General features: G+C 41.5%; 2 protein-coding genes across 23 annotated transcripts; both read left to right on the forward strand.

Annotated features, from left to right (window-relative positions):
- Nucleotides 1-9089: 9089 nt before the first annotated feature.
- PUM2 (pumilio RNA binding family member 2) lies at nucleotides 9090-82287 on the forward strand. 22 transcript variants are annotated; one of them, XM_068937085.1, is made up of 22 exons: nucleotides 9256-9368; nucleotides 14810-15173; nucleotides 32713-32781; nucleotides 40128-40233; nucleotides 40572-40759; nucleotides 41402-41574; nucleotides 44302-44572; nucleotides 44875-44968; nucleotides 46877-47002; nucleotides 48093-48232; nucleotides 51179-51317; nucleotides 56780-56923; nucleotides 57935-58216; nucleotides 63107-63343; nucleotides 69887-70154; nucleotides 70712-70841; nucleotides 73161-73295; nucleotides 73533-73670; nucleotides 75420-75545; nucleotides 76493-76614; nucleotides 78020-78212; nucleotides 79329-82287. In XM_068937085.1, the coding sequence occupies exons 2-22, from the start codon at nucleotides 14823-14825 to the stop codon at nucleotides 79458-79460; spliced, it is 3564 nt and encodes a 1187-aa protein (XP_068793186.1). In that variant the 5' UTR covers nucleotides 9256-9368; nucleotides 14810-14822; the 3' UTR covers nucleotides 79461-82287. The 22 variants fall into 22 exon arrangements, 21 of the variants coding, with proteins under 21 accessions (XP_068793194.1, XP_068793195.1, XP_068793196.1 ...); XM_068937089.1 differs by having other exon boundaries at nucleotides 73161-73289; XM_068937088.1 differs by having other exon boundaries at nucleotides 9272-9368; nucleotides 46880-47002.
- A 12177-nt stretch (nucleotides 82288-94464) lies between these two features.
- SDC1 (syndecan 1) lies at nucleotides 94465-121923 on the forward strand. Its single transcript, XM_068937108.1, has 5 exons — nucleotides 94465-94866; nucleotides 116250-116331; nucleotides 117389-117882; nucleotides 118103-118232; nucleotides 118800-121923. The coding sequence occupies exons 1-5, from the start codon at nucleotides 94810-94812 to the stop codon at nucleotides 118964-118966; spliced, it is 930 nt and encodes a 309-aa protein (XP_068793209.1). The 5' UTR covers nucleotides 94465-94809; the 3' UTR covers nucleotides 118967-121923.
- Nucleotides 121924-144179: the final 22256 nt, after the last annotated feature.

A 144179-nucleotide genomic window follows, 5' to 3' on the forward strand; every position in this document is an offset into this window, starting at 1 on the left:
GCCCAGGGCAATTACAGTTCCACTCTCATATGTTGCATGTATATACTCTTAAAAAAAAAGAATTGTTATGGAGAATAGCAATGGAACAACACAAAGCAAGAACCACAGATGAAAAGAAAATGATTACAACTTTCGTGAGTATTGATCATCCGCTGCTGCTTGCAAAGGTAAGGAGATGTGACTTAAGGCTAGTTTTGCGAACACCAAACAAAACTAAATAGTTTTATTAGAAAGGTTTACCATAAAACTAGAAAGGACAATGCTGCTTCTATTCTGATTCCTAAACAAAGGAATAAAGTCTATCACGGTTTTTACCAGTGGATGCTACAAGCATCAGAAACAAAAACAAACAGGGAAGATCAGAGTGACTCATAGAGAGCGATGGGAAAGTCTCTCAAGGTAAATATTCCTTCCCCAGACAGGTGGAGTAGCAACTCCATCAAAAAAGCAAGCAACAAAAAAAGCAACAGATTTAGAATGATATTTATATCAGGGTTCGCCATTTTGGGACTGCAGATAATAACTGTGACTGTTTCAAGTGCTGTTGTTACATTTTCTTTCACTCACTGAGGAAATATTATATGAGTTTCTTCCTTCATTCCTGTTCAGAGCCATAGTGCTTGAATTTAAGCTAAATACACACACACACACACACACACACTCATAAGTATACACAGTGTTCCATATCTGTCCTGCTTTCCTTTTTTTCGCATAACAGTGCTTTAAATTAGCCTTAACAATCTTGTTGCATGTGTTTGTACTCTCAATAACTCATTTTAAATTTTGGAATTCATTTTTCATTTATTTATTAGGTTTATTTCAAAATCGGATTATCTTTTCCTATCTGAAGTCTGTTTTGCAGAATCATTATCAAATTAATGCTGCCATTTTAAATATACCTAACCATTTTCATTAAAACCTTTATGCTAAGCAAGATCAATACAGAATAATTAGATGGCTAAAGTTTCAACTCTGAAATTCAGCTTAATCCATGAAATATATTCCTACATTTATGAACAGATATACAATAATACTTTCACTAATATTAAGTAGTTTTATTATTTTCAAAACAACCTTTTGCTTTAAAAGATTGACTCCTTAGAGCTTAATCTATAACTTTGCATTCAATGTGTTAAGTATCATTCTATAATAATATAGCGTACATACGATTCACAACAAAACCATCATACTATTACTGGCCCAAAACAGCCCAGTTTTTCTTACGGGAAAAGGGAATGTAGTAAGTGAAGTTACTTAACTCAAAGATTTCACCAAAATTGGTTTATAATTTTTAATGAAATTCTGTTATAGGTGATACTAAGTTTACACTGGCTGTTAGAGCACTGGCCAGAGACCTGGTTGAAGTGTAGTTTGTTAGCCGAATTACAACCCCCTGTTTTACACCCTTATGAAGAACCATTTTTGCACTCAGTGCAACCCCCGCACCTTGTGCCTGCTCCTTCCTACCCTGTGCAGCTGCCCATTGCAGTCAAGGAAGCGTGAGGAGCACTGCAAGGCTAGGGGAAGGCAGCTCCCTGCCACAGCCTTCATCGCCACAGCATCTTCCTCCCAACGGCCCGAGGAACAGCTTGCCCACTTGCTCCTTTTCTTCTTGCTCGCTGAGGCAAAAGGATGGGAGCACTCAGCTTTGGAAGCACAGCAGAGTGGACGACCCGTGTGAGGAACTAGGAAAGGCACTCAAGAGAACCACAGCCAGGAAGATAAATAGGCTAATATTGCATGAAGCAACTCATGAAAGTTTTGTGGATTTCCTCTGCCCATTTATCTTCCTCTTGGTTGCAGGACTAAGTGCAGGGTGGGACTGGGTGGGTTTAATCCTGCATCACACTTACACTTTCAAGGCCTGTGAGGTCGATCACTCTTTCACAGCTCTTCTCCCCCCTCCAGAGTGGGATGTACTTCAGCAGGCAGTAAGGGCCAGCGTGAGGTCCAACTCTGTCCCCCCATGCATGGACAGTTGGGGTGTGGGTGTGGGCGTGGGCTATAACATGGGCTCTGGGCCTTACTTAGAGTACCGTGAAGTTGATCTCCTAGGATAAGCTTGATCAGGGACAAGGGACTCATCTTGTCTCAATGCCACTTACTACCCAGCTTCACAAATAGCCAAGAAAAGGATTTAATTTTAACAACCTATTTAATTATAACACCCTTTTTAATTATAAACCCCTTTTGTCTTTGTCAAATTTTGAGGGAAAAAAAAGTTCGCCTAGAAAAGTTGTATAGGTCAAAATACTCTTTCATATCTCTGGATGGTGTTCTACAAAGGGTTATAATAAATATGTATTTTGTGGTTAGCATTTCATCTTGTATAATTTTACTGAGAGAAAATCTAATGATCTTGGGAAGATACTGACCCGTTGAGATTCTAATTACTCCCATCTGCATGTTTCGGTTAAAGTTATAAATAGATATGAATAAAAGGAAAGATGAAATGGATTACACTTCTCTTCTTGGGCCTTCTAGGGGAAGTATGTGTGGGAGAGAGAAGAAAGAATCCTACTAGATTTTAATTTCATTTGGCAATTTTTGTATGAGATTGCATGAAGAAAAGACTGTGCTTATAGGCTTGGGGGATTCTTTCTGGTCGTAGCTTCCTAATCGCCCTTGTTAATGATGGGGTCAGCTGATAAATTCATGACATAATGAGGATGCCCACAAATCACTCTGAAGTCATATGTTCTCTTGATTGCAAGCTGGATGAGTCTACAGATGTTGTCTTCTAATTTTTAGCCCTTGGCCAAAATGGATGGAGAGGCACTCTTACTTATACAAATAAACTTCCTTTTTTGTAGTCTGCTGACAGGATGTGCTATGAGGAAAGAAGAAAAAGTTTTCCAGCTGAACTGGATTTCCTCCTGGAGCCAGCTCAAGCCAGTAGGCAAAGCAAGCCCTAGGCTATGGGGTGTGGTCCAGTGCCCACTTTGCTGGTGCCAGGGGAATGGGAACTGATTATTCCTATTTGAACAGCTAATCTCTGCTTCCCATTTGCAAAGCTCTCTGCTCCCGTTGCTACAGGAATGCTAAAGGTATAGCTGAGTAGGTAGTGAGTTCCTCCCTCAAAAGCTACTGAAGAAAAAGAAAGTGCTGCTCTTCCTTCTAGCTCTGCTTTTTTCCTTTCTGCTACATACGCTGGCTGTCCTGTGGGCCCCCACCCCTGTGCTGGAGGTGGGTGCGGGTGCAGGAACAGCTGTTAGGCCTAGATAGGAGAGTAGCTGAAGGCAGGGGTCCTGTACTGCTAGGGAAGGAGAGTTAATTTAAAAAACAAAAAAACTTGAATTTTGCAATTTTGAAACGTGCAAGATTTGTTTTGTTTTGTGTTTCACTAGCCACCTAGGAAGAGGGATGCATTGGAAACAGAAGAGGTACTCTAGAAGTCTGCAAAACCTGTGCATGTAATTAAAGGCAAGCCCACGTATGTATGAACACATTGTCACTATTTCTGTAATGCTTTGTGCAATATATGCATGACGTTGACACCTACTTTTCAGTATTAAAGTGTTCAACCATTTTGTTTACACTCAGTAAGCGAGCAAGGATTTTCCTGGCAGAATATGTCTCTGGCTTTGTTGTATATTCACTGTGGTATGCCTCTTTGCTCTGAAGGCATTTGGTGCAGAATGTGGTCTGGGCTCTTTATGTGCAAACTGGGGCCAGTGGGTATGCCTTCATAGTATAATGGCAAGCCAGAAGGAATGCCTGAACTAGCTCTGAGACTGTGTTAATATGGCTGTGCTGCATTCTGCTATACAAATGGCATGTTCAGTCATGTAGGCATACCATGTTGCCTGTGGTCATCCACCTTGACACTGTGCTATATGGGAGTTCATATCTTAGCTGCAAGAACAGGAAACTCCGGGGATGTTCAGGTATGGTAAAGATAAAAGGAAAAAAATATATAGTCTAGTGATTACACCATAAAAACAAAGGTGACCACAGATGTCCTGTGTTACCTTACACAAAGTCTACTTGGTGCTGAGCCGCTTCTTGTAGATGCGTATCAGAAGTACCTGTTGCAGTTAGGAGGATCAATACTGCACCTGGCAATACTTGCAAGGGGGGTGTTAGTGAACCTAAAGAGGAGGGAAATGACGGAACCACAAAGCAATGTTGCAGGTCTTTGTGTTAGTCTACACTCTGTACTACGACTTGTTCCTAATTTGTGAAGATTTATGCAAAACCTCCCGTTCATGCGAGTTAAGTTAGTGGGATTGTTCAGGCAACAAAATTAAGCCTTATGCATGTGCTTTTAGTGTCATTAGAATGGTTTTCCTTAGGAGAGGAAAAAAAAAAAATCCTCATTCTTTCCCATTCTCCCTTGTTCTGATATGGCTGAACTACCATCTTCCTCTTCTAAATGTGCAGAACAAAATACTGTATCTTATTCAGAACTCTTGTTATCATGCTATTACTTCCTTTGCCTGGGACATTTCTTTGAACTTTTTCCCCTCCTATTAAGAATGAGAGTGTTTACTCATTACTGTTTTAGATATGAAATGAGTGAGAATCAATTTGAAGCTAATCTTTGAGATTTCATCCTTTCTCTGTCCTGAGTATAGTATGCAATCCTCAGTTCTAAATGCGACAGCCTGTGCTCAGCGTGAAGAGTTCCTGGAACTTAATTCTCTAATGGAAAGAAAAATATAGTCTTTTTGACACATGTAGGCTTTTTTTTTTCTAAAGATAAGCATCGATAGCCACTCAGCTGTGAAGGAAGTGAACATGAATCTAAAAAACAGCCGGCGTTATCCCATGATAGAGCTGCCACTCCACTGCTGTTCACATTCATGTACGTAAAGTCATGTCATTAGGTACTCTTGTTCTGTTAAAATGAGTATCTCTTGCTGTTGTGACTCCGAGGTATGTTTATGAAGCTTGTTTATACTTCAGCCAATTACGGGGAGGTGACTGACTTAGCGACAAAAGCCGACTTACTGGGGAAACGAGTGTTCAGCTGATACCTTCTTGGTGATTCTAACACAGACCTATTCTGCAAAGCACTTCCACAAAAGATACATCTTTCTTCTAACATGTTGATGAAGATATGTACATCAGAGCTGGGCACTTGATTCACTGATTTCTCCTTTCATGCATTTTCTTTAAGCCTCTTGAGGAATAGCTTCTTTGGAAAAGCTGGTAATGTTCACGGAAGCAATGACCGTGTAACCGAATGCCAACTCAGCCTCCCTACGTTTTAAAAAGGCAGTGATGAATAGGTCCAAAAATTGGATCAGTGACAAAAATTGTTATAATTCAGCTGTGAATTTTCTGTTGGTTCTAAACCGAACCATTCTTATTTGTACTAGCTTGGTATTTTATGCTGGTTGCTAGCTAGACAAAAACAAAATGAAAGGATGGTCTTCCTCAAAGAAACTTTTAGTTGCACAGGCAGGTAGGGAAATAAATGGAAATGAGGAATAAAAATAATTTCGAGCAATATAGCAGGCTGGGCTTTCAGCACACTGAGAACCTGGCTGTTTTCAAATTAATTTGCAAGAATCATAGCAAAGGAAGTAAACAAAGTATTGGTTTTTGTGTTCTTACATGAGGAATTTGAAGGAGGCTAAAGTTATGATAGTAATTCAGAAGAAATGATACGTATGACAGTAATTCAGATATGATACAGTACGATAGTAATTCAAAACAGTTCTTCCCACACACAAGGAAAAATACTTAAAGATGTGCAGTTTAAAACATTAAAATTAGGCAATGGATGCAGCTGCATACACTGGGCAAAATGTTTCTGTATCAGAAGAGAGAGAGGACTGAGACAGGAATAGGCTATGAGGCTCCTTAGAAATTAAGGCTATAGCATCAGTCCAATGAGATACAGCAGAAGGAGTTTAGAACAGGTTCTGCGGTCAAAAGCAACAAGCCAGAAGAGTCAATCCTGAGTTAGCACAGTGAATGGTGATGGCAGAGCAATTGCAGGTGGAAAACTCACTCTATATGAAGACTCTGAATGAGAGCACACTTCTCTGAGGCTCCAGGGAGAGACTAGTCAAAGGGTACAATTGAGCCGCTGGGCCAAAGTACTTTCATTGTCTGATGCGCTTATCAGCAGGCTTTGTTAACGTAGTATTTTGGCATCCTTAATTAATTATTTGAACATCTGCTGACAAAGCAGAATCCAGAATTGTGCATCAGGTGCCTAGATCTGTTAGGCAATGTCCGGGAAAATTAGTAATTTTGGAACAGGGTCCGCTCCTGTGAACGCACAAAGTGTACTGTTGTCTAGGTCAGTATATACTGTAGAGCTGCAGGTAACAAGGGATATGCTAAGGGTATGTATTACCATTCCAGTGCCTTACTCGGGAATGCAGATGGATAGCTTTAATTGCTTCAGGTGTCTGTGAAGGTGGTAGATAGTTAATTGGAGCTGGTATCTCAAAGAGCTGAGCAAGGCTCACCCTTTTATGCCTGCCTGTTCCTCTTATACAGCAGGAGGGTAGCAGTTGGGAGTGCAAGGCCAGCAAGTGAAGATCTGAGACGAAGGATCTTGAAGCCTTTTCTGCACAGTGGCCCAGCTGCAGCAGAAAGCACCCCAAAGTAATCTGCTTTCCCTAAGGAAGTCAGACCTGTGGATATTGAGCTCAGGAATCAAATCTAGGTGTTCCTCAGTCCTGGAAGTAAAGGAGATAGAGTTGCACACATTGCTTGTTTTAAAAGAGTGTAACCTTTTGTAGTGACCTGTGTCGTTTCTGGAAACGCTTTGAGAAAGTCTACCATATCAAGTTGCTTCATCTACATGGAGGAACGCCCCAGTTTTGAATTAACTCAGATGAGGCATGTGCTACCATGCTAGGTCTAACAGCAAGGTCTGCCAAAACTGTGGGGGGGGAAGGGGACTTCCTGGCCTGTTCATGGGGGGAGTTTTAGGTGCTCCTAAAGTTTGTGGCTTTAGAGTATGTAGAGACCGGCAGGATTAAACACCAGCTGAGAGGGGTGGTTAGGGCTGCAGCTTAACATTTCAGTGGGTGATTTTTAATTAAATAACTTGCCCAAACTCACATAGGAAGACTGTGGAGGAAGGCAACAGCATCCAGGTCTTCCATATCCTTGGCTACTGACCTGATCTCTGGACTGTACTTCTGGTTAATACTTTTCATTTGATGCTGCTTATTCACAGAACAAGGAAAGCAAAACTGGGTTAATAGAGCTTATCCAAAATGTTTGGAGAGTGACTAGAGTACAGCACTGTCAATTGTTAATATCACCTTAAAAAAAAAAGGAATAGTTAAGAAACACATTTTGTGATGGAACAATATCAAGTTAAACTATCATAAGTACTTTTAAAGTTTCCACTCTGGAGAAAGATAAGACAGAAAGGGCTTTCTTGAACTTCTTCAGTATGAGCCAAAAACTTGAGTGCCACTATTCAATTGGTATATATGTGGTGTTAACTTCTTTTAGAAAAATGTTTCAGTCACACAGTAACCAAGTAATCTTATTTCTCAGACCAAATCCTGAATGGATTGCACTTAAGAAAAAAGGGAAGAAACAGAAAATTTTTTTGATCCATGTGGATTTTTCAGTACTGAGGAGCAGACTGAGGCAGCAGCCAGCCCTTCAGGTTTATGCTGATCAAATACACATTGAACTTTTTCTGAACACTTCAGTGCTTTATATAAGCACAATTTGACACTGATCAGAATTATCCAGGACAAATTGGGATCTCAGAGGGGTTTGAGCTGGAGCACTGGTGCAACATAGGCCAGCCTAGCTGCTGGCTGCCAAAACTGCTGTATCTGTTCAGGACAGCAAAAGCGGTAACAGGGTTTTGGCAGTTTCTGCCTATCTGCAAGAAGAGAAGGTTGTGACTTGGAGGCCTCTTCTCACGAAGCTAGCAGGTAAACTGGCTTGTTAGCCTTACAGCCTCCCTGGGGACAGCCCAAAGGTGGCAGTAGGACAGCACACGGGGATCACAGGGATTAGCCCCACCAACAGCAGCAGACTGCAGACGTCAGGGTACTTAGCTAACTAGTATCAAGCCAAAGAAATCATTTTCATTTCTTGGGAAAACGTTTGCAGCTTTATCAGGAGCTGGGAACTCCTGTGTTTTTAATCATGTCTATAAACATTGGAAACAATGAGTTTTTTCATTCTGTGAGACATCATTATTTATTAGGTTACTCCTGTACCCTAAGTCATTTGTTCTTGCTCTGCCGTATCTAGAGTTAGTCATTTAGGCTGAAAATGCACGCCACCTTTTTTGTACGGGAAAAATTGGATGGTATTGTTTTGAACAACTGCTGTATAATTGATAATGAGGTTTTGTCTGAAGGTTTGATTTGATCTATGGATCACATCTGTGTGTTGGATTTCCTGAAATGGAGTATTCTGTAAGAGGACTCATTTAAACACTGGTAAGGAAGCAGAATAGGCGTTATGAAGTCTGCATTTTAAAATGTCACTAACTGGCAGAGCTCCCTTTCTTTCTTAGGGACTGCTGAATAAGTAGAATTTACACGCTCGTACTCAGCGAGGCTATTAAAAAGCATCACTAACAATGTTTACTAGCATTCAATAACGAATCGACTAACAGCAATCACCCAGCTGCATCTGAGATCCTATATTTAACTCTCTTAAGGGAAGGAAATAATTGAATCTTTCCAAAATCATCACGTAGCAACTCCTGGTTCATTAGTTAATTAATAACTACAGTGACGCGTTCCCGCTGATGGTAAAAACAAAGCAGTTCCCCCGGCGGCGGGCGGGCCCGGGGCCGAGCCCTGCCGCAGGCCGCCGGCTGCCCGCGCCAACCGCCCTCCGTTCTCCCTTTGTCTCCTCACCCCCGGCCTTCAGGGCAGCTGCTCCCCCCCCCCCCTTCACCCTAAAGCATGGAGGTGAAAAAAAGACAAAAACATCCCCGCCCCCTCCCCGCCGCGCGGTGATTTTGCCGCTGTTTCGGCTGGAGGGGAGGGGCCGTGAGGGGCCCCGCGCCCCCGCCCCCCCCCCGCGACGCCGCGCTGAGGGGAGCGCAGGGCAGGCGAGAGCGGCCGGCGGCGCACGCGCAGTGCGCGGCGCGCGGCGGAAGGGGCCGGGGGGCCCGCCGCCGCCTCCCTCCCTCCCGGGCTGGGGCGCGCATGCGCTGTGGCGGCGGCAGGGGCGAGCAGCAGCAGCGGCGGCAGCGGCGGCGGGGGGAGGTTTGCCGCGCTCTCGCTCTCCCTCTCCCTCCTCGCGTGCCGGGCTCGCCCTCCCGCCATGTTGTTGTGAGCCCCTCACGGCCGGGGGGGGGAGGGGAGGCAGGCAGGAGAGACGCGGAGAGGAGGAGGGGGGCGGCGGGCAGGCAGGGGTGTCCCAGCGCCCGCTCCGGCTCCATCGCAGCGAGCAGCGCCGCCAGCCAGCCCGTGAGTATCCGCGGGGGCCGCGGCCGCGCTGGTTAGGCCGCGGGCGGGCGGAGCGGGCGGGCGGGCCCCCCTTTCTCCAGCCCCCTTTTGTCTCCGGCCTCGGCTGCGCGCCGGGGGAGGGGAGGGGAGAGGGAGGGAGGGAGAGAGAGGGAGGGAGGGGGGCCATGTTGTGGCAGGTCACCGGGCGGCGCGGGGCCTGTTGGGCGCCCGCCCGCGCTTCGCCGCCTTTGTGTCCTCCCGGCTCGCCGGGGAGCGGCGCCGAGGTGGGGGGCGGCGGCGGGGCCGCGGGTGCGGGGGGGGGCGGCGGCGGCGGCGCTGTGTAGGGGGGGGCGGCTTTGTGCGCGGGGCGCGCGGAGGGAAATGGAGACTTGGGGAGCAGTTGGCATCCCAGGGTGCAACGGGGCTCGGGGAGGGCGAAGTTGCTGCCTGGAAGTGGCGCGGCGGGGGGGTGGGCGGGGGCGAGGCGCCGCGCGGGGCCCCCCGCGGGGGGCGGCGGCCGAGGGGAGCCGGCGGGGAAGCGGGGTTGGGGGGCGAGGGGAGGGGGAGCCAGCGGTGTGTGTTTGCCGCGGGCTGTGGTGGGGCTGGAAGCGCTGGAGGACATAGTGGTGGTAGTGGTGATGGGGGGGGGGGCGGTCACTGAAGCAACCCCGCGGGTAAAGATGTGAATGTGGAAGTTGGATAAAACGGGCTTTGGTTTAAATGCAACGGAAAGCGTGGAAACTTGAAGTATTTTTAATGGTTTTTGAGGATAAAGACTGTTTTGAGGGTGGAACAAGGAGGCCCAACGCTTTTCCTATGGTTGATGGCACACAATGAAGTGTTGGGTTAGAAATTTTTCTGAAAATGTGTCTGCACAGACAACGATCACAGGAAAAACGGGACCGTTGTTTATAAGTACGGTCTACACAGGACAGATGACGTTTTTCTTAACTTTTTATCTCCTTGATAATCATTCCATTAATTTTTTTTGGCTTTGTTCTGTGTATTTCATAACCTCAGCCTCTAATTCCTTGAAAGAAGGTTAATATACACTTATAGTCTTCTGGCTTACTGTTTGAAGCAAGATAGCTTAACACCAAAATACGTAGTATGTTTTATACATGATGTGGTAAAGAAGGTTTTATCAGCTGACTTTGGGATGCTTCTTCTGCTAGTGAAGCCATGCATGAGCTGTAATAGGTCCTTGCAAATGAGAATCAGTAAAACTTATTATACCACCTAATTGTTTGTTATTTATATGCCACATATTAACAAAATATTTTTAGATTTATTTTAGTTTCACTTTTATTGATGGTCTTTGCATCTCAACTGAGAGGTCAGATTTTTTTAGTTACCATGAGTCAATGGTATAGATCTTGGGCTGTGTGGAATATGAATGCACTTGAAATATAATTACTCCTCCATGTTACCATTTTTACATATAAAACCTAGTATTTTGAAGGCTTTGTTATATTTAGCTGTGTCTTGGTTTAAAAGCAAATGTTGCCAGTAGTTGCAGTTTTGTGGAGAAGCTGAGAGAATTATTTCATGCCCTTCTTTGGTCTACAGCGCCATTAGTGCTACTGTGAGTATAAATACGTTAGGTAGGTGGGAGAAGGAAACTAGAATCAATAGGAAGATGATAATTCCGTGGTGGTATAGTTTGGGTTGTGTGTGTAGCAGTGACGCTAAATCGCCTGACAGTTGCCTGAGGAAGAAAGTTGCCTGTTTAGAAAGGTGGAAATTTAGAATTTGTCCTAGCAGAATAGTTAGTAGGCAAACTCATGTGAGAAACTGCTTGATAATGTAGATTTTGCAGTTACGTTGGATATTGCATTTAGAAAAGTATTTGAGTAGTATTTTTTCTACACTTACAGGAAAGTATTTTTTTCTACAGTATCACTGTATGGCATTTTCTTAATAATTCTTTCCATTTGTGTTAGGATTATTGGCACAATGATGAGGTAATTATAATTTCTGAAAAGTGAGAAACTTGGGTCATTTTTGAGTTAATAGTGGAAGATGTGGTTGACTGAAAAAGTTGGACTTGCCTATCTTGTAAACAATGTGACAGAATATTACGTTTTATGTAGAATTGTAATGCACATTAAAAGTTTTATGTGCAGGTTTTCTTCATGATATGCTGTTTAGAGAGTTTTTTCAGAGTGTTTTCATTGGGCCATATATTATGGATGCTTGGTGCAAGTATGTTAACAGGACACTAGCTGCTGCATACTGGATCTGATTTTTAACAGCAGTTTGTAGTTTATTTTTATTTTTTTCCCTAGATTTAATGATTCCTGGGTGTTTATTGAATAATCTGCGTGTTTAGAATTTTCTAAAAGCGTTCTTCTTGATACTTTCATCTTTATTCTTTGTACAGTAGTTCCTAAAACCCCAAAATGATTAGACCAAGTTTTATACAGGGAGGCAAGTAATCCAGTAAATGGTTTGAATTCTTAATGTGCCTTTATCCTTTGTTTTTTTTGAATGTGGAATTATATAAAAACTCACTATCTGTTGGGGTAAAAAGAAATAAACCTCATTTCTGCCTTGAATGTTAAATCCTTTATGTGTTGGGATCTCCTGTGAAAACAAACATTAATACATTGTATCTTCTTAAGACGGTTTCTAATAGAAACTCTACAAAGGAAACTGCGTAAAGCTGTAGAGTAGGCATGTTTTATAAATACTATTATGTGTATAGGTATGTGAAAGTTCTCGTCTTTTTTCTATTGTCTTCAATAAATTTAGTTGAAAATGTTTACCTCATCTAATGTGAATTTTCCCCACCCGTAACATAGCTGTTGTCTTGATTATTCCACACAATGCTACCATTCCAGTGTTGTCACAAAGCCAGTGCCCAGGCTCTTGTTCCAGAAATGGGACAAGAAGTCTTTCGCTTAAAAGCTCATTTTTTCCTGCTGTAACAACAAATAGTACATGTGAAGTGCTTCCAAGAATGAAGTCCAAGGCATTTTACAATCATAGAGTAGAAAAGAGTTTTAAGTAACATCAGATAATGTAAATATGTTCAGTTCTAACTACTTGTATGTATTCGCAAGCAAGCTGTATAAAATACGTTTTATAATAATGGTTTGTATATTCCTGAAACTTTATTAGCAAAGTTTAGTTCAAATCCCACTCAGAATACCTGCTGTGTCTTGAAGAATAGCAGGCAAATACTTTGCTGGGTAGTATGTGAAATGCTTACCTTATTAATCAAAACCAGGTTTCATCTCTAAAAATACCTTTAAAGAATCTACTTTGTTATTGATTAGCTGCTTTTTTTTTTCCCCCTAACCATGGCTATTTAAGAACAGTTGTATGTATACAGACGGAACATGTTTGTAGAACTTAAGAACAATCATCTTAGGAGTTGAAAGAAAAATGTAAAACTAAAATACAGCAAAAGTATCTCTACTCTGCATTTGAAAATTTGCTAGTGATCTATTTGGTGCCTATGCCAATGTGTAAGTCCCAAACTAAACTTTGGAATGGCAATATGATCCTCTGTCCTATAGAGGCTGTACAAATATCACATCTGCAGCCTTTAGGCAGACAGTTTTTTACAACATATATATATCTGTAGACTTGGACAAATAATCTGATGTACACTTTCTAAATTTCTTTAATTATTTTTGTCCTTAATTGTATAATTCTAAGGTAGGTTGCTTTCTGATTCATCAGTATTATTGAGGTACTGTCAAAATTCTTGGTTACAGGTAGCAGCTCTGATTGTCTTTCTCTCCATTATAAAGCTCTCGTCTCTCTGTATCTAATTCTAATGGAGAAATAAAATTCATCCACTATACTTTAAGGACTCATTTTAAGACTGATGCATTGAACTAGCTGGATACATTTTTTACTTTGTTAGGGAATTACTCTAAAATTTTACATGGCATTTGTTCACAAGTCTTTTTAAAGGAGAAATGAATGTGAAAAGGCTGGGTTGGTGTAGTTAGTTCCATGAATCTGTAAACGTGCATATTATATTCTTTATATTTAAAATTAGGCTTAGTGGAGATTACTTTGTGTAGCTCATTTAAAAATAAATCTTACTGTTTTGATTCATAATTTTCAAGTAAATTGCTGTTAATCTCCATTGTGGCATATACTGCTTAAATTTTAGTTCTCTGACTGTTACAGTGATGACAGTCATACAGTCTAAAGAAGTTACAAAACCGATAGTAGTGGCATATTATGACAATAAGGCAAATATCTACCACAACAATAAAAAATAATCAAAATAGCTTTAGATGTTACATGTTACTTAGAAAACTAAGTTTGTTCAGGATTATTTAAAAAAAAAAAAAAAGTCCTTCTACCGTATTGCTCGCAGTCACGCATACACACACACTTACCCCTTGTTGATTGGACATCGAGTCGTTAAGGCTAGATTTGAAATGTATGCATGTGTTGAGGGGTTAGAGGAATGTGGCTTCCTTATGTCTACATCTTCAGCTCTAAGCATTCTCTTCTGGTTAAATATCTTTCAATATATGAGTTTTTATTGTTTAGGTTTAAACTATTTCTTCTTTAGCATGAAAAGTGAGACGTTTCTTGGACTTGAAAATTAAAATATCTCTGGACTTCCCTCCCCCACCCCAAAAGTGCTTAATTAATATTGCGGAAGATATTGGGTTATATTTGTAGTCCTCTTACCTTAAACAGTTCTTGAGACTGTTCACATACCAAAATATTGACAATGCATCAGTTACAGTAGGTGAGAATACATGTAGAGATCATGTGTGTGCAGGGGTAGGTATTTTTCCTGAAGGGGATTTGTCAGTGTTTGAGAGAGGTTTTTGCTGTGGTTATTTATACTTGTTTCAAGCCAAGAGTTCAATGCTCAGAAATGAGTTGGCAAACTTTGTTTTAATCTAAGCATGAAATCTTTGTTTCCTGAAAACCTCCAAATTGACTGTCATGCGGGTTAGAGATGTTTAATGTCAACTGCTTTCTTGGAATCTTACGTAGCTCAACAACTTGGAAAGAAAAACTGAGGTGGTTCGTGTAAGAATGAGATGTAGTTCAGATACAGAAGTTAGTTTTCCATGCTGTTTTGTTTTGTAGTCTACATATGTACAAAATTAGAAATAGCAGTATGACAATATTTGACAGATGTTTTTGCACATCATGCAGAGTAATGTAGAATAAACCACTGCCATTATAATCTGAAATCATATTTTTACTGAGTTTAGCTAGAAATTATGCAGGGAAGTGTCCGTAATATATGGAACTACAGCATATAAATATATTACATTGTAAAGTTCAGTGGTGATTTATATGCTTATCTTAGCGATTTAGTTTGATAACAGCATTTAAAATTTCAAAAACATTTTAGCAATGAATGTTGTTCTTATATAGCTTGGATTTTTTTTAAAATTCTAATTCTAAGAACTGCATATTTAAAGATATATGGGAAAGCTTTTTATGTTATCAAGACTTTTTCTTTTTAGGTTTCTACGTGGAATGAGCATTCCATGTGTCCTCCTAGGCATGAATGAAGTGGCCTGGCAGGAGACCAGAGGAATGATGCATGCGAGCATTGGTCAGGAAGCCATTGGGGTTGGAGTAGGGGTTGCGTCAGCTGGAGCAGTAGTTGGAGCAACATCAGGGCCCAGTTCAGGTGGAAACAATCCTCTCACCATCCCTGCAACTGCAGTGTCAGGTGCTTCCAATGTCCAGGTGCCCCTCAGTGGACGTTCTCAGGATGATGCCACAGTTGGATATTTCTTCCAGAGGCAGGCTGGTGAGCAGTTGAGTGGCTACTCCAGCAAACACCGCTGGCCCACAGGAGATAGCGTTCATGTAGATCATTCGGTAGGTAGTTTATTTGTTTTTAATTGAAACAGTTCTTATATTTTGTGTTGAATCCACATCTTTCAGGAAGATATGTCCGAGTTAAGCTAGTTTTTCAAAGCCTGTAGTAATCCAGAGTCTACAACATTCAGTTAATTTTGTTAAAGCAGTTCTAAATTAAACGGCGTAACATAGTTTTGATATGTTCAGTTTGAAGCTTTTATTTAATGTGTAAAAGCAGTTCATATTTTTGGAAGTATCTAGTTGTTAAGTATGCAGTTTTCATCAGAATACCATCAGTTCATTAAATTTGAATTTCTGCAAATCAACTGCTTTAATTTGAAAAGGGACTAGCTTCTGATAGGCTTTATGAGAAATTATATGGATTTTGCACACAATCTTACTTGTTACACTTACAGGTTAAAGTTTTATGTTAGGGTAGAATAGAAATAGTGTAATTTAGTGTAGATCAAAACTTAACTTGCTCCTTTTGCCCATTGTAACCCAGAAAAATTCCAGTTTTAAGGTTTTACTTCCCAAATCTGTAATTGGTACACCTTGCTACTTTTTGTATAAAATTTAATTTTAAACTTTGCAAGAGAATGGCTTTTTCCCCATGACTTTTGTAGTGTACCACACTTAAGTCCGTCAGCAGCTTTTCTCCCGTCTCAAGCCCAAGGAGTTACAGGATCTGTTCCAAAAATGTAGTTAATGTAGGAGCAATTGTGAATAAAGGAAAACTTGCTAATCTTAAAAGCAGGAAAATCTGTTGTCTGTATCTTCATCTGTATTTTCTCTTTTTTTTTTTTTTTTATTTCTTTTGGCATTTTTTTCTGTTTATTCTTACCCTTTTTCTTCCTGCTACGTTGAGCTACACAGAAAAACAAAAATCTCTTGCCCTTATGTGCTGCTTAGTGCTGCATCACATCTATATTCTGTATTGCATTTATACAGAAACTGCAATACAGGTCTGTGGATACAAAATTCTGCAATATTCTACTTGTCCACTTGGGCATACACTTACTGGATGTGTGAAAATGTTAGTTTTTTTTTTTTTCCTGTCAGTGTTCAGTCTGTAAAATACAGGCAAATGGGTGCTTGTGCCTGTACTGATTTTCCATTACAGTTTCACAAGGCTGATACATTGTGTATATAAAAAAGTAACTGATGAGTAACAGTTGCATCTGTCTTCTGCCGCCTGCTTTCCATCCGCAGTGGGAGTCAGAGTCACATCTTAATCAGTAGCTTTGTTTAATAATCACTTAATCCTTCAAAATATTTTTGATTTCCTCCAGCAGGTAAACGTTATGAACCTAATGTGTTTTTTATAGTAACTTGAGTGGGGGAAGGAACAACTCTAATTTTTTTTAAAGTACTTAAGTAGTTTCATGCATTAAGGCTTGCAGAAAGGGAAACTTGCTTTATTTTGCTGATCATTTTTAGTTATATGAAAACAGTATTTTCCAACCTAGTGTAATCAATGTAGCCTTTATGTTCTGCCATTTTTCACTGCTCTCCTGTTCTTCATTAGCAGTATAAACTAATAGAAATTAAGTTCAGATTAGGAGGTTTCTCTGTTTCTGTTCTGTGATTTGAGTGGTCTCTGTGGGCCACTGTTTTGGGGAATTCTGTGCTAGCTTTAAAAATGATAAAATAATTTGTCTTAACAACTCTTATGTTAGTATTAGATCAAGGCACAGTCAAATAACTAAGTTTATTCAGTCTGTAGAAGGAAAGAAGTCAACTGCTATTCTATTCTGTAGACATTGGGTAGATAGTCTCTGTATGAATGTCATATATACCAAAGGTAGAATATTTTGATGCATTTAGATATTACAAAGAACACCATTAGAAATATGCATAGCAGATAATTGTAATTTATTATGATAAGTAGAAATGAAGATACAGAAATCTTTGGATTCAGCACACCTTATCTAAGCATATCTTAAAACTGTGAATTTGAGATAGATTTTTAGCATGTCATAGCAAAGTTGCAGAATATGTGACAACATCAAAACAATAAACAAGCAGCTTAGATAAAAAATAGCAAGACTGAAGCATTTCTTCCTTAAGACAGTGGAGCTTTAGTTCCACTGACTCCAGGAGGCATTTAAATTCTATAGAATTCATCAGAATTTCTATTCTATAGAAAGTGAAACGCAAAATGGAAATTTGGAAATTCTTCAATAAAAATAGTCACGTATTCAAAAAGTAGGAGTTTTTTGTATGTTAGAAATGAAGCTTGCATAAATTACCTTGTAAAACCTGACAGTTTTCTTGCAAGAAACTGTTCATGACCCTGAGGTATTAACAGGAGAATAAAGTAAATACAGGATGTGGAAAAAACTTTATATTTTCCTCTGTACCAGAAGATACCTGATACTTTTGACTCATTCTTTGAGGTGGTACTTAGGAGTGAGTAAGAAGAGTTGTTGTGAGGAATTCTTTTTTTTTTTTTTTTTTGAAGAGGGATAGATCAACTTGGATGGAAGACTTGATGGTTTCTGAAGAGTTTTGAAATTATTTGAACTGCTAGAAAAGTTGTGTAGTCAGTTCTAAATAAATCAGCATTAAAAGTCAGTAAATTTACCTGATTAAATGCAAGAAACTAAATCCTGAGAAGACTAGGTAAAAAGATAATTTTGATCTCCTGGAAGCTAATTGAAATGTCTTTAAAAAACTGAAAAACATCTTATTAAGCATAAGACAAGACAACATCTTTAGTAGAAGATAACTATTTGTCTAGCAGAATATTTAATTTTTTCTGCGATTTAAAGACTGAATTGTTTCCCTTTGTGAGTGTCCCTTATAAGGGATTGTTGATAAATGAACGATGGGAATCAGCAAAGTGTCCAGTTGGAAAGCAATTCATATTTATAAACTGTAGCATTAAAGGCCGTTTCTAGCATTGCGATTGTCCTAGTGGGTTATCTTAGAGTTCCATGGTAGTACTGATGCTTGATGTATGCTGACCTAGAAACTATGAAGATGCGATGGAAAAACTTCAGATGCCACAGGTGTTTAAGAGAAGAGTGAGGAACTTCAGAGACGCTACAATTGAATGGTATTCGGCTCAGTGGACGTGGAAAGTTACTTTTGATAAATGCATGCTTGCTTGAGTTGATGTCTAAATTAACTAGCCACTCTGACACAAAGCTAACGTTATTTATGGTTTATAGAACATATCAGGGTAACAGCCACAGTCACAGAAATATATGTGATGCTGTTAATGTTTACGTTCTGTGCTCTTCTAAGGTTGCTTCAGATATAGCAGAAGAAAATTACAGTGATAGACAAGTTACTTGCATGGCAAACATTTTATTTGAAAGGAGTTAATCTACTTTGCTTGTATAGAATAAAAGGCAGCATAAGAGGGGCAGAAGCGCTCATTTGCGTGAGACAATGTCCAAAAATATTTGGATGTGCACTTAGCTGAAAGGTAATGCATGTGAAACTGGTAAAAAGGCTATGCAAACAGAACTCCTCCATAAAAGATGTCAAAGCCAAAAGCATGCTGTGGGTAAAGAAACCTCCATTGTCACCCATGATATTAAAGCAGCAGGGGGTGTCTCATCACTGACTGACAGGATTAAAGTATAATCTTCCTGTTTCTTAATCTAGAACTAAAAATCTCAGGGTCTTATCCATTTCCTTTAAAATACTTGATATTGGAAAATAGTGGAAACAGCCATGAAGAATACTGGACTAAGTATAAAAACTCTCTCATGGGTTGCACAGTTTTTGTTGTTGTTTGTTTGTTTGTTTTTCCACTCACTCTCTCAAAACCAAAAAAAAACACTTTAGGCTCTCATAGCACAGCAGTCTGAGGAAGACCACCATCCTCTGTGGCATCATCCTTTCATTAACATCTCTGTGTGGCTGCAGATAAGTTAGGGATCTGTTCGTTGTTGATTTACATCAATTCTGTGTGAGGAATCATTTAGCATGTAAAAGTTTAGTGATCAGCAGTCGACTTGTAATTTGGAGTTATGGAGAGGAGATGAAATTTTGGGAAGTTCAGGATATATTATGTTGGATGTCACACTACTTGCGAATGCTCTTCCCATATGCTGAAGCAGAGCTACAGCAGTTTGATGTTGCCCCTGGTATTTGTCCTGTCTTCTTTCCTAACTTTTTCTGCCCCCTCTCATAGCAAAGGGATTTAAGCAGTTCAGCACGTTTAAGTTAATATATTGGTTATGAATTTGAGTGGAAGTGTTGTTCATTGCTTCTCCTCTGTGTCCGCCTCCAGTAGCGGGAAAAGGATAGGAACTGAGAATGAAATCATTCAAGTCCTGCGCCTACCGGAGCTTCTTTGTCAGAATCTAAAGAAGAAGGAATTGATAAACTTAAGCAGAAGAGTGCCAGAAAAATGCTGCTTTTTTGGCAGCATTTTAGAAGTTTCCAAAGGATGGCGGTGCTATAAACAATATTAATTGTACAAAGCTTCAGTTAGTTAGATTTCAGTTACTGTAACTCATTTCTGTTAGAGTCTACAAATTCCTGGAGAAGTTTTGCAAATAGCTGCTGAAATGAAGAATAGGCTTTTTAGGGGGATGGAGAGAACAAAAGGAGGAGTCGTCTTGTGTTTAAAGAGTTCTTTAGCGCTTCTGAGGTATGGATAAGAAACTGTATCGGTTTTTGCAAGTACTCGACTTCCATGAGAATCTATTAAAATTGATTTAGCTATGAGAAAATGCATGAACTAATAAACTAATAAAACGTACAAATATTTAACACTGTCGTCTCCAGGATAAAATGGACAATTCCTAGACAAAAGCTTGCCTTGCTTTTAAACAATAAGATTGTTTTTGTTTGATGTTGCTCAAATAAGAGATCCTAATATGTTTGTGCGATGTTATTTGAGAAATAATTTTTCCATATGAAACTTCATAGTCATGTAGCCATTCCTTGGAACAATGAACATAAGCTCATCGTTCAAACTGGGAACAACATAATCTGTTTCCTGACCTTACAGTGCGAGTTGAGTTTCCCGAATCATTAATTTTTCTTTTTATAGATTCTACTTAAAATCATCCTTAGAAATCTTAAGTAAGCTTGCCTGTCTTAGGGTTTTTTTAAACTTTCAACCAGTAACTTTTTGAAACACTTAAGTTTAAAATTTTAAATTGTAAAATACATCTATTGTTATAAACTTTCTTAAATGGATGCTTCAAACTTTCTAAAGCCCTGTGAGACCACCAAACACACCAATACTCTCTTTTTCTATTCGTAGTCCATTATATTAAAAGCTCAAGTTTTAGGTTAGCTAATTTGTCACTCCCTCTCCCTATAAATCTAACATCAGTTTGAAACTGTTCTGGAGATTATTTATTTCTGTGTTTGCATTCAACAGATTCTGCAAAAGCCATGTTACAACTGTTGCCCTTCTCTGTTTAACTTTTCTTGTTTTTAACTTTATTTCACAGTTTTCTTCATTTAATTATGTTAGCATTTAGCTCCACTTGACTGGAAACCTGGATTATGAATGCTGGATTTACACTTTAAACAGCTTCTCAAATTTGCAAGCTGGTAAAATTTTTCATACCTCACAAACTAGGAGAAGAAATCTTAGGCTAGGTGCTTTTCTTTTTGGTTAGGGGAGAGGTGGGAGGGAGGGTATTTGATTCCTGATTTGGGAAATGTTGTATGCTCTGTTACAGAAACTTATATGATAAACTTTTGAGGTGTTTCATTTTTTCACTGTGCTCGTGCTGTGTAACTGGCAGCAAGTGACTTGTTTTTCTAGTGGATTTTAAGGTGGTGTGTATAAATTGCACATCTTGCAACTTGCCTACTTGAAACATCACCTTATTACCTGTTTGTGACTGCTGGTAGTGGAGGCATTCAACTTGAAATGTTCTTAGCTGGAAAGAGGTAGCTGTTGTCTCTTTCTCGAACTTCATGGCATTCTGCAAGGTGTATACCTTTTTCCATATATTTAGGTAGAAGGAAAAGCATTGGGAAGTTGTCTGTGATGTACTTCAATTCTGTAGCTAGAGAGAGGAAAATTAGTGTTGAATGTTTTTTGGGGGGTTTTGAGGGTTTGGGGTTTTTTTGCCGTTTTCAAGTACGTAGTGTGTGGCATAGACATTTTATATTAACTGTTGTGAGGACAAAAGAAGTAATTGCAGTCGTATTCCTGACTTGCGCAAACAAGACTTAACCCCATAGAACTTCTGTTTTTCAAACACTGATTTTCCTTAATCGCCCTTTCCAATCGTATTGATGTTTTCAATGCATCTACATGCTTCATGCCCTTTTCACCACAATTTCAAACCACAGATGATTGTTTTGGCTCATGAGATACTTGGCCAATCCCCACACATTGCATACTGTCTCAGATGCTATTAGGTTGCTAACTGCTACCTCCTTTTTGTGGATTGAGGTATTAGTTGTCTCTTTATTAAGTATATTCACAAGCGTGCTTGTGCTTTTTTCAGGTTTACTTTCTTACATATATTCGTTCATTAGTCTTAGGCAGTATATTCTGCCCTGATAACCCCAGATACCTGGCTCTGGTGCATGGAGTGTCTTAATGTTACTTTATTCTTTCTTTACCAATTCAGTTACTCGTTGTATGCACTCTTGTCATTTGTCTTGCACTTAAACTGAAAGCTCTCCTTTATGAAGCAGAGTCCTTTATGCTTTAGTAATTCAGTAATTAGCGTAGTGGGACTCTGATTTGCTATTATAGCAAAACAAATGGCCTGCAGTCAACTCTGTTATGTTTGATTTACCTACAGACAAATGATTCATTATACCTGTGCAGCAGTAGCTCTGTGCAAAATCAGTAAATGTCAGTGAAAATTTATTGATGCTAGCATAAATCTGATAGTACTGCTTCTAGAGATAATGTGGGCTGGAAGCAGTATACCCGTGTTTATGCATCCTGTTATCCTTCAGATAACAGGGACCATAGATGTGAGCGGGCTGCTTACTGAGCCACTTGAAGTTTCTTTGCGTTTTATTCCTGTGTGCTCCAGGTTTTGGGTGGGCTTGCCACTAAAGCCTCATTCCAAACCAGACTATTATGGGGTTTTGCAGTTTTATCCCAAAGCTATTAAGTGTGTTTGGCATTCCAAGAGTTTTGCATAGATATCCAAGACAAGGTGATGAGAGCCAGTTAGCTCTGGAAAAACTGGGTGCATGTAGTCATTCAGGTATTTGCACTTGCACTGTATTTTTTTTTCATATTTTCTTGCTCCATTTCTTCTGTTGTTCAAGGTGTGTCAAGTAAATATCTTAAATTTTGGTCAGTGTTAATTATTCACTTATTAGTTTTTATGTGCAGATGTAGAATGTAGTTTTCATTCTTTAACATAACTAAAACCAGTGCTTATGAAAATTTATGATACTACTTTGTTATGTGGCTGAGCTACAGGTAGATTTCTGAACTACATCGGTTTGATACAGTTTATGCGAAAGCCAGTTTGATCAGGGACCTTATATCTTATTTATGGAGGTAACAAAAGAGCTTTGTGAAAGTTTTTTCTCTTTAGTGAAGACAGTGGAGGTTGGAATTCACAGGGAGCAAAACATTGTGGCAGGTAAGTATGTGAAGGGAAGCAGGGAGTGCATGGACTGAGGGAATATTTTAGAGGAAAATTAGTAACCTGGAATTTAGACTTCTGGTCAGAAATTATAACTAAAATCACTTATTTACTTTGCTAGATGGTAATTCAAACGTTGATCTCTCTTTGTCCACAGTTACTGTTTCTACTCACCCTAAGTTCTGATGTTTACATGCTGATAGCTACCTTAATATATAAGTTCTCTTAAATTTTTGGCTTGCTCAGTGGAAGGTTAGAGAATCTGACTTTAAATCCATTGTTACTCAGATATTTTAATACCAGTCATTAAACTAATTTTTGTTACAGATCTTTAATTATTTTAATTTGAATTGTAAATAGCCTACTTTATTTTCAGTAGGTTAACTGTCATTGGTATAATGTCTTCAGTCTTATTTTAGACCATAATATTTTCTAAATTCTTTTGAAGGACTCTGGCCAACGTTTAATGAGATATTAATGTCACTAATGCTGCTCATGTTATTAATACTAATTAGAAGTGAGGCTTACTGAATTAAAGTAGTCTCTTCATAGGTTTTTGTTTAGCTGATTATTTTTTCCAGTTTTTAGGCAACTGTGGAGATCTATAGTTAGTTTAAACATGCGTATTGTCCAAAGAGTGCATCCTTAGACAGCTGAAAAAGTTGATAACAGCAATTACTTTAAGTGTCCATTCCCCTGCTGTAGACAGATAAAAGTAGCAAACACTTTCTCTTCCATATAGTATTTCTTCTTAAATACATTAGTAAGAAGCATGTGTTAAAGTGTTCTCAGGCTGTCCTCAGGGTTATGCACAGAATATAGAGACTTGAAGAAGCAAGGTAGATTTCGGAGGGAAAAAACGTAGCATATGTTTGAAATTTCATTTTTTTTGCTACCATTCTGTCTTCATCATGTGAAAGAGTTGTGTATTCTGTGAACAACTTCTTTCAAACAGGTAGTATTCATGCTTTCATAGTGGAATGAATTTCTCTTTTCTACCAAGCATGATTCAAACCACCACCTAAGGACTGGGCAGTTCCATTTCTTCATCTGTGATTTTAGCGAGCACTCTGAGAAGATCAGGTTGTGTTGGTATGTGTTGGTTTCCTCTTGCCTGTTGAAAAAAACGTTTCATAGCTTGTTGAAAGGGTACAGGGCTGTGAAGAAGGAAAAGCCACGATACTAGAAGCTACCAGGAAAGAGAAGTGTGAGTTGAACTAAAGTGTTTATGTCTAGAATTCTTGAAAACAGTATCCTTGAAAAATGTACATTATGGTGAATGTATCTGCCGTAGTCAGGAGTAAAGATGAGAGTAAAAGCTCTGAAGAATGAGAATATTTTATGCCCAGAATTGCTGGGGGCAGTGGAGAATCTTTCTAATAAGTTATGTTGGTGCTACAGTAGCACAGATAATGTTTTCTGGAAATTCTGTCAGACTAGGTTTTTTTTTTTGTTTGTTTCTTCAGTTCTCGTCTTAATGGACTAGATTTAAAAAAAAAAAAAAAAAACCCTTTGTTCTTGCGCCTGACTTATAGTGGTTTATAAACCAGTTATATTTTATGGGAATCTTTAAAAAAAAAATACATAAAAATTACAAATATTTGAAGTTTATTTTTTTACTTTCAGTTTTTCTGGTTATTTGCTGTCTAAATTATATTTGGTTTCCTGATTGCAGTCTAAAGAAAACACCTTAACAAATTAAAAAAAAAAAATCTTGATTATAATGTAAAAATATAATTTATGTGGATTTTTACTTTATTCTAAGTCTGTACGTTTTAATTGTTCTCATTCCTTTTGAACTATATCATTACATTTAATAAAAGCCTGTTAACTGTTAGAATGAATTAGTGATATTAGTCATATTAATTACTACTATATATGATGAGATAAAAGGTTGCTAGTTACCTGTTAGTGTGTGTAAAAATATTATGTTTTTACACTGAGTTTTCATATTCAGAAAAGGCAGCTTTTGTTCATTTTTATAGCTTAGCACCTAGAGAGCAATCAAGTTCTTAAGTTTTTAAGCTTAATATTATTTTTGAATAATTTGAGCGAATTGTGGAGGAACTAAGGTTGATGTCTCAAAACAGTAATGCAGTGAATTAATGTCATCCTGCCTTATAGAAGTAGCTGTTACAGTGTTAATACTTGCTGACAAAGCCTTTCGTTATAGAGTAACACTCTGTAATGGTTAGTAGAATTTGTCTCATGAATTTCCTGGAACTTCTCTTATGCCACTGGTGGTACTTCTTACTCTGCTGTAGAAAGATGATGCTAACTAGCTTCACAGGAAAAACATAGATTTGTAAAATCAGAAAATTAGATTTGTCATGTGCTGCATATATACATATATTAAGCAATCAGCATCAATTAAAAAAATAAACATGTTTAGACGGAACTAATTTAAATTTTTTTTTACAACTTTGTTTTCAAACTTCTGAATGTTTAGTTTTTTCCTTTTAGTTTGTGATATATTTAGCAGTTGCGATGGAGACAGAGATGCAGAATAATGTACGCATGCGTAAGAGGAAGGATAAGACCCTTGCCAAATTAGAAGGGATTATACCTGAACTATTCCACATCAAAGGTTATACCTGTAAATCTTTTTGCGTGAAAGATAGTTTTGCAGTTTGATTTGTAAGCAGTAAGAGTCCAGTCAGCCCCTTTTTCTGAGGAAAAACTGTGTTTTCTTGTAGCTCTTTTAAACGTTAAAATCGCACTTTGGCTTTCCTAAATCACATTTGTTTTAAAGTTGTAAAAGGTCATCTGAAATTCAAAGCTTTCCTTAGATGCTTCGAGTGGAAAAAGAATATCAGAGTGCAAAATACTTGCTTTCTGATGTGGGAATACAGTTCTTTGGTTGTTTCAGATACTGGAGTGTTTGTCTTTCTGACAAGTATTTGCATGTTGGTTCATTGTAGTCAGAACTAAGTTACAATCCCTTTAAAGGATTAAAAAAGCAGATTAATATGGATCACTTAAATATATTTATGTATAGTGTAATTATATATCCATGTACAAGTAATGCATGGATAAATATTATTTTAAATATTTAATTAAATGTAAAAATTAATTTCCTGTTTACGGAAACTTCCTGGACAAGCTTTTTCAGGAGATCTTTCATTTTCTAAGTTACAGAGTACAATTATGTATAAACTTTTTCTACCAGCAGTCTTTCCCCTTCAGTTTTTCATTTTACAAAGTTCGGTGACATCTGTCATCCCTGACATCCTGTTCTGTGCTTTCTTTAGACGCTCGTTTGAATGGATAATTTCTGACATGGTAAAAAAGACTTGATTGAGAAACCTGCTAAGTTATTTAGTATAAATTATATGCCTACTTACTGAATATATCATTGCAACTGCTCAAATGGAGCAAACAGTGTAGCTATTATAAATGATTATAAAATCTGGTTTCAGTACAGACAGTTCATTATTAATTAATGTGTGAGACTGGTAGTTCTAGCCACATTTGACTGTAGGGATTAAAATACCAAGCTTGAAGGCACCTGACAGTAGCTTTGAATAATTTGCGCTAAACAGTTCTGCCGTACTGGGAGCAAAACTTGAACTTATTGGGTGGGAAGGCAGGCATGAAAGCCTGTGTAAGGAAGAGATAAGTTTGTTATGTGATAGAAGAGCACATGTTTTTGTGGGAAGTGGATGTAGTTGCGCATTTCTTAAACCATATTCCTTCCATAGCCAGGAATGGAACATAAGATTTCTCAATCTTCCTAGGCCTCCGTAGTAATCATGTATATCTGAAATAGGTGACATGATGTGTTTCATTTTCCTCCGCTCCTCTTCAGAGGAGGTAGTATCCTGCTATGCTTGCTGTGTAAGGTCTAGTAGCAGAGGTCTATGCAGTTAGATCTGTAATTTCCAACCCTGGCCAGGACTTGTGAGATGTTACGCATGTTTTATTATGCTGAATATGAGTGTGCATGTGTATCTGTATATATATTTTTCTGCTTAACCTAGACAATTCCTTTCTTCAGCATGCATGCTCTCAGATTACTGAAGTTCTTATCCAAAAGAATAGAAAGAAAAACAGCTTAGTCAGATGTGTGTATGCATTGAGGTACAGCGTCAGCTCGCGTGGTCACTTCATCTTTTTGTGACCTTTCTTTTTCAGCAGATTGAACAGTGCTTTTGCTGAGTATTTTGTCTCTTGTTGCACGCTGCTGAAATCCTGCTTTGAAATCTGTTAGTTTCCTCCCCTTGTTGTTGCTGTCCTCCTCACCAATAGGAGTGCTTCTCAGGCTTAAAATATACAGTTCATGAGGAAATAAGGTGCAAGAATGTTAAGATCCGGAGTGACTGCTGATCGGGGCAACTGAACACACTGAACTTGCTTTTATTAGAGTATTAAAACATATTAAGGAGCATGTAGCACAAAAATGTAATTCCAGACCTCTGAGTTTTAGTTCAGAGACCTAAAGCATAAGGATTAATGAATTATTGATCGACATATCAAACGTTTGAGTTGATTTTTTTTATAACCTTAATTTTTAACGGGGTGAAAATTGTTAAATTCTTAATGGGGGTAAGATATGCTTTTGAGATTATAACTACAGAAATTGGTTGCCTGAATGTTCTATCAGAAATACCTAATATCTTGTTTGTTCAGATTGTTTCATTAAGCTGTTTTGGTGACTCATTTTGAGTAGTTAAGTCTGCAGTTAAATTTCTTTTGTTTTGCTCAAAAAGTGCTATCTAATTGCAGAAGACAGCACGCTCGTATACCTTGCATTTTTCAGAGGCAACAACTTTTATTAGGCTGTTTGGTAGCAAGCGAGAGCTTTTGGTTCCTTGACGTCTGAAGGAAGTATGCAGCCAAACTAGTCAAAGGCAGTTTTGGTCAAACCAGCGCCATATTAAAGTGTTACACAAGATGTTTAGTATTTTTTAACTAATTTATATACAAAAATAATTCGACTCAGTAATGATTCTAGTAGTCGCCTATTCAGCTGCTGAATAGCTTTTTATCATCAGGAGGCGGTATCAACTGCTCGTTAAAGCAGAATAAGAAAACTTGAGGAAATTTGGCAAAATACTCTGGAGTAGAAATCTCTATTCAGCTCAGAACTACCACGTTCAATAACAGAGGCTTTTTGATTTGCAGTTTAGACTTGCTGTGTATTTTTTCCTCTGTATTCTCCTTTATTATAAATCTCTGCTAGATCTATGTGTCTGATTTTGTTTTAATTTGTATTAAAATATTTTTCTTTATTCATTTCAAGCTGGCTACCCATCTGAAGTGCTAAACGGGATTTTTTTGTGTATCTAGTCAAATCTCTGACACAACTATACAATACATAGCATTTATGTAACGTAATGTTGTGTGCTGCGTTTTAAAATGTAACCATTTTTATGTTCTTAAAATTAGTTCAACTTGCTAATAATTTTAGGTCTCTGCCATAAGCATCTGCCATACATAAGAAAAATGCTTTGGAAGAGCCACCCCATAGAAAACTAAAAGGTAAAAAAGTTGAATTTGAATTAAATTCATTCAGTCCAATACAGAAGAAAGCCTCAAGCATTTGTAGCGAGAACACCAGCTTCCCTCTTTTTTCAGTGGCAATACCATAATGACGGGGTGAGAACCAGGTGTTTTATTTTGAATTTTTGGCCTGTTACCACAGCTTCAGCTGCAGACTGCCTATACCTCTTTTCCCCAGCCCTTGAATAGCCTCTGCCATGGCAGTTAGGGTATTTAGCTGAGAGGTGAGATTTGGCATTTCTTCATGCAGAAAAAGTGGCTTTCGTGTTTTCTGGTCAGTTGGTGTGCACACTTTTGATGTATAAAAAGAAGTCGTCGTATCTTATTTTGTTTTTTTGTTTGTTTTATTTTGTCTCCCCTTCCCCTCCCCCCCCCCCCCAGTGTTTCCTCATAGGGGCTGATCTTTGCTTGCTTTTGCAGGGAAATGTTTAGGAGCTTAATTCTAAGAAAGGTTGTTGGAGAGACTCTCTCTTGCTAGATCTGAATTTAGGTGCTTAGGTTCCAGAAATGGATAGTATTTTAAGTAGTATTTTCTAGCTGGTAATCTTAGACAGCTATCCAGTCGGCAGTCTGCCTCTTGAATTCTATCCTGAGTTATGTAAGGACACGGTTTCTTATTACCGCTTTATCAGCTAGCTGTAACTAGCATGGGCGCTCTGCCTTGCTCTGGACTGATTTTTCCTTGTTCTTTTTCCTGTGTCAGGTTTGGGGTCATGCAGCAAAGGTGTATTAATGATTTTGATTGGCTGATCTGATGTGAAAATCTTAATGTACATAAAAAGCAGAAGAAAACTTTTGAAGCAAAGGTGTTAAGCTTTTTGCTTCATGATTACCGAGTTCATGACAGGGGGAGTGGTAAACGCTATCAGGAGGAAGGTTGGAAGGACTAGCCTGTTTGCCAGCAGCTACCTAGATTTTCTTAGCTCTAGTGTGAACTGAGTTTATTGATTGAGTATTGGAGCATTCAGGACTGAGGGTTACATCTTGTGTAAGTAGTGTGAGGTAGTAGTGAGATACAGAGTAGGAAAGAGAAAAACCTACTCTTGTCAGGAGTTTTGACAGAGTGAAGGTTTTTGCATAGACCTTTACATTTAAAATACGTTATTTTATAGAGAGACAGTCAAAGAGTCTGTATTTAAAGAAAGAAAAAAAAAAAAACAACTATTTTTGGACCTAGTGTTAAAGTCTTGTACCTATTGCCATGACAAAAAATTGGCTAATATGTACTTTTATTTTGTATCATCAGTTGCTTGAAACAGGAAAAAGTTTATGTATACCTGTATAAGCTGTTATTTTTCCCTTCTGCCATACTGGTAGTTTTGATTTATAATTTTAACTCCTGTCCATAGGGAATTGTTACATTAAATTTTTTTGGTATGTAGTCCCAATTTATGCATATATTTTTGAGCCTCTTGGAAGGAGCTGATGTGTATTAGAAATGTGAAGCCGTTGCCAACTTCTCTTCACTGGAAATATTTATTAACATAAGCTTCTGAAAACTAAAATTAGAACTAACAGCTAATTCCAAAAGCAATTGGTTGATGCATGGAGAAGAGTAGTCTTCAGAGTGATTTTGGGGGAGAAAAAACCAAGACGACATAACGAATCAAACCAGGAAAAACTTATACAAAAACTTGTAAATGTTGAGGAGTAAGTTTAATTTTAAACGCAAAATAAATTCAAAGGCCTTTTTGTTTTTGATTTTTGAATTCCTCCAGTTACTAGGGAATGAATAAAAGTTCTTCTCAAACAATTTTGAATGTTCCGAATTGGTTAAAGTAAAAACTTATTTTCTGAGAAAGAAATGTGTCTATTAAAAGCACATATTTCTGGAGCATATGAATTAAATTAATATTGGCATTGAATTAGAGAAAACAAAATTGCAACTTTCTGCTGACGCTGATTCTAACAGTGATGCTTTTGCTTAGGAGGGAGGGATTGTTTTTGTATGTGGTAGAGTCTAGCTTGGCTGTCATTCTGGAAGCCATCTTCTGCTGTTGCAGAGATGAGGGTAGGACTGAGAAGTGCAGACCATTACATGTGTCTGGGCTGCCTGTATCTTCTCCAATCTGTAAGCTAATCTGTGAAAGATGTAATTGCGGTATGGCAGAATTTTGTGGGCTGCTATTTCTGATGGAAATACAAACGAAGACCCTCTTGCTATTGCTACAGTAATAGCACTTTAGGATGTTTATTGCTTCTAGTAGCAATAGATAACCATAGTTTAAGTATCATGCTCATGAGAAAGGCTCAAGTGAACAAAATGGAAGTTCAGTGTGCTAAGATTCATTTACCGTTTCAGAAAATTTCAGTTTCTTAGAATTGACTTTAAACTGATCAGGAAAGAAAAGAGGTTAGCTATGCTGTTACCCTAATTTTGGATTACCTTTTCTGCAGGGATTTTATAGAGGACCTGAAAAATGAGCATTTGCTGTAAGATCTTGTAGCCTCCCCCTAAAAAAAGAATTAAAAAAACCCAAGCACGTAGTGCTCACAACTTACAAACTTGATTGGTTTTTATCAAACAGTTATTTACATAGCATTTATGGTAAACATAGTTTGGCAGACGGTAGTTGCAAATTGAGTTTAGGCGTACTGTTAGACCAAACCCACATTTTTTTGAGACAAGTGTCTAATTCGGTAAGTTTAATTGTAATTAAAGCTGTAGAGTGCGTGACTTGAGCTTGGGAAGTGCCTTATAGTATGATATTCAGATCTCTTGGGCATCTATACAGGAAGTTCTGTTACTAGGAATTGTAATTATCTGATTTCAGAACTGCTTCGAAACTTAAATTTCCCATTTTTCTTTCAAAAAATTTCTATTCTCCTACAGTTATTTTACCCACATGCATGCACAAAGATTTAATTATTTCCCTGAGCTGACCGAATAAAAGCTTATTTTACATAGTTTACAGATCTTGTGGTTTCTTATTCCTTTTGAAAAATATCTTCAGCATTTTTAAAGGTGTATGACTATCTGTTTTCATTTTTTTCTTAATAAAATCAGCCTGATTGGCTTAAATATCACCATGTCTAGAAAAAAGATAAAGGTGCTGTTTTTTTACTGTGAAACTAAATTGGCTTTTCAGTTTCTCACTAAATGCAAGTGTATTGAATTGTTTTAAAATTCCATCTTAATTAAAATACTCTTTCTGAGGGAGTATTACATCTTTGAGCTTTTGAAAAGTACAATCAACCTCAATTTAATGGTTTATAACCATTTAGAGGCAATAATATTTTGAGACGAAACCTATTGTCAGGTAATTAACAGTTGTCCAAAGTTCAGTGAACATTGGGACTTTTTGTTTATATATGTGTGTATGTGTAAAGCTGTTTGTACCAAAATAACGAGATTGTTTGTTTGCCTGGTATTTCAGTGTTTTCCGTTAAGTGATCTTAACTTAGTATTGACTCTATAGGGTTACTTTCTCTTGTTATAATTGCTGACACAGAGGTGGGTTTACTTTGTTTTGATGCATTTATAATCAAATGTAGGGATGAGAAGAAACTTGAGAGACGAAAGTAAAAACAGCAGTTGTATGCTTTGTTAAATAAATGTTCCATATAGAAGGCAGCTCATGTGCAGTATTAGTTAATGTGCTTGGAAAGAATGCCCATGTAGTGTTTGTTGAAGGTGAAACCAACTCCTCAGGAGAGATTGGCTTTGGAATAATTTGAATTTTCGTTTTTCTTAAGGCATTATACTTTTTTACTTTTTTACTTGCATTATTTTACCGTGTTGCAACTCACTGTTGAGAGGATAGAGGAGGAAAAACTCTGGATTTCCCTTTTTTGTTTCTTTTTTCTAAACTTTTCATGGTTTTGAAAATTCCTCCTAGAAACCATTTTCTCAGGAAAGGATGCACCTAGTGCACTGTATGTGCGCTATGGAAAAGAAAATTGTTTGTCACAGTAGCAAGTCTTGCTGTGGTAATATACCTTTTGTATTAAAAAAAAAAACATGCACAGAGGAAGAATGCTATTTCCTGGAAGAAAGGAAGAGAAGCTGTGATACTGCAGTCAGTTACTAAATTTTAATAGCCATACATTACTAGTAGTTTTTATGAGCTATCGCGTAAGCTTTTCTTTACATTTGCTGCTAAGTGTACTCAGTAACATTGTGTGCAACAGGTCATTTCTTTCCCAAAGTACGTTGTATGCACAAATCTTTAATTTTACTTGTTTGCTTTTGTTGCAAATATAATACTGGTCATTGTTTCCATGGTGATTGCCTACCCTGATTCATACAGTTTGTAGTTCTTAAATCTTTCCTTGGAATTGTTTGTGTGTTACCGTGTTAGCATGGTTCATTAAAATTGGTCACTAGCTGTAGTTATTCAGAAAGTCTAAGCTCACGTTCAGCCTAGATTGGGTAACAAATTTTGCGTGCTCTGAATTTTTAAAAATCTGCTAAAATCTTGTAGAGTATTATGTGCATGCGTAACTTCTGAAAATACACTTACCTATATAACAGACTACTTTTTTTTTTTTTTTTTCCCTTGCAGGTTCGTTCTGTGGATGAGATGAATCATGAGTTTCAAGCTCTTGCCCTAGAATCTCGGGGAATGGGAGAGGTAATAGAGTGTAGACATTCCAATTGGTTTGGAAATTTTGATACGATTTAAGAAGTCATAAATAATAATGACATTTATTTAGTAAAGAGCTTTTCTTAAAACCAAATTGATTTTTCAGGCAACTGAAGACTTTTGTTCCAGGTGAAGATTAACTGACTAGGTTACAAGAGTGCTAGAATGATTTGTGAATGGAGCTCCTGTGCTGTTATATCAGGCTTGTTAGATGCCTGAGAGAGGTGGAGAAATACCACTATAATTTCTTTAAGTGTAGTGCAATTGTATGAAATGAGACATATTTCAATGCCGCTGCATCTAAACTGGGATATGTGAAGGGTTTTGGTTCCAGAAAAAGAGCAGAGCTATGTGGTGACTTACTCTACCTTTAGTGCTACTCCTTCCTTAGAAGAAGACCTTAACCCTGATGAATGGTGCTTTTGTGTAATACAGCTTGGCAGAAGATAGGTTGGTTTGTTTTGATGTATTGTTTTTTTTTGTTAAAGTCTACTTTTGAAGGAGCTGAAATGTTGGAAAGTAATCAACATGTGTTAAGGTTGCTTCTCATGGCAGGACATGATGATGAGATAAATTCATATCGAATGAAGATTTCAAACACTGATCCATTTGTCTTGCAGGGCATTAGATAAAGCTGTTTTGATAATTGAATCAGTAACTATTTCACCTTAATTTTCTTAAAATAAGTATAGGATTGTGATCTTTAGGGAATGTATAATTTATCGATGAAGAACAAATATCTTGTTTTAGTTGCTGAACGTTTCTAAGTTGATGCATATTGCTTGAGCTAGTCTCATATTTCATTTTCTAACTTGTCGTGAAGTATTTAACCAGTCAGTTGACTTTACAGCAAATGTTGCTTCATTCATTGTCCCATATTGACTTTGAACTATCTTCCATTTGAAATAGCAGTAACAGTAGCCCCGTTCTTTAGAGTAGCTTCACTGGATATGCTTTTTCCCTCTCCAGAAATAAAGGAGAACTCCTTTTGAAAGGCAAAGGTATTAGTAAGATATCTACCGCAGTACGACCAGTGTAATAGAGTGAATAAGTAAGATTGCATTTGGTGTTCATTCTCTTGCTACCTACAAAGTACTCTGAAAGGTTGGCAGTAGTGGAGATGAAGGATAGTAAATTGAGATACGTGAGACTGTTCATACAAATCTTCTGGTTTTAGACTATCTCAGATTGAAGGAGGCATTTCTGCACTGATTATAATCTTGTTTGTCTTTTCCTGGTATTCTGCAGATCTGTGAAGATGTTCAAAACAAAGGAGAGTTCTAGTTCAGTAGAATGATACCAGAACTTGAATTGACATATTGTGGCCCTTCACTTGATAGGCTGTCTTTCATTTCAACAGTATCTTCCAAGCATCTTGATTTTCATACAGGTTCAGATAGCTGAGTTGATTTACTCAATAATTCTCTTAAAGTATTGCAAGATAATAATGAAGTTATGGAGCAAATTCCATGGCAGTTATGATCTTCTTTCTAGTTATTTTATGGCCTTTCACAATATTAAAGGAAATAGCCTCATAAATACTCATGAAAAAAAAAGAATTGGTAGTCATACATACATTCTTAGATGCTGCCTTCTGCCTACTTTGAAGGTTTGAAAGGGACATGATTTCAAGTGATACACTTTTAGCTATTGGATGATTTTCTTCCTTAATTCTAGATAAATTTTCTGTCTAGATAAATTTTGAACTGAATTTCATTTCTTGTTCATAATTCTAATCCGTCTTGATCTCTTTTGTTTCCATTGGGATTCAATACTTCCTGACATTAAAAGACTGTTAAGACTTATTTTTCACGTTATTAGTAAAGCAAGGAAAGTATCTGACTACTCAAGCCAGTATCTCTTACGTGTGCTAATGTGAAGGGAAGTATTATGGAAGTATTACTATTTTCATGGTATCCTAACATGTACTGGAAATAATATGTAATAGAAATCCTGTAGCTAAACTGTCTCTGAGCTGTGTTCAGACTGACCTTGGTGTAAATTGATATTTTGAATATGAATGTGTAACATGAACCAGATGTACTCTTTTTTTGATCTGTTTCTCTCTTGCAATTCTTTGCTAATATATTCTGTAAAGAAACAAATTGACCTTTTGTTAACAAGAGATCTGCTGTATTGCAAGCATCTTTCTCAAAGGTCTAAAATTTTAGCTCTTATCTTGGTTAAACGCAGAGGATGCTTCTAGCTCTAACTCCCAAAAGCTATCATGACTGTTAAGGTCAGGATAATATTCTGAGGAAACGCTGATAAATGCTGCTGCTCCTCTTCTCTAGGCATCTGCTGTTTGTCGTTATCAGAGCCAGCATAATGGGCTTTGGAACCTTTAGGCTGACCTAGCACAGGCATACATAAAATTAATTGCCAAACAGAATGTAAAACTCAGTCTTTTAATAATGCCTACTCTTACAGAAACCCTAAAAGGAAGATCAAAGTATACACAAATTTCACTTTAGGGACAGTTTGTCCATTTCTGGTGTTGGAACTTCATAGGAATGACTTCTGATTTAAAAAAATAAAAATAAAAAATAAAAAACAGACCGTAATGCACAACCCAATAGTTGGGATAATGCAGTTACGTATCAGACAGCCAATTAAGAGTCAGCTTTAGCATGATAGTTTATTATCTGTCCTTAGAAGAAGGGTTTGTTCATCTAGCAGAGACGTAACAGGAATTGGTGCTGTTATTGAAAAAGGCACTTTTAATGTTCTATTGGAAGAGCATAGTAGAAGACATGGCAATTTTTTCCATTACTTAGATTCAAGATTCGGTGTATTTTTATAACATTTTTCTTCAACTATGAATCATTGGATTAAATGCAATAAATACTGAACAAAAGTAGTATTACCAAAGGGTAAAGCAAATTGATCACAGTTACTTTTTATATTAATTTGTGAAGACTAGGGATCTTGATTCTGTCTTTTTCAGTAGAACTAACCAAATGAATTGTTCTTGTGTATGAACACACTTTTTTCCCTAAAAGTACTTTTTTTTTTTTTTTTTTTTTGAGTTCTGCAAGGTAGTTGACAACTATCAGGGCTATTCATTTATATGGCAAACCAGTAGCTAAATCATCGCCTTAAAAAGAGGTATATGCCATACTGATCAGCTGTCAAAAAAAGACCCAGATCACCCTGTTGGCCTTCCACAGAATCACAGAAAGGTTGAGGTTGGAAGGGACCTCTGGAGATCATCTAGTCCAACCTCCCTGCTCAAGCAGCGTCCTCTAGAGCATATTGCCCAGGATCACATCCAGACGGGTTCTGAATATCTCCAGCGAAGGAGACTCCACTACCTCTCTGGGCAACCTGCTCCAATGCTCTGTCACCCTCACAGTGAAGAAGTTTGTCCTCAGGTTCAGATAGAACTTCCTGTGGTTCAGTTTCTGCCCATTGCCTCTTGTCCTGTCACTAGGCACCACAGAGAAGAGTCTGGCCCCATCCTCTCGACACTCCCCCTTCAGATACTTGTACACGTTGATGAGATCCCCCCCATTAGTCTTTTCTTCACCAGGCTGAAGAGTCTCAGCTCCCTCAGCCTTTTCTCATGGGAGAGAAGCTCTAGTCCTTTCATCGTCTGAGTCGCTCTTTGCTGAACTCACTCTGGTAGTGCCATGTCTCTCTTGTACTGGGGAGCCCAGAACTGGACACAGTACCACAGGTGAGGGCTGAGTAGAGGGAGAGGATTACCATCCCTCCACCTGCTGGCAACACTCTGCCTCATGCAGCCCAGGAGACCATTGGCCTTCTTGGCCACAAGGGCACATTGCTGCCTCATGCTCCACTTGCTGTCCACCAGCACTCCCAGGTCCAGGCTGGGTCAACCCCCAGCCTGTCCTGGTGCCTGGGGTTATTTCTCCCTAGGTGCAGGACCCTGCACTTGCCTTGGTTGAACTTCAGCAGGTTCCTCTCCGCCCAGCTCTCCAGCCTGTCCAGGTCCCTCGGAATGGCAGCACAGCCTTCTGGTGTGTCAGCCTCTCCCCCCAGTTTAGTATCATCAGCAAACTTGCTGAGGGTGCACTCTGTCCCTTCCTCCAGGTCAGTGATGAATACGTTGAACAAGACTGGACCCAGGACTGACCCCTGGGGGACACCGCTAGCTACAGGCCTCCAACTTGACCCTGCGCCATTCACCACAACCCTCTGAGCTCGGCCATCCAGCCAGTTCTCAATCCACCTCACTGTCCACTCGTCTAGCCCACGCTTCCTGAGCTTCCCTATGAGGATGTGATGGGAGACAGTGTCCAAAGCCTTGCTGAAGTCCAGGGAGACGACATCCACTGCTCCGCCCTCATCTACCCAGCCAGTCATTCCGTCAGAGAAGGCTATCAGATTGGTCAAGCATGATTTCTCCTTTGGTGAATCCATGCTGACTACTCCTGATCACCTTCCTGTCCTCCACGTGCTTAGTGAGGACCTCCAGGAGGAGGTGTTCCATCCCCTTTCCCGGGATGGAGGTGAGGCTGACAGGCCTGGAGTTCCCTGGCTCCTCCTTCTTGCCCTTTTGGAAGACTGGCGTGACATTGGCTTTCTTCCAGTCCTCGGGCACCTCTCCTGATCTCCAGGACCTTTCCAAGATGATGGAGAGGGGCCTAGCAATGAAATCCGCCAGCTCCCTCGGCACTCGTGGGTGCATCCCGTCAGGGCCCATGGGTTTGTGGATGTCAGGTTTGGACAAAAGATCTCTAACCTGATCCTCCTCCACCAAGGGAGAGCCTTCCTTTCTCCAGCCTTCCTCTCGTGTCCCCAGGGTCTGGAATTCCTGAGGACTGACCTTAGCAGTGAAGACTGAACAAAGAAGGCATTCAATAACTCTGCCTTCTCTGTATCCTTCGTCACCAGGGCACCCACCCCATTCAGCAGCGGGCCCATGTTTTCCCTAATCTTCCTTCTGTTACTGGAGTTTCAAATCTGTAACTTTGAAAAATTCCATCTCTGTATATATTTGAGGGACTTCTTGATTGTATGAAACTTAACCCCAAAATGTTTTCCCTCCGAAGCTGTTCGGTCTTAAATTCTGTACAGTTTAAATTTAGCTTCTTGAGGTATAGATGATCCATTATATTTTATATAAAAGATACTTTTTGTCTACCTAAGTACATAATATCTTAAGGTGATTGGACATATCTGTTGGGAATTTGAGAGTAAGCAATTTTAAAACACAAAAGGATTTTCGTTATATTTTTGCCAGGGAGAATTATTACAGCTTTCTAGCAGCAGACAGTCTGCTGACAGAAATCCTGCAAATGAGTTTTGGAATAAAAAACAATATTGAGGTGCATTTTAATTAAGGTTGCTTACTGCAACTTACAGCTGTATTATCTGAACACCTGTCAGATAATGGGATTTAAGAACTGTGGTGCAATTTCAGGCTAAACATACTGGAAGGCACATGTTAATTTTATGACCAAAGATATTACTTCATCTGTTTTTCTCTGACCTTTATGTTTGAGTTTCTCATAGCTCTAATCTTAGCTGGAAACATCTTTGGACTTTGTTAGAGCATGTTTACTATAAAGTGTGATTCTTTTTCACTTCCTCAAAACCAGGGTTTCATAGAGGTCATGATATGCTTGCCTTTTTTCCTGCCACTCACCTACAAAATTAAAATAAGTAGTAATCCAAACTCAGTACAGCGTAAGGCTGGAAAGAATTATTAGATTGTCTGGGTTGATCTGATATTTATAGTCTACTGCTTTTTAGTTGAATTACAGTTGTATGATTCTGTGGGTGTATTTCTAAATTCTCATGGCTAACTACATCCAATTTTTAAATTAATTGAAAACTTGGGAGTTGTCTGATGTTCCCTAAATACGTTTGACGCCTGATGGGGATTCTCACGTGTATTAAGAGAGTGAATGCCTTTGTCAGCATGTGTCATAATCCTGTAATACTGTCGCAAGCATAGTAGTCTCTAAATAGTTTTATTGAGCTTTGGCTGTTTATTTTCTCCCATCCTTTTTTGTTAATGAAATCTTTATGCAAGAAACACAGGCATTTCAGTATGTAGGTTGACTAGTTACAAATACTTTTCCTGATAAGTCTTCTGGGGAAACATAGAAAACTGAATTTGTCAGTCCTGAAGTTATAAAGAGGAGCTCCCTTGACCTGGTTTGTTTCATTGTTAGTGTTGTGGCTGCTAATGGCAACCCTATCTCAAGCCCTTATCATAAACTGTTTCAGTGCAAAATCAAGCAGTATCTATTAAAAATGCTGAGAGTCTTGTTAGTAGTTTCCTCAGGTCTCATGTTATAAAGCCACTGTGAAACTGAGAAGAATTTTGTTAGTCATTTCAAGTAACAGGAGAATGAAAACTCCAGAACGTATGTGGTTACCGTGTACAAACTTCAGAAAACAATGCTTTATCAGATTACGTTTTTTCTATATGCATGAAATCTAAAGTTTTAAGTAAAGTGCTACACTTTGCAAAGTATGATAGGTTAAGATGATATCCTTAAAGCTTTTCCCTATTTTTTTTTTACAAGTTAATATTTTCACTGTAGATTCAGTTGATTGGTCTTGTATAGTACATAACATCCAGCCTGAGAATGCAGAGTTTCAATTCTATATCCAAGAGAAAATGTGGTATGCAGAGTTTGGCAGTTATACTGCTGTTGGTGTGAAAAGTTAGAGAAATAATAGTAGTAAAGTAGAAGAAAAAGAATGCTGACTATGGAGATATTTTTGTTTGTGTGGTATGTTTGTGATGTCGTGCTAAGCCTTTTGCTCTTAAACACTGTGCAAGTAGCAATTCTGATGCTGATCTCATTTGTGTGTGATTTTGTTTTTTATTTTTTGCTTTAGAAGTAGGAACAAAATCATACTCATGATTTTGGCACATAAAACTCAAATGTGAAGGTCACTGACTTGTAATGACCACATCCATGATTATCTTCTTTTTTTCGTTATCATGATGATATTGGTTAAAGGCTGAAGTTTTGAGCCAAAATACAAGGGCGGCAGTTTTACGTTTAGAGAGGATAACTTTTCTGAGAGGATTGACTTGGTCTTATAAAGGGCTTAATTTGATTAGCTTTCTTAGCTGCTTCTATATTCTGTATCTCTTCTGATAAGTTCAGAATTTCAGTCTTGTTTGGGGTCATTTTGAGCAGTTACTGCATGCAGTAACAGCTTCAGTAGCAGAACTTTACTTCTGAGTTTTTTGAATTATTAGTTAATTGTAATGTGCTTCCTTATGTACAGCTGATATTAATAGTGTCTCTAAAATAAATTACTCGCATATCTTATTAATTGCATTGTTATTTTTTGCCATTTATATGCACGTTTTAAACAAAGTAACTTTCCCTTTTAAATAGCTTTTACCTGCCAAAAAGTTTTGGGAACCTGATGATTCAGCAAAAGATGGGCAAAAAGGGATATTCCTTGGTGATGAGTGGAGAGAGACCGCATGGGGAACTCCTCGTAAGTGATTTATGTTGAATGACTCATTCCTGCTCACAAAATTTTATTTCAAAATAAAATAGTGTTATAAATGTTAATATTATAAATTTGTGTTAAATTTTGGTTTCCTTTCATTGTAATTCTGAAAATATATATTTGAACTGATGGTTTTATGCCAGTAACACTTCTTGAAACTGGGATTTAGAGTTTTTCCATTTAATTTTGGTATTTTTAACGTTGATCTTTTGTTTAATTTCTCCTCTGTAATGAAATGTGAAGGCATTACAAGTTTCATTCAAAAAGTACAATAATAAGGTATCTATCTCTGTGATTTTATTTTATTTTATTCTTTTTGACAGACCATTCTATGTCCCAACCTATTATGGTACAGAGAAAGCCTGGACAGGGTTTTCATGGAAACAGTGAAGTAAATGCTGTATTGTCTCCGCGATCAGAAAGTGGTGGCCTTGGAGTGAGCATGGTAGAATATGTGTTAAGTTCCTCTCCAGCTGATAAATTGGATTCCCGGTTTAGGAAAGGAGCTTTTGTAAGTAATACAGTGCGTTAAGCTTACATAGTTAGCTACTACAGCCTTACAGTTTTACATGCTTATATTTTCTACTTTATTTGTCCATTTTTCTTGCTTACCTTTTCCCTTTAGCTAAGGAAGTGTGTAGTTGCTATCTGCCTGCCTTCCTTCGTTGGAAGGGGGTAGTATGAAGATATCGGAGGAAGTCTTGAGTAAATAGCTGTCTTAAAAACAATACTTACCTATTACCTTTAAATCAAGGTAGGAGAAAGACTGCAAATCATTTAATTAAAAATGTATAGTGGCCTTTATTCAAGGTCTTCCTTTTCTGTTGTTCTAATAAGGGAGTTTTATGCTGGATGTTTTAAGTGTATACAATAAAACCAATCTAACTTGAGGTGTTACTGCTTTAACAGCACCGCTATAGTTAAGGTTGAGTTAGCTCTTCCATTATAAATCCTGGCATTCCTTTTCATATTTTGGCAGTTATTAATTGCATGTGGTTGAAACTTGATGACCAAGTTACCCACCAAATGCAATTTCTTTGCAAACAAAATGTTGTGTTGTTTACGTGCACTATAGTGTAGAATTAGGTCACCTTGTGGTGCTCCTATTGTGTTCTGTTCAATATTCAGAATCAAACAGATTCTTTTTCCTCAGGGCACTAGAGATGCTGAAACAGATGGACCTGAGAAAGGAGATCAGAAAGGCAAGGCTTCTCCGTTTGAGGAGGACAAAAACAGAGATCTTAAACAAGGAGATGATGAGGATGTTACTAAAATAAATGGCAGAGGTTTGCCAAATGGAATGGATGCCGATTGCAAAGATTTTAAGTAAGCTTTTAACTGTTTCTCAAGAAGGCAAGCATGTCTCTTAAGGCATTATTACAGTTCTGGTTTGTGTGTCAGCTTTAAACATTATCCAGCTGCAGACTGAGTCTTCCTACCTCACGTCCTCCCTTTCCCACTGTGCCACATGTTTCTTAGGATGTCATTAGCATGTGTGTCTCTTTTCAAGAGACAAATTCATCTTAATATAAATTCTTCAAAGTTCTTCAGAGTAAATGATTACCTGCAAAATGGGGTGAATTAAAAGAAGAGTGAAAGCTTTCACCCTTGTAGTAATAAACTAAATTCCTTTCTCTCTGCTTCTTTTTATTACTCTTGCATCTGATCTGATTGTTGCTGTAGGGAGTTAGTCCTATGGCATTTTAACCTACCTTCTAACTTTGCTAGTGGGTAGTGTACCCAGCACAATTACTTCTCCCAAAAAGTATTTGTAGAAGCTAGTTATTGGATTAAGGAGAAATGATCTGTTTCCCTATTCACAGTTAACTGTCGTCTAGTCACAGTGTAGAATGGTATTGTGGTTTGGTTGTGTTCTTTGAAAAAAATTTGGACCAAGCTTGAGATTTTGAACTGTGAACTTGTGTATGACAGCACAGCCAGCCCGTGTTTTCCTAATACTGAACTGGATTTTAAATTGGGTATTTTTAAAGGACTGATCTTTCTGTTTTTTAAATGACTATGTGATGCATTTATAACTCTCATGCAAAAAAATTAACGAAATCAGAAAATGTGTGCTACTCATAAATTGATATTAATGTGGTGAACATAACTGAATAGTTGTGTTTTCATTAGTTTATGACTGAGCTAGTACATTAAAATGCATGTTTGAATCCCCTACGTAAGTATTTCCTACCCTTTTAAAAAGTGTAATTGCCTAAGTCTAAGGAGGGATTCTTCAGGTCTGTTCTTCAAGACAAGAATACAGTACTAAGTTCATTGCAGAGCTTAAAACAATTAATTCCTTTCGGATGCGTGCTACCCTATGCAAAATAAATGCAGTTAATTTCAATATTGCTTGTTGAAAATGCAGAATACATTTTTGTCGTGGTTTTCTTTACCAGAAACTTTTAATTTTAAAATAGTGCTTGCAAAAGTACTTTTTATATTATTTAGAGAGAGTAATTATTAGAAACTTTAAAAGTGCAAAAAAGCATCCAAAGCCAGTAAACCTCTCAAAAAGCAAGGCCATCTAACTTAAATGGCCCATATGAAGTGGTGTTATAAAGCCCTCCAAATAGAGGTTTATAATTGAAGTATTGACACAACTTTAACTATAGCAACAGAACAGCACCAATATAAGAAGCAATCTATATTAAGTAAACATAGCTATTAAAAAAAGAAAGTTTGTCCTGTCCTTTTCAATGTATTTACTGTACTTACTTACAGGTGTTTCCCCCCACTTCCGCCAAAAGTGTGTGCTGAAATAACTGCCTTTTTCCATTTGTTCTTGACTTTGTTGAATACTGTATGTCGCTGGGCACAAATAAGGAATGTTTAATGACTTTAATATCTGATATACACTTTGAGCAAGGTTTGGTTGCTAGCTAGGATTCTTAGATTATAGCATAGATGATTGTTACAAAGTTGTTCTTTCCTACACTCAGAAAGCTAGTGTAAGTGTTTTGCATTGAAATTTTTTTTCAAAGTAATACAGCATACTGTATTGTTTACTGAACTTATGAAAAGACTGCTTTCTTGACTATACTGTCTTCAGAGTTGATATTAGAAAATATATATGTATTAGCAGATTTCTTCACATTATTCTTATGCTTTGTTCAGTAAGAGAATTCTGCTCTGGAGTCCTGTAGGAGGAGGAGAACAGGTAGTACTAAGGCTGTGTCTATCCTAGAACGGATAGTACGCCACACTAATCTGGCAGCGTACTCCTGGTATAAACACTTAAATCCTGCAAGATCAAAAATAATTAAGGTTTTTAGCATAGTAAACAATTCCCAGCTGAATACAATGGTCTTATATCCTGCTAACAGAAATAAGCACCTACTTCTTCCTCTATCCTAAAGGTTTTCCTCTGGAAAAACAGGCTATGTTTATTCTTAGAGAAGCCGAGATAGAATTGATAGGATTATATTAGGAATACTTGTTTTCCTGAGTGGTCATCTGGTGTAGTTCACTAAACAAGCTGGGTAGAAGATGAAATACTTTAGTCAACTGCTATATAAGGCAGTTATTAGTCCATTTTAGTTAGGTGTGAGATGTTTTCTGTTTGTTTTTGAAATGTGAAAGATATTCATTGCATTATATGTTTGTCTTTTCCAGCTGAAGTGTTTTTTTTGTTTCTTTTCCTCTCCTTTTGTATGAGATCTGCTTAGCCATTTTATTTTTTCTAGTTTTCCTCAGCACATTTTATAATAATTCATGTCATTCCCAATATGCAATAAAGAGCCTTCACAGAAGTTACAGGGAACCACTGCTTCTTCCATTTAACTTGGAATAGCTGAAAGTTTATTTGGGTTTTTTCCTTACAGTGACTCTATAGTCTTAAAGTTTTGGGGGTTTGTTTTAAATGCTTTGAAACAAAATGTGTCCTTTGTCTTGAGTGATCAATGCATGCTGATTAAAACAACTTAAATCTGTCTTGTTTGTAATGTCTCCGAGGTCAGAGATCCTTTTTAAATAGGAATGCTGTACTCTGCCCATAGATTGCTTTACTGTAAAGGCTGTAAGAGTCTGTCTTGAATTTCTTCTGTGCAGTCGTACCCCTGGAAGTCGACAAGCCTCCCCAACAGAAGTAGCTGAGCGCTTGGGTCCCAATCCTAGCAGCACAGAGGGATTAGGTCCACTTCCCAATCCTACAGCACACAAGCCTCTGGTAGAAGAATTTCCAAACCCAGAAAATCAGAATCTGGATGCCATGGAACAAGTTGGTCTCGATTCTCTACAGTTTGATTATCCTGGCAATCAGGTACAAATGGACTCTTCGGGAGCTGCTGTAGGTCTTTTTGACTACAGTTCTCAACAGCAGGTTAGTACTGGACTTGAAAACATGCCAGACTGGTTCTTTAAGGTGTGCATTTTCTTCTTTGATAGTTGGTCACTTGAAATACATTAAGAATTATATGCTTATGTTGTTAAATGTCTGTGACTTAGTCAAAGCAAATAAATTTATATATAAACTTAAAATTTTGGTGCGTAACTTTCCAGGTGAGTAATTTTTTCACATAGAAACTTGATTTAAAATTTTTTTCTATAAGTAAATGCCAGTAGATTATAACTCTGACTTGAAACGTAAATGCTTCCTTTTTTTTTTTTTTTTTTTCCTAATAGCTTTTCCAGAGGACTAATGCTCTGACTGTTCAACAGTTAACAGCAGCTCAGCAGCAGCAGTACGCACTGGCTGCAGCTCAACAGCCACACATAGGTGAGGTTTTGTAAAACATAGTAGGTATTGGTGACAAAAGTCAATGTGTTGCTTTGGTATTCTGTCTTCAGTTTTGCCATCTATTCCAATTCAAATAGATATTGATCAGTTGGTCCATTTTTAGTGGTTCTTCTTAAGACCGCTAAGAGTAGCTGCATAAAACTGTTCTGTCTTTAGAGAACGTTAAATGTTTTCAGATTTATTTCCTTTTGTGTAATTTTTTGCCTACTTTGAACTGTTGCATGCGAAGCAATGAAAATTACTTTCGCTTATGTAGCGCTATTGAGGGGGGGAAATTAAAAAAGCTTTTCTGCTGTGGAGAGTAGAAACAGTAGCTTTATCTACAAGTAATAATAGAATTGTATGATTCTATTATATTGCACAATTTAAACATTTATGATAATCCAGTTAAAACCATTGCATAGTAATACCTTGAAATCAAAGTTATATTGTGTGGATTAATGAAATGTTTCCTACTTGTTAATGGTATCTTTTAAACAGATAGCTCTTTATTCCTGGGGATACTCTACCCAGTGATAGGATTATTCTGTAACGATTTTTACTGTCCTTTCTAAAGAGTGTAGTGAATGAATTCAGTGCATAAAGTTCTTGATGTTCAGCACAGAGACTGTATTTCAGTGACAATGAAATCAGTTCCCCAGAACTGAGGGTAGCAGCCGCTATGGGGAAGCTGTGTATTTTTGGAGGGGGTAGAAGATACACAGCAGTTATTCGTTTAGGGAAGGGAGCGCCTCACATCTTGGCACCTTAGGGCACATTTAAAGATTCCTGCCACTCTCCACCAGACTTGATCTTCAGCACTGGGCTGCTGAGGTGTGCATCTGTGAGACCTGTTCTCCTGTGATAAGGTGAAGGTTAAGTTCCCTGTCAGATGGTTTAGCTAGATTCTATCTGGTCTGTTCAGATAGGGATCAGCAGCCTGTAGCTTGGCTGTTAAAAGTGATACAGAGGCAGCTCTTCAGAGTTATACAGCTGACTAATATAGGCTTAGAGCTGGGAGCATGGCAGACAGACGTTTGTGTGAGACTATAGTCCTATCTTATGGCTTTCTTTGACTTCCAAACTGCAAAGCAGCCTCTACCTTGTGGGTTTTTGCTTGTTTGTTTTAAAGTTGATTGAGCTGGTCAGCTGCATCTTCTAGTATCTTCTATATACAGGTTAATATAAATTTAGTGAGAAACCTCTTAATGGAAGGAGGAACATAGTTTGTGCTATCCTTGCTTAAGTAGTTAGTTGGTGACCTCACTGTTGTAGGAAGTATATCAGCCTGACTACAAGGGAAGCTATCTGGGAAGCAATGCTTCGTTTCATGACTCTGGGTTTTGCCAGTTGTCCTTTCTCGTTACAGACCTTGTATCAAGTTCAGATGCTTGAAAGCGAGATTCACATCTCATAAAAATTAAAAGCCAAGTGTCTGGTTTAAACTATCTTCCCCCCTCCTCTTCCCCCCCCCCCCCATTGTTACTGGAAGCAGATTTGTATCTCTAGCAGGTGATTCATTCTATTTGATGTGCGTAAGATACTAGATGATTTGTTAGATACAGATTTAGTTGTAAGACTAGTGTAACTTGTAGATGGCTATAGCTGAGTGAGGTAAACTCCACCTTGAGTAATCAATTCTGCATAATAATGGAAAGATCATACATGGTAAAAATGGATTTGGAGTCTGTAGGCCAGCAACTCAAAGCTATTAGGCTTTGGGAGCAGCAAGGAGAGGTTGGCAAGAAGAGAGGGAAGTGCCAATTTCTGTAATCCTATGTCTGCTCTTAGTTCCACTGTATAAGCATTTCTTGTTTATCAGAGATGCTTTGCGATTTGGTTGATTTTTGTGTGATACTGCTTGCTGAGTATGTTAGCTATAATTAAACTCTTTGTTTATTAATATAGCAGGTGTATTCTCAGCAGGCTTGGCTCCAGCTGCTTTTGTGCCAAACCCCTACATTATCAGTGCTGCTCCTCCAGGTACTGACCCGTATACTGCAGCTGGATTAGCTGCAGCAGCCACTCTAGCAGGTAAATGAATATTTTTCTAGTGTTTATCGTGATAATTTTATTGACTGGAATTGGAAAAAATCCATCCTGTTTGTTCTCGGTAAATATATATCTAGGAAGGAGGTACCTCTAGGCAAAACTATATTTGTATAGTTTACCAGTTTTTTACTGTACAGCCTAAAGGAGTGCAGATCTTGATATATATGCATTCTGGGTATTTCTTTCCTCAGGAATTTTATATGCAGCAACCAATTTTCTTTTATTCTAAAAAGGTTTTCCCTATTAAGGTTGGGTCTGACATTAGGAATATGTATTATTTTCAAAAAAGAAGGCAAGCTGGCAACAGAGAAACCCCAAACCTGTAAGAATCTTTTAAAAAGTAAACAGGATACTGCTGTAAAACAATAATATTTGAGTATTCAAATGCCAGCTTAGTATTCAGAGCTGTGCTTAACATTTTCAAAAATGTTAGATTTCCAGTTGATGGTTTTACAGGAAAGGCAGTAGAAATAACTAAAAGGTATGTATACACAGTACATAATGTGTACAGTACAGTGATATACAGATCTCAGTCTTCTAGGGGTTGTTTTTCTCAGTAGGCTGAATGAGATACCTGTGCAGGATTAAGCCCACTCTGAAGAGTGTATCCTCGTAGGAAGGGGAGGCAGAAGGAGTAGTTCTATTTATACGCAGAGGAAGTATACAAAATGGAGGAATATTAGTGGACCAAAGTTTCAGTATGTCAGTGTCAGGAGAGTGGATTTGCTTCATTCTGTGATGTTCTGAAGTGATCTTTTTCCAAGCATGGAAACTGACTTTGAATGATGTATAAGCTTTGGTTACTGACAGGACTTGCTTAAGTTTTCTTTATCTCCTGAGTCTCCCAAAGATACTTATTTTTACATGAGGAAAGTATCGTTTGATAAAAGTGCTTTAAGTTGCCCCGTTCATGTCTGTGTATCTTTCTGGCTAGTATGAGAAGTTTTATACTTTTAATACTGCTTTCAATTTTGGTATTCAGAAGATAGATCAATGAGGGATGTTATAAACAAAGCAAGCAATTATTTTAACTAGCTGCAGTAAATAGAATAATGATGTTTTCTGGGTTTAGGTCCTGCTGTGGTTCCTCCTCAGTATTATGGCGTTCCATGGGGGGTGTATCCAGCCAATTTATTTCAGCAGCAAGCTGCAGCAGCAAATACCACAGCAAATCAGCAAGCGGCATCGCAAGCACAACAGGGACAACAACCGGTATGTCCTTCATATAAAGGAGATGTGTATTTAAATTTTACCTTTAAATTTTGTGTATCAGTGGATAAAGGGCATCTTACAGAAAACTTTACCTAATTTAAATATTGTTGTGTTCTACCAAATGTAATAGGTGAATGTTAAAGAATTTATTGTTTGATTTATTTTTTTATTTTTTTATTTCTCAATTTCTTTACGTTACTGATAATTGTAGTCTTTTAATTTATTGCATAGTAAATATTTGACTATGCTTTGTTTAAACCTGTCTAGCTAATGTTGACTGTACCATTATTTAAAAATTAGTATAAAGCTGGAAACTAACCTAAGAAGCTAATATGGAGGAGAGATTGAGTAGTAATTTCAGGAGGAAATTTTTTAAATAAGCATGGGAGAGAATTGTTCTTCTGCACTTTTAATAATCAGTTGCAAAATGAGATATTACACATTTCTCCTTGTCTTTTAAAAAGTAGCAAAATAATATGAAGTTGCTGTCAGTAAACTTGTTGCTTCATAGGGGAGAAGGACTGCCCTGAATAATTTTCTGAAACACAATAATTGTACTATGGGATGACTGGCTAGGTAGATGAGGGCGGAGCAGTGGATGTTGTCTACCTGGACTTCAGCAAGGCTTTGGACACTGTCTCCCATCACATCCTCATAGGGAAGCTCAGGAAGCGTGGGCTAGACGAGTGGACAGTGAGGTGGATTGAGAACTGGCTGGATGGCCGAGCTCAGAGGGTTGTGGTGAATGGCGCAGGGTCAAGTTGGAGGCCTGTAGCTAGCGGTGTCCCCCAGGGGTCAGTCCTGGGTCCAGTCTTGTTCAACGTATTCATCACTGACCTGGAGGAAGGGACAGAGTGCACCCTCAGCAAGTTTGCTGATGAGACTGGGGGGAGAGGCTGACACACCAGAAGGCTGTGCTGCCATTCCGAGGGACCTGGACAGGCTGGAGAGCTGGGCGGAGAGGAACCTGCTGAAGTTCAACCAAGGCAAGTGCAGGGTCCTGCACCTAGGGAGAAATAACCCCAGGCACCAGGACAGGCTGGGGGTTGACCCAGCCTGGACCTGGGAGTGCTGGTGGACAGCAAGTGGAGCATGAGGCAGCAATGTGCCCTTGTGGCCAAGAAGGCCAATGGTCTCCTGGGGTGCATGAGGCAGAGTGTTGCCAGCAGGTGGAGGGATGGTAATCCTCTCCCTCTACTCAGCCCTCACCTGTGGTACTGTGTCCAGTTCTGGGCTCCCCAGTACAAGAGAGACATGGCACTACCAGAGTGAGTTCAGCAAAGAGCGACTCAGACGATGAAAGGACTAGAGCTTCTCTCCCATGAGAAAAGGCTGAGGGAGCTGAGACTCTTCAGCCTGGTGAAGAAAAGACTAATGGGGGGGATCTCATCAACGTGTACAAGTATCTGAAGGGGTGGTGTCGAGAGGATGGGGCCAGACTCTTCTCTGTGGTGCCTAGTGACAGGACAAGAGGCAATGGGCAGAAACTGAACCACAGGAAGTTCTATCTGAACCTGAGGACAAACTTCTTCACTGTGAGGGTGACAGAGCATTGGAGCAGGTTGCCCAGAGAGGTAGTGGAGTCTCCTTCGCTGGAGATATTCAGAACCCGTCTGGATGTGATCCTGGGCAATATGCTCTAGAGGACGCTGCTTGAGCAAGGGGGTTGGACTAGATGATCTCCAGAGGTCCCTTCCAACCTAAACGATTCTGTGATACTACAACATCACCATCCAAATCAAGAGTAAGCAATTGTAACTAGAACTTGTTGGAATTTTCATTTCTCTAAATGATTTTTTTTTTAATAATACTTCTCTTCTGTTACTCTGGTGCAATTTTTGAGCCACTCTATGAAATTTCAGTATGAATGGATGGCCTTTTTCCCCCCAAAAAACTTAGATCTTAAAATGATCTTACACTGGTCAGATGCTTGAAGAAATGTGCTATCACACCCCCTCTCCCCCCGCCACCTTGAAATATATTTAACTTTAGTGCCATTTTCCTGACTTTGACATATAGGAATTGACTTTAAGATACCATGAAGAAGTTTCAGAGTCACTCCATCACTATTTTACTGTTCAGGTGGCACTTTGCCTCCTACCGATCTTGTTTATCATTGAACTGTATTGATAACTGAATGGATTTCACCTCTTCTATGCGTGTGTGTTTTTTGTTTTTGTTTTTTTACTTTATCCTTAAAATTTATATCCAGTTGATTTAAAAAAAATTACATGTAAGATATTTTGTAGGGCTATATTTTAAATTGTATTTTGCTCTTATTTCATACCTGGGAAAAGTGTGTGTGTGTTTGGTTGGTTTTTTTAAACCAGAAAAATAGAATAGTTGAAAGAATTTAGATTGCTCTTCAAGGCAATTGATTCCCAAAGATATGGTATCAGAACATAAAACAAGCTTGTGTTGCATAATGATGGAGTGTTAGGTGACTTTTTAAAGCCTAGCGTGTGCATTTTTACAGCATTGTTAGCAATGTAATGTTAATTATTTAGACAAGTTATTACAAGTTATGAAGTATGCAGACTTAACATTGTTCAATTGGCTGAAAAGAAGTATAAACAAAACACATTTTCAAGGAAGGATAAGTGTTCAGTTAATCTAGATGATGATATATTTCTAAATTCATTTTTGCAGATTTTCTTCATTATTTTATACTCATTGACATTGATGAAACATACATGAGATCTACTCTCCAGAGTAGGGCAGGTATTTTATGGTCACGTTTGCTAGTGAACTAGTTTATACCTGTTATTTTTTTATGTGTGTTTATCCTTGAAACCAGTAAGAGTATTCACAAAATTAAACTTAGAGCTAAATGACATCAAATATCTAAAGCAGCTGTTCTGGACCTTTTGTAGGGTATAGCGGTTTTATTCCTTACCTTTTGAGAAAATGATGTGGTTTGGTGGTTGTTTTTTTTTTTTTGGGTAGGTTCTACGTGCTGGAGCAACTCAACGCCCTCTTACTCCCAATCAGAGTCAGCAAGGGCAACAGGCAGAGTCACTTGCAGCAGCTGCAGCAGCAAATCCAGCTTTGGCTTTTGGTCAGGGTCTTGCTACAGGCATGCCAGGTATGTTACCATTGGATTAAGGGATCTAAAAATCACTTTTTTAAAGTGATCGGTGTTGTTAGATACCAAGTTAGTGAATCCAGCTACCTTTATGATGGACTGCTTAGAATTGAGTTCTGTAGAGTTCTGTGTTGGTCAGTTGGGTTAAAATGCTGGCACAGGGTCTTCAAGCTCAATAAATTATTCTAGTCTTTTTGATTTGTAGTATTTTGTTTGCATTTATTGTTACAAATGTAAAATATATGTGATATCCCTTACACACACAGAATAATTTCATACGTAATGAAGCAACAGCGTACCATCTTAAAAGATCGTACGTTGTCTAAATTGTCACTCTGATGCAACAGGAAGTATTAATTTGTCTTTCTGAAGTATTTTATAGCTGTGGCATTCAATGATGTTAAGTCTAGAATTTGAAATCCAAAATTACAACGTTTAAAAGGAAGTTCCTGCTTAATTGCCGAGATTATGATGAGCTTTAAGTAAAAGCACTCCAAAGTCCGAGATTCTTTTAGTGTGTCTAAAATGTCTTTTAGTGTGTTCTGACTTCTCTGGGGAATCAGTAGTTCTTGCAGTGTTATTCTGAATCTCAGTATCTGTGTTACAAATGCACAGTTTGTTGAGTGGAAGTTCAGTGTCATTTTTAAGCATTTGGTACACTTGAACAAGAACAGCTCTAAGTATATTTCTTGGCCCCTCCTCAGCGTGCATGATAAATTTTGCCTCTCTAACCTTAACGTAGTTAAAGTAAATAAAAGTTGATAGTAGCTGCAAATGCGTTTGTCTTGTACAGATTCTCTCCTCCATCAGCACTACTTTGAAAATGCCTCTCAACCTATAGGAATCAGAGGTAGCTTGTTGCAGGATGCTCCGAGACTATATTCTGCACTTCACCTCATGCGATCAGATTTTTACACCTCTGGCTGCAGAACAGACTGGTTCTTGTGCTTTTCTTATCTAATCTGTTTTATGATCACAGTTTTTATTTCTTTTAATGCAGCAATAACTTCAGCTTTTAAAACTTTCCTAAAAGGAGGAATTGCCAAAGTGCTGAAGCACTGATTTCTCTCACATGCCATCTTTCAAGTGATTTCTCTGCACCTTACCAAGGTAGCAGAGAAGGCCTGCAAGCGCTGAGGCATATCAAAGATGCTATAGGCATCTTTGCAAAAGCCTCAAAGGGTGAGCTCTGTTCTGCTATTTTGTTCGTTATTTTTAGCTACCTATCAGTTTTCAATTTGGACATGGAGCTTGAAGAGTGTGGAGTCAACTGTGTCTTGTAGCAAGTCTGTCTCTCTTACTGGGGCATAAAATAGTATAGTTTGTCTTTAAATTGTCCGGGCAGGAGCATTGCATAACTAATGATAAGCAGGGGAAGAACTATAAACAAGTTTAATCTTCATTCTCAGGTAGAATTTTATCCTAGGAAGTATGGTTGTATTAGTGAGGTCCTGCAGCACTGCTTGTGGATAATTACGTGCATCCATGGATACCTTCAAAACAACAAATCCAGAACCTTGAATTAGGACTGTACGTGCAATGGCTCCTAACTTGTGGACTGTTACTCACTTACGCTTTTTTTTAAATGCAAGATGAACACTTTTGCATTTACTTAGTTTGAAAAAACTGATCCTATGAGTTAGCGAGCCAGTGCCCCTTTGGCTTCTGTGAGAATCTGTCCTAACTCTAGTAAGTACTAGTTTCAAGCTAAAATGAGTCTTAAAAGGAAGAAAGAGTGGACGTCTTACATGGCAAGGCGTACGTAGGCCCAAACTGAGTTTCAGACTTCAGTGTGTTCTGTTTTGGAGAGAATATTTGTAGTTTGGCTTCAGTGCAAGCTAATAAATATGAGTAAATTTGTCATCTCTTCCATAATGTTTTCTTTAAAATACAAGTTTCAGCTGAGTTTTTTTACCCCTGCAACAGCCTTCATGTTGAGTGAAATTAATGAGCTATCCCAACTATAAGTTCCTGAAAGTTTGTGTGAAAAGAAAGTTTGTGTGAAAAGAATCCAGAAAGTTTTCAAAGTGTGGGCTTCTGGAGACATTTGGAAATCATTTCAGGAAAGCACAGTACTAGTAAACCAGATTGTTTGTTTTCATATTCCCCGCTGATCTTGAGACAGTAAATGTTGATAGAGCAACTGAATTTTAAGGAAAAAAAATATGATTAGGATATGATTAGGAAGCAAAGAGTATGCTTTGTTTTGTGTTCTCAGTGGGAAGACCATCGTAAGCTTGAACGTGAAGGCACTTAAATGAGTTTTGATAGGGGTCGATTTGAGCAAGAAATTGAAAAGGCACAGGAGGAGAGAGGGAATTAGGGGAAAGATCACATCTGGCAAGTCACTATAATATTTTTGATAAAAGGCATTGTTTCCCAACTTTCTCCCTTCTGTCTGTTTCCCTTTCTGGGTGGGAGGAAGCAGAATTTTCTGGGATACCGTATGAAGAAAGGGACAGCAGAGGACTTAAGCTTTACTCTGAGGGCTGCTGCCGTTCAATTACTTAATCTGATCTTAGATGGTCTCTCTGAATCGAATTTTGGGTGTCACAGCAAATGATTTTGTGTCTTTGAGGTTCCCGATGTTTCAGATGCACTTAGCAAGGTCTCAGTGATTTAGCAAGTAGCCCAACATTGGTTTGTTTTAGGAGTTTGAGTAGAAAGCTATTGGTCTGCTATTCCTTGTCAAAATTTAACCATTTCGAAGATCAGGAATATATAAGCACTGATCAGTTCTCATACATAGTTTGGGCCTTCTGCAGCTGGTGATATCTTGATGCTAATAACCGAGGTGGTTATTATTAGACCTCTACTTCTTTAAACACTACCATCCTGATATCTCTCCACTCAAGAACATAACCTGTGAGTCCCTGTAGTGCCTTCTCTCCTTCTGTAGAAAATTTGCAGCTTCTTCCTTCTCAGCATTCCCAAGAACTAACTGTTTTCCTCTGCATACAGATATGAAATTTGTGGTCAGTTCTCAGTCTTCCATCTTTGCATCTTTTATTATTATTTATTTTAAACCACCAACTTCTGAGTAGCATCACAGTAGCAAGCAAGTACTAACAAAATTTGGCAATTTGTAATCCAAAGGGCAAGTGCAAATTGCTTCCATTTTTAACTTTAGAATCACACTAGCCAATTATTTTAAGTCTAATACATTAATCTTAGATTTTTCTAAATAGTGCTAATTCCAGTAAATTTAATTATTGCAATGCTCTATAAATTCTTTTTTATTTTTTTCCCAGTATTTGTCATTGAAAAATAGGCTTATTTACGTTACGTGGGCCTGAAGTTATATAAAATGCTGTGTATTAGTTTCAGATGAGCACAAGGGGTGCAAAATATATGATCATATATAGCTATAGCATTATCCATGCATTTGAACATCTGAAGAGGGTAGTTGGACAGAGCAATTATTGGTAAGTATTAGTCACTTCTCGGTTCTGAAAAAGTGGTTTTATATGACATAGCAGTAACAAATGAAAGGGCTGACAAAGTGTTATTTTGATGAGCTATGAATAATGTTAGAGATGATAAAGATACTAGTAATTAAAAATTGCTAATGTGTGTGGTATTGTAAAGAGTTTTCCTGCTGTGTCACATAATCTTCTAATACTCTATTCTATATTCTTTACAGAACTGCAGTAAAGCAGAGAGCAGTCAGCCTCACCTTCCCCTAGCTTGTGAAAGTAGCAGTCTTAGTGGTGAAGGTAGTGGAGCAGCACAGCACAATTTGTAGGTGGAACTGGCAGTGCCACCTATAGCTAAGCTTTCTTAATGCCATTGTAAGACTCTTTTTTGGTTGTTTTAACTAGCCAAACTTTCGGATGAACTTTATGCGGGAAGACTTTTTCTCCTGTGGTTATGTTGGGAAGGAAAAGGTAGAAGCTGCTGGGATGCAAAATAAGTAGTGAGCAGTGAGAACAAGCAGATTTGGAGTGATAGTAATGCAAGTTTTCATAACCAGGACAGCCCATTCATCTCCAGAACTTGGAGGTGAACATCAAGGTTCTAGATTTCCTCTCCTGTTTGGTTAATGTCTGAATCTCGTCCCTCATATCTTCATTTTTTTCTTAGCATGAGAGAATTGGGACCTGCATCTCCAGCTTCTTTGCAGAGTACTGTACCTGCTAGGCTGTAGGCTGCTGGTTCTGCCAGCTTTGTTTGAAGCAAGATATCTGGGCAGAAGAGTTCACAGCTTGTAGTAGAAATTGAGGAGAGAATATGACTTGGGAGCCTGGTGATTAAGGTACTCACCCTGGCCTTTGTATCTAGATATATATCTGGATCAAAGAGAACTGGAGCAATTATGCCCTCTAGTGGACCTAGTCATGAACATACATGCAGACTGATTTAAGATAGTGTACAAAATCTTGATTTTTACATTTATTAAAACAGGTGTTTGTGTGATTTTTGCAATTTTGGCTTTTTTTTGTAGCATTAGTATATATTTGAATGTGGGAGGAACATTGAAATTATCTCTATTTTTATTGTATTTTAACAAAAGTCAACCTAAATATTAGACAGTTTTATCTTTCTATTGTCAGCTCCCTTTCTTAGGAAGGGAGCTGCTCTTCCCTCTAGCTATTCCAGCTTTTCTCTTCCGTTTAGAGATTCTTACTTCAATTCTCCCATGTCATTGTAAACAGAGCCTTGCAATTACTTCTGTAGCTCTTTTCCTATATAAGTGCATTTTTGTTTTCTTTTTGCATCTTTTGCTCTTGTTCATTTATCTTGTCCCGTTTTCCCTCCTACTGCCTTTTTCCCCTATTTTCAGTTCTTCTTTCTCCCCCCCCCCCCCCAATTTCCAAGATTTAGCTGTCAAAATTGACTGAAATTGTACTTGAATTACAGTCAATTTTCTGTGAAACTGACTGGGACCAGTTCATTTTTGTTCTGGTCTAAGTATTCTTATGTAGACACTGAGCTCTCCTTTCTCCATGTATTTTCGTAGATGGATTATAAATGTAATTTAGCTAGAGAATGTGTGGAATTGTAAAACTTGCATTTAATTCAGCCCTTTAATTATATAGATTTCAACATTTATTTCATATACAAAGGAGTACAAGAGAATAAATGTAAAATATTTTAAATTGCTAGATAAGGCTGATTCGATAATCTAGATATGACCAAATGTGTTGTTCCTTTACCTTTCACATCTTGGTATTGGAAATTTGCTTTATGAACCTTGAAGGTAAAATTCAACTTCAGACTTCTAAATTTAGCTGTTCTTCCAGTTCTAAAAAATTAACTGAAGTGTTCCTAAGTAAGACTTTGTGATGCTATTTTAAGATTTTTGCTTGTTTTTCCTTTTGGTGTCCAGTTGACGTTCTCAGGCACTGTGACAGAAACGCTTTTTTTGCCTTGTAGCTCATTGTCATATTTCAAGGAGAGAAGAAATGCTGACTGCCTAAGAATTTTTGTACTAATAACTCTTGTTATTTTGTGTTGCGTAGGCTATCAAGTACTAGCCCCCACTGCCTATTACGATCAGACTGGTGCCTTAGTAGTAGGCCCTGGAGCAAGAACTGGCCTTGGAGCACCAGTCAGATTGGTGGCCTCAACTCCTGTTATAATCAGTTCTGCAGCAGCACAAGCAGGTAAGTATTTGGTTTTTTTCATGGAGAGTATTCCACTTCTGTATTGAATCTTAACGCTAATCTTAGTTGATTAGTATCTGGTTTTGAAGGATGTACCATACATCTTCTTTCTTATTCTCTTGCCTCCCTTTCTCTGAGAGGCACTGTTTTTCAAAGATGCAGCTTTCTGTATTTAATTCAGACTTACTGTCCTCCCCGCCCCATACACGTACAGGCATGTTTCTGCAGCTGCTGTTGCTTGTCAGATATTAACGTTTTTCCCCTTTCCTCTCCCCATGCATATACATGCACTTCCCATCAGCCCCAAAATGATGTCCTTTAGGAAGCATCATTTCATTGCCTCAGCTGGCAGAAGATGGAGTGCTCTCAGGCCTTGCTGTGCTTTTTTTAGGAAAGTATTTTCTTCTGAAAAGCATGGCAAGGAGAGAAATACAGAATAGATAGCAGAAGAGGAGAAGTAGTTATATCAAAAATATCTTTTTTTTTTTCTTCCTCCTTTTAGTTATAGGGTCTGGTACTACTTCACTAGAACATTGTATTTTTGTTGCATTTGTTGTGTTAGGATTTAGGATTTTAACTTTAGATGAATAAATTTATCAATTCAGAAAATCAGATTTTAAGTTAATCCATAAGCTTCTTACTTTTCCAGAACTCACTTTTGACGTTAGTAGATGAAGATAACTTTGAACCAAATGCTAGCTGCAACTCTGCTATCCTAACTTTGACTATCAAAGCACAGTTCAGCAAACAGTAATGTCTTATGTTTACACTGAAAATTCCCTCAACTGCATAAACTATTCTACAGCCTTGATTAGCCTACAACATGTTATCTTCATTTTTTCCTTAGATAATTAAGACTGTGTAGTATTATGATGTCTCTTTTAGTCCTTTAATATGTGCATCTCTACTTGTTTGAGGGATTCATGCAAATAAGATTTAGATCTGAATAGTCTGTTTTCAGTCAGAAATGTTTGAGAATGATTATGATGATTGAAAACATGTGTTTTACAGCTGCAGCTGCTTCAGCTGGAGGAACAGCAAACAATCTCGCGGGAGCCACGAATGGTCTTTTTCGGCCACTTGGTGCCCAGCCACAACAGCAGCAGCAGCAAACAAATAGTAGCCTACAGTCCAATTCATTTTATGGCAGTAACTCTTTGACCAGTAACTCCCAGAGCAGTTCCCTTTTTTCACATGGTCCTGGCCAACCAGGAAGCACATCTCTTGGCTTCGGAAGTAGCAGCTCTCTAGGAGCAGCTATCGGCTCTGCTCTTGGTGGATTTGGCTCATCAGGTAGGTTGCTAATACGGTGAGGAAATTCTGAGACTGGTGTGTTAAGGAGAAAAACGTATCTGTATCAAGACACATTATATACATATACATTTCCAAAAAGAATATGAAAACAGATTATTCAAGTTTAAAATAGAATATAGGGGGAAGAACCAACAGCTTTTTAAAGTCACTTGGCCTCTGCATAAAAGACAAATTTTTAAAGAATACCCTGTAGTCATAAATATCTCTAAAATGTTTTTCTATATTGAGCGCTATACTTTGCCTGAGGGCTTTGATTTATTTTTTTTTAGTAAGCTTGTCTTCATGATTTTTTTTTTCCTCTAGGCAAGTCTTCGTTTTGTGCTAGAATAACAATTGATTACTTTTAATATATGCGTACTTTTGTTGTAGTTTTCATGTCAGGAAAACGTCTAAAATCTTTTTAAAAAAAGAGTGAAATAATATATGACAAACTAAACATCATCTAATATTGTAGTTTTTCCTTTTGTAGCTTTTTTTTTTTTTTCAAGGCAGGCTGTTACCCTGAACAGACTTAACCAAGAATCGTCCTTGTTTATTTCAGTAGGTTTAATCTTGAGATACAGTTAAGCCTAACTAGTTCTGTGCAAGTTTGGGGCCTTAAATTATTGCAACAGATCAACCTGTTTGTATTTAAAAAGAAAAAACAAAAAAAATACAATATGTTGCCAACATGTTTCTGGTTTACAGCAGAAATTTGACTAATTTTTTCATACATGTTGTTTTCCAGTCTCACAATTTTTAAATAGGCAAGGTAGGTTTTCCTGTATTGCAGGACAAGTGTTAGTAAAGGAAGTGAGATAGCCAATATTCTTCAAAAAAAGATATTAATCTATAAGTTACAGCACTGAATTGATTATTAATTTTTTTTTTTTTTGAAATAGGATCAGTGGAGCGTATTTACAATCTTATGCATCTTGCAGATGGATAGAAATGAGAAATTTTATGTAGTGTAGCTATTCTTTTGAAAGTAAAATGCCTCACAGGAAGTAAATTTAAAAAAATAAATACTCAGGGAAAATTTTAAAGTGATTATTACAAGACAGCTTAGTACATAAAAAACAGGAAAAAAATGCACTTCAATGTTAAAGCATAATACCTTTCACTTGGTAACTAAGTGGAGGTGAACAGTAACATCAGCTAAACTGCATACCAGCAATCTGCAGAATTCTTTACTTCAACAAAATTAATGCTGGGAAGTCCAGAACAAAGTTTTACACTGATCTTCCATAACGTCCATTATTGGAGTGAATTAGGAGATTCTAATCATCCTCTTTATTTAAAAAAAAAGAAAAAAAAAGAGGCTGCTCGTGGAGGCTGTATGGAATTCTTAATAATTTCCCATAGTACTACAGCAGGTAAATCTTATTTACAAAGTAATCGTGCTTTCCAGGTGCTGTATTTTGTAATTTAGGTTTGTCCTGAACTGCTTATAGGATCTCAGTGAACTGTTAGCAGCTGTTTTGCTCTAGATATGGTTTCATTTCATTGAGAGATAATGATCATAAGTATATATACACCGATTTGTGTCTCTAGAGTACTTTTAAAACATACAACTCCTTATTCAGCATTATCAAAAAGGCATCCAAACAATACAAATCTTAGTTGTATCTACTTACCAAGAAGCAGATTAGTCCTTTCTGGCACACTTTAATGATCAGGAGATTAAGCCTTTTTCTTGTAGCAAAAGTCATATCCGAAACTTTGCCCAAAGCCTTTGGCATAGACAGCAGATGCTGAAATCTTGCAGCAGTGTCCTAGGTAATATAATTAGCATGGTAGTTTCCACAGGGAAGCAGGAAGCCTGTGCTTTTGCAGTTTGAGAAGTGCTGATGAAAGGTGCTATCTAAACCTAGTAGAATTATTGGAGTACAAGTATATTGAAAGTGCCCTTCTGCCAAGTATAAATTATACTTTCCATAATAGCCATTTTAAAATATGCTTCCTGATTTAAAAAAAAAAAAAGAACTCCTGAACTGTACCTATATATATATGAACTGCATTTTACAGATGAACACTATTTATAAAGTGATGTTAATGCACATTGAAACAAATTTTTAAAAAGTTTAATTTTTGATTTGCCAGAGTTTCAGTTTCTTTATGACTCTCAATGTGGTGTAAAGGTTGAATTTCAATTAAAATATATCCATGGAAACTGACAGATGGAAATACAGATTTTACCCTTAAACGTTGCTCATGTTTTCAGTTGCTGCAGGGAAATAAAAAGTAGCTTTGCAAAAAATGCAAAAGTTAGCATGTTCTAGCTGAAAGAATGAACAACAAAATAGAAAACAAACAAGCAAACATAAAATATAAATGGACTGTGTGCTTTGTACAGTCCTCTGATAGTTTATTATGAAGTTACACACGCTCTCTTTAAAATTCAGGTACATAATAGGTTATTGCAGCTTAACAAGTAACTGAAAATTAGATGAACTACAGCAGCTTTACAAGCAAACTTTTAGTTTGTGACAAATGCAAAGTAATTGCATTAGCTTAGAGAACGGTGAAGAGGGCTAAGCTAGTTCAAATCATCTTCTGTGGCTTTTTTTAAGCTTCATGAAAATGCAGCTCAGCTGCTTTGTGGTGACTTGTTAAGCTGCAGTAATTCAATTGAATGAGAAACCCTAAAAGAGAGCTAAAGTTTGTTTGCCGTAAATCAGCTGGAAAAATAACAATCCATCAGTAGTATTGTATTAACTAATGTTCATGTGGTTCATCAGCTGAGCCGGAACCTGTAGAACTAGTCTCAAATGGTGAGACTTCCTTTAACTGTTGCCTTAATTTACTCTTCTAATTTCTTATTCTTAATCTCCTTACCTAGTTAGTCCAGTATCTTTTCTCCTGGCTTCTCCTCTGGTATGTCTTCCTTCCCAGTTCCAGACAATGTCTATCTATCTTCTGCCCCTGACCCTAACAACCCCCTATCACTACCACCTTCTCTCTCCCCCACCCCCCAGTTTGTTTCCATTTCTGGCTTATACTGTTTGATGTTCCTATCATCAGCTTACTATTCTAGTCTTTGCCCCACAGCTGCATACACCTTCTACAGCTTTTCATCAGATCTACTTTGTTTTTCATCCTCAGTCCCACTGGTTTTGAAATTCCTTGCCGGTTTTCTTGCAGTCTCCATGTTGGCTCGTTTGCCTGACTTTACTCTCCACCTGGTTCTGGTTTCCTTTTTTGGTCTATTTCTTGTGTTTGGCTTTTGTGCCCTCTGCATTCACAGTAGATAGCTTCCTTACCATGCTGCCTGATGGACATCCAGAACACAAGATGGGATCTTGGGCAGCAGTTTTAGAGTCCACTTTCGGCAGGATATACAGAAGCCTAGAAGTGCAATTGTAAGGAAGAGCTTTTTCAGCCTTCTCAGACATGTCATGTATGGACTGAAGTTTCAGAGCTTTCAGCTGTGAATCTGTAGCAGGTTTCTGCTGAACTCTTATGTATTGTGATTTTACTAAGATTTCTTTCTCAACCAAACAGACAGCATGGAAGTACCTGAAATAAAGGTCCCCTGTTGCTAGCATATTGTTCTGAGTACACGACAGTACTAATTTCTCAAATAATAGGTTTCTGAATTCTTTTGGTGAGGGTAAAGCATCTTTCCTTGCCTGATTTTGTGAAATGACTGTATTGTTTTGGCTGAACTTTTTTTTCCCGAAAATTTGTCCTGAGCAGGTATCTGCCATGAAAAATGTTGGCAGCGTTGCCGATGTTACGAGAAAGCAAACAAGGATCTTAAAGTGGAAAGTAACAGGCAGCCTTTATATTAGGTCATGCTGTTCGCTGTAGTAGGAAGGCACCTGAGAAGGGTGAAGGTTTTGGAAGTATACGTTTTTACCTTTTCCTTTCTAAGTTAAAGCAGAAATTGAATTTCCAAATTCATCTTCAAAAAGAAGCTTTATATTATCAAAATACCCATAATCTTGGTTATGTTCATGAGTATGATAAAAATGTTCCAGTGTTAAAATAGGCAATCTAGTTGAATATTTCACTAGTATGCAACAGATACTAGAATTTAACATTTCTAAAAAAACTTTGTTGTTCTCCTGATTTATCCTAGACTGTTCATCGCCCTGCTGAATGATGCTGTGCAGGATAACCAGTCCTTCACTAATACTCTTGTTAGTTTAAGCTTCTAGTCTTTAATTTGTTTTTCAAAGATACTGGTAGTAGTAAAGTTACGTTTCTAGTTTCTCACCTTAATTTTCCTTGCTCTGCTCTGCTAGTCATCCTCTTCTTATCCTGCTCCCACTTTATAACATCTTTCCAAACATGTCTTTGAAAACCATAATTCTCAGGGAATTTTAAGTAGTCATTTTTTTTTTTCCTACAGGTGAGGGATACACAAACAAGAGGAAGTTCAGAAACAGCTGAATAGTAACATAGATAACTTTCTGAACTCTTAAACCAAAAATACTTATGTTGTCTCTAGCCTTTTACCTGAAATCAGGTATCACTGTCTGACTAACAATTTCTGGTGGAAAACACTTTTCTTGAAGAGTTTAGTGGGAGTATTTTTAGCACCATTTATTATATAAAGTGACAGTGTAATCTGTAATTTCATAAGATTCTTACTTGTCCCAAAGCCTGAAGCCAGGCTATTAAAACAGAGTACAACAATATTACAGTGAGAACTTTAGAATGAAATGTTGAAAGACATGGGCATTGATTAAATTACTTATCAGTGGTATGTTTATACCCACTTAGATTTACTTAAAAGCATGTGGGGTTATCACAGTAATTGTCTTTGTCATAACGATTGCCGTAATTATTGTGATCGCATCTGTTATTGCCCAGCTGTAGTTGGGGATAGGTTTTGTTCAGTTGACACTGTGTGTAATTAGGGTCTTTTTATTTCTTCTTCAGTTGGCAGTTCTGCAAGTAGTAGTGCCACAAGGAGAGATTCTCTGTCTACTAGCTCTGACTTGTACAAAAGATCTAGTAGCAGCCTAGCACCCATAGGGCAGCCATTTTACAATAGTCTGGGATTTTCCTCCTCTCCAAGTCCAATAGGCATGCCTCTGCCAAGCCAAACTCCAGGACATTCACTTACGCCACCGCCATCACTTTCATCACATGGATCCTCATCCAGTTTGCATTTAGGTAAAAAAAAAAAAAAAAAAAAAAAAAAATCAAAAAAACAAAAAACCACTTTTTGTTTGTATGTGTGTATGTATTTCTATGTGTAAAATATGTGTTGCATAAGAGATGTCACATTACCTTTGCTGTTAAACAGTTTTGTAAGTGGGCCAGTTCGTGAAAGCTGGAGAGCATGCTCAAATTCTCATTGATTTAACAGTGGAGGGCACTCAGCATTTTGCAGTGTCGGGCCAGCAATTGATTTTTCTTCCCTGAAAGCAGCCCGATAGAGAGCCCAGTTAAGAGTTATTGCTCCTTTTTGTGTTATGTTACTTTCTGCTCTATGACAAGCAAAGGTACATTATTTTTGTTTGTACTTCCGTGTATTACCACTTTTATTAAGGTTATTTTAAGATGAAATTTTGTTTACCAGTGGAGTAACTCTCACTAATACCCCTTACTATGACAGAAGTAGAAAAGTGAGCAAAGCTCTCAGTACAGTATATGGAAGGGTGATCTTGAATCAGTAAGCCTACTGTCTTATGGCCCAGATGCTTTGCCGGAATGACAAGATTAACCACCAGGTTGGTGGAAGAAAACAAAATGCATTTATGAAAGCAGTAGCAATGGCTTTGTCAGTGGTGGCTCTCTGTTATCAGGTGTATTTTTTTGAGGCATATTGTTAGTAACATTTTAGACATTTTTGAGCCAGTTAGATGACATGGGAGCTCAAACTTTTTTTTAAAAAAATAAACAAACAAACCATACCACAGCCTGCTGTTTATTTAGAAGAGAATGCCTCTAATCTTAGGTTATTTGATAAACTTTTTTCACTGAAAATATTTGTGGTTGTTAAATTTGGATGCTAAAGTTATACAATGAAACAGGATGTAATTATGAGATTGAGTTGCCTTGTTGCTTCAGTAATTTTTCAGTGCGCTCTTTGTGCGTATAGTAGGCAACCTAATCCCCCATGCTTTTGTTTAGTACAAATGAAACAAAAAAAAGACAGTCTACCGAAATACACTTTTTTAAAGTGAAAAATATGTATGATGTATATAACAATGTTGAAAGTAATTTAAATATATTACATTTACAGTTCAGTATCCCCGTCATGGTTATGTGCTGAATACCCGAAGTAAAACTGGGCAAGGGGATATTTCAGCACGTTTTATTTTTTTACTTACCTTTTTTCCTTTTTCAGGTCTACAAAGTGCACCTTTGGGCTGAGACCAAGCATGGAAAGTTTCAGCCCAAATGGAGGCTTTTGAGAAAGTTCTGAACATCTGACAATGGGGTTATCGTGGAAATCTTTTTCTTTCTTTCTTTTCAAAGTACTTTCATAATAGTTTTCATATTATTGAAAACTATACTTAAACCAAATTTTGGAAGGCATTATCCAAAACTTTAAAAAACGCAAAGTTTTCTGTTGCTTTACATTTGATTAAATGCTAAAAGATAAAAGACTTTTCATTTCTGAGAAAATAAGCTGCAGTCAGTATAAAGGATTACTCCTATCAGCAGAAATTGTTAAATACTGATTTTAATCCATTCTAGACTGTTTGGCAGTGTGAACAAAGCATAATAATTTGTTAAAATCATATACTAAATCAGTGTATAAAGGCCAGAATGGACAGTTGTACTCTGAAAAATGACACAACGCTGTTGGCTTCCATGCTGACTACCTCTTGATCTTCCACATGAAGTGGACTCCATTTACTGGTAAACTTACTGCTACCTTACCAAATTGATCTGGATATTGGAAATTGAGGCTCTTTTGTATTTTGACCTTCGTGAAAACCCAGGTATTTTTTGTTTTAAACATCTCCCACACTCCGCTCTTGCATATCTTTGCGCAATTACATCTGAGCTGCACTGTCGCAAAAAGTTGAAGAATGTATTTCTGCAGTTAATCGTTTGTTCTGTTAAATTTATTCCGGAGTGTTCATCAACCACTACTGGAAGATGTTTTGTTTTGTTTTTTTTCTCAGATACAAAAAACAAAAAGGCAAAGCTTTCTTACCATATAAGAAGATACAACTGGATACAAACAGGGAGTATATTTTAAGGAGGGTATGCTTCTTACCTAGTCACTTTTCAGAGTAGAACAACGGTTTCAAGTTCATGTCTGCGTGCAGTTACCATTGATGTTCTGATAATGCCTGTCACATGCAGCTTTCCCTCCTCCTTCAAGGCTGTTATTGTCCTGCCTGCTTATATCAACAGGTTCAGCTGAGTTTAACCATTTTAAATTGGGCATCAAACTCGGTTGCTCCTGTTTCAGCCACCAGAATAGTAGAGCACAATTCTAGGGAAGGTGCATGGTTTATAACCCCTTTGTCAGACACTGTGCAATTTGTAGCTTAAAAGACCGATTTCCCTTCTACAAGAAATTCATGATATTTTACTCTTCTTAATATATTCGCACAAATTCTTCTCCAACATCCTAAAACAGGAAGGCACTGATGACTTTATGTCCTAGTGCCAGTTTTCCTGTACCTGAGGGGATTTGTCCGTTGTTTGTAACTGCTCCTTTACTGTAGTGAGTCGGAGCAGCAAGGTCATGAATTTGAACTACCCTTTCACTCCCAGGGATGGAAAGATGATACAGAAGCATTTTTCCTGTGTTATAAACATTCCTTTTAGATTGGCAGTGCTTACTTTTTGTTGGATGGTACATTGCAGCATTTTAAGTGTTTGTTCTAGAATAGGTTTTTAAAATCTGGGCTTTTGGGAGGTAATTGTTGTCTGTCTGTGCTTTATAAGCAAAGCTTGTTAACAGTTCAGGTTGATGTCTTATCTTAAGAATTGGTCGTTCTGGGTAAGAGTCTCAAGGCCCCTGGCCAAGGCAGTATGGGGAACCTTGTGTTGCCTCTGCTGTGTACCTACTCTGTAGGAGTTCTATAAACCAGGCGTAATAAGCACTTGAATTCATTTTATACATATATATGTCTGTGTATGCATATATACATCTAGGTATGTGTATATATGCACACACGTATGTCTATATATGGAGTCCTTTATATTTCCCTTGTTGAAGATGAAATGCTTATTGTTTTAGCTCAGGATAAGATGGAGCTGTTTCTGTACAGACATATAAATGTTTTGTAGAAATTGACAATTTAACACTACATTTATATATTTTACTAGAAAATAAGATTGCTAACTGGTTTTAAACAGTTATTTTGCAGTAAATCTGTTTTATGTCTCAGTTAGAAAGTACTGAACAAATTCTTTGGTAATAAGTACTAACAGACTAATGCTATAAAAATTAATTTACCTAGATCTGATTTTTAATATTTTTCATGTTCTCCTTTATGTTAAATACATCTGTTATCCAAGTTAAGGAGATAGCAATTTAATGTGCTTTATCTCCTTAAAACTTGCTAGGGCTTTGTCTTAGATGGCCTGTATCACCTTTACACCTCTGTGCTTTTTCTTCCCTATGGACTAGCCACAGGGTGTCAGGTTGAATTAAGCTGTAAAACAACTTGGTATTTACTTCATTGCATTGGAGAGCTCTCTTTTATCAGACCAGAAGCGGTAACTAAGTGATCGTTCTTCACTGCAGTGGTTAGATAAACTGCGCTTTCCTCCGCAATGATTTGTAATTGTGTGCCTAACCTGATGCCTGATAGCAGCCTTTTAAAATTAAGAGCGTTTGCACAAAAGTTTAGACTAGGTGCTGTATTGAATAAAATGCTTTATTGAGTAAAACAAATGCGTATGAACTTGTTGCGTATGAATGACCCAAATCATTTGTAAGAACTGGTCTGTTACCTTTCCAATTTGGAATCGGAGTCTGTAAAAGTTTTGTGAGTTCTTCAGGAACACAGCTGATGCGGTAGGCTATCCAGGAGGATTTTAATAACTGCAGTTCAGATTTCAGTTACTCCTTTCTAAGTTATTAACAGTAAAAGCTTTCCGAAGGGAGGAGACCAGGTCTCTTTAATGTCCATAATAATACTTTAATATTTTTGGACTGAAGTTTTCATGGGAGTATAATATTTAAGAAAGTAGTCCCTTGTGATATCTGAATTATCATACTGCTGCTGTAATAAAAGGTTGCCTCAGAAGAAGAATTAAATCACTGTTTTTATACTGTCCAGGGTTTAAAAGCTTACGTTTTGCGTGTGCTTTTGAAGTGTGAAAGGTAGTTCTAGGCATAATGGATATGTTTTCAGCAGTCCGATATTATGATCAAGCTTAACATGATCAACTTAGTTTCACAGGAGTCTCCCAGTTGCAGCGTAATTTTCTTGAAAGTCTTAAAGGGACGCTTTCCAAACTGAATTGAAGAAAGACTTGAGACTCTCGAAGTATATACATGAAGTTTTATTAGATACATTTAATGTATTTACTAAAGGCTAGCAAGTTGCTTTATCCAGTAATTACAAGAAATTGTTGCATTTATTTCATTCTCATGTGGAGGCTCAGTTTTTAAAACACCATGCTTAAACAGTTCATGGCACTGCACGCATGAATCAGGATTGTTTATGTTAATTAGACCTATACAATTTGTGAGCTCCTAATCAGAGCTACCCTGTTAGTTTTGGGCACAGAATGGAGCATGTGATCAGTAAAGTAATACACAAACGTTGTAAAATGAAAGCAGCCTATTAATGTTTTCTTTTAAACAGGCTTTGCTGCCCTCTTCTGGCATTAAATAATGTTACTATGCTGCATTTACAGGGAAGAAAAGTTTTCATATATTTAAATAATTTAGATCAGAAATACCATGTTTTTCATAGGCATAGTTTTTCCATAGTTCAGAAGGTTGGTCCTAGAAGAAAAATCACTGCAGAACCAAAGTCTCTGCATCCTGCTTCACCTGCAGAAGGTTGGGTTTCTTTTTTTTCTCCTCCCCCCCCCCCCCCTTTTTGTCTGTTAGTATCATGTCACTGTTGGTCTTTTTCTGGAAATAGTGATTGTCAATAGAAACTACAAATGATAGCTAAAGAAACCTGAATTTTCTGACTAAGAAGAATTAAGAGGCTTTAATTAAAAAGAAATCTAGATTTTTTTAAGGTATTGTGGAACTTCAAGTATTTACTGATTCTTTGCTGATTCTCACCACTGAATTTTGCAAAACTAATTATATAATACTAATTATTTCTCTTTTAAGGCATAATTCCATACCATGCAATAAATATGATGCTTGATATGTCTTGCGGAATACTAACATCTCAGATTCTGATATTTCAGATTGACCTTTTGAAAAAGATACCTGACCATTAATATATTACGAGCCCTCTGTAATACTATTATTGCCTGGCCTTGTAAATACTTAGAAGAAAGGAAGGCTTGGCTGGGGCACTGTCAGCCATTTTTTTTTTTTTAATTCATTTTGTAATAGAGCACCATTCAAACAGCACATACTGCAATTTGTTTTGAAAATCCAAATTTAGATACTTCTTTTATTGACGTTGAAAGGGCTTCCAGCTATTATGTGACTTTCTAGGTAATTTGAAGAGAAAGGGAAAAAGTTTCCTTTTCCAATTTATACCCTAATAATTCTGGTTGAATTGTTGCAGAAGTAGACTTGAGGTTTTCAGGTGGTAATGTGTCCTTGAATATTTCTTGTATTATGATAGCAGTATTCCTTTTAAAAATCATACTGTAGCCATGAAAGATGCATTATTTGCTTGTTTATGATGATCATTGCTGCCTGTTGTAAAGTGGAGGGAAGAGAGGCCTTGAGGGCAAGTTCAGAATGACATAAACTGATTAGGGAATAGTATGTGAGAAGAAATTCATGGGGCTGTGAGATGATAGTTAAAGACGAGATCGCTAGCAAAAGGAGCTAAACAAAGCAAAGCAATTCCGTTCATAGAAAGTAAGGAAAGACAAAGCATCATAAGAGTGATTAATGTATTCACAGCAAGGAAAGGACTATATGTTTCTAAAAGGAACTTCAATTTAAAATACCTTTGGTTGCTTTAGAAATACGTAGTAAATTCTTAGTTACCATTTTGAAATTTGACATATTTAGTGCTTATAAGAGGTACCAGATTGAAAGCCTGGGATGCTGGTCATCTAACTTCCTGCAGAACAGGTACAGCATGACTAGAGGCACAACACATGCCTCCCCAAAAATGCCCTATCACGCTTTAAATCAACAGAAAGGTACCTCAGTAGGGACTGAAGGGTAGTTCAGACTTCATGGTCTATTTTGACACAATTGGCCGATTTCAAGACTCTAAGAAGGGTACAAGTCAGTTGTGCTTGTGAAGTGAAAATCTGCCCAGTAAACTAAGGCCCACCTAATTCTAAAGTTTCTGTAGGTCTGAATGGGTGGTCACTTTACCTGTTTCATTATATTCTTCTAATGAGGTTTTCTTCTCCTGGTCGCCCTTCACATAAAATAAAAATGAGGAGGAGAGTGGTTTTATTTCTTTGAAGATAAAGCTGTCTCCCTCTTCCAACCAAAATGAGGTAAATGTAAATAACAAGACAACGCTGTTTTGTTTTCTTTGGCTCCAGGGTATCCATAGTTCTAGTACATTTCTTATTTTATTGTTGCTTATTTTCCTTATGGCTTTTACTGACAGAACTGCTTCCTTGTAGGAGGACTGACAAATGGTAGTGGTCGCTATATTTCTGCAGCACCTGGAGCAGAAGCAAAGTATCGCAGTGCAGCAAGTACCTCCAGTCTTTTTAGCTCCACCAGTCAGCTCTTCCCCCCTTCACGTCTTCGTTACAGTAGGTCTGATATTATGCCTTCTGGACGTAGTCGATTACTGGAAGATTTCAGAAATAATCGTTTCCCTAACCTTCAACTAAGAGACCTTGTTGGACATATTGTTGAATTTTCTCAAGACCAGCATGGTTCTAGGTAATTATTATGATGAAGTTAATGATAATGTTTTACTGCTTGGGTATTGTTGTATTAACATAACACACTTCAGTGAGTTGATTATCATCCTAATACGGCACATGCCATTAATTGGGGCAGATGCTCTTACACTGACATTTTTCCCTCCTAGGAAAAAGTTCATTATAAAAGTAGTATAAATTTACTAGCTCCTTGCAGTGTCGGGATAGTCTCATAATTAAACTTCTAAACTCTAATATTAAAGTATAAAAAGGCAATGATTAAGAAATCAAAATACTATCTGGCATCTGGAATGTAAAAGTGTTTTTCGGCTATGCGTCATTGTTCTTATTCTTTACATCTTTAATCCTTTTCAAATGAAAGGTTTTTAGGCATCTTTATTCTAAAACGCTTTCTTTTATATGTAAAAGCACTACTTTCATTTTAATAAGTTTTTTTATAAACGTTGAACAGTTACTTTAGAATACTGAGGTGTCTCATTGAAACTGTGTTGGAGAGGTTTTCTTTTTTTGTGTTTTTTTTATGTTTTATATTTTTTACTTCTTTTTTGCAATTAGATTTATACAACAAAAGCTAGAGCGAGCTACTCCAGCTGAACGCCAGATGGTATTTAATGAGATTCTGCAAGCAGCATATCAGTTGATGACTGATGTGTTTGGAAACTATGTAATACAGAAGTTCTTTGAGGTAAGCATAACACTTTAAGAGCATGAACAGAAATGTGAATGAGAAGCTATAAAATCTGATTTAATGTAAATATTTTTTCTTAACGTTGTAGCAGAACTCTCCTGGACTTTTACCATAGAACGCAACTGCACGCACGTTTCCTGTTCTTTGTCCCCAGCTTTGTTCATAACAAGCCAGAAGATAATGGGCATAGTTTTCTCTTTATGTTGGTGATGCATACGTTGGTGAACAGCATAGACTGTTCTTGCTGTATTGATAATTAAGTTTCTATATTTGTGAGCTATAAAAACAGTTTCAGAAAACAGCACAAAACATAGCTTCTTATTGTAATTGAAGTTTTCAGATCATTTGAAAAAATCTGACTAGATAGAATTTCTGAAGTAATCTTAGACTTCATCCAGTACTTCATCCTTAGGTACAGCACGCTTTAAAAGGGCAGCAGGATATACTTGTAGTCTGTTCTGAAAGCAGACTCCTTAGGTCTGTGTGTGGTGCATACTTGGGCTTTGCAAGCCTTGCAGCTTAATTTATGGAGACTTTCAGCAGATGATGGTGGAGATTTGAAGGACACTGTCAAGATGCAGTGATCAATAAATGCAAAACAGTGGGTCTTGAAAATGCTCATGTAGTCAGATAAATAGCTGTGAACTCTTTGTCTAGTGCTGTAAATGAAGAGACTCGAATAAAACTTAATGTATTCAGAAGAATTTTAGAGAAGGGGAGTCATGAGATACTTCCGCATCCAGTATTAGTAAGACTAGTATTTAAAACAGCTTTGTTTTTCTTAAACTGTGGGGTAAAAAGACCCTTACCAAAGAGCTCTGAGATTCTAACTTGCAGAGGGAAACGAAAAAGCAATGTCTGTGTTTTGCCATAACTTATACCTGGAAAAGATAGCTCACGTAGTATACTTTAGGTCAAAGACAAAATCCTAATATCTGGTAGGATAGAAGGTGCAGCTGGAAAACATCCAATAAGAAGTAAAATGCTCGTTATAAATAGGAATGGAATGTTTAATGCGTAATATAAACAGTGTGCTTGATTTCCCGTCTTCTCCCCCCGCCCCAAACATTCTTTTACAAAACCAGAGTATGTGCTAAGAACATATGGCTTATTTATAGTATATAAGCTCTTGACCTTACTCAGGAGTTATCCAGTGCTGCTTTTTTGGTTTTCTTTTTTTTGTTTGTTTTTTGCATAATTTCAGGATTGTCAACAACTATCTATCTGATGTGTTTCATCTTAACTTTGCAGAAAAGTTCCCAAGAAAAACCACATTAGCCCTTAGGTACAGTAAGGATGGGACTCAGTTTATTATTTAAGTTGGGAGGATAAGGTGCTTGAGCTTTCTTCAGCGCTCCCAGTGAGTACGGGTGTGGGGTTTGACAGCTCTCAGCAGTGCTGTGTAAAAGTTGCTGATGCCACCCAGCTGATGTCCAGCTGCTCATTTTTGTGTTGCCTCTTCTATTGTGCCAGCACAGGTGCTTGCATGACATGTAGGAAACAGGATCTAGGAACTGATCAGGCTGGAAACTAACTCTCTGACAGGGTTATATATGTTACAATTAAGATGGCTTGCCTTCTACAACATGGAGCAGCACAGATATTTGTACTAGCACAGTGGAGGGTGTAATATAGGTGGGTATTAGCTGTTGCTGAAATACAGTTAATTGCACTGTACCCTAATCCAGCCACTATGCAAAAACGTTTTGATTTTGCTCTGCAGAGTCCAAGTATTTCCAGGTTTCCCAAAGTGCTTCTGGTAAGGGACGTTCCTTCAAGTCACTTGAAGTTAAGCAGCTCTGGGGGTTGAAATCATTTTTTTTTTTTTTTGCCATTACACCTTACTTACTGTATAAGATACAATGACTAGTACAAATTTGATATATCAAAATACAAATTTGAATTGGTATATGTTTAGATTACCTGATGCAATTAATTTGCCTGGTATCATTTGTCTAAATAGGTTATCGTTCTTACAAATAGTCAAATACGGTCTTGCAGACTGTCTGTGTTTGTGCGGAATGTTCTTAAAGTCAAATATAAACTACTTACATTTAGAATTTTTCTGTTGCCTTTTAAGGGTGATGTACTTGGTAGCAGATATGTTACTGGAATGTGGAGTGTGAATGTATTACAAAACACTGCATTTTTAAAGAATAAAAGCTTGTGGTAAATAAACTCATCAAAAATAAAAAGGAAAGAATCATTTGCAAGGCGCAGTAAATTTGTAATACATCATGATAAGTTCTTAGTCATATAAATCCCATCATGTCACAATATTTCTTCGTTGTTAACACCATGTTTATTTTCTTTTAGTTTGGAAGCCTGGATCAAAAGTTAGCCCTAGCAACACGCATACGTGGTCATGTTCTGCCATTAGCCCTACAGATGTATGGTTGTCGTGTTATTCAGAAAGCACTTGAGTCTATCTCACCTGACCAGCAGGTAATTGTAAGTTAGAACATTTTTTTTTTTATTGCATCCACCTTTTTACTTGCTTAATTTGTTGATCTTTCCCTTCATTATGATATGCTCTGGGGGACAAAATAGGTCTTTAGATTAGAACATACATAAGGCACATAAGTAAACCACCAGTGAATGTTAAGATTGTGCAGGTATGCTAAAAAGGGATATTTTTGTTGAGGCAAAATCACTATAAAGACAAGGATGATCTTTTTTTTTTCCCAGAATGAAATGGTGAAAGAGTTGGATGGTCATGTTCTGAAATGTGTGAAAGATCAAAATGGAAACCATGTTGTACAAAAATGTATCGAGTGTGTTCAGCCGCAGTCGCTGCAGTTCATCATTGATGCATTCAAAGGACAGGTAATGTTAACAGTTCATTTTCTGTAGAGTTACTTTGACTTGCAGACATTTTTTTCTATCACTTGCATATAGAAAAGACAGCATTCAGCACTTCTGTCAGCTTGTATTAAGCAGGAGAAAAACAGGAAAATAGAGTGATAAAACTGGTGAATAGGCAGTCTACGTGCTGTAAAAAGATGAATATGTTGAAGATGAGGCTCTGGAAAATCTGTCTGCATGTGCTGTGTGATATCAATAATAGAAGTATTTGGCATAGGCCCAAGCTTTCCGTTTGAGTTTTGTGATGTGCCATTTCAGATTTTATTTACAACTTTACCATTGCCATTGCTGGTGTATTAACTAAGTCATATCTGATCTCAAGCATGTATTTCTTCATTACCTTTCTGACTTCTTTTTTCTTTCATTGCTTATCTTGCCAGTCTGTCTTTCAGTGTTTCCTAATCCATTTCTATTATTAATGAAATACTTTGAAGAAATGCATTCATCTGTTCTCTACATCTGGGCTAGTGTTAAATACATGTGTAGTTTTATTTGTTTATTTAAGGTGGGCGGTTACCCCCCCACACACACACACACTATATTAAAGGGTTAACATTGTGCCGTAGGCTAGAAAGTATACTGCAGCTAAATAAGATTTTAATACTCTATGACAAACATGTACATTATAGTTGCAAGAACAACTGTAAAAATCTTACTAACTAGGCTGTGTCACTAAATTCTACTTTAATGGCTAGCCAAATGTGTTTCTTAACAAAATCTAGCATGTATTTATCTCACATTTTACACAATAGCATTACCATAATTGTTGTTCTGCGCAGCAGCAAATGGCATGCCAAGATGTCTAGGGTTAGGTCTTCTGTTAACATCAGAAAATGTGTATGGGGTGAATGTTTCAAAGGGGTATAAATAGAACCCCTTGAGTAAATGTAACTCTATTTGCTGGAAGACTATCTATGACTCCAATTAATTGTATATATGTATATTTATAGAATACAAACTCATATAAAGTGGTAAATGAAAAATAGCATATTTTTGTACTGTCGAGTAACAACCAATCTTTGTTACCTGCCCGCATCATTTGGATCTTGTATCTAATAAGTCAGGATTCTCTGTGGTCAATTCTGACCACGGTAGACCAGTACTGAATCTTAAATCTTCTAAATTAAACCCTGAAAGACAAATCTGGCTTCTGGGGAAGTAAGCGAAAGGAATAAGATCTTGACTGTATGTTTTGAATACTTATTTACAAGCTTCGTCTCTGCAACGGGCCACCTGTTGCAATATGTTAGAATGTGAAATTAGTGGAAATCATCTGCAGTAATTGAACTCTTTTTTATAAAATTCAATCTAGAGTTATTACTTCAAATTTTAAAATGAACTACAAAATTAAAAGGAAAGCTTAAAACTTGAATAGTGATTAACTAAGGCAACCTGACCTTGTACATAATTTCAGGCCATGTGTGACTGGTGTCACTGATAAAACTTTCGAGCTCTTTTTGGCAGCAAAGTAGGCTAGAAATTAAGTGAGAGAACTTGAATTCTTAGATAGTTGTGTGATTGCTGGAGCAGAAAACTTGCATCATAATCTTTTCCAGAGTTTTAAGGGAGATTGAATTTGAAAGACCTTTTTTTTTTTTTATTTTTTAATAAAAGTAGTTAGCACATTCAGTTCTATTTTTGAACATGGTAATTATTAGAACACCTGCAAATTTTAGTTGGTTTAACTTCAGTTTGCGATCCTATTTTAAGGTATTTGTACTTTCGACTCATCCATATGGTTGTAGAGTAATTCAGCGTATTCTGGAACACTGTACTGCTGAGCAGACTTTGCCAATCCTAGAAGAACTGCATCAACACACAGAGCAGCTAGTGCAGGTTAGTGTGTAAATTCATTTTTTTAATGCATTGTAGAACTTTTTTACATTATTTTCATTATTCCTATTTCTTAGTTTGTGAAACAATTAATTACGCGTTTTTCTCTTCTCCCACCCCCATAGTTTTAATTAAAACGAATTTGGAAGTTGGGAGGTAAAAAAGACATAAAAAGCCTTTCTTGTATGCTTTTGGCTGTAGCTTAGAATATGCATTGTAAACACACACAGTTAGTATATGCTTTTTATTGCAAAGACTACCTTTTTGTAGTTTATCTTGATTCACTCTGTTCTCCTTCAGATAACTTCTAACAACATATAAACAAAAGTACATTGTCCAAAATATACGTGTAGCATATCCTCACAGAAAGAATGATCTTTTCAAAATGAAGGCCAAAGACCTTCTGCAACATAACTTCATGTTTTGGTCTGGAATGAATAAAATGAGTGCTACGGATAAGTGCCTTTGAAATTAAATCAATTTAAAGTACAGAAAGAGATTCTTAGTGTTCAGTAGGAATTTCCACACGTAAAAAGGCAAGAATTATACTGCGCTTTAACTTAAAGGTCTCATTTATTTCTGAGTAGTTTCTTGTACAAGTCTCTAATCAACAGTATCTATCTTGGGGAGCCAAAGTTCAGGAAGATCTTATAGCTGTTAGAGAATGGTGGTTTTAATGTTGAGGATTTTTTTTTTAAGAGCATAAAAGGAATTATTTAGAAAAATGCTATTTTTAAAGATCATTTGCATTTTGGACTTAAATTTTGTAGTCCATTAAGTAATGCTTGATGCATTATTTTTTGCGTCCCTTTGTTTCTATAATGTTGACATTATTGTATTTTTTCTTACATCCATGCAAGTAGTACTTTGAAAGTTTATACAAATATACAAAAGCTGTATGGATTACTTGGTATGAACACAAAAGAAAATTGAAGTCATCTTATTTTCAGGATCAATACGGAAATTACGTTATTCAACATGTACTGGAGCATGGTCGTCCTGAAGACAAGAGTAAAATAGTTTCAGAAATAAGAGGAAAAGTTCTAGCTCTGAGTCAGCACAAATTTGCCAGGTATTGCACAGCCTTCATCTGTTACAGGTTCACTAACCTTTTAAAGTTGCGGTATTGAATTTATTTATTATGCTACAAAAAGGATACAGTACTTTTTTTTTTTTTCCTTTGTATAACTTGCTTTCTGAAATTTCATATTTTTATAGAGATGACCAGTAGTGATATTTTATCTACGAAATAGTAAATTTGGGGAAGGGAAAGGGGAAATGCCATTCTACAGTAAAACAGTCAGTGTATTCCATTGGTTTATGGAACGTGTTTTTGTTCCCTCTATACAAGAGCAGGCCCTGTCTGTAGGGAACTGGCTCCAAGTCTCCAAGGAGGAGCGTGTGAAGGATCCTTAGAGCCAGGTGAAAGTGCTCCTAGAACTTGCTCGATGTGCTGCTGCTGGTGAGCTGGGACCTCCTGGCTGTCTATCAGCTGAATCAAGTAATTTGCAAATATAAAAAGGCTAGCATCAAAAAGTGGGGCTGTGGGCTTCAGCCTGACAAAAATTTTATGCACTATGGAGACACTGAAGGACTATTGTAGGAATCGTCAGTTATCCTAAGATTAGGACCTAAAACTCAGCCTTCAAATGCGCTTTGCTGAAATGTAAATTATGCACCTTAGCTTCCAGTTAATATATACTTCAGAATCGATCCTGGATAATTTAGTTAGACCAGCCTTGTCATCAACATTAAGTAGAAACACAGTGTGACATTTTGGGGGGCATCTGTTTAAAATATATATATATATGCACACTGAGAAGTTTATCTGGATCTTATTTTTCTATGTCTATATAAAATTGTTCATATTCCTCTCCTTGGAACTTGCTTAATTTCCAAAGCATAAGCTCAGGATCAGAATCACTTTGCGGCTGGGCTATAATCATGGATGGCCTTTCTGATTTCTGATAGTTTAGAAGGTCAGAGACTTTGTCTACAAAAAGAAATGTTTGACAGTTTTCCTGATCTAGGAAAGTGCCTTGGTCCAAAAAGCAGGAAGCCTTGTATCTGGCTTTCTCTCAGTTTTGTTTGATTGCAGCTTGCAATCTGAAGCAGACCCACAACCAAAATAGATGTACTAGAATACATATGCAACCCAAGATCCAGTTATATCTACTATAGGTCCAGAGGAGAATCCCTGCTATAAGATAAGTATCAGCGAATGTGGTGTGTGTGGTGGTGTGGGTGTTTTTTTTTTTTTTTTTTTCTTTGACATGTGGGGGGGGGGGGGGGGGGCTAATCCTTTTAACCTTCTTATATCTCAGCTATTACAGATGAAAGGTTTGGAAATCGGGACCTCATGCATTTACAGTGCATTTTTCAGTGGTATTAAGACATTTGTACTCTTCAGATTAACTTTAAATTTCTATCTTACAATGTGATTTAAAATGTAACATTCTATTTGTCTTGTTTTTCAGCAATGTGGTAGAAAAATGTGTAACTCATGCTTCTCGTGCTGAAAGAGCTTTACTTATTGATGAGGTCTGTTGCCAGAATGATGGTCCTCATAGTGCCTTATACACCATGATGAAGGACCAGTATGCCAACTATGTTGTTCAGAAGATGATTGATATGGCTGAACCCGCTCAGCGGAAGATAATAATGCATAAGGTATGTTTATATGTAGTTTTATTGGCTTGGAGAAATCTTTCTCCTCTTTTCTCTATTTTAATTAATCTGTTAGAATCCCTTTCTCTTTAGATTTAAAAATCACTAGTTATGTACTATTGAATTGGTGTATAAACAATTTTTGTTCTTTAATTTCAGTGGAACTTCGTCAAGCAGAGTATATTCATGTCTCTGAGCGTTGTCTTGTAAACGAAAAATGCACATATACAGAAAAGTCTTAAAAGCTGTGTTTTGTATTTGTAACAGCTTTTCTGTAAAAATACTTTTAATATAAAAAATGTAGTGTGTCGTCTTTATTAAAATGCCAGAAGAAATGTGGTGTGCGTTTTTTTAATTTTTTTTTTTTAATTATTTGGTAGCTGCTGGTATAAATCCATTCTGCAATTCTCAAAGAAAACATTTCCATACTTATATGAGCATGTTTTCTAGTTAAAAATATCCACAGAAGCAATTGAAACGCTATTGTCCTAGGCTATTGAGTGGAGGGCCCAGGATATTCCTACAAGGAGCTCTGCTTCCTGCAGTCACCCACAGGGCACTCCTGCAAGTAGCTGTCTCGCTTCTTCTAGGTCTAGCACAGAATCCTGACTGAGCAAAGTCAGCAGGCTACTCCAGTGGGAAAACTTGATTTTGGGGGCTTGGCTTTCTGCTGCACCTGTTTGCTGAACTGTTGTGCCCTGCAACTTATATAAAAGCACTAGCTCACATTCAGGGAAGGTAGTAGGAGTTGGACAGCAAGATCTCACCTGCTTTGGTAGCTTAGGTCAAATGTGAAAGCATAGCTATTAATGGCTCTGACCTGGTCACAACATGTAATATAGTTTTTTTCGTTTGCTGATGTTTGTTAAAGGAACACAACAGTTAATCTCATTTAAATGAGATTTTTACAGTCTAAAAATGAAGGTGAGAGCCAGCATTAGAAGCAAGTTGCTTAAAATGTGAAAAGTACACTGGTTGTCTAGTGGTTCAAAATCATATTTTAAATCGTTCCAGAAACTTCTAAAATTTGGAAGTACAAGCTTTCATCATTTTTTGATACAGTTGTTTACACGTGTGAACTTAGTTTTTGTCAAGAAACTAATGGGTTTCTTCTTACAGATCCGACCCCACATCACAACTCTGCGTAAATATACCTATGGCAAACACATTCTGGCTAAGTTGGAAAAGTACTACCTGAAGAACAGTGCTGATCTGGGGCCAATTGGTGGACCACCAAATGGGATGTTGTAAAAGACAACCAGGAATGGAAGAAAAATTTTATTGTGAATGATCAAAACATACAACTTAACTATAAATGTTCTGATTTTTTTAAATCTATTTATTGACTTTGTTCATCCATTTGTAAAATTTTTATTCTTGTGTATATTTTTGGGGAGTGAATTATAAAATATCTCCAGCCCTGATCCAGAGACCTATCAGATTGGATGGCTGGCAAAGCACAGAATGCCTGTATATGATGTAATTGTATCAAAATAGCTGTCACATATTTTGTAAATTTTTACCTTGTAAAGTCACTGAAATAGTTTTTAAAGGGAAAAAGTACAGTATTCTTTTAATACACTGGCTTGCAATCTGGTAGGTCTATCCAACATCATAGCACAACAGGTTTATAGAGTTGTATATAGAATTAATCCTTATTTTTTTCCCTTTTGTGTGAAGTCTTTTATACCAGATTAAAATTGATCAGCTGCATAAACATTATTTAACATGTTGAAAAGTTAAGTTGTATTTTGGTGGTTCACAACATACTACCCAAATAATAAACAGGGCACAGCAAATTAAAATAGGGAATAACAAAACAATGGAGACTTTTAAAAGACTAGCTTTCATCACTTGCTGTGGACACTTTTTTTTTTTTTTTAATGGTGCCCTAAGGTTTTCTCTAGCAATGTATTAAAAATAAAAGTGCTGTATATACTTATATATTTAACTGTTGTACAAGGTAGAGGAATAAAATCATGGTGGTACTTCCACTCAGTAAAGTACACTGTTGGAAAAGAAGTGAACCCTGTATTAACTTTACAGTCAATTTTACAATGCAGGAAGAGTAGAGATTTGTATTTTTTTATTTTGCATATAGAATTGTAAGGATTTGAAAGTGTTGAGCATTTATTTTGCTTTCTCACTGTAGATGCGAAAAATAGGTATTGATGAAGAGAAAAGGGGCCACAGAAAAGTAAACTTGATAGCTCAACATTTAAGCATGATTGATTAAATATTCAGATAGCTTTTTTGCTTCCTATAAATATATGCATTGTATACGTGTAGTCAATAGGTGTAAGTTTACAGTTTGAAAACAAATCTCTTGTTTCGATGTTTATTACAAGCCTTGCTAATTTAGTAGTGATGCTTACCTTGGTTGTACAGATGTACATTTGTAAACCTTCATGCTGTAAATGTAATTTGTTTTACCCCTTTTTGGGACAAATTTGCATTTTAGTGTATATTCATATCCCCATTCCCTTTTCTCCTCCTGGCATATAGTGTTGTATAATGTAAATTTATTTCAGCAAATCAAGAGTGATTTTTTTAAATTCTATCTTTATATGGTTTCAGAAATATGAACCGGCTTTCTTTTTATCTATTGTGAGAAACATTATGTTTTGTTTATAACATAGCTGTTGATTCTGTTAATATGGACACTTTGGGAAATGAATCTGTTCAAATTTTAAGTCGGGATAATAAGCATAGTGAGAAAGAAATGGACTGAAATATTTGGTTATCACAGAAACCAATGCTTCTTCCATCTTAATAAATGTGGCATGATTTTTTTGTACAGAAGAGTACTGTATTTTTGAATAGCCTACTCCCAACGTAAAGCAAATATGTATGATACTGTCGATTTTTTTTCTCTGGACATATGACATTGTAACAGTAACATAAAGATGATGTACATTTACAAGCGGCCTTATGTACATTTCCCAATGATCTTTTTAAGGCAGAATTGTGACCATATGTGTATAATTAAAATCCTTTTTAATCCTTTGCCTATGGAAATATTTTGGAAAAAGCCTACTTTGTATATTCAGTTTCTGAAAGATAAAGGAAGTGCTTTGTATGTTGTTGAAGTAAGTATTTTGTGTAAAACATTCATTTGGATGGCATACCTAACGTTTTGATCAACAAGATATGTTGAATGCAATGTCTTGAGTATTGATCAAATAAAAGGCTGTTACGATAGGGCTCTGATGACAAGGAAGGAGAACTAGTAGTGGTATGAACTTGTATAAGGGATTCTGTCATATTGCTGTTTATATGAGATTTACATTAAGTCTTTTTAAAGCATACATCTTAAATGCTACTCTTTCTTTCATGGTAGCGTTAACTCATTAACGGGGAGGCAAGTGGGAAACTTTTTTCTGGCCTACTTTAGTTTCTGAATCTGTCATTTAATAGCTGCATTAAGTGATATAGTAGGCCTAATTATTTTTAGTAAGCACAATTCTCATTGCCACGTATTTTTTTGCCTGGCAGTTCTCAAAATTCCTCTTCATAGAGGTACATGCCCTGTCATTGGAGCAAGAACTTTCCCATTGTCACACGCAAGATGAGTTTTGAGGCACTTCCTTGGTAATGTTAACTCTCAATATTTTTATCCTGTGTATAAGTGCTGTATGTTATTAATCCACAAAGCTGGCATTCTTTTCAGTGTTTAATAGATTGGACTTTTGGGGATGTCTGAGCAGAATCTGATAATGTCCCAGGACTTTGTCCCTGTAGCGCTCATGCCATGGTTGGATTTAAACAGTCCTACAACTTACCATCCTTTGTGTTCTTAGTACCTTGAACATAATCTTCCGCTCACTTTCTTAAAAATCATTCTGCACAAATAATGTACAGGAACATAAAAATCACTGTTTTTTCCTTCCAACTATTTTAGGGTTTGGGTAGAACCACTAGGCATTTTGCTCAAGTATCGCTTTTTGATATAGACTGTTTATGGACCAGTTTGATTAGGTTTGACTCCGGGTGGATAATATTGAATAATGTAATGTTCACATGTATATACTGTAAAAAAACAAAATGAAAATGTGTGAATAACACTGTGTGAAATATATCTGGTCTTGTGTTTTTCCTGTAGGAAACCAGCTATTTATATTCTCAGTTACATGACTTTTCTGCTGCCTTATGGAGCTCAACTTTGAAAAGGCACTTGTTTCTACTTCAGTGTTCAGGTGAGAATCAGATGGTTATTCAGGAACTCCGTATTAGTTCACTTAAGCTTCTAGAGGCCATTGCTGAGCAGCTAGAAGCCTTCATATTCAGCCTACTAAAAACGTTTACCAGCTGATTGTTTAGCTATATAGGAAGATACTCTAGTGAAGCTAGGACCAGAATGAATTATTGTGTATTTGAGAGGACTAGAACTGTTAGCTACCCATGTCGTCACTGCATCCACTGGGTTTTCTGTTACTGACCGGGACTTTTTCAGAAGACCGTTTTTAGCTTAGGGTGTGGAGAGAAGTGATCTCTAAGAACACGGGGAGAGGGTGTGCTTCTGGTGTTAAACTGGCCCAATTAAATGGCCGGAACAGCAGCAATATTATTACCTCTATTGCAGCCTGCTAGATCCACTGATGCTCTTTCATCGGACAAATGGGAAAGACTGAAGTTTCCAGTGGCAGAAACTAGATGTTTTACAGTGCTGACAGATTGCAACTGATTTGTCACTCTTCCCCTTGCCCTCTGCTCTGAGAAATAGGCATTTTAAGAGATGCTTGTGACTCTTTGTGTAGTAGCTTGGTAATTGAGCTGATCCGTCCATCAGTTCTGTTCTACTAGGATGTTTGATGTTCAGCCTACTGGTAACTAGAAAAATGAGTAAACAGTGAAGTGACAACAACTCTCACCATACGTCATTCAGGAAAGTAAAGAGAGAAAAATTGCAAAAGCATTTTAAGACATAGTGACTGAACATTAAAATTGCAGGTTACATTTAAGTCATTGATCTGGGGAAGAAAACCCAATACTAACTCTACAAAAAAGTAATTTGCTACTGAAAGGTTGCAGTCAGGTTAGAGCCCCATCTTTAACTTCTGATTTTCCAAAATGCTGAATCTACGCAGAGCAGTGACTGGTCACCGTCTAAGCTGACAGCAGCAGAGAAAGCTTTGTAGCTTTGTTTAGTGGTTTTGTAGCTCTTGAGGAAACTTGCTGCTTGAGGAAAGAAAGAAAAAATCAAATATACCAGCAAACTGAAAATATCTTTTTCTACACATGTACTTACTGTATCTGCTCTCTGGTTTCCCAGTGCTGGTCCCCAAGCTACAACAGCGTAGGGACTTTCTGTCAGTTTGTTAGCACAAAGATTCACATCTTGTGACACTACTGGTAATGCTAGAAGTGATCCCAAACCTTCATTAGTCTGTGGGCGGCAACACTGATGATGCAATGTGTGTGCTACAGGCAATACAGTATTTCACTCTGCCTGACGAGCTTCGGTTTGAAGTATTTCCTATGATTTGTAAACAATGTCAGAAGGACCCATAAGCAACACTTGTGGTGATTCAAGATTGCTGATTCAAGCACCTCTTGGTGGGGGGCGGAGGGGAGATATATGTTTACTTCCTCTAGGGATACCGTGTAGAAATGGGCTAGAGAGGTTTGGGAGAACTTAGCAGAGGTCTAGATCCTGCCAATGCAGAAGAGTCCTTTTGAGTGACAGCACAGAAACAGTTTAGTGGCACAGGCCAGATCTAGTACTGCACGTGGGGTATTCCCTGGTTGCTAGTGTAGTGACTGCCCTAAGGAAGGGAGGCAGCTGCTTCATGCAAGAGCATGAACTAAAACTCAAGGTTACACATTAACTTTCATTATGTGGAGCCTATTAAAAAGCTACCACCTTGCATCTGGAGCAGGAAGCCAGTAGGGAACACTAAGCACACAGGTTTATCTAAATTGCTGGTATTCCTCAGTAAGGGGGTATGGGAGTCCTTCCTCCACCAGTCCCTTAGGACAGAGCCGCTCCTTTTGCATGCTCGCCCTATGCTTAAAGCACTTATCCAGCAAATGAGGTGCCTGAATTAGTTTCCTTCCTGAGGGTTTCAAACCCACCTCACTTCACAAGAGCATGTCCTAACCCCAAGGAGCTGGGTGTGTTCACTTTCTGCTGAATTTGGGCTGGGCTTTTAGCACAACTTGAACCATTCCTTGCATCACAAATGGTGCAAGATGGAGCATGACTCTTAAAGCACCCAGGTGGGAGCGGGTAGGTTCTGCTCCTGAGATTGTCTCCAACTCCTTTCTCTGAGACTTACTCAAAGTAAAAATATACCCTGGGGAAGCAGGGTACCTCCATCATGAACAAATGGGAGAGACTGCTTGAGGATTTTTATATAGCAACCAAAAAAGTAGGAATTAGACCTATCTCTAAAGACCCTCTCCCATTTCATTACTAAGAAAACACAGAAATAAAACAAACCCTCTCTCACCAGCATGAGTACTCTTGGTACAAGAGGCCTTCTGTCTTTTCTTCTTCTTCATGCACACTGCTTACCTAGCCCTAAAGTATCTAGATATCCAGAGAAGAGTCAGGGTCATATTGCAGGTGATACAGCTGATATACTAGACCACATGACAGAAAGAAAGCTGGTAGTAGGCTGAGCTGGAGCATCCATAGCAAGCTTGGTTTGAGCTAAGACCTGCCCAGATAGTTCAGATTTCCTGGCAGGCACATAGCATTGCAGCCCTGCCCCATCTCAGTTGCCATATTTTTTCCCAGCCAAACCTAAAGGCAGGAAGGGAGCGAGACAACCCTTCCTCAGCACAGCAGCGCCCAAGTGGTGGAGGCTGTTTAGGGAACGCAGTGTGCTTGGCTGCTGATCACAAGGGAGGTTCACACACTATGGTTTCACAAACATCAGCTACAGTTGCTGGCTACAGATCATATCCACAGCAGCATGGAGCCACAGTGTTACTCCACTACTGCACATGAAAGCCACTGTGGCGACTGGTGAGGAGTTGGCTAAGCCTGTTGAGATCCCTCTCTTTACAGGTCAAATTTGCTGTCTACTCCCAAGGCTTCAAGACCACAGTCTGCTCCCATCAAGGCACTTTTAACAAAAAAACAGCCATTTCAGATGTCACTTCAAGTAGGTCCCAAAAGAAACTAAAATCCCCAAAGACACATGAACATAACTGCTTGCTGAGTGCAAATGGATATTGCAGGAAGGGGAGTGTTATGGCAAGGGCAACGCATAGGAAGGTGGCATGTAGAAAGTGCCAGACAGGCTGGCCAACAAGGGAGATTATGACAAAAATTACATTCACAGCAATATTCTCTTCTTCCACGAGCGCAAAGCATAAGCACCCAATTCTCTGTCCTACCTCAGGAGAACCAGAGTTGGAGGTTCTCCTGTCAGGGGTGAACATCTTTCTTTCCTCCCCTGTATAATCCTTACACCCTTTCTCTGTAGTCTGAGAGCTGACATACGTCACCAGAAAGTATACTCAATGCTGCCACGAACAGGATGGTCTAGGAGACCATCTTCTCACAGAGAGTAGGATCTCAGGAAAAGCTTCAGCTCAAATTCCTCTCTGGTGGGTCTTCCTCAGCACTGTTTCCTGCTCTTCACCCTTACACATAAGCTGGCCTCCAGAAGCCAATAAAACAATTAGAGCGAACACTCAGAAAACAAGTGTCATGGAGAGCTGAAGCTTGGCTCAAGAGCTGAGGATGGGCAAACTCAGTGCAAGCCACAGAATCAATCCCCACACGAAGGGGTGGGATGAATGGAACAGAGTTCGCTCTTGTCAGAGCTCCATGCTATACACTAACATCATTCAGCTGGGCCATTTGGCTCTTTAAAAACCTTTTTGTATGAAGATTGACTGTCTTGAATATTCCAAAATTCACATGATTTCTCCTATTTCCTTGAAATGTCATGTGCCTCATGAGAACTCGAGGTTTGATTAGTTGTCCCAGTTTGGGAGTCACAGGAGCTTGCTCCCTGCTGGGAAAGAGCTCTATAGGACATCCAGCCCTAACCTGTGTCCCACCCCCTCAGACCCGTGGGGAACCAGAAGCCCAGAGGTCTGATCAGAGCATTAAAGGTCACTCACGCAACGCTTATATGAAGTGGTGCACAGCTCCCGCTGTCCACTTAAAGAAGGGATACTCCCCCAATAGTCACACGCTATGCGCCCTCAGCAAGGCTGCAAGTGAGACTCCATCAGATACAAAGACTTCCGTGCAGACGTGTACACTGGGACAGAGCCTTCAGCCTATGTAGGTGGCTGGTGCCATTTGAGATACTCTGGTGCATCTGAGACCCCTGAACAGGGCAGTCAAGACATCCCACAGGATCTTGCCTCTGCCTAGCCTCCAGTTTCCGGCTCCAGAAGGACATCTAAGATGGCACTAGGCACTTCTGCGAAGGGAAGGGGCCTCTTTCCCTAGGAAGTACCAGAAACCAATGAGAAACTTTTTATAAATCAGTGGTGAAATGGGAAGGGAGTAGTAAGCAGCAATAGGCTGGAAGGGGGTGGGAGTTAGAGAACAGCTTTATATTGCAGAATAGGATGGGATGAGAGATGGAGAAGCAAAATATACCCATCCCTCCGCCCCACACACACAATCAAAGTTATCGTAACCACCATTTAATAAGCAACCATAATGAGTCTTTTGATTATAAATATGGGGGGGGGGGGAGGAGGCAGAAGGAGCATCTTGTAAACCAAATGTTATCTTTAAAAAAACATTAATAATGAAAAGACAGCTTTAAGCACATCACCACCTTTGTTCCAGGCCTGCCTGTGAACTACAGCTAACTTTTACCATCAACTAAAAAGAAACGAAATTTCAAACAGAAAGTGGAAAATTAAAAAAAATGAAGTGATAAAAACATCTGTTTGCCATGCCAGAGGTAGTAATGCTGCCTAGGGTTCATCAGAACAGGGTGGGCAGCATGCACACATGCCACACAAAGCTTAAGCCCAAGGCAAGACCCCCAGCTCCCTCTCCGCCTTAGGACATGCAGATCAGCACTACATAAACCTGCCCCACAGCCCAACAGGGGTTGTAGCCCTTACTCCCCTCCTTTCTTCCATTTCCCCATCTATGCATTCCTTCTCCCATAACCCCCTTCCCCCAGCTCTCCTCCCTCTTGCCCTATGCTCTGCCAACCACCAGGGCTGATATTCCCACGGTAGTGAGGGTTAGTTGCCCGTAAGTGTGCTGAAGGGCAGGTCAGGCAGAGCTGAAACATGTTACATCTTTGCTGCAGCCTTTCCCTTGGAGGGACACTTACTCCAACCCTGTGGCACAGGTAGGAGCACAAACAGCCCCTTGACTCAGACACGTTATCCCTCCTGGTGGCCCTACGGAGAGGACTGGGATTACACTAGGATCCAGGCAAAGGCGTTCTCCTAATGAATGGATGAGAAGGTCCAGGGCAAAGGATGGGTGGGGAATCAACGGGTGAATCAACGCTATGACAGCAAGGGCTGAGAGTTGCACCGCATCGCCTGGAGGGATATGGCAGTGGAGTCACTGAACGCAGAGCTGAGACAGTCAATATCTGCGGAAATGTGTGAGTGGCCTCTAAATGCTAAATGAAGTAAGATAATTGCAGTAAGATGCATCCTTTTGGTTAATCAAGAAGAAAACCTGTATATTGTGTCATACTAAACTCTTGGGATAGTTGTGATTGGTGGTGGGAGCAAATGATAAAACCTTAAGTTAGCCCAAGAACAGCATTCCTCAGAGACCTGCGCTGAGTCCAGTATCCAGACCACGTCAACTTGCTGAAAAAACCCCCAGTATTTTCCACAATGATGCAAATGTTTTGTCTGTTCTAGTTACTGAAATTGAACTAAAACTTCTGATGCAAGCTAACCTTGCTCTCAAAACTGCTCTGCTCTAGCATTTGCTTCTTCCAAGACCACAGTGTTTTTGCCCACGTAGGAGTATTAAACCTGCTTTGGAAGAATTCCTGTAACTATACATGCACACTCAAATTCCTCACATAGTAGAAACACCCAACCAAAGTCTTTTGGCTGTTTGAAAGCAAAGAGCTACCATGTTTCTGACATTGTGGGCTGAGTGCTGGTATATTTTGGTCAAAGGTCTTGAACTTTTACCTTCATTTGGAACTTTTTAACCAGCAATACAGCATAGATTTATGCAAATCCTGATATCTAACTTCAAAAGTATGTTGTACATTTGATAAGGTCAGAGAGGCAGATGGGCACTGTTTCTCAAAGGAAGAACTTTAATAGAAGTTTTATGCAAGTTATTCCAGCATCCAAGAGCCTCCATCACAAACTAGGACAGTACCTCATTTGGCCTGAAGTCCCCACCTCTCCTAGGCAAATAATGTGTCTCTGTAGCACGGCAAGAGCTAGTTGTATTCATTTTCTCATATAGTCATCACGGCACTAAAAAGCCACTAAAAATCACAGTCCCTATTTTACAGGACAGCAGGCAGCTATGAAGCGTCCAGTTTCTCATGCACAGCCTGAGGGACTGCACCTCAGGAACCCAACCTACACATCTTGGTCTCATCATTTCCCCTGCTGAGACACAGAAAAAAGCCTCTGCCACTCGCAGGCCCACAGTATCTGCAGAAACGCCCACCTGGAAGAGCCAGGCTGGCACCTAGATAGAAAGTCAGTAAATACTGCTTTACCTAAGCAGTGGGTGCCACAGATACAGTGCACCTCTAACATCCCTGTGCCCATCTAACATCCCTGTTCCTCCACCCCTTCTCTGAAGTTCCCAAAAGCAGCAGCCTCCCCTCTGTATGCTCCTGTGATACCCTTCTCTCTATGCTTATTTTCATGCTAGGGCAAACCTCATCCTGTGCTCAAATGACTTAGGGTCACAAAGGTTTATTTAGGGTCACTGCAAACAGTGTTAATCACTACAAGTGAGTTGTCCTGAGTTAACTACACGAGCAAGTGATTCACAGAAATACAAAAGAGACTAAAGAGAACTTCCTGGGCAAGGAAGAGAAAAAAGTGGTTTTTTAGGTGAATGCTTGAGAAATACCTGCCTTGCCCACAAGCCCTGAGATTGGCAGGCCAAAATAGTTGAATAGGGAAAGCACCAGCCAGTATTACAACAAAAGGCCTCATTAAGAGAGAGGGAGAGTCGGTCTTTTCTTGTGGGTAACATCCATGTTACCTGCACCCCACAGAGGCTTGGGAAACCCTTCCATAGATTTTTATGCACCAGTGCCTGAAATGCAGTTCTGAGGCTCTGTGAGGGTGCAGGATCCTACAAGGATCTCACACGCAGCATCAGAGAAATGCAGCTGTTTTCATTACAGCTGTTTATGAAAACTATCACAAAAGAAGCACGCAGCTGCCAGCTGAGCTTTTGCCAAAGGAAGCTCTACTAAATTAGATTGAGAAATATTTGGTTAGTGGCACAGTCACAATCATATAAAGCTTTTAGTGTCCACCTAGAAGTTCCCATTAGTGGGACTCAGGAAAAAGGAATGGGAGAGAAGAAAAAAAGCCACCAAATCCTTGGAGAGGTAGCTGACTTGATTCAGTCAGTATCTGTAAAGTTGACACTGCAGCTGAGCTGACACTTGGACCATTCAAGGGCCATTAAACATTGCATTGTTTAAGCTGAAGAAAACAGACTTTTTGCAGGAAGGCTTGTTCCTGCTCAAATAAGCAAGGTCATCCCTTCTTTCAGAGTATTACATGGGGGAGAAGAAAGGAGACCAGAACAGACATCCCCTTAGGCTAAGTTCACACTCAAAGCCTTGGGGTGAGCTGAGGGGGAGCCTCCTTTGGTCTCTCACTTCCTGGGAGTGAAAGCCAGGATGCAGATGGGATTGCTCAGAGATGTCTGACTCACTGCAAAGAAGGCTGAACAGAACAAGCAAAATCAGATATCACTGTGAAAGCATACTGGGTGGGTTCAGGTGATCCTGCTATAAATCACGGTCTGCATTTGAAAGGGTCAAACCCAGTTATTTCCACATCAGTGCAAAAGGACATCCAAAACAAACTGCACAAGGCTTAACCAAGGCATCAGAGGATATAGGGAGAGAGTTATATGTATTTGGTACCACCCTGAACAAAAAGCAGCTATCTTGGGAATTGGGGACACAGTGTCTGGGCTCCTGGAAGACGAGCCAACAGGACGACTGGATGCCAAACGATGCACGCTGGCAAACGTGGTAGCAGGCATTTTGGTAGTACAAGGTTGAAGGGCCAGGCTGCTTCATTTGCAGACTTGTTCTTACACTCGGTATTGATTTAAGGAATGGGCAGATTGCTCTTTTGTTGTTGCGTGGAGTTAGAAAGAGGAGGATGTGGTATGAGCCATGGGTAATAGAAGCACTGGCTAGAGGGACTTAAAGGGGAAGAAGAGAAGTTCCAGGCTAGCAGGGAATGAAACTTTACAAACTCTCCTGGTCTCCTCAGTCTCTAAACAGACCACCAGCAACATTGACCTAACCTCCTCCTGTCCTGGACAAAAAGCCCTTCATCTTCCATCCCTAGGTTTAAGGCCAGCCCACCATTCTGTGACACCATCCATGGGGAAAAAAAAAAAAAAAGACACTGCAAGGGAACGGCCAGTCCAGGACAGTACTTCAAGCCCTTACTTCCCCAAGACACCATTGCGTGTCTTGGATGCCTTTCCCACCTCACTCCAATGAGTTTCTGGGACAGGCTCCTCTCTGAAAGCATTATTCCTTTTAACTCTTGCTTGATCTCCTGTAACTGCTCCATGGGTCTGAGAGTACCCTCTCACCTCTCTGCTCAGTTCAGCAGTCTCCACACAGGCTCAAGACTTGTGCTCAAAGCCTCAGCAACACCTTGTAGCTGAGAGAATTGGAACACACCCGGAGCTGTGGGTTGCCCATTCTCATATCCCAGTTTAGGTAACTGAGCTATGAATAGGAAAAAAAAGGGGGGGTGGGGGAGGTTATCTCTGGCACAAAAGCTGCAACTAAGAAACAAGCAGATCATCAGCAGGGAAGCCAATTATCTCAAGGCAACCAGAGATGGCACCCATTAGTGGTGAGCTATCTGACAAGTCCACTGCTTCAATAGACCGTCAACAGCCTGAACACTAACGCAATTTCAGTTTTTGCATATACTCTAACTTCTCCCTGTGTATTAGGATTCCCTAATACACACCTCCATCTTCAGGTGTCAGGCTGCAATATCCTCAGACAAGCTTGTCTACGGATCAAGTCACTGTGATCTTATATAAGAACGCATCCAGCTTGACTCCTTGGATCTGACTCAGCCCCTCTTAAGGCACTCTGAATACAATCATCATGCTTCAAACCCAGCTCCACACGCTCTGGTCACATCCCATTAATAAACCATCTAAGGACAGACAGCACCAGGCTGCAGCAGAACAGGCAGTCATTTGCTCTGCAGGCTCTACTGCTGCTGGTGGCCAAACGCAAGGAGACAACACATGGGAACAGTGGCCATGGCCCCCCAAACTACTGTAGGTAGGTCCGAAACCTGAAAAGCCAGGCAGGCAGCTCCCACTACTGCATGATACTCACATTCATTAGGGCATGAGGGATGGTGACTTTTGCTGCAGAAGGCAATGAAGAATGGTGGCAGCTGCCCAAAAGCAACAGTCGCCAGCCCTGCTCCCCCCTTCCCTCTGGTGGCGGCGGAAGCAGCCGGCTGGATTCCTCCCTCAGCTGCATTTCCCCCCTTCCCAGGGCAGGACACAGTTCAAACCACACCTTATCCCCGGGTAGGCCGAGTTCAATTGGGCTACACTGCTGGAAGCCCTTGATCCAATTCTGGGAAATCCCCACAGCTCCACTGTACTGGGCAGAGACAACCAACTCGTATCATCCCCCGAGCTCCGGGCTGCCAAGAAACTCCTTTCCATACAAGTCTCATCTGGCTTTTCAGCATGGAGCTCTTTTGACAGAAACCACAACACTTAGCATGCTTCAATGATCAAGCAGAGGGCACGGGAATGTCACTGGAAACACTTGGCTTCCAAACACGCCATTGTTCTTCCACTTACCTCATTCACAGATCCCGACCAGAACATCCCCATCAAGCTTTGCATGTTTTCTAGCACATCCAGCGAGAAGTACCACAGCGCTATTTGATCCACCACTTCCCTGAACACACACACGCATGCATACTTGCATGAAAGCCATATGTCGCAAAATCCTATCAGTGCCTCACCACGGCTTCCAGGAACGCTCCTCCTGGGGATGTTTCTGCCCTCTTCCGTGGCTGGAAGCTTCCGGCGTTACAGCCAGCCTGGCCAAAATAGTCACGGCTATACCAAAATTAGCCCGAGCCACTGTCTCTGGCTGCTGCCAGCTCCAGCCTGCGTGGCGCCTCCCACTGATGGAGGTCACCGCCGAGCCCCCACAGCCGCTCAGGCCGTGCACGGAGGTTGCTGCGGTGGCCAGAGGGGGAAGGATGCTCACCCTGACCCCGTCGGCCTCCTGCGGCCGCCTGGGATCGGTGCGGCCGGCTGGGAGGCCGCCCGCTGATCATGCTGCGAAGCACCCGCACGGCGCGGCGGGCTCGGCGGGCTCGGGGGTGCAAACCCGCCCCCTGGCTTCGACGGAAACGCTGCGTACCTGGAGGGGAGCTGCCGCTCGGGATAGACCAGCGAGTCTCCCTCAGCAAAACGGAGAAAGAGCAGCCGACCTGCAGCTGCGTGACCACATTGGGTCCAAGGCGCAGCTTGGAAAGGCCATTCTCCCTCACGTCCGCCTCCCCGGTCGCCTTCCCTCCGCTGCTGCATGCATCCCCCCACCCGAGAGCCCTGATCACTTTTATTTTGCCTCCTTCCTCCACCTCGCTTCACAGAGCCGCCCCCACAGGCGTCAGCGGCCATCTCGGCTGAGGGCCGCAGGGCCCTCTGGCAGCCATCTTGTCCCCCGCACCCCGCTGCGCCGGGGAGCAGAACGTGGCGGCGGGGTGGTGGCGGGCGCTCTCTCTGCGGAAACGCAGCGCGACGGGAGCCGCTCCTGGGCAGGCTGCCCGAGTAGTCCAAGAGAGAAGGCAAGAAAGAAAGTTAACGAAAGACACGTGATGAAACCATGAGAGTTTTTCGCCACGCTGAATATCCAATCAGGGCTATTAAGCCTTTGGGCTACAGCCGCGCAGACGGTGCCTCAGTCTTCCAGGGGTCAGCTCTCCCCTTCCCAAAACCAGCCGCGGAGCCTCGCCAGCGACCGGGACTCCCGGGCTGTAACTCTCGCTGGGCCACCCTCCCGCGCGAGCAGCTGCCCCGCGCGCCGCCGGCTGCCGGCAGGCCCGTCCTCGGCCGCCCCGAGCTCCTCCGCGGGGCGCCGGGCCCTCGCGCGCGCCCCAGCTGCCCCCGCCGACGCACCCTCCTCGGAGCTTCCCCGCCGCTAGTATTATTAATTCTATAAAAAAAAAAACGGCATTATTTTTCAAGTTCGTGCACACGTTCGGCTGCGTTGTTTATAGGCAACGCTTCAACGCGCGCTGCTGGAAAAAAACAACCCCCCCCCCCCCATCAACTAAATTGACTGGAACCAAACAGGAACTGCAGCCTTGACTGTGTAAACAGGGTAATAAAATTCAGCCTGGGGTAAATTTTGGCAGATTCGTTGCCTGCTTTATTTTCACTACGTACAGGGAGAGGGGCAAGGAACAGCCCAGAGCACAGCTACTGAAGAAGTACGGAAGCGCATCAGAGTTGTTTTTAACTCAAACAGTTAGCTGGAAGCTTCTTCTAACGCAGAATTTCTGCCTAGCCGTCCTCTTCGTCGCAAACCTTAGGAAGTGTTATTTAAGCACGATTTTACAAACCGATCCGGAGCAGCAGCACAAAAATCAAACGTAATGAAGACGCAAGGGAGAGCGCGTGCCGGGCCAGCCTGGGAGGTCAGCGGGGCAGGACGGCGGCTTTGCTGCGGGCAGACCACCTTCCCCCCACGCAGCGGCACAGCCTCTAGCAGGCCCGGCTTTTTATTTTTTTTCCCCCCCTTTTTCTCCCCATCGGGAGCAGAGACCCCGCCGGCAGCCTCCCCCCCCCCCCCCCCACTGTCCCGGAGCGCGTCGAAGGGAAAGGGCAAAAAGCAGCGCGCCTCGAGGAGCTCCGCAGGCTGGAAAGGGAAGGGAGGGCTTTTAAAATCGCTATTATTTTCAGTGAGGAGGAAGGAAGGTCGGCGGCAGGAATGCCTCCGCCGCGGCGGAAATCTGGGAATGCAATGAGCGGTGGCGCAGGTAGCGCGACGGCAGGAAGCGGGGGCGGGCGGCGGGCCGGGCCGGGCCGGGCCGGGGCCAGCGCGGGGAGCGGAGCGGAGCGCCGAGAGCGGAGGGGAGGGGAGGGGAGGGGAAGGAAAGGGAGGCGGGGCCGGCCGGGGGGTGGCCGTAGGTGAAGGTTGTTGCAGTGGGTTCATTAAAAGACAGAGTTCAACTCCTCGCCGCCGCAGAGTGCTGCTGGGAGGCTGGTTTGGCGGCTTGCAAAGAAAAAAAAAAGAAAGAAAAGAAAATTGCAAGGAGAAAAATTGCATATATTAAAAAAATAAAATAAAATAAAGAGAAAGAAAAGGGGGAAAAAAAAAGAAACAGAAAGGCGGCGGGGAGCGAAAGAAGAAAGGGCAGGCTCTGCACCCCCGAAGCCCGGCGAGGAGGAAGGATGATAAACGCGGTGGCCGTTTGGTTGGTAGCCCTTTGCTTCCAGGCTGCTGTCTCGGTGAGCCGCTGCGAGCGCGGGGCGCGGGCGGCGGCGCACGTGGGGCGGCGGCGGCGGCGGGGAGGCCGCTCAGCCCCGCGTGCCGCCGGCCGGGGCGGGAGCGGGAGCGGGAGCGGGAGCGGGGCGCGCTGCGCTCGGGCTCCCTCCCTCCCTCCCTCCGGCAGGTTACTCGGGCGGGGGCGAGCGGTGCCCTCCCTCGCACCGCGCCGGCTTCCCCGGCGACGAGGGCTTCAATGGCCTTTTGTGCTGGCGGCGGAGTCTAGCCAAGGCTGCCCCGGGAGCCTTAATTCAAACCAGACCCTCTGCTGCTGCTGCTGCTGCTGCTCCCCCCGACCTGCCGGCGGCTCCGCCCCGGTGCGAGGCGGCGAGCGCGCCAGGGCCGGGGCCGGGGCGGTGTGGGGTGGGGTGAGCAGGGCTTCCCGGCCGCGGGGGCTTTGCGGCGCTCCCCCTGAGTCCCGCGGGCCGGCAGGGCGCTCAGGCCCTCCTCCCTCCAGCGTGGTCTGCACGGGAGACGTGAAGTGTGGGTGAGAGCTCGGATGTGGCCGTTTGGGGGTAACCTGTGGCCGGGGACTCCGCTGGCACGCTCGGTTGGCACGGGCAGCTCCGGAGACAGGCTTGCTCCTGCCTCATTCGTGAGATAATTCAGGCTGGAGGGGACCTCGGGAAGTCAGCTCGTCCCCAACCTCCATTGTGCCCAGAGAGCCTTTTGCCTGCGGAGGGTATGCCCGGATGTTTGACGTTTCTGCCCACTAAGTGAAAAATCCGGGGTGGCTGGCCTGGCACATGAATACCTCTGCTTCCCTGATGTCTCTGCTTTCCAGCAGCCCATGTAAAAACGAGCTCTGCTTTCCCAGGTGAGCAGCGTGCTGCCTGCCCCACCGGTCCCTCCAGCTGAAGCATCAAATCCAGCTAACCAGGGCTTTGGCACGATTGCCTTCCCCAGTTCTGCTCTCATTGATTTAATCTGCACCTTCTGAACATAGTTAATAGCACAGCATTAACGAGGCTTGCTCTTTGTCAAAAGTCCTTCAGGAACAGCTTTCCTGGGGAATTGTGGAGAGGCTCTGTAGGGCTGCAGACGGTGTTTCAGCCTCGGAAACTTCTGCTTCCGTGCAGCAGCAGCCACCAGATGTCATCCATGAATAGAGGATGCCTCTCCCACTGCTCCCCCGGTCTGTTCTGCCTGCTGAGGGCCTTTCCACAGAAATCTGGCATTTCACACTTGCAAAAGTGTGCTCCACTTTGGTGCTCCAGGTCTGTGCTGAGGGCCTGGGCTGAGCTTAGTCCTTGTGCGGGGTTAGCATATGTGGGATAGGAGTGCTGCTTTCACCTCTTGAGGAGCACAAAGCCTAACTCACTGTGCCCTTTTCGCACCCTGCACTTCTCCTGCATGTGCCAGGCTTCTGTATGCATCGCTTGTGAAGACTTCTGCCCTGTGGATGAGTTAGGAAGTGGAACATGAGGCCTCATTTAAGTAGGCAGGATCATCGAATTCAAAACAGGTGCCTTTCCTTTCTGAAAGGAAATAATTAATCTGAAACTTGTGGGGAGATGAACTATACCACTCAGTATCTGAGCTCAACCTGTAGATCTGGATACGTACCCTTCTAGACCACGTGACAGTGAGTAGTTAGCCCATGAGATGGCTAAAAATGACAAGCATGTGAGTGTAAGCAGTCCTGCTTCATGGGAAGAGAGTTCTGCTCATTACTTCTGGTTCTGAATAGGCTTTCTACTGAGTAAAGTAAAAAAAAAACCTGCAGTTTGCCTGCAGCCCCTGTAGTGCAATTGGATGAAATTCCCCGCCATGATAAACGTTTCTTGTTAGAGATGATAAAAACCTGAGGTGTCTGCTGTTCGGAAATTTTCCTCCATGTAAGAGAGACTCAGGCGTGGATGACGCTTCAGATCCTGGGGAGTCCTGAGTGAACACATGGAGCAGAAGTCCTTGAAGCTCTCGGTGGTGACTCAGTGCTGAGGCTGCTTCCCTTCTGTGGATCACGTGGCCTTTTTTCCCATGTCGAAATGTCAGTGACACGGGCTGAGCTCCCTTTCCACCAGTCTGGAGTAATTATGCATTTCTATCAAGTGACAGAAAAATTCAGCATTGGACACAGAAAGCAGAATGACGTTGCAAAGTCCTCTGCATGTACAAGATCAGTGTTGGAGACACTGGTGTGGTTGTGCTTGGTTCTTGATGGTCTGAGTACTGGGAAGTGTATCACTGCCTCTTGCACATCCCTTGACCCTTGGCTATTGCTAACTTAAGTTGTCTATGTACATTGTCACAGAAGTAATAAGCAGGAACAAGAAAGTGACCAAGGACCAACGCTGCTTTTCTTTCCAAGTAGTCTTACCTGCAAGAATGGTTAAAGGGGTTTCTGATCTTCTTCAGGATAGTGCTTTATTGCTCAAAACATCTTGTATGAAAGTAATTGCACTTTTTAAAAATGGTGGGGCCAGGAGTAGGGACTTGAGAGGTATGTGCAAGGGATGTTTGCTTTTCCAGCTCCAGTCTAGAGCCCTGCTTCTGTGGAGCTCAAGTTTTGGTGGTAGCAATGGGGCAAATGTAGCAACATCTCCGTGCTTGGCTTGGGTACCCAGGAGGATGCTTGCTGTCACCAAACTCCCTAATGTGGTGGTTGTCTCTCAGCATGGTCTGTACCCTGCCCAACTGTTCACAAGTCCCTGCCCAAGTCCTTTATCAAAACAGCAAGATTACTCTCCTGTATGTAAAAGTACTAGGTGGCTTTAGTGGGCGCCTGTGTTTTCTTCCTTGAAATAAGAAGGTTGATGTGTCTTAACAGATTAACATGGTTATAGTCTTAAATGGAAACGTCTACAAACTGGTGCCCAGTATATCCCTGCCGTGAAGCTAGCTGTGCCAAGATACATAGGCCTGTTGCAGGAAGGCAGTGGACAATCCAGACTGTATCTTGAGGAAAACAGGGTTTTGATTGCTTCATCTAGTGAAGTATGTGCTGGTGGCTAACGCAAGCTTAGTAGGGCAGGCAGAACCCTTTTCCAAGGGTGATGTCATTCTGAATGTAAATTAGAAGACATTAAGTAGTCCAGCTTTCTTATTAAACATGTAGGCAGTGGGTAAGGAGGAACCACTTTCTTCTATAGTACATGCAGAACACTGTCACCTTATTCTATTTATCAAGCACTATAAACAGCACTTCTCCATGTGGACACTCGCTTGCTGATGGCTACCTGTCCGTATAATAGTATTTCATATCTAGTCAACTCTAATTAGAGCAGAGACAAATAAGCTGCGATTTCTATTATATAAGGGGACTTTGGTGCAAGTCTGCAGTCTTTTACTCTAGGTTTCTTTCAGGTAGGGGTGGCTAGAAGAGATAATGTTTCTAATGGCAGCACTATGAAACTTCTGGAAACTAAACAATCCTCTCTAACAACCTGAGACAAGTTACAGCAAGTGCAAGGAACCTGTAAGCCTTCTAAAATTAAGCTAGTGCACTAACCTGAAACGTAGGCTGCTGTTTTAACAGCAAAATTGGTCCATTTTAAGTATGTGTTTTGCATTGCTAGTGCTTAGGTGTCTCCAGGTGGCCTCCACTTTGTCCTGATCTTGTTTGATGTGGTTCTTGTGTCCAGCTGAACCATCCTAATGCCTGAGAGGCACGTTCCACAATTGTTTGCCATCTGGCATGTAGGGATCTGGGATTTTAGTAGGGCCTGCTGTAGGAGTGGAGGGAAGAGCTTCTTGGGAAAGAGAAGACAGGACCTCTTTCCTGAGGAGCTGCTGTCAATGGTAAAATGGCAGTGCTTCAGCACTGTTACTTCTTAGGGTTTTCATCTTGGATATTGTCCTCTCTTCATGAACTCAGAGCTATTAACGCAGGACTCCAAGACACCATGTAGTTGCTGAGACATAGGGTACTTTCACTGGCGCTAGAACTCTCAGGACAGTGTTCAGCTGATGTAGACATGTACATTAGGTATCTTAACGTGTGTGCTAATGCCTAAGCTCTCGTTATAATCATGGAGATATCATCAGGGAAGCCTGAAAGATAGCAAGGTAAGCTGATACATCCAGGCTCTGACTACGTCCCATTTTGACTATATGGGGAGCGTAGATGCCTTAATTTTAGTGTCTTAATCTGAGAGCGATTTAGCTTGAGATGATAGCTTTTTTTGTTGCGTGAAACTTTCTGGTAACTCTCTCCAGAAACGAACAAACTAGATAGTTCCTTTTTCTGTGCCAAGAGGACTAGCCTAAGCAGTGGGAAACACCAACTTCCAGCTAGAACAACAGCTGTCTTCTGTTCTAGTGTATCTGGATCAGTGCCTCCAAACAATACCATAGCCTTGCTCTGCTGAAGGCTGTAGCAGAGAGAATGGTTGGGTCCTGTATCACCAATCTGAATTGAGAAATACGAGCAGAAACATAGGTGGATACTTTTTTGTTTTTGTTTTTTTGATCGTGAACTGTGAAGATGGAATCAGAGTGTTTTGGTACTTAAAGACATTGTTTACCTGGAGATCAGAAGTGAGGCATTTTTATTCTTCTCTAGACTTTGATACAGGCAGTGGACTTGAAAAGTAGAAGTTATTTTGAGCAACATTACAAGGAGTTCTGATGCTTCTTATAGGTTCCTTTATCTTCAAAGTTAAGAAGGTATTCTAAAATGCAAAGATCAGGGAGGTTCATCTCCTTTCCAGTGCTAAGTGTCAGTTTTGTTAACAGGTCTTTAAGTTAGTGTTGACTAGTATACTTTGTTTGAACTACTGCTCTTCTAGACTATTGGTGTACCGCAGAAACGAGCTTTATCTGGTCTGGCTAGAAACCTGGGATAGTGCACTTTCTACTGTGGAGATGCCAGTGGAAAAGTTGAGGTGAGGTTTCACAGTGCAGAAAGGTGAGATAACATTTGGACCTCCTACAAGCAACTCCTGTGGAGCAACATCCGCTAATGCAGCGGTTTCCCAACTGCTCAGTTTCTCAAGCAGTGCTTGGCTGCAGTCGACGTTCTGGGTCTTGTGGAACCGGCATGGGTCCAACAGAGTCTGTTAGCTTGGGCTTCTTGCCATGCTTGACGGTAATGTTTGTATCTCGCTGCTGAGACCTGTCTCACCAGTGAGGCCAGCTTTGCTGGATGGGAACCAGTGTGTTAGTAGGATTTGGATGGAGTTGGTAACAGAACTTCCTGTTGAGTCACTGAAGCTGCAGTTGCAACTGAGTCATGGAGATGTTGTAACTCATAATTTCAAATCAGAAGCCTAGTAGGGAAAGCTCTTTTGGGGTATTGATCAGTTGAAGAGCTCATGATGCTTCATTTAGGCATCTGGCTGCCATGCTGTCTGGTGGTACCATTTTCTCTGTAGCCCTTATTTTGCAGTACGCTTCACTTGAGCATCTACTCGCTTTGCTTCCTAGTGTTCAGGTTTTTTCTCATGACTGGAAGCTCTTCAGGATTGCTGTCACAGCATGACTCCTGACTAGACTGAATTGTACAAAAGGAATAGGGTTAATCATGTTTTCCTTTGTTTCTGTTAAGGCACACTAATAAAAAGATGGGAAACTGCCTGCCAACCAACTTTAAATAGTTATAGGAATCTTGCCTTTCATGGCGGCTTTGTCCTCTTGTCGTGCTCCACCCTGTAGCTTTAGTACTTACTGAAGCAAACGGCTCTTTGTGTGTGCATGAACTACAGGGTTTGTGTTTGCATGTTCCGGGTTTGTTTGCTGTGATGGCAATGTGCTGTATGCTTGTTATGGGAACACATGCTGACTGTCTTGATTATGGTTGTAGTCAGTCCCAAGTGCATGCTCCTATCAGCTGGCCTTCTGCAAGGTACTGCCTGGCTCATGCAACAGCTTCTGCATGCCCTGGCTCCATCACCTTGGTGGATACAAGCCATAGCTGGAGAACGGGTTGCTCTTTTGTCTGCTTGCCCCACGTGATGGGGAGCTTATGGCCCCTTAAATGGAAGGAAACTTGAACTCAATTCAGTTTTTAAGGAGGGAGTGCTGAATGCTTTCTGGGCCACTCTGCAGGCCCTGACTGTCCCACACTGAGCACAGGAAAGCTCTTCTAATTAGTTTCTGGTGTTGGTGGCAGTACACATCCTCACAGAGCCAGTCAGGAGCTCCTGCCGGCTCCTTCCATCCAGGGAGTACTAGAAAAGCAGACTGTATATTGAGACCAGAGGTGGGCAGGGGAGAGTGGAGCCAGTCTACCATCTGGAGAGCAAGCAGTGATTAGTATAACGATTTCCAGATGAGAGTTCTTTTGAAGCTCTGTGTCATAGTGGGTACTGCCGAGGCTGTGCTGGTAGGGAGCCTTTGCGTGCTCCCTGGGGACCAGAACCAGCAGCTACAGTGTTGCAGGAGGAAACTACCTGACTTTTTCCTGTCCCAAAACAGAAACCTATCCATCCTGAAAACTTCTGCTGGGAGTGACATATAGATTAAACAGGATATTCTTCTTGTTGACCAGTTCATTGTAGCCTTTCATAGTCTAAATATTGCTCTGTAGACTACAACTTTTACCTGTTACATGAAACGAATGTCAGCAGTGGATCTGTAGTTTGTTGGGGACCGGTAGGGTAAGGCTCTGAAATGCCTCGAAAGAAATGTGAGTTGTGCGCCTTTTAAAATCAAGATAGCGTATGCTGGAAGCAGATATTCTGTGGCTTGTGTTGTCTTATTGTATGCTTTGAAACCAGTAGCTTGGATGAACATGTGTAGGTCTCCCTGTCTGGATGTTGGCTTACAGCAGGATTTGGAGACTGTGCCCTAACCCCAGAGCGGGTGGTCTTGGGAGCTTTGCATGCTTGCGTCTGCACAGCTGCAGGAACTGAGAGCAGCCTGTCTGTTTACCCGGATGTCAGTCTGGGGTAAGAGCATCTCTGTGGAAGAGATGACCTGTTACCCTGCTGAGCAGCTAAAACAGATAGGTATCCTTATTTAGTGGCAGAGCACAGACTTGCTCTCGTCAAAAAGCTGGGAGTGAGGGGAATAAAAGCCCAAACCAGAGCAACTGCAAAGCTTGCTTGAATTCATGTCTGACGCAAACAGTAATAACATGTGAAGTTTTTCCTCCCTGCTCTGGGCTTATGAAACTGTAGAGACTCACACTGGCAAATTTGATGGCCAGATGAGATTTGTCCACCTCACCAGCTCAAACAGGGTGTAAGTGGCATCTACGTGCGGTAGAAAAATGAGGCTTGCACCGAAACTTGCTGAACAGCCTGCAGCTAGACAGCTTTGACTTCTGAATCTCTTTTCTGTCCTAATGGAGGGATCATCTAGATCGTGACTATTTTCCCATCAGTGAACAAAGCACCGAACAAAGGGCTGACTCTGGCATGTCTAGGCAGTGGCAGAGGAGTGCTCTGCTATCGTGCTCTTACATCAACTGACTCATGGCCTCGAACAGGGAAGCTGCTAACTTAATCCTCCAGCAGCATCGCCTCTGCTGTGAAGTGTGTTTGAATAAGCTGTTAAAAGTTCCTCAGACTGCAGCCTGTAGTCATGCTGATATGTGACCTTCTCGCTGCAGAACTGGAATGTGTGATCCTGAATAATTAAAGTTGTTACTGTTGCAACAGAAAAGATACTAAACACTCAGTATGCCCCCTTCTCCCCAGCGGACAGCCAAAGAGAGTAAAAAGGATCTAAGGACTCACTATTATACCTGTTCTGGTAAGTGCAACAGGCTGGGAGCTGTTCTGTCCTGAGGCCAACTGAAATGTCACAGGGTTACAACCATACAGAGATCTTATTGTCTTACTCCCATCCCTTAAAACCCCCATCCCCACCACTGCATCCAAATCATCTATTGAGGAACGTTCCCACATGTTGTTTGGGGGCATACTGGTTGGAAAGACCTGAAACTGTGCTGGGCATCATTCTAACAATTTGTTGGTTTAGATGATTGTTTTACAGTGCCTGAGGATGTTCCCTGATATGTTTAATTTACCTATACAGATGTAGCCGGTGGGTCGCTGGCACCAGGCCCAGAATATTATGAAATTGTGAAGACTGCAGTATCCAGTAAAAGAAAGTGAAAGCTCATAATAGAAGATTGTGACTTTCCCACTGAAAACTGAACCTTTTTGGGCCTTTCGTAGTCTTCAGAAGGATGACTAGTTACATGAGAAACCCTGTGTAAAATCAACTGAGGCCTCTGGGGTTGCACTACAAACCTGTAACAGCAAAGTACTCCATATAGTGCTGGTGGTGCCAGAATATGCCAGTGATTCAGCCTGTGCTTGGCACTGCTCAGTGTTAGTGTTAGCCCATAAGTTGATTCTTCAGTGTTTTATACTCTTATTTTCTTTAGACGTCTGTTGTGCTGACTAGAGTTGGTAGTCACTGAGTAGACCCACAAGTTGTTTCTGTATGAAATATCTTTAACTCAAAATGATGTATGAGCAATGTCTTGTGAGCTAATTTTATCTATTATTAGGGAGCATCTAAGGTAATCTGAAGGTATTCCTGCCAGAAAGTTTTGTGGACTAAAGGCCTAGGAGTCCTTTGGGCTAGGAGTAACATGGCACTAAAGTACTTCACCTTGAATTGCGATTTTTAGTGCTGCTGTAATGAGTTGTTTTTAGTGCCTGACGTGTGTGTTTTCACTGAGTTATTTTCAGTGCCTGACACTCCAAGAGAGGTGGCCTTAGTGATATTTCTTTTCTCTTCACGATACAGATGTGTAAAATGCAAGGATGCCCAAATCATGACTTACTAAGCCTCACAGTTGCCCATAAGAGGCAGGAAAGCATCTGGACTACACAAATGTGGTAACATTTCTTCCTGAACTCTAGTTGCCTCAACGGATTTGGTGACTGCTCTGAAGCTAGGCCACGGAGAAGGAAGGGGAACAAGCCATATACCCCAGAATGAAGGCATGAGGTGGCTGAAGCCAGTGTCTGTTATGATGGATCACGGCTTGGATCAGAGTGCTCCTGTCCGTCCTGCCTCTGAAACAGCCCCTTGTTCAGGGCTCTGTTCTACAGATGCCTGATGAGAGGCAACAGGCACAAACTGAAACACAGGAAGCTCAGTCTGAACATGAGGAAAAACCTCTTTGCTGTGAGGGTGACAAAGCACTGACACAGGTTGCCCGGAGAGGTTGTGGAGCCTCCGTCCCTGGAGGTATTCAAAAGCCGTCTGGATGCAATCCTGGGCATCCTGCTCTAGGTGACCCTGCTTGAGCAGGGGGGTCGGACTAGGTGATCTCCAGAGGTCCTTTCCAACCTCAACCATTCTGTGATTCTGTGATACAGTACTAAACACTTCAGTTGAGTGAGTCTAGATCAGAGTCAATTAGTTTAATCCACGAGGCATTTTATCAATAAATGTATAATGGTAATTTTTAAAATGAGTAAAGCTATAGGTGACTAGAGCACAATTGCAGCAGCAGGATTTTAAAGACTGTTTCTGATGGGAGGGTTTCATTGGATACTTCAGCTTTGGAACGATACTTCAACACCCTCATGACTCAGGAAGTACACCAACCAGCTTCCATAATCTGCTTTACTGTCTGATTTACAGTTAAATTATGCAACACCTAGTAAGCAAACAAGCAGACTCTGTCTTATGTGCAGGATTACCAACTCTTTGTAAACCTGAATACAGAGAACATGGGAGTCCCAGGATAAGGCTGAAGACTTGATCTCAGTACAGTTTTGTATGGGTAGACCACTTGCTTCATGTTCCAGGGGCTGTGTGCATGTATATTCCTCAAAGGGAGTTCATGCAGTCTGCGCTGTGTTCTGCATTAGAGTAATCCAATGAAATGTGCAGCTTGTGCCCCAAGACTGTATGGCCTGCTGGTCATCCCAAGGAGACTAGTGTAACGGAAGCACTTGCATGCTACTTTTCTTAGACATGGGCACTTGCACTCAGTAGGTGCTAAGAGTATGTGGAAGGATGGTGTGATGCTGAAATTCTCTTTTGGAAGAGTCTTGGGAACACATCTCCTCACCTGAGATGAGGCTCATGCATCTAGTGGAGAGCTTTCAGTCCTATTGTGCGTGGCTTAGTCATGCTTGGTGTGACTGCAGCTGTGTGGCAGGGATGACTTTTACATTAAACAATCTAGACTTAGTCAATGCTTATAAGATCCTGTGACTAAAACAGACCTGATGGCGTGCCTTAGGGCATAGGGAAAGCCTTAACTCTTTCATGTCAATGCTGGCTCCATCCTGTAGCACACAGTAAACTTTTTCAAGTGACTTGGAAATGGCGGGGCTCAGGAGCAAATAAAAATAGTACATTTAAGTGTGCTGAGTTAATGTAAGGCTTGCCAGCGTGCAGAAAGTGCCCCCACTGGACTGAAGGCGAAATCCAAAGCTGTTTGCATGGTGTCCATTAGCTGCTGATTGAGACTCGAAAGTTCCTTCCTAACAGGCCCATGGCTGACTGATGTGAATCCTGCTGTGTAAGAACAGAGTTTCTTAGTACTGGTTAGAGCTTAGCTATAGTCAGTGTGCTGAAATCAGAAGGGAGCTGCTGAATGACAACTGTTGCCTCATTCTGCTATTCAAGTCTAACTTGCTTCTATGGCTCCCTTGCAAATAGTCAAGGTCTTTTGTAGCAGACTGGCAAATAACAGCATCAAGGGATCAGGTAGTGGAGTGTGGATGGGGCTGCCATCTGGCATGCACAGGTGAGATGGAGACTGGGTGAACGTCTGCTCAAGCCAGGCAGCTCTTTCTGGATGCTTCCTGTTCCCTGATCAGTCAGCTCCTCGATGGAGGTGTGCCTGAAAAGGAGTGGTGGTGGTGCTGTTACTAAGGAGTTGGATATAAGGTTTATAATCAAATACAGCATTAAAGTCACAGATGTCTGGGCTCTATGTATGGAAGATGCAGGTTATTAGGAAAAAAGCTATTTCGCAAGCATTGGAAACTTCACTGTGTATCCTCTAGATTGTTGAGTCTGAAGTCGATCGCCATGATATGAAGAACCGTATATGTGCCCTGTAGTGTGAACTACAAGCTGAACAGCTAGGAGGCTAAAGCAGAGTTTCAGAGCAGCAGGCCTTTTACAGCTGGCAGATGTATCGGCCGCTGAAGTGTCAGCAAATAGAAAGTAACCCTTGTTGTCTTGCACATAGGCTGTTGCTATAGGGTATTTCCTCCTAGAAAACCTTAAGTCTGGGTGGTTCTGCTCTAGACTTTATGCAAGTAATCAGAATATCCTGTCAGCTGCCTTGTTGTTGTGAAGCTAACCAGACTATGTAAACCTACAAAAAGTTCAGCTGCTTTAGCTGAAACCTTTGGTTACTCCAGGGCTGCGAGGTCATCATTCTGCTGAAATACCTTGTTAGGTGCTAGGAACCAAAATTACTGCCAGTAAAACCTTAGCCTGATACACCAGGGGTTTACATCTGAAACTTGGATTTCACTGAACTAGCCTAACACTGCAAGCAGTTTGCTCAAATCAGAAATGTGTATCGCTAGTAGAGTGAAAATGCTTTTGTGGTACTTCAAGAAGATCTTAGAGTTTTGTCTCCCTACTTCATGGAGTGTCTTGAACTGGATAGTTGCTAGAGTTCAAGGAGGGAAACTCCCAGGATTAGGATAACCCTGGGTCTTCTCCCAGCTATGTGCCCAGATGCCAAAGACTGTTTGTTACACTTGCTCATGCCTGATAGCAACTCCTGGAGGTGGGAAGTATTTCTGGTTGCGTTTTTGGCTTCCCTTCCTCAGGTGCAGTAGATCAGCTTCTTTTCCCCCAGAAATACCATGTAGTGTGGCAGCTGAGTCAGAAGTGACTTTTGGGAGCAAATCTGCTGAGCTTAGAGCGCTCACCCAGCTGTAGCGTTGCTCCTAGTAGTTTAGTGATCACACGGAGGCTAGCATGGAGCTCATTTGAAATGGGTGGTAGTTCCACCCACCAAGTTCAGGGTGCCATAAGCCTCCAGGAAACAGGCTTCCCTAGGACCAGAGGCATACGTATGTTTTCCTGGTGCTGCTGAGAGGCAGCACTGCGAGAGATGTGTAGGTTTTGGCCTAGGGAAGAGTAGGGTCATTCTGACATGCCAGTAGCCTAATCTGAACGCTTTCAACGCCAAGAAACATGCCACGTTTTCCTACAGACACATTTTGGATGTCTGAGCAGTGATTTCCTGAACGAAGTTCCTGAGAAAGAGCAGGTTGCGCTCTTGAGAAATCAAAGTGCTTGAATTGCCTCTCTTGTGTCCACAATGGTGGTGGCTTGCCCTCTTTACAGTGACAGCCGCAGCAGGAGAAGCAAGGAAGTGCTGAGCCTCTTGAGATGCTGGCACATAGCCTACAGCTGCACATTAACCAGTCTGTGCTAGAGCCTTACTGGAAGGAGACACACTCAAATGGATATACTAGCTGCTGTACAAGTCCTGAAACTGGTAAACATAGCTAGAGACCAAGTTTGAAGGAAGAGCTGATATACTAAGTAATTTGCTTCACTGGGAGCTGGGTTGTTTCTTAGCTTGGTGGGGCACTAGCTTCTGCAACCCATATGTGCTGTCAAGGAACAATTACGCAGTGTAAGGGTAACACATTGAAGCACATTGTTGCACTTGCCAGGAAGTCTTGTAGTCTGTAGCAAACTTCACTCTAGTGACAGTCCTCAGCCCTGATCCTATGAAACAGGGTGAGTGGGTGGATGGAGATGAGGCAAGGGAAGGATTTCGGAAACGGATGCAAGCCAGAGATCAACAGAGATCAATGCACAGATGGGAACAAGTGGTTGAGGACAGGGACTGCTGTTGCTGGACTGCTGTCGAAGACCTAAGGTCAATGCGTATGCAAGTGTTGGAGAGCAATGCTACAAAGGTCAGTCTCCATTTAAGTGGCTGCAATTGCTGACCACTTGTCTGAGGTGAGTTGCTCAACCTCACCTGCTTGAACTCCATAGCAGAGGCTGCGTGTACCCTGCAGTCACTGTACGTGGCTGTGAACGGGCGATATCGGAATGTGTGGTAGCCGGAGGACATGTGGCTCTGCTAGTGCAGGAGGAGGAAGTGGGGTCAGGGACCTTAAACTAAACTCTTGTCACTTATAAGTACTTCTCCTTGCATCAGGAAGGTCAGGTTATCTGTGTTGTAGGTACTTGCATGCATAAGCAGTGGTCTCTCAGCTCTTGAACTCCTTTATGAAATGCAAACCCATCCAGCAAAGACTGTCTCTGACCTGCAGTGTACACCTGTCTTCTGACCGTCCTTTGTCAGAGTTCCTGGGAATGGCAGCCTGCTACTACCTTTGACTGAAACTAAGCAGTTCTCAGTGCTTCTTGTTCAAATAAGTAGATGAACTGGTTTTTGGTGCAAGACTTCAGCTAGACCTCTCTACTAGCTTTGCTGCACTAGAAAATAAGAAGTGCTGGTGACTTCAAGCTGGTGGATTTTAAGACAAGTTAGGTTTGTCCAGTCTTGGCATACTTGGCTCACTGCTTGTCTCTCAAACTAGCTGAAATCGATTAAAACTAATTGCCCAGAATGAAGCAGTGCTGTGAGCTGTGTGGTCTCCCTGAGCTACAGCTACTCCATACAACTCTTTAAGATTATCCCTTGACTGTGGCTTTCTTGTGCTATCTGACAAATGAATGACTGAACTAACAAGTATGTTAAAGAGCTGCAGTGAAAGCTCTTTAAACAAAAGCTGTTGTAGCACAAAACTGAATTGGCTGCTTCTCATGAGACTAGCTGCAGGGAAAAGAGCTTCTCATTAGGGTGCATCTTCAAAACATAGGCTGCCTTTAACCTGGGAGACAAAAGGTACCCCACTCTTGGCCATATTGCAGCAGCCCATACCTGCCATTGATACAGAGTTAAATTAAGCACTTGTGTGGTGCCATGTCTGTGGATGTATTGATCTGCCAATCATTAGCTTGGGCTGTATGGCTTGACTGGAAGTAGCAGGCTGGCATGAATAAAAGCAGCGTGTAGTAACTTACCTGTCTAACGTAGCCTCCTGATGAAATAGCAGGAGCACAGATTCTCGCTCAGCTTCACTGTGTTGCTGAAGGACTGATCAAACGTTTGCTGGAGTTTGCCGACAGAGAATCAGGAAGTAGCTCAGCTGTTTTGCGTCAGAGTTGAGGTGAAGGATGAGTCCTTCAACTGATGCGTTGTCACTGATGCTGTGTGTGCTGAGTGGCCACAAGCTTCCCGGGCTGTGGAGTCGATAGCCCTGCTGGACTCCTGCTGGCTCAGCACTGCTTAGCCCTCTCTGCTGAAGGAAGTGCAACACTTGCAGCAGCTTCTTTGTCCAGTACAAAACTACAATGATATCGGACCTCTGGGAAAGTGCAGGTGGCCCAAGACACAATAAGTATTGCTGCCTTTCTGCGTAAGGCTTCCATCTAGCCTTTGCTGCTGTGACTAAGCAGCTGTGTCTAGGAAGCCAGGGAGAACTCTAAGTGCTCTTGTCTGACTTAGAAACAAACCTCATCCATCACGAACAAACAAATTCTTTGTGGAAGAGAACTTTCCCTGAAACCCCTTTGCATGCTCCTTTTGTGTAAACCTCTGCAGCCCTTTGAGTCAACCTCTGATTTTCATGTTGCCTGCAGTCTGAGGGTGGTGATGCCCGTTTCCATAATGCATGGCTGTGGCAGGGGAAGATACTACTGCCCCCGTGCCAAAGGGTAGGTGACTGTGTGTCAGCATCCCGAGAACCTAGGCTGCGATTCTGTATAAATTGCTTAAGCAACCCTGGCTGCTGCACTCTTTCCTGTGCCAAGACAAACACTTGCGCATTCATGCGCCAAATGCTACTGGCGAACTGGTCCTGCTGGAAAATTCTTTGCATGATGGGTGTGTTTTTTTTTTTTTCCGATTCTTTTCTATTCTGTTTGTTTTTTTTTTTTTTTTTTCAACCAGACCAGTTCCCTGATCTGGTTCGCTATGAGACTGCACAAACAGCTACGCAGAGGATGGTCCAAAAAGCATGAAGGGACATCCTCTTGTGGGAGGAGGCAGGGTGAACAACAGTTTAAAGGGCTCTGTTGCAGAACATGAAACCCAATGTGGCGGTGACAAGCCGGTTCGTTTTCAGTCTTGGCACATGGATGGCTGTGTTTCAGCCCTGCTTAATTAAAAAGCTGCCCTGTCACAGTCAGGAGAAAAGGTAATGCTGACTAGGCAACAGTGTGGTGCATGTCAGGTGAGACTTAAAAACTATTAGCACTGTAGCTGTTGTGTGTATGGAGTAGCTGTATAGATAGTGCCTGATAGTGCCTTTACTTCCAAGTTGTAGCGCCCGTTGCCAGAGAAAGGGCAAACCCACTTGGTGTTGTTCTTCCTTGGTCAGTGCATTTTGTTTAAAGGATCAGCATATGCTTTTACAGCGGTGGCCACAAAACTTCACAAAAAGGAGAGATCAAAGCCTAACAGATGGTGGGCAGAGTTTACGGTGTGGTCTCTTCTGCTCGTAGTGGAATAGATCCTAAAAGCTCTAGTCCTCTCTTAAGCGGGTGTTGGAAGGTATTTGTTTCACTGCTGAGTGCCCAGAGGTAGCTACTGTGTGATGATCAGGTGGTTCATGCTTCAAACCAGAACAACTGCTGTTGCAGCTAGGACCTCTCCCTCAAAGACGGTCCCTTTCTTGGGGCACTAGCCAAAAGCAGGAGACCAGTAAGAACTCAGTTCAACCAGGGTTTTTGAGATTCCCTTATCTTAAGGGAGACATGATGGAGAAGCAGCCAGATTAACTGGCGTGCTTGCCTCGTCCTGCTATAATGGTGTTTGCCTTGCTGAGCGAAAGAGCATCCTTTACTTTCCGCTTGAGAGCCCTGTCTGGCTCCTTCCCTTTGGGAGGAGAACCCTGAGAGCCACTGATCAGTCTTATTCCAGTTGACATAAACTGATGCTTGAAGAGGTGGGGATGCTGAAGCCTGCTGGTGCACAGCAGCAGCTCATTTGAGGGCAGTGGGGGACAACACCTGAAATAGGGAAGGTGGATAGTTGTAATGCTTTGAACAGCCTTGGTTAGAAGGGTAGCAGGGGATTAAAGTACTGCTTGAGCCTAGCCCCAGTCTATGGGCTGTTCTTAGCGCAGTTTTTGTAGTTGATTCTGCTCTTTGGCCTGTGCTGTTAGTCTGCTTCTTTGGCAAATAATTGCAAGTAGGTTAGGTAGATAGCTACTTCATTAATCTTTCTGTTTTGCTGTAGTTGTTGTTGTTGTTTTCTTTAACCATCTAAGCTGCCTGGAGACCATGGACAGCTGGCATTGGAGTTAATCTTGTCTGGGGTGTTAACTGAAGAATATTGAGGTTTAACTAAGCTAAAATTTCTCTCAGCAGGCAACTTTGTCTTCCCACACACTAATGTCAGTATTTTGAGCTTAGAGACTCCTCGTGCCGCTCCACTTCAGATAGCGGTTCTCTTAATGACTAGCTCTGCTCTTCAGAATATAGAAAAAGGTGAACGACAAACATTTATTTGGGTTTATTTCAGAACTCTTCAAACCCCTGTGCAAGTCTTTTCCAGACACTCCAGTGTAATATATGATAGGCAAACTAGAGAGCGAATGCTTGTCTCTTTCTTATCTGTGTTGTTAGACAACATAGCAAGTCACTGCTCTCGCTTCCTATAGTGTTGGAAGAGTCTTGCAGGGTGCCCAGGGAGTTGTCGGGGACGGGAGAGCTCATTGCAGCTCATTCTTATTCAGCTGAATAAGAAGGATTTACTACTTGGAGAAACAAATGTGCAGATTTAACAGCATTATTCAGATAATGGAGGATTTCAAGCGTTTTTGACACTGCTGTAATAGGCTGATCACTAACGAGGATTAGTAAAAGTGGGATACAAATCATCCTTAATCTAGTTTAGGGCTTGTAGCAGCTTGTGGCAAAGCCAGTGTTTTTTTGGTTACCTCAAAGAGCAGTTTGAAATAAGCTGCTTCCTTTTACATATACCGTGAGTCCAAATTAAAGAAATGTGGTTCCTAGTTTGGGTGGAGTGAGATCAGCTAATAAACTAGAAATGTGCCCTTCATCGTGAGACAGTACTTCAGCTTCTGTGCTCTAGCAGGAGGGAACTCCTTCGCAGCTCACTGGAATAAGCACAGAATGACTCACGTATCGAGACTACGACCAAGAGGAAGAGTGAAGAATGGTTAGAAATGATGCCTTCAAAAAAAAAAAAAAAAATTCTGGAGTGTGTCAGAATTCTGGAGCCCATAATATCACTAATGAGTTTTGAAAACCTGGCCCATTCTTGATTAAATTGAAGATGCCACTAAGCAGCTTTCTGGTGATCCCAGCAGAAGTGAGTAACTATGGTTCTATAACAATACAGCACTCGGCAAGAGCAGAGGCTAGCGGTCTCCAGAGGGGTTCCTCTGAACAGGCTGATTTGATACTTGGGGAGGGGTCTCCACCGGTTAATAGAAACTGGTCAATGTATATGAAACATATTGTTAAAAATATTATTGTGCAAAGTGACACCAAAATCATAGAGGTTTCCCTGGTCCGGGCAAGTATTTTTAATCAGCTATTTGAGCTGCGACTTTAACAAATAGCTAAAAAATCGTGAGCTTGTTAAATTGTGAAAAAGCAACATGGTGTGGATTCGGTATCAAAACCGAAAGCTTTTTCGCTAGAACATATAAGATGCAATCATGTTTCTGACAAAGATAATCCTTCAAAGGATCCACAGCCTGAACTTCAAAGTGTTCGTCCAACCTCTCTGGCATCAATTATAGCGCGACTCGTCCACAAATAGTCCTAGTAGACTGAAAAATAAACTGGATGATGGTGGAGGTGATTTCTAAAGGCACCTCCCATCCACGTAGCTGATTACATCTAACAGCCTGCAATACCTTAGCGCAAAATATTATTCTCAGAGTTGTATGCAGAACAATCTTTCTTCAAGCTAGAATTTATCTTCAGCTCTCATGTACGATAGCAGTAGTGGTGATTCAGTCTGTGTTCTGTCGCCCCTAATCCTCTTGACTAATCGAAACCTCCTCCTTGGTGAAACTCAGCTGCAATAAAAGGTCATGGAAAAGCCTTCACCATAAGGTGGGTGTTTGTTGTCTGAACAGTACGGTCCCTCTTGGTCCAAACCCAAATTAGTTCAAACCCTTCTGATGCTCTCTTGTGTCAGTGTCTTTTGTTGACCTTGCTGTCTGAAATCCTTCAGCAGCAGATCGTTATAGAAACACGACCTTTCCTCCCTGCTCATATTTTGTGGTGTCATAAGGAAAGCTTACTGCCCTTCATCCCTACAGAAGCTGTAATCAATGGGGCAACAAGTGTGGTCTTTATGTAACTGTACAGTTATATAATTGAAGAAATTAGGCAAGTGTTCCTTAGTGCTTGTGTGTCATGAAATTAGGTGATGTCATGAAATTAGATCACTATGGAGATCTTCTGGCTGTGCAAACACGTGTGTAGTTCTATACTGTCTGCCGAGTGTTTGAGGCTAAAAGTGTCGCGCTCTGTCAGATCCCAAGCCTCAAAGTGCCTGGGCAAAAGAAGATGCGGCCAACTCCTAAAGGAGCCTGTAGGCACAGGCTTTTTGGGAAAAACAGTAAATGTACACCTTTAATGAAACTTACACTAAGTTCTTGTGCAGTGCTATGGAAAGCGGACTTTATTAATCCTGAAACATGCTTTCTGTTGTCCTCTTGGAGTACAGTAGCCATCCTCAAGGGACAGGAACAGCAGGTAACTCCGTTCAGGAACGGAACAGGTCTCTACTTATTTAGAGTGTGCAACACTTAGCTTGCCTTCTCTGAGGAGCACCTCCATATGTTGAAGCTATCCCTGCTAAGATACAGGATTCAAATTGGGATTCAAACAAGTACATGACAAAGGCCATAGAGAAGCATAACATGCAGCAGCCTGGGAAGAGGCTTAAAAGTCAGGAGTGAGGGGGAATGCAGGGTAGTAGATAAACTTGCTGAACACACTGGATAATGAGGAAGGAAGTGTGGCATGACTGAACAAGCCTCATTCATTAATATCGAAAGCGGGACAGGTGCTGGCTTGGTAGTCAAGATTAAGAGTTGATATTTAATCTCCTGACAGTCTGCAATCCTTTCAAGAGTGCTGCTATGGTCTGTAGACCATCAAATCTGCTCAAGTTTTTTTTGTATGAGCTTCTATATGAGCTACCACTGAGGATTCAGATTTGGAGGGAAAATTCCTCTCCTTTCCCAATACCAAGAGATCCTAAAATAAAGAAGTGTGGTGTTAGTTCTTAGACTCTTTTGGCAGTGTCTTTCTTTAATAAGAAGCTGGAGAGATTGCTTTCTAACTGCCTCAAGATAGTATCCTCCCACTGGGAGGAAAATGCATCTCCTCTTCAAGCTCAAAATCAAGCTGAGTGTGAAAACAAGGGGTTGTGCTTGCTACTGCTTTTGAAAGAAAGAAGGGAGAAAAATAGCAAAAAAAAAAAAAAAAGAAAAAGAAAATGGTGCTGTTTTGGGGGTACAACTTCAGTTATGAACTTACTGGAATGGAAGCTTAAGGGAGAAGAGTTTGGGAAGCCTGGCAGTCTTCTAAAGATTAAGTTAGGAGTACAAACTCTCAGTGAGGAAAGAATATGGAAAGTGTAGTGAGATCAGCTTGTGTCTAAAGTCAGCGAAGAGCTTGTGACTTGTACAAGAAGGAAAACATACAGGAAGTACTCATCTGACCTAGTTTCCATGGATGAGTGCAAAAGCACAGTGCAAACAAGCAGGGACAAATCTAAAAATCCGGATTACCTCATGACGTGCTGCTAAACAAAAGGTTCAAGGGCAAAAAGAAATTACTCTAGAAATATGCCAGCAGAAACCTAAGAAAAAGTGTCATTTCCTCCCCCCCCCCCCCACCTACCACCACAGTAAATAAGGAAAGCAACAACCAAAGCAGACTGCTGAAATGTTTAACTTTTTTTTTTAATCTTCTAACTGCAATGATTTCATAGAAGGGGTAACATTTTGGACTTGAATAGGCTAGAGGAAGCTAGCATATGTCTTCAAATAGATCAAGCCTTGTAAACATGTAATGGGCTGGTCAGTCACCTCGGAAACTAGTTGTTCTCCAAATATATGGAGGGTGGATAAAGTATTAAGAAGGGAAGAGAAAACTGAACAAACCTGATAACTTTATATCCTTTTCATTCTTTAAGGTAATAAATACAGCTATTTAAGTAATCAAGTTGACAACGAGAGAGCTCAGTGGCTTTGTTTGATAGATCATGCCAATGTTGGCTAACTTCTTCCTAGGATGAAAATGGATCTTACGTTCATTTTAAAACGACACCATGTTAATGCAAGCTAGGGAAATACTGTGGGCCTGGGTGCAAACTGGTAAAAGTGTATGTTCTTTTTAAGTGATAAAGTGAGATTTTTGTAATCCTGATAAATCCAGGATCAGAACCTGACTCAGGTTGGATGACAATACAGTATCTGCTAAACTTGCAGATTGGGCAGTGCTGGAAAGGAATGGCTGTGGCATTTTCAGGATAGAATGGAAGTCAATTCTGAAAAACTGGGACTGTTGTTGGATGAGGAAAGATGAAGCTCAGAAGAAACAACTGCAGGGTTGTGCTTTGAAATCTGAGAATGGGGAACTACTGATTAGATAATGGTAGTCCTGCAGCAATAAATCTGGTGTTAGTCATGCACCAAGAGTGTTGTACTGATGTGAACAATAACTGTATAAAGTGGCCAACACCTCTGCTTTACTTAGTATTGTCCTCTTTGGATATCCTGAACAGGTGTGAGCAGTGCGTTATGACAAACTGGTACAGTAGAACAGGAGTTCAGCCTCTTATTTCAGCAACTCAACTTCTGTACTAGTTAGTGTACTCCTTGAAGCTTAAATGGAGAAAGCTCAGGGCAGTATACTTCTGCATGGAGGGCTGACTTCTATCTCAGGACTTAATCTGAAAGCCCATACTTTAAAAAGGGAATCTGATTCTACTTCCAGTTAGATGCTGTGGTTTCAGATATGTGAACACTGTTTGAGGGGCACAAAAAGGCAGAGAAGCGAAAACCCCTTTCTCTCATCTTCCTTTCTCCCCCTTAGAAGTAATGAGGTAATTCACAGATGAAGACGTTGATATCTATTGAAGGCGTGAGCAGTCAGAACTTGAGCCAGAAGGCTCAGTCCTTAAACAACACAACCATGGGCTGTTACCAAGATGCAGCTGTCTTCTTCCAGGCTGCGCTTGCTTTGGGAAAGAAGCAGCTTAGAAGGTTGACAGTAAGACTGACTTTCCCAATACCAATTAGACTAATCAGAACTACTGTTTTGGGGAGGGGGAGGATGAAGTGAAGAAAGATAAGAAAAGGCAATCTGAGCAGAGAAAAAGAAAGTTGGTGTAACGTTCAGGAGCCCTTAGAAGACTCTCTGCACAGGCAACATGACTACTTTTAAGTAATCTCATCACTAATACAGCTTTTTCCTCCCCTCCTTAAAGCAAACTACAAATCTGAACCTTCCTCCTGAAGATCTCGATTCATCTGGTGATGACGATGATACTTTTTCAGGCTCAGGTGCAGGTGAGTTATTAGCACTTATAGTATTGAGGCTTGTACTTGAGTCTCTAGAGTGTGGCGCCCTGGATTTTAATGTGCATCCTGGTTAAAAGAAAAACAACACCCCTTCATGAATATGAGAACAAGGAACAGAGAGAGGCCCTAATCTATTCCTCTTGTACTGCTTCAGCTACTAACAGTCAGCAGAAAATGAGTTGTAGGAGATTTGAAATGGAGTGGAAACAGTTTCTGCTGCATGTTGCTACTAATATGAGAAATCACTTGCAGAATGTTATGAAACTACAGTGATTCTGCACTTGTGGGGCAGAGGAAGCCTAAGGACCTTTTGCCTCACTTAGGAGTTGGTAGGAGATACCATTTGAGGGTGTGTAAAACCACTAGCTGCCAATGTACATCCAGTGCGAGTTTTATCTGTCATCAGATGTGCAAGTTCCCAACGGCCATGTTTTTTTTTTTAAAGCGGAATAAAAATTTTTTTAGGGTGGAGAAAAAGTCTGTCAGAATGATTGCTAAACTGCATGAGAGACACTTTTGGCATGCAATATTGAATGTGAAACCCTGCAGTTTAGGAGATGTTACTGAGAATAGAGCAAGCTATTGAAAACAGAAACATGGTATCCTTCTGTTTGCCTCCAGCCACATGTTTGTATTGTAGATGAAATTCCCCAGGAATAAGACCATGAAATCAGTGCCAAAGGCACCAATGGCTAAAGGTGCTGAGATTACAGGTGACTGCTCTAAATCACATAACAAAAATCTGTGGGATGAGACTCAAATAACCATCCTTGACCAACCAGCGTACTGAATAGCAGATGTCCTTGTAGGCCTGTCTGCAGAGAGACTAGTGCTTGTGCCCTCGAGGAAAACAGATGACTACTGATGTAGTCTTCTAGACAAGGTCTGTCCCTACTTACTCCACTGAAAAGGATAAGGAATTGCAATGTGAACTATTATTCCTAAAATTGGCTTTGCAGGTTAGGCTTCCTCGCTTAGGCAAACGTCCTGAAGATACTATCGCGAGGTCTCTAAACTGGTTAAGCATAACATTTTGGTTTTCCAGGTCCTGTGACAGACCAGTCTCTCACCTGGAATATCCCAGCAGAACCAACTAATTCCTCATTACTGGCAATACCAATGGATTTCAATGAACAGCTGTTTCCTGGGATTGAGAGCCGAACTGAAAAGGAAGCAATATCTCCATCTGCAACTAGTAGTGTAGTGACAGAGGAGCCAGTTGTAGCTGTGAAGATTGAAATACCCAACCTGGACTCACCTGCTGAGAGACCAACAAATGACACGGTTATAACAACAATGAGAAGCCTCACTACTCACTTGCCGTTGGTGGTTCATGTAACTCCTTCAGAAGCCTCAAGCACAGTCCATGGCCTGGAACCTAATATCCCTGGCTCTGATGTGCTGGATACTAAAGATGTGCTTGAGCCCCACTCCCCCATCTATCATGAGGGAGACTTTACTGCTGCCCCCACAACGATGGCTCCTGAGGATGCAGTTCTTGTACATGAGGAGGTTCCGGAGGATGGCTCTGGAGATCCGGTGAGGACTAAGAGCTTTGACACCGTTTTCAGGGAGATAGCTGTAGCAGTGGGTAGTAAGTTGGACCTGCAGGAAGAGGTGGTAACTAGCCCAAACTAATGATCGGCTTAATATGTTACACTGGTGGAGGTTTTAGCTGAAAAAAACGCAAAACTGCGGAAAGTCTCCAGTAACAGACATGATGAGAAACATGAATAACTTGCTGTGTATGTCCCAACAGGGAGATTTCATCTTGATTAAAGATGAGGATTTGGTCCCCACCCAGAACTCTGAAGTGCCGGCTGACTCTGGAAGGGATGCCAAAGCAGCAGGAGCATCAGGAATAATGGACAGAAAAGAAGTTCTTGGAGGTACCTGATATTCTAGATTTCTGATCAATAAAGGCAGACCCTTGTAGGAGTCTTTCCAGGCAGCAGAAGCTGTGATTCTGCAAGTAGATCTCGGAGCATGAAGGCAAGACTTTTACATTAGGCCTCTGAAATGAGGGTGGTAATTCATAATTCTGTGTTGCTGAAGCAAATATTAATGGGCTAATAGCACAGTGGCCGCCTCTAGGCTATCTGGAATTTTACATTTAAACCTATTCTTTTACTCCACTCAAATTACTGTAAAACTGTTCTGATGCTGCCTGAGTCTAAAGAGCAGTAGAGCTGAACAACATAGCCTTGCTCCATTCATTGTGCTTTGCAGCATGGCTTAGGGGCGGATCTATTTCTGTAGGTTTGCCTCATGTAGATGAGTAGGCTCATGGTAATGGAAAGATGACAGGTCTTGGTTCGTGGGGCAGAAGGGCAAATTCATTTTTGAAAGTCCTGAAACTGGGACCGTGTTGTCAGGAATAACATAGAAGCATAGAATCATAAAAGTGTTATCTGGCATGATATCTAGAGTAATTTGTGGCCTTTTCCCCTTTCTAGGTGTTATTGCTGGAGGACTAGTAGGCCTGGTGTTTGCAGTGTTTCTAGTTGCTTTTATGCTGTACAGAATGAAGAAAAAAGACGAAGGAAGCTATTCACTAGATGAACCTAAACAGTCTAATGGAGGATACCAAAAACCACACAAACAAGAAGAATTCTATGCATAAACACTGATCTTCAGGACACTTCTAATTCCATCTTTCTTAGACTCTTCTCACTGCACGTGGACCTCCTTGTGCGCTTTGCATTAAACTTAAGCCATATGATCATTGGGTATTGTCCTTACCATCTTGCCATTGGAAATTTTATAACTACAAAGTAGATCCGGATACACTGAACATTCCCTGCTTTCTTGCACAACTTTTTTGTTTTGTTTTTTTTTTGTTTTTAAACAGAAGTGGGACTGCAAGCTCCTCAACTTGCTTTGGTTTATCTAAAGACTGATGGGGCAGGCCTTGGGAAGAAGATAAGGGAGCACTGTATGTAAACCTCTTGATATTTAGGGAAAGGGCTGGCAAAAATAAACAATTAACAGTGCTCAAATTCCATATAGCAGGGATTCTTCCTATTTAACTCATAGCTGTGTTTTAAGTGTAACAAATCTCTGCTCTGGGCAGAAGTTTGGTACACTGCAATTCTCTAGCTCTTTCTAGCTGCCATATTTGGAGCACTTAATGGCTATGAAACATCAAGCCGAACATGATTTCCAGTGAAAGGAAGTGTGAGGGGCAGGGTAAGCAAATGACTGTCATGTGGTTTAAAATAACTTATATTTTGGAAAGATTGCATCACATTATCCCATACTCAAAACTAACTCCTAAACAGCTGATTCAGTTTTTCTGTTTTGTTTTGTCTTAGTACCTGCAAGACCCCAAAACTAAGTGGAGAATACATTTTACTAATAGCATTGGACTATCCTTCTGCCCTCTTGCTCCTTGTAGACTTAAATTTAAGAAATGGATTTTTTTTCTAAACGGTCCCATCTCAAACATTCCCTCCTAGGTGCCAAATCTAGGCTTGGCTGTTGTGCTGTAAATCCTCTTATCCCGTGCTACTGTGTAGTCACCAGGTGACTGATGGTTTGTTCTAGCACCTACCTCTCTGTGCACTGTTTACAGTGGTTGCCTCAGAACGTGGTCTACCATCTAAACTACACAATACCTTGGCACAAAGGGATAAAGGGTAGAAAACAGCCTATCATGACTCTGCAGCTAGGGAGCAGGGAGGCATAACATCTGAGACAAGTTTGATGAAGTCTGAGCATAGACAGCCTTAAATATGTACAGCAGTTGGCATGCTTGACTCCTGTGTCTCCAGAACACCCCTCTTCCGAAGCTGTTCCTGTACTTCAGAGAGAAGCAGCTCTAGGGATCTCAGACTAGAAAGGGCTGAGAAGCACCTCCGGAGGAAAGTCTGGCTGCCTGAAGCTGTATTGTCAGATGCAAGGCACTGAAGCCTCACTGAGGGTCTAGAGTTCTCCAGAGTATCTCCAAATTGGTTAGAAGAGAAGTGTGATGTTCTGCACAAGCCTTACTTCTGCTCTGCCTTTGGTTAGCTTCTTGCAAGTTCAATTCCTCATCACTCTGAGTAGAAGGCTTGGGGGGCTGGAGGGGTGTTTACAACTGATATAAATATTTGTACCCTTGAGCCAGAGGGAATGATTGGAGAATATTGCAAGAGCTGGTACAAATGTTGCACACTAACACTAAAACTTAAATATCTGAGTAATTTAAATGAAATATAAAATGCTCTCAAGCTGCTACGCAGCTAAAATTGGTGCCTTCTCTACAAACCCAAGAGAAAAACACTCTTTGATTCAAAACTTCATGCTCAAGGAAAACTTGTGCATACATGTAGCTGGCTGTTTTTAAGTAAAACTGCAAAGTCCATTATGTTTTTTTTTTTTTAATACTGAATGAATTTTTATAGGTTAAATGCAACAACCAGATGGTGTTAATTTCAGCTGTAATTCTTTGCTTTGTAGAGGAATGTAGAGATGTTGTTTGATAGGTTTATCTATGAGAAGAAGATTCTTTTAAAGCACAGGAAGATAAAGTGGTAAACTTAAGTTGTACCTCACAACCTTGCTGGGGGGAAGAAAAAAACTGTATATTTTGGTAGTCTAAACTGACAGTTTGTGAAACAAACATGACATTCTGTGTTATTTAAGTGGTACAAATGAAATACGAATTCTAGCAGAAGATGCAACACTTGGTTATTTGTATGCCCTGTTAAGGTATACTGCAATAAATGGCATTTTGGCGAGAACGCGTCTGATTTGTGAGCACTTGCCCTGTATAATACTTCCCAAAATGTGGAAGTGGTTACTAAGACTGCACGAGTCTTCAAGGAGTTTGGATTCTAAGTAGGAAATGCGGAGTTTGCTGCTAAACGTAAGGAGGTTGAAAGGTGCGAGTGTGGCCTGCTGCACTCTTTCTCCTGCCCTGTGTGTCAGGATGGCAGGAGGCTGCTCTAGCCCGAGGCAGTGGTGTGGGACACAAACAGGCTGAAGAGGAGGCTTGGACTAAAGCCCTTTGTCAGAGTCCTGCGGTGCTTTGTGCTGGTTCTGATTTGTTGGGAGCGCTCTTCGCTTGTGCTGTTTGCAACCATCCTCAAAAGGACAGGAAAGGCTGTATGTCCCCCGCAGGGCTCCCTCGTGCTAAATCTGACTTCCGCATCAAGAAGTTTGGGAGCAGGCAGGGCTGGAGGATGGGCAGCACCAACTCGTTCTATGAAAATGTGCTTTCTAAAACAAAACACTCTTGGGAGATTGTACCTCGGTGGAAAGAGAAGAGGAAGGCCTGTCCTAAAAAATGTGCTGTAGAGCATCAATCACTCCCGGGCGCTACAACCTGTGCGAGGAAAAGAGGACACAAAGCAGAAGTTGGGAGTGACGTCCCTCACAAAATAGGGACGTCAAAGGCTCCCGTCTATCAGAGTGGCTTTTATTGCAGCCTATACAATTATTTTCATTTACAAGGCCGTAAAAAATATTTTATCTTTTTTTTTTTAACTGGCCACAGTTTTGGTTTCTAATATCTTCTTTCTTGCACTGAAGCTATCTGGAAACAAAATCCCAAGCCCCTTGCTGCACTGAATATTAAAGATGGATTTACCAGTGTGATCAGTGTGCTGCTCAGTTTTTCGTATATATACAAGGGTAACTTGAAAATGACGTCTGTAGCAAATGTCTCATTTTCTTTCTTCCTTGGCTCTATGCTATGTGTTTCCAATCAGAAAAAAAGTTTGGAGGAATCTTGGTAATAGGAGTATTTTGAGAGCAGGCAAAAGGATTTAGCAATTGAATTTAAAAGCCTTTGTTTCTGTAGCAGAACAAAGCTTGAAAGTGCTTTCTAACTGCATGGCAGCTTTGCCAGGCCCTTAAACTGAATAAGATGACTGTTGTGGAAGATCACAGTTGACTATACTGTGTAAGAGTGCAGTGCTAGGATGAGTTTCCTTCCTTGGGGCTTCCTAAGATCTCTGTTTCTGCTTTCCTAGTGAGTGATAATGTGGGAAGTGAGCATGGCAGGAAGGGGGAAAAAAATGAATTATTGAGGATAAGGGGAAATTTCTATGCTAAAACCCTCACAAATGAAACCCATTGTTTAAGCATCAGAGGGCACTTGAGAGAAACCTCACTGTGTCATGAGACAATACTCTCTAGAAAAAAATACTCTACCTCTGTATTCTGACATTGGGCATCCTGGGTTTTCCAAGTCATGTTTCTGCGAACACGCTGCGCTTCCTGGCTTCCTTCTTCACCCATACTGGAGCAATTATCGCATTTGCTCTTGTTCACAAGTGAGGTGCAAAGAATGTGGGTGGCAGAAAATCTGACCCTTTCTTTGTGCTGGAAAATGAGCTGGAGGGTGTAAATGCATTGAATATCAAGGAAGGCAAACTATGAGAAAAGAAGGACTTTTCACAATTCTCACTTTGTCAAGTTCTATTAGGCACTGTAAAGAAAACCGAAGCAAATCTAAGGCTGTGTAGTCCTATAATTGAAACAGGGAACAAGAAACGAAAAGGGCAACTCTGTGGGTGTGCTAGGAAGAAAAAACTGTTTTAGATGTAGCCCGCAGTCTACATAAATGTCTTATCTGAGTTTTAATGAGAACTAGGATGTAAAATACATTGATAAAAACGCCTAGTAGAATGAAGGTGCAGAGTGAAATTTCCTCTGAGGTAGAAACAAAACTCCAAAAACTTCAAATATGCAAGAGATGAGAGATAGAGGGTCAAAAACAGAGAGTTATTTGGGACTTTGGGGTGGTGTTTAGCTCATGAAATTGGAACACTGACCAACAGCATTTTTAGTAATCTTGTCAGGTTACAGGACAGCAATTTTCCTGCAGAATACCAAATATAGGAAAGAGGAGAGAAGAGGTCTAACCTTAACAGTATACTAGGTCTACTATAAAAAGCAAAAAAAAAAAGAAAAAAAAAAGAAAAAAAGAAGATACAGTGGTCACACATGGAATAAAATGTAACATAGATTCACCAAAAGCAGATCATGCCAGACTAATCAGATCTCTTGTTTTTTGATAAAATAACAGTTTTCCAGTCAAAGGCATTCTAATCTAACTGGACTTCAGTAAAGCAATTTCTCTGTGGTGCACAGCAAATGAATAATCCAAAGGAAGAAGCTGGGCATTAGTGTAAGAGTTGTAAGGTGGGAGCAAACGGGCTAAGGAGGAGCCTGCAGCAGGCTGTGTAGGAAGAGGAGATAGCAGGGAAGAAAGCTGATCACACAACCCCTTCTTTGGGACTTCTCTTTAAATATTTTCATTAACCTGGCTGGCACAGAAGGAAGTACATGAAATTGCATTTGCTGCTGGGAATTTGGGAGGCCTCACGAATGCGGAATATTAGAGTAAAATATTAGAATGTTTGGACAAGTAACAAACATCAGCTTCAAGAGGACGAGGTCAGGCATGTTGGGGGGCTAGCAGCAGGAATTTCTGCTCTGAGGCGGGAACTCTCAGCAATAAGAGATGGGAAGAAAGGTCTAGGTGAATTAGTCAGTTTTAGAATAATTGTCTCTGTGATGCAGCTGTAAAAAAGCCAGCACTGACTGCAGGATCCATTAGCCAAGGCATTTCTAGCAGATAGGGCGATTTTTCAGCCTTGTGGGGATCATTGCACAAAGAATCTGTTGAGACTTTCGCTTACATTCTGTACATGCTCTAGGATTAATTCATGCTGGGAAGGGGCAGAGAAAAGCCATTAAAATGATGGAGAGCACAGAATCTTTTCCCACAGTAAACTAACAGTATTTGGTTTGTCTAGCTTGGAAAACTGAAGACTGACAAGTGCTACAGCTGCTGTCTACATATTTGTCGTGGTATGAGACAACACAAAGGACGGAGATGAGCAATTTAGGCTATAGGATAATGTGGGAGCAAGAAAAATTTAGAAACCAGCAAGTAAAAATTCTGAAGCAATTAAAAACCTCGAGAACCATTCCATTAATGGTGGGGCAAAAATCAAAATGGATTTAAAGTGAACTTTTATTTTCAGGAAGAATATTATATGAAATGTTCCTGAGCCAGAAGGAAGTCTCTTTCAGCCATTATTCTATGAATATCGAGACCAGTTAGAAACCCTTCCTCTCTTATTCTTTTTTTTCCCCTGACAAAACCTCTAGATCAAGAACTCAGTCTTTCGGGCCACACTGCTATGAGACGAGAAAAGACCAGCTGATCCACATTTCCAGATAGAGGTATTTGGAAAGCCACCTCTTTTAAGAGAACAGACTAGACAAGTCAGTGGCTGTGATGTCAGGGCAAAATGTGAACTAGGTCTTCCTCCACCTGTTTTCTCAAGCTATCTATTGTTAAACTTCCCAAATTTTACTTCTCTGCAAATATCACCCCCAAAAATTCCTAATTCAAACTTTGAACCACCCCTTTTCTACATTTGCTATTGCTTATATCATCCTGAAGATAAGCCAGGCTGGGATTTTAACAAGATTTATCCTCCCTGGCATAAAAGCAGCAAACACAAGAGGAACACGTGGGGAGACAGAGGCCAATGGGAGCTAGATTCTTTGGATATCAACGCCACTGAGTTTATGAATTGCCCTTCGCTGCGCTCTGTTGTTCCACGCATAGACAGTCTTACCTTACCCTTGTGCCAAGGGACTGTTCTTATTTGTCACATATGATTTTATTTACTCTAGTTTACTACTCTGCTTACTCTAGTATGCTTCAGCATGGGAAAAACAGATGTGCAGCTTTCCTGGGCTATTCTTTAAGATGATATCAAAACACTACCCGGATTGATGCATTCTGCTCTGTGTGTGCAAACACACATAATATAGGCATGCACATGCTCAAATCTGCACACACACATATATGCTAACTAGAAATCAAAACAGGAACAAGGTAAGGGCAATCATTACCTTTTTTAAAAAAAAAAACAAGAAAATAGGCAGTGTTTTTAGAACCGGAAAATTCTATTTTAAAATGGCATAAACCACAGAATAAATAGATAAGATTTAAAAATAAAGTAAAGTTAGCTTTTTGGGTAGATAAGTCTGTCTCAGAACCCAGCTGTTGTTCCAGTTTAACTAAAGCAGTACAACTTTGCTGTGTAGAAAGGGCCTCAGTGAGAACCCCTACAAGGGTGCGTCAACCATCAAAGCATTCCTGACTTCTGAGAACCCATGTGCGGGAGAGCTATGTACTTAACACACACCACCAGCCCAGGGGCCTCCAAACTGAGGTACATATACTGCTTGGATACACAAGATATTTCCAAATAGTATGCAGAAAAAAACCCCCAAATCTCCCAAAATCCATCGTCAAAACCTGTCCCATCTGCCTGTTCTCTGGAAGTGGTAGGCAACAGCCAAACAGATTCCTGCTTCTGCACACAGAGCTAGGAGCTGCTGCAGACAGCTGTGGTGGGGGGAGACGAGGAAGGGGTTGGGATAGCGCATAGAAAGCTACTGTGGGTGCCACCACTGCATTTCTCCCTCTAAACAAAGGCCTGGGAACTCCTCTCTTAGGCCAGTGGCTGGCTAGTTTCCGAGGGTCATAAAGCAGATTTCTTCTAAAAAAGCAGAGGGTTTTGGGTGCCAGCAGAAACTCGGCAGTAGCCGAGAAATGGGGCTTCTCAACAAGAAATGATGCCTGTGATATGTTGCCTGTCTGCAAGACTCCTGACTCCCATCCGATTTAGAGTTGGTAGGTGCCAAGAGCAAGGGGCTGCTGCTCTGAGAGATGCTATGGGGGGCTGTAGCTCCCTAAGCATGGCCTTTACCTTCACTGGAGAATACACTGTTCATAAAACTGCTGCTCAGGCGGTGTGCTGAGCACTGCTCCCCACTGCAGGAGACCAGACAGCTATGTGAGCTAAAGAAATGACATCTTTTTTTGTCATTCTAACAGATACAGCTAGACTTACTCATGCAAAACCTAACCTGAGGAACTCTTAAAGGTGTTAAAACTTGAGACATTTCTCTTTGGGGTAAAAGATTCAAAACAACTGGAATTAAGGCGGAAATAATTTCAAAAGGCCATAAAATAGTCTTGCTGTATTTTCAGAAAAAAATACAGATCAGAATCCCTGAAAAAAAAGTGGAAATTTCATAGAGAGAGAGAAAGCTTGCATGTATCCCAATCAAGTGAGTGGATGGCCCATCTACTTACTTATCTGTCCACACCTGGAGGACATCTGAAAAGCTACTGTTGCTGGCAACTGGAAATCATCTTAATCATCTATTCTTCATGATCAGAGGCCTTCACAGCCCAGCTCTAAACGGAGACAAGCACTTGGCCAGCCCCTGGGGTGACTGTCACATCAAGTGACTAGGACTGTACATGCTGCAGTCAGCCTTGCTGATGGAAGAACTGGTCCCTTTCCATTCAGTACATCCATGCCTGAAGCTCATTTTATGAAAAATAAAATTAAAGTACTTAAAATAGCAGCTGAGTGTTAAACCTTCATGGCTTAGAGCAAAGGGTCAAAGTCTCCTTGGAGTTTTATTGTTCTGAGGGTGGCACAGGGGAAATACAGTAGAGCTGGAGCTGCATTGCCTGTCTTTTATGTGCACTGAAAGTGTGGCTTTCATATTATTTCTATTAATGCACTGGAGGAAAAGCCAACTTGTGTATATTCTTAACAATGCTGGTTGGTTGAATTTGCTCTCCCTGCTTAAGTACTGCTGTTAATATTTGATAGCAGCTGCCTATAAAACAGAAGCCTTTGAACTGTTTATTGTTCTTGGGAGGTGGTTTGTCTTTTTTGTTGTATAAGTAAACTGCAGTCTAGCTGCAAGTTTGTTGGGCATGGCATAAATGATTAGAGCCCTGTTCAAAAGTGTTGTTGGTTTTAAATATTCCTTTCGGATGTTAATATTTCTACTTTCAAACAAAACCCCTACTGATGAAGAGCAGTTATGTGTGCTTGCGCAGCTCTAAGGAGTGGTTGTATGGTTACTCCACAGTAACTATTAGTCACACATTAACCACAGCTGTAAAAACATGTCTATGGGAAAATCTCATCCAAACACTGAGGGCCTTGGAGCCTACACCAGTTCTGCACAAGCCTTCAGCCAAGTATGTTATTGCCCTCACATGTCCTGCTCCCCTCCAGACCTTCTCAGAGCTGATAAAGCCCAAAAGCTTTATCAAAAAGCGGAAGAGGAAAGAGGACGGCATCCCCAGTAGGACTGTGGGGCTTGGCAGGATCACTCTGTGCACCGAGCCGTGTCTTCTGGCAGCTGTGGGTTCTCCGGTCCAAACTCCAGGGCTTCCAGGAGGGGGTCCCTCATCTTGATGAATCAACCATGTTCACTGTTATCGCCCCCATTGCTGTTGGATTCCCTTGAGAGAAAGACAAACCTTTGCATTTCTTGTGCATTTCTTGTGTAGGGGAAGGGCAGTGCAAACAAGAGATACTAGAATGGGAATGTTTTCTCCAAAGCTGCTGTGGGCGAAGGAAGAAAAGTGGCGCTCATAAAGAGCATGTAATTACCATGTCCTCTGCCCCACCCTTGTCTTCTCAAGAGAAGAAAGAATTTTGTCTTCTTACATTAGCCTGGCTTCTGAATTTACTGATTTGCTTCAGGCTCCTGTCACATGGCCTGTTGCAAGTCAGCATTCAGCAAAGCATCTTTCATATAAGTAAGTGAGGCTCCTTTCGATGTGAACTGCTCATTGTGTATGTATGTCAGGTAAAACTGAGCTTTGGGAACGAGGAGGCACAGCTCTCCCAACACTGGTGGGAGTGACATCCTCTTACTTGCGGAGTTCAATGTAGGAAACCTCAACCAGTTTCAACAGTTTCATTCCACCATCTTAGCCATGTCCTCATCCTGGCTCCTGCCTAGGGGAGGCAATTTCGGTCAGGGATATATTTCTTAAAAGACAGAAAACTCTCATGGGAGACAGGTATCTAAATGTCTATGAGGACCTAGGCTCAATAAATATGATTCTTACTTTGGGTATTGGAGGCCAAGGTGCAAAAGGCTCTGCTTTCCTAATATTGCTAAGAAAGCTCAAATCCCAGTTAGACAGGCCAGATTGCTTCTCACAGTTCTCAGTGTGGAAGGATAAGAGCCTATGTATTACCATAATGTGAAAGGCTAGCTTGCTTTGTATGTTTTGTATGAACTGAGCAGGAACTGTATTTTTCAGCTCACTTCCCTTCTCACCAAGCACCACAGCCTCCAAAGTCTTCTGCAGTTTTCTTTCCTGTTATTCCGATTGACACGTGTTTCAGACTATCCTTGCTAATCCCCTACCTGGAGCGCGTGAGCAATGGAAGCCTGCCTCAAGCTTCTCATGTTTCACTCCGCATATGGCAGTCTAAACCCAAAATTTGCCTTGAGCAAGGAGCTAGAGAAACAGAAGAGTCGAAACTTTCTGGTGCAGTGGGTTCCTGCAAAGATCTCTAGTTTCACAAGTGGGAAAACAAAGCTTGCATGGCACAACTCTTCTGGCTGCATGGGACACTTTGCAGGTTATTTTACAGCCGTCTGTGAGAGCTCTGCTTGTGTTCCCATCGATGCCTTAGCATTTTTTCCGTTGCTCTTACTTCATTTCACACCATATGCTAAGAGATAATAAGCTATAGTCTTCATAAAGCACTGTCTCTCTCCTCTACCCTTCCAAAAGCCCATTGCATAGGCCTTCTGCACACACTTCCTCCCCTCCAGGAGCTGAAAAGTACACTGGAGCTTGACAAATGAGTGTTGAAACCTCTGTCACCATTAATGACATTCTTGAAACCAAAAATTCTCTTGCTTCTTCCAGAAAGCAAGCATACCTTTTCACAAGTCCTTGCACTACAGATCTTGTGCCTTCATTGATTGAGACAAAACTTGCGATAGCCAGGCCTTGTTGGCCATGGAGGAACCGCCGTTCCTATCGATAAACGCTGAGGAGGGCACAGGCCCTGCGCTCTGCCCAGTCCAGGCAGAGATGGGACCCCCAACCCCACCACAGCGCATGCAGAGGGCACTGCTGCCCTGCCCGGGGCCGGCCCAGCCTGGGGACACTGCTGCGGGGTCAGCCCTGTGGGTCGCTTACAGCCCTTACAGAGCTGGCTGGAGCAGGTCATGACTGACCCGGGGCGGCACGGGGGCAGCGGGGCGCCCGCTGCTTAACTCTCCTTGCTCAGAGCTGCTGCCAGCGTGGGGAGGCCCATCCGCGGCACCCAGAGTCGACGGCCACCTGCTGCTGTGCTGCCATCCCCTCTCCTCTGCCAGCCCTCACCGCTCTCCTCCGTCTGCTTGTGGATCAAGCCCACCACCTCCTCTTCCTCCTCTGCCTTTTACTCCCCTCAGTGTCTGCTCTGCCCCCAGGGAAGCCAAAGAGGAGGACACAGGGCTTTCAGCACGGCCCCATCTGCCTCCAGCCCAAATAGCTCCTAGCCAGCCCCAGAGCTCAGGGCTGTGGTCCAGGCCCCCCTCCAAGGCTTTCAGGTCACCTCCATGCCACCCCCACCAACTTCCTGCAAGGCCGAGAGGCAGGGATTGTGGAGGAGACGCACCCACTCTGTCCGACAGCGAGGAGGAGAGGCAGTGCCCTCAAAAGCACTTGTCTGCTCTTCCCAGGGATGCCGCCCGTCAGAGTGCTTTGGCTGGACTGAGGAAGGTCGGCCAGGGGGAGGAGCAGCCACTGGGGCCTCCATCCTCTCTGTGCCTGTAGCGGACACCGAGCCTCATTGTCCTCTCCCACTTGCTGCCTTTGAGGAACTGCACGGTGTCCACACCACAAATGCAGCTGTCGTGTGCCAGGGATCTCCACGCAGCCGGGTAGCCCATGAGAAAACTCAGCAAAAACCTCTAGCAGGCGGCCAGCCCCAGCTCCCCGCCCTCAGAGACCTGGAGGGACATCCCTGTCCTCTTGACTGAAACTGCCAACACACATGCCCAACTTGTCCATGAAATGAGGGTCGAGGAGTGTGCAGGGGATGACGCCACTGCTCCCCAAGAAAGAAGAGACTCCTGCGGGCTTGTGTCAATGGACAAGACTTTATTGGGAGAGCTCGTGCTCCCTGGTAGGGCCTGGCCAGGAGCTGCTGCTCTCTGGGTCTGTGCCCCGCTGGTCTGGGCCCTGCTCCACCTGGACACCTGCAAGAGGAAGAGCATGATCAGCCAGGGTTGGGGACTGGGGTGCTGGGAAGGGGGCTGCACTCTGCACTCCCAACCACAGCAGCACATGGTGTCATTCCCCTATGGGCAACAGGAGCCAGTGTTGCTGTGTCCCCGGTGGGGCTGCTCCCACCCTGGATCTGCCCCTTGCTGTGCTCCGGCTTTGCTGGCACTGTGTCCCCATGGCACCCCTCACTCCCATCAGGAAAGTCTCACCTGAGATCCCACCAACTCCTTCCCCATCACCTCTCCCAGACAGTCCCAGGCAGCCCCTTTCCCCCAGCAGCCCAGGCCCTACCCCAGCTGCTCAGACACCTACACCCAGCCCCACTCACTCGAAGAGCACAGCATCTTCAGCCTGGCGTGTCACTCTCGCATGCTGTTGCTCTGCTCTGGAGATGCCTGTGTGGGCTGTCACTCTGCTTCCCAAAGCCCCATCCTCTTGGCTTGTAGCTCGTCACCCATGCCCTGTGCTTGCCAAATTAGGTCTTGATTTTTTCTTGGAGCTTGGTACAGGCTCTCTCAAGGCATGGCAGGATGAGGAAGAGCCCACAGCAGATGCTGCCCGGCAGAGGTGGTGTCTCCATCACCAGTGTCCTTTGCCCGGGTGCCACAGGTGAGAGCAGGGACCCGGTGGGGGCCTGGTGTGGCCGAGACCCCTGCTGCCCAGCTCGCAGGAGTGAAGTTGTGCACACATAGATGCCTTTTGCCTGCTGGGTGGGAGCGGCCCTTTTCTCCTGCCCCTGCTGCCTCTTGTCCCCGTCCTGGGGTGGGTGCCTGAGTCCCGCTCCTCCCGTGCCCACGGCTGCAGCGTCAGGTGGAGGTGAGGTCTGTGAGCCTTCACTGCTGGACAGTCTCTGGCGCCGAGCTTTACCGCACTTGGGGCAGAGTCTCCTGGAGCCAGATCTGTCCTTGGGGTTTCCCTTGCCCTTCCCCTGCGCTGGCAGCTCCTCTGTTAATACCTGATGGTAGACTTGCTCCTGACTAATTTTCATCCTAAAGACTAGACTCCTTTGGTGGTCTCTGTCCTTGCTCGTATTTATGGAGATATCGATGGGCAAGGCAGCCGATGCGGGCACATGCTGCACTGCTGTCTGTCCTCTGCAGTGAGGGCAGCTTTCAGCCACATGTCTGCAGCACTGTGAGCTGACGGGGTCCCCTCCTGTCATGTCCTTCCTTGGCGTCCCAGCCTTGTCTGGGAGCCACGTCAACATTTCTTCCAGCACCTGGTTCTGTGCTTTGTAAACAGCTTGGCTGGCCTCATGGGAATCGATGAGGGCTGTGAGGAGCTCTTGCAACTGGCGGTTTGGAAGGCTGGTCTCTGCAGGGGCTGCAGCTGGTGGTCCTTGCTCACTGTGTTGCCTCTTTCGGGAACGTTTTCTGGGAGGAGCTCTCCTGGCTGCTGGCAGCTCCGGTGTCCCCGTGTCTTCACTGGAGATGCTCCAGCTCTCATAGGACTGGCCTCGTTTTTCCTGGGAGACACTCTTCTTTGATGGCAGCTCTAGTGTCCCCATGTCTTCACTGGAGGTGCTCCAGCTCTCATAGGACTGCCATGATTTCCACTGGTGAGCTCCCTTGCTCTGCGGTGGTGCCTGCTCTGCCTGGCGGGGAGGGGAAGGGCTGTGCATGTCCCCTTGTGTCCCAGGACCCTCTACCTGGCGGGGAGGGGAAGGGCTGTGCATGTCCCCTTGTGTCCCAGGACCCTCTGCCTGGTGGGGAGGGGAAGAGTCGTGCAGATTCCCTTGTGTCCCAGGACCCTCTGCCTGGCGGGGAGGGGAAGAGTCATGCGGATTCCCTTGTGTCCCAGGACCCTCTGCCTGGCGGGGAGGGGAAGGCCTGTGCATGTCCCCTTGTGTCCCAGGACCCTGATCCTGCCTGCTGGTGCCCAGCATGGACTCCTCAGTGCCTGTGATGCTGCTGGCTGTTCCCCCATGCTCCCTTCTCCAGGCTGGTATCTCCTTGTCCTCCCAAGACATCTCCTGTGGCGCTCTCAGGAAAGCGCTTGGAGCAGGGCAGACTCGACCCTGCTGTCCTCCTGGGCATGCCATGACAAGGTCTGCAGCCACTTCCTCTTCAGGGCTCTCTTCCCCTGCCTGCCTCCTGGTCTGAGAGCTGAGTCTCTGCTCTCTGACCATGGGAGATGTGGGACACCAGCTCTTCTGCTGCTCCAGGCCTGCAGACTCTTCTGTAGAGCGCCTGGTCTCTCTCTCATGCCTGGTCCAGTGTCGGAAGGGAGAGCGATATGGCAGCCCAGCATGCCTCTGCGGAGAAGGAGGCTGAGAGGCTTTTTCCTCTGGGACAGGGGCCGCAAGCTTCTTCTTGCAGGCCAGGATCCTCGTGGGCAGCCCAAAGCGCTGTTGTATCTGCATTTTTATAATGTGCAGCTCCAGCTGCTTTTTGACAGTCTTGTCCAAGAAGGGCAGCTCCTGCACACTGGGAATCACCGTCTCATCGGGCTTGGCACGCTGCTGAGGTGTTTGAGGGGCTGAGCTTGGGATCTCCTGCTCAGGTTCACCCAGACTGGCTGGCAGACCCACTTCCTGCTGCAGTTCATTTTCCTGGCTAAGCCACTCCAAGCTCTCCGTGCTATCCCGGCTGAAATCCACCTCCACAGCACTGAACTCAGCTTTGCCAGGGAAGGTTCGCTTCTGCATGCTGGAAACCTGCTCCGCGTCTGGCTTTGGAGGCAGTGGTGGTGGGCTAGGCACTAGGGACAGGTCCGCCTGCAGAGGTTTGCAGCTGGCAGCAGCTGGCAGCCTCCGTTGCGTCTCAAGTTTCTTTTTCTGGACATGCTCCTCCAAGTGCTCTTGGCCATCAGGGTACAAGAAAGTTGTCTCCATTTCCCTGAAGTGGAAGCCCAACGCTCTTGGGGACCCAGGAGGAACACCCAGGTGGAGGTCAAGGTGCTGCTGCTGCAGGCCACTGCCTGCCATGTGGCAGCTGGCCACCGCTTCCCTGCAGGGTGGGCGAGTTGCTGGGTCCCACTGCTCCTCCTGGCTAGGCTGGGGATGCGTGAGGGCAGGCCACGCTCTAGAGCCTTGAGCCAGACCCTCTCCATCAGCAAAAGGGGAGAGAGACTCCCCTGAAGAGGAGCTGGCTTTGCTCCCCAAAGTGGAAGCGAGGGAGTCGCAGGCAGAGGAGGAAGACGTCCCTGAAGAGGTGCTAGCTTCACTTGCTGAGTCACAAGTGATGGAGCTGCCATTGATGTTCTCCCAGGTGAGCCTGTGTGAGAGGGAGGAGGTGAAGCTTGAGGGCGGCTCCGCCAGGCCCTCCCTGCTCCCCCTAAGGAGATGGCAGGCTGCGTTACTGCCGTGGGGTCCGAGTGTGTTCCCAAAGTCCCCTGCCTGCCTGCCAGGCACAGCAGGCCCCTCTCCCCTAGAAAAAGGGAGGAGATGATGGTCATCTCTGCTCCAGAGAGGTAAATCCCTCCCCAAGGGCCTTGCGCCTCGGGTTTTAGGCCCTTGGATTTCCCTTGCCCTCCCCAAGCTGTTCCCCCTCAGTCCATGCCTCCCAGCCTGTCCCCTCCTCAGCCGCCTCACATGTTCGAGGCCTCCTCCACATATCTGATTATTTTCTCCAGGTTTATGTCCATCTCCCAGCAATCCATGATGGGCCTCTTCAGGAGTATGGTGCAGCTGGACGTGGGCAGAGGGCAGTATTAGGGGGATCTCCCTTGCCAGGGGCTCCCGGAGGGGGCAGTTGCGCTATAGAGGGAAGGGTTCCGCTTACTGTGACTCAGAAGACCCTGAAGACTCCTCCGGACCTTCCTCTGGGAGAGCAGGGGCTGCTGGAAGGGCAGATGGCGAGTGAGCGGGTGGGGCAGCGCCTCCCAGTAGCCCGGCAGAGGCAGAGTGGGGCAGTGGGTGCAGGGCGTCTCAGGGGTTTCTTTGCAGGGCACCTGCCCTTGCCCAGGGGCTGCTCACCTCTGAGCTCCTCATCGCTGCCTCTCCGCCGTCTCTTCTTGTGCCTCCCTTCCTACACAGGCAGCGAAAGCAGCATGTGAGAGGGCAGCATCTCCCCTCTGCAAGGATGCCCCGGCCCCTGGGAACAACTGCTCTGGCAAGGGGGAGGTCAGGGACCAGCGGGGGACAATCTGGCCACGGCCCATGGCTACAGGAGCAGACTGAGGGCAGACGCAGGGGAGCCAGGAGGGTTTCCTACCCCTGCAGGTGATGGTGACGCACCCATTGCTCTGGGCAGGCAGGCATTTCCCTGGCCCAAAGTCTGGTGCCAAAGGGAGGCTGCGCTGTGTCTGCAGCCCAGGGGCGCCTGGGTCTTGCTGCCCCACCTTCCCAGCGGGATTTTCTCTTGTGGAAGAACCATGACAGCTTGGACATGATTTTGAAATCCCCTCTTCAAAATGCACCTGTGCAAGAGCTGCTGCAGTAGCAGCACACGACAGTCTGGGCTGGGGCTGGCACAGCTGAGACTGGCTGCACACGCAGGCTCTGCCTGCTCGCCACCACCAGCCTCCCAGGCACCAGCTAAACGAGGGCTCCCACCAGGGCCAGGCCCGTCTCTGCCCCGGCGCTCCTGGCCTGGGCTGGCGAGGGCTGGGCTGGGCAACTGCTGACCCCTCACCCTGCCGGGGCACCAAGGCTGACTCCTACCTTGCGCTCCGTCGAGGTCAGCAGGAGGTAGTATGTGAGCACCAGCATCAGGAACCACAGGTAAGCTGAAGTGGTGACAGCCTCCATGGCGGTGGGGGGAAAGTTCATTTCCCAGGGATCAGACCTCCCTCTCATGCGCCAGATCTTCAAACAGGCAAAGGGCAGCCACCTCCTCTGTGGAGCCAAGAAAACATTGTCAGTTCGTGCATGGCTTTCACGGCCTCCTCAGAGCCTCAGCAAACACCTGGGATTATTAGTCCCAGGAGCTACAAGGAGACCAACAGCCCAAGTCCGGATTCGCTGATCAGGACAGGAACTCCTCATGAACAGGACAGTAACTCTTTACAAACATCCAAGGATCTACCCCTTTGTTCAGGGGTGGTGCTCACCCTTCCTGTGGCCCCTGGGTCTAGGACCAACAGCAACAATCTTCTGAAAACACGCTGAGAAGAACAAGCCTAAAAGAACAATGTCAGTGTCTGTTCCTGTGCTCGGTCTTTGTTGCTTCCCAAGCCAAAGGCTTTCTTTAACTCCCCACTGGCCTTTGGCTGCTGCACTGGGATGCTCGCTTATCTGCAGCCAAGGCTCAAAACCTACCCCAAACACTGCTAGGTTTCCAATACCCTTTCAAGGATCCTTTGTGCTTCAGCCTTACCCCTAAAGCAGGGGCGAAGCTCAAATCACCCCCTTCAGTCCTGTGGACACCACACACGCACAGATCAGGCTGCATCCACATACCGAGTGAGCTTGCAAGGGTTCCTGGGCCCTGGGTCTGCCCACAAGCGCAGTGAGAGCCCGCCCTGCCAAGGAGACCTTGTGAGGAGCCGCCGGACCCAGCTCCGTGTGCTTACCTGCTCTTTCAGCTCTCTTCACCTGCCAGCTCACAGGCAAAGTGACACCCGTCCTCCTCAGCCCCATGTACGTATTGGCTCGTGTTTGTGATGCGGTGCTGACACAGGATTGTCCCCTCTTCACCAGCGATGATGCTGCCACAGTTAGGTTAAGGCAATATTTGTGATGCAGAGGGGGCCCTCCCAGAGCTGAGCTAAATCAAGGGAGGCAGCAGTCACCCGAGCACGAGGCAACTGCCCGCACGGCTAGGGCAAGCCCAGCGTTGCTGGGGCTACAGCCCGCCCACAGCAGTGCTGAGTCCTGAGTCCTGGCCCTGTTCAGGGCAATACAGAGGCTCTGGCCTTTCACAGGGAAGGGCAAAATCCCAGTGCTTGGATAGTTGCTACCGTCTGAGGGTGTATGTACCAACTGGGGGTTGACACTCTCGAGTCCAGCAGGGATATTACTGTGATGTTGTGACAATGTCAGGTTGCTACCACTTTACTGGAGATGGTGCTCCCAGATCTAAGCTAAAGCAGTGTCCGTGATGCAATTGTTCCTCAAAGAGGGAACCTATCAGCTGGGAGCTACAGCCCAGGCAGTGCTGCTGACGAGCGCTGCCTGGAGTAGAGAGGAAAACTGGGTCAAGTTAGGGGAAAGCACACGTAGCCCTGGGTACTTGACTGGCCAGGCCAAATGTTCCTTGTGGAGCTGAGGCTCCTAATGCAGGCACCGTCCCAGCTTCAGCCTGATTTGAGCAGTAGAGCCATTCATGATGCCCTATCATCCCATCCTGCCCTATAGTTAGCCTGATGCAGCCCTATGAAGATGTATCTTTGTACCACTAGCCCCATATTGCTCCCTTTAGCATAGAGATCTGTTCAATTTTGTTTAACATCCTGCCTGTGCAATTTACTGTCTTTCATAGCTCTCAGAAATCTTATTATTTAGTCATCTTTCCCATTAAGCAGTTCTTCCAAAGTGTTTCAAGCCGCTTTTCTTCAATATAACTTCTTGCTGGGGTATACTCTCTCCTAGGCTTCAATCACAAACAACACTGATGCTAATTCCTCTCCTCAGTTCGCTTCTCTTGATCTTTGAGACTTGGCCTCCACACCTTAACTCTCCATGACCAATGGAGCAAATGATACTCTGTAGAGCCTAATATGATTGTACACGGTACTCGCTGAAGGGCAGTCTATTCAATATTAGCTGTGGTGTGCTGCGGAGCTGGATGACCTAACCCTATGCTTCAGTAAAAAAAATTGCAGCATCCCCTTAAGCAGATACCCTTACTTACCACAGCCCTTCATTGCTTGTTAGTTCAGTATTGCAAGGCATGAAGTGTGTGCTCCTTTATTAAAAACTGTCCAAGACATTCCTGTAGAGAAGCATTTTCCTTTTGTATTGAACAGGAGTGCATTCACCTAACACTAAGGTCAGCCTAACATCAATCTAGTGAAACAGGGCACTTGGGGAAAAAAGCTACAGCTCCATGGTCTTTACTCATCTTCTTGCCTTGGGTATTAAAGACCAGCTTTCTGCAATGCCATGGGTGAAGTGCCTCAGTTGCTTGATGAGGGCAGCAGGGGTGGTCAGAGAGCACAATGGCAGACTAACCATCTGGTTAACTCTGACCTGTTCTAAACCTTATTTTTTACTGTCAAGTCCTGCATAATCCTAAATCACATTTTAAAGCCTCTTAGATGAACTCTGATTGAACAAAGACAGAAGAGTTAAAAAGTCTCCATTAGCTACCATACATGGTCAACCTGTGCGTTCAGTTAGACAGTCAGATTTTTAAAACATAGAGATTAGCTCTATTGTTTGCTACTTAGATCTCTGGCCAATGGCACCTAGAAATCTTCCTGAGCATCACAAATATTAGTAAATGATGTTTACTGCTGGTAAGGTAACCTACAGGCCTGACACATATTGGATAGCTGAAGGAAAGATTCTTTAGGATGTGAAATTCTGCTAGCAGAATTTACAAAAGTCTTAAAGTTATAAACTCATTAAAACTGGATTAAAAGTAGGTACATTCACATGAATGTGCGATTCTATTTAAATAGCATCTTCTTTGTTAGGATATGTGTTTGTTACCTTTCTGCTCAGTCTTTTTGTAAACTTATTCTGGATTCAACCATATATTTTGTACCTTCATCATGCCGCTTTCCTTGCTGGAATAAAAGCTAAATCCTTAAAGTAATTAGAAATTATTAACAACTCTTGTCATCTCAATACATTCACACTATCTGAAGATTTATAATCTTCATACTGATTTTTGTAGACTTTGACTTGCTAGAGAAAATAAATTAACCTGGTAATACAACCCTGTGTGTATGACAAGACAGAATTGTTGAAGAAGGAGGAGAAAAGCAACTGCCGGAGCCTCCTAGAGTCACATATTTGAACATCAAATTCATCTTTATTACAAAGAGTCAAAAAGTTTTAGGGGTTCTCAGGTTGTTGAGCAGAAACTTTTGAAATAATTTTTCTCATGTGAGGAAAAAATCCAGATTAAAAAAAAGACGTGAAATCATGCATATTGCCAAAAGGAACTACAATAATCAACATTTTTTATGTTTTCAATCAGGTTATAATGACCAAAACACCCTCTTTGTTTCCACCTAAACGTTCTCCAAAAAATCCATAGTTCAGCTTCATCCAAGTCAGAGACTTTGATAATACATACCCTGATAGCTAGCTTTTTAAGTAACCTTCCCCATGAGAAACATTTTCTGCTGCAGCACAGTTCAAAATGCCAGCATTAGGATTCAGACTCTCCCAGCAGCTTACGTTCAGCTTTCATGCAGTAATGGCTCTGTCAGTCACTTATGTGGAGAACACTATGGAAAATGGTACTTCTCTGTGTAAGCTTGACTATGCTTCTTTGTTTTAGTATCTTCAAGTGCTTATTAGCATTCGGTCTCTGCTATAAACAGGCAGGTACTTGCTTTTCATCTACCTGGTAATTTTGTGTTTGATACTCCTTTCAAAAGGAAGTAGCAACATGCCCCAGCTAGATTTCTCCATCAGTATTAAAAGAGTGCACTGTTTCACTTGTCAAGGTATTACCGTTGGGGCTTTTTCAGGTGGAAAGGAACAATATTTGCAGCCAACTGACTCCAGGCCAAAGGAGAAGCATTTGTGTATTTGCAAGGAATAAGCGCACACACCATAATCAAAGAAATAAATAGTCATCTCAATCATTCACACTGTCAATTGTCTTTACAAACTCCATGGGGAAGTCACGTCTAGGTTACTCTCTCTGGGTCCCTGCTTCTTCATAAAGTCTATAAAAGCAGGCAGATGCTCCTGGCTGCAAGGGTCTGCCAGGACCAGTTTCTCCACATACTGATTTCAGGGAGGGTGAGTATGGAGGGATGACAAAGTCAAAGCTAACATCAGCTTTGTTTCATTACACCACTTTATTGATGATGTGGCCTGTAGATCCCTCACCCCAGAAATGAATAATAGGACAGATTGATCTTGCTGCTTTAATGCTAATTCTGTACATTAACCTCCTGGATCCTGATCTGCAGAGTCAAGGAGTGCTGCTGTTACTGAACTCAATTTTAAAATGGTGGTGTCATCGGTATGACTGTTCCTCACCATGCTTAGAAATGGGGGTAACATAGGGAGGCTAACTATCATCTTCGTAGACTTTTAGGCTGCGAAAAAGCCTGATCTAGCCTTTAGATCAGGCTTTCACCTGATTTTAGCCATCTAGGAGTTGTGCAGCTAGTGCAACCTGGTTGCCTAGGCCCTGCCCACAGTCTGTGGAGACAGAAATGGGCATCAGTGGAAGGGTAGGGGAAATGAAAAGTTAAAATAAAGCAGACATTAGCAAAATATCTTGACATATAGATGCTTATCTGCCAGATAGATAGCTAAAATTTTAGATGAGCTGAATCCCAGCTTAAAGTTTACAATGCTATCCCACGCAGTGAGTCATCCTTTTGGCTGAAAGGCTAAGCTCTAATACCTTATTGTTCCTCACTTGTTCCTTGAGGGGGCTGAATAAGGATCTGATGTTAGAGCTCAGGACAAGGACAGCTAAGCAGTAGTGACAAAGAGTGAATCGTTTAAGCCATGTTTTAAATGAGAAGTGAGCAGGCCACCCAGATTAATGCTTATCATTAAAGCATTCCGTTAGGAAGAAATATTTATTAAAAATTAAGAGGTATAGGGCAAATCATTGACAAACCAAATGGCAATTCTGGAAGTGCTAAGTGATGACCCTAGACATGTGATCTGCATTGCCTAATACTCTATTTCCATAACCAGATGCTGTGCAGGAAGATAAAAGCCCCATCACAGGCAGAGCTTTGAATAAGACTTCACAGAAGGGTTAGGTAAGAACTTCTCCCTGCACTTTTTGCTGTGCCCTAGAAATAGGTCACCTGACAACGCAAGTCTGATGTTCCCTTCTTCAAGGCACAGTGCATTTCCACCCTGTAGAAGCCCTGAGACTCTTAGCAGCAAGCAGGATATGGTTTTTTTTGGCTGGAAAGGGAGAGAGCATTGTGAGGAAGGGGTGTATTTTCACTTTACTATCCAGCTTCCCTCTGGTCCTACCCTTGCTATAATCCTGACCACAGGATACAGGCGGGAGTCTTCATGAAGTCCCATACTAGCCTCTGGTGGATAGAGATTGGTTCTGTGAGAGCACATAACCCCTCCAAAGTCTCTGTTAATATTTATTATTAGCTTTGGAAGTTCTTTTTTAGCTGCAAAAATGACCAACTTCCTTTAATACTTCTTTCATGACATCTTTGAGGCCTTGAAGTCATCAATATGGAAACACATGCAATATTCTGTGTTTGTGGGATGAAACGTTTCCTTTTATTGGCTTTGAATTAACATCTTCCAATTCTATTGTATATCCCTTTGTTCTTGGGCTGTGAGACATCCAGTGACTCTCAAAGTGTCCTTCTCTGCCGTTTAACATGGAATAGACTCTGAGAGGGTGCTTATATTGAAAACAAATGGCCTGGATAGGAAAGCATCATGAAAGGAAAGACTTTGAACACCAGAGTCACCAATGTAAATCAAACCAACAAGCAAAACAAATGAGCAAGCAAAGCAAAGTCCTAAAAAAATAAAGTTACGTAAGAGAGAATTAAAAAAAGTCAACCAAGCCACTCAATTCTGTGAGCTATACAGGCATAGGAAAAGATAAGAAAGTTCAAAGAAGCCAAATCCTACCATTAGCCGGATTAGTCTACCTTGTTTTTGCTAATAACTTTGAATAAGTGGGACAGATGATTCAGAAGCAGATGAGCACAAGCAGCAGTTACATCCAACCACTGAACTGTAAGCACAATTTTTTTTCCAAGGCTGAAAGCTGACCTCAAAAGCTCTTCTGAGGGAAGGATAGAGCCAGCTGAGATTGTGGTGTGTGTTTGGAGAGTTGGCAAGCCTGATCCTGGATCTAAACTTTCTCTGTTCTCCAAAAGAAAAAGTACCACTTATTCAGAATAAATATAATCCACAAGGAAAATCTGTGGCATTGCAGTACTAAAAGTCCAGTTTTATAATGCTGAAAAGATACCACAAGGATCGTTAAAGATGTCTCACCATCCAAGCATCATTTATTAGACCTTTACTAGTACCTCAAGCCCGACTGCTTTGTCACTAGCCTCTTCTGAAACTCTCCTCATAGTTAATTTCACCTCTGCCGCACGTACCATGAAGTCATTATGTTCCCCAAAAAGTCAAGTGAAGCTCTCCCAGATACTGTACCATATAATGCTCTTTCTAGGCACCACCCTGGGCTCCAGTTCAGCACTTTTCCTCTTTCAAAGTCAGAAGATCCAAGACCTCTTCCTGGGAACTTTTAATAGCAACCCTCCTTCAGAGGACTCCATACATGAAGTCAGGCCCTCTCTTGGACTAGAATTTGCAGTAATCTTTAGTCATTTCTCCAGGTGCTGCTCCTTTATTCACTTTTCCTTGCAGAGCAGCAGTCCCCAAGGGGTATACTCTGTCTGGACATCCTTTCTCAGGGTCTATACCAAGAATCAACTATTGTCTTCAGCAGTTTCTTTTCTGCTGAAACTCTTCCTCACTCAGCGCTTCCCTGGGGAGTGCAAAGCTCTCTGCAGACGTGCCAGCCCACATAATTATGGGTGGAGAGTGCTCCCACTCCGAGCACTGTTAGGAAGAGCTGGGTGAACTTTTAGGAATTCCATACACTTTCTATGCCCATATGGTGTTTATGAAGCTGTGATGAGCTCCCTTGAGGGGCAGTAGTGGAGAAAGCTGTCACTATTCAAAAAATACGGAGTTCTGGGCAGAGCTGGCCACCGAATAAAGGAGGAAAGCAATGCACCAGGAGAAAATTAAAACGGGATCTGAGAGTAAAGTGGGGTTAATCTCTCACACACTAGTAACAAAGGCTCCACAGGCCAGATTCTGCCCTAATTTTATCCTTTGAAATCACATACTTTTCAAATATGCTACAAGTCCAGAAGCACCTAAATTTGGTCGGGGGAAAATAAATGTTCGTTGAGGTACTGATTGATTTAGGAACCTAGACTCTCTGAAAGAGTGATTAATATCACCTGATCGGAACTCTACTCTGGCACTGTCTGTCTCTTCCTCCTCTGTGCAGGCTCTTTACTTTGCCTCTGATTAGCTAGTGCTTTTCTCAGTAGAATTACTGAGGAATTGGTCAATGCCTTATTGATACATCTGCGCAGCTGTACTCAGGTTTTGCATGGGCCCGGAAAGGGTGTGACAGTGTACAAAAACAGACAGCAAAGGCTCTATTCTATATGTTCTGTATTGGTTCAATAACACTTAAGGGATTTAAAATAACCAAGAATATTTTGTCCCTAACTCTGAATGTGTGTTGGGCATGTGGCTATTGAGTAAAGAAACACCATTTTATGTAATCACTCTTCAGAGTCGTGCCAGATTTAACACAGTTCTGTGAAGCAACTGTAAGTCTTCATCTGATAGTGAGAAAGTTTATAACTAGTTATTATAGGATAAAAGCCACTTAATTTACATAAAAATCCCATTTTTCTGTCCTCAAAACTACTATTCTTGTTTTGCGCATCCATTTGTTTCCGGTGTCCTCTTACCACTTGCCTCTCTTGTCCTATTCTTGACAGATCATTCTTACTACATTTTTTTCAGAATAAATGTTCAGCTCTAAGTACAAAACACTTGGACTGTTATAAAGATCAAGCACACTGTGCAAACATCTGGGAAACTTGGCAGCAAAGTACTGTTTGGAATAGTCAAGCGGTTGGCTAAGTCCTTGACAGTGGATTGCTTGGAAAACATGTCCTTGAAGACTTGTGGAAAAAATCTGAGATTTGGATGCTGAAAATGGGAGAAATGTCATTTCCAAAGTAGTGATATTCTCAGCTATTTTTTTCTTTTCTGTATGTCATTTTATATATGCCTGTGTGTTTACACATGAGCATATGTCAAAGTGCGATGTCTTCAGTATTTTGCTCCACAGGTGCCTTTTGGCCATTGCACTACTCAGTTTTGCATTAACAAGTAAAATTCTGAACGAAACTGCTTTGTTCAGTCTCGGAAACTTCCAGGCTGGAAGGGATATTGCCACATTCAAAGGTGTTCAGAAAAGAGATAGAGATGCCCAGGATGGAGAGTGAAGAGCAAGTAACTCAGAAGTTTTAGAAGAGTTAAAGCTGTGCAAAAGCCAGCAGTGTGGCCCCACAGACCAGACACACCAGCTGCCAAGAGCCAACTGGAAACTCTGGAGGTTTCTTGAGCTTCCTAAATCAACAGATCTACCCCCGACTCCCACAGAAATTCTCCTATTCTAGACATACCCGAACAGGGCAAGGAACTTACCCTCCCAGAGACTGCCATAGATACTAAGTTTTAAAACTCAAGTGTTCACAAAGTTTTGTTCACGGAGGTTCACTCTAAGAGGGGGACTTCTATCTGAGTCAGTTTTGGACTCTTAGACCTTGTGCTGAGCTACATGTCCCCATCCTCCACACACCAGGCATCATGATGTAGTACACCTGGATAGGACTTTGCCATGATTTCTTGCTGCCCTAAAGAGTAGGAGGAGTATACAGGTACAGGATCCTCCCACTGGGGCCTTCAGCCTCTTTACTAAGGAGCTAGTTTTGCTCACTATAAGAACTGGTGGCAAAGCTGAACTCCATCGCTAAGCATGCAAGACTAATAGTTTAGCATATGGATATCTGTTCACTGAGTTTTGAATGACTGTTTCTTCTAACTTAAGTGAACGTGACTATTGCTTCAGCTCCTTTTTTGTCTCAGTAACAGTGCACCAGAGTTATATGTCATTAGTGAATACACAGTGGCTACGAA

This window comes from Struthio camelus, chromosome 3 (genome assembly GCF_040807025.1).
Source record: "Struthio camelus isolate bStrCam1 chromosome 3, bStrCam1.hap1, whole genome shotgun sequence".
Taxonomy (NCBI): Eukaryota; Metazoa; Chordata; class Aves; order Struthioniformes; family Struthionidae; genus Struthio; species Struthio camelus.

Bases quoted from the DNA above. Each gene is read 5' to 3' on its own strand.
- PUM2 (XM_068937085.1), top strand. From the start codon at position 14,823: ATGAGCATTCCATGTGTCCTCCTAGGCATGAATGAAGTGGCCTGGCAG. The intron at 40,234-40,571 runs GTAAGTGATTTA...TCTTTTTGACAG, and splicing joins GACCGCATGGGGAACTCCTC to ACCATTCTATGTCCCAACCT. The intron at 78,213-79,328 runs GTATGTTTATAT...TTCTTCTTACAG, and splicing joins GGAAGATAATAATGCATAAG to ATCCGACCCCACATCACAAC.
- SDC1 (XM_068937108.1), top strand. From the start codon at position 94,810: ATGATAAACGCGGTGGCCGTTTGGTTGGTAGCCCTTTGCTTCCAGGCT. The intron at 116,332-117,388 runs GTGAGTTATTAG...TTGGTTTTCCAG, and splicing joins TTTTTCAGGCTCAGGTGCAG to GTCCTGTGACAGACCAGTCT. The intron at 117,883-118,102 runs GTGAGGACTAAG...ATGTCCCAACAG, and splicing joins AGGATGGCTCTGGAGATCCG to GGAGATTTCATCTTGATTAA.